At 40.9% G+C, this 144,179-nt stretch overlaps 1 protein-coding gene across 1 annotated transcript; it reads right to left on the bottom strand.

Annotated features, from left to right (window-relative positions):
- Positions 1 to 36,021: 36,021 nt before the first annotated feature.
- Positions 36,022 to 115,617, bottom strand: smad6b (SMAD family member 6b). Its single transcript, XM_061917144.1, has 4 exons — positions 114,303 to 115,617; positions 85,884 to 85,940; positions 85,389 to 85,466; positions 36,022 to 36,930 (listed from the first exon to the last, which is right to left on the bottom strand). The coding sequence occupies exons 1-4, from the start codon at positions 114,994 to 114,996 to the stop codon at positions 36,389 to 36,391; spliced, it is 1,371 nt and encodes a 456-aa protein (XP_061773128.1). The 5' UTR covers positions 114,997 to 115,617; the 3' UTR covers positions 36,022 to 36,388.
- Positions 115,618 to 144,179: the final 28,562 nt, after the last annotated feature.

Here is a 144,179-nt window from a genome sequence, read left to right as displayed (position 1 = left end):
TATAGTCAATATATATATATATATATATATATATTGACTATATATATAATAAACAACACTAAGGAATCGAAGTGTGACAAAACTCAAGAGTGTGTGGTGTAAGACTATGTGTAGAATTTAACTGAAGTGTGTGTTACCAAGTGTTGTGTTGGGCAAGAGGAGGAACAAGGCAGGAAGACAGTCCATTGGGCAGGCAGATGATCCAGGGCAGGAGCGAAGAGACAAGATCCGTTTCCAAGCGGGAGGTCGAGATCCAAGGGGGCAGTCCAAGAAGTAGGGGAAGGACGACGAGGAATGACGAGACACACAGAAACGCCATACACGGGAACGGAGGTAGAATGCTAACTGAAGACTAAACTCCGGCGCCGGCATGCCAGGTTGTCCAGGCTTATGAAGGCAGCTCCTTCATTACCGGCAGGTGTGATGATTGCTGGTGAATGATTGCACCTGGCGGTTTCTGCAGGGCGGAGACGCTGGATGTACGTGCCCATGAGCGTGTCCCGAGGTGCGCACCGACGGATGATCGGCATTGGCAGGAGTCTGAGCCGTAACAGTCCCCATACCAACATTTTGGTACCGTTACCAGTACCAAAAGTATTCCGGTACTTGTCGGTACTTTTCTAAATAAAAGCGATCACAAAAAATGTCATTATTGGCTTCATTTTAACAAAAAAAAATCTTAGGCTACATTAAACCTGTTTCTTATTTCAAGTTTGTCCTTAAATGAAATAGTGAACATACTGCACAACTTGTCTTTTTTTTAGTAAGTAAGCAAACAAACACTCCTAATAAGTCTGCTGAAGTATGCAGTAACATATTTTGTCATTTTCCATTCTATTATTTTGTCAACATTATTAAAGACACGTGTTAAAGAATGTATGGCTAATCTACTTGTTCATTTACTGTTAATATCTGCTTACTTCCTGTTTCAACATGTTCTATCTACACTTTGGTTAAAATATAATTGTAATTGTGGAGGGAGGTAGTGATCAGCGTGCCTGCTGAGGACAGAGCACCATCGGACAGGGGCGTAGCAGTGCTGGCGGCGAGACACAGCTGACAGATGATTGGATTTCCCAGGTGGTACGAGTTGTCTAATCACCTGTTGTCTTGAACAGTAGTGGTCGGGAACAGCAGCGGGAGGAAGGTTGGAGAGTTGGAGAGGAAGACGATGGACTGAAAAGTCAAAACAGCAAAATATATTGATAATTAATAAACCTTGTTCAACTCTGAACGGCAGACTCCGGTGAAAGTGTGTAATCACTTATTCTTCTGTTGTTTGATACTTTACATTAGTTTTGGATGATACCACAAATGTGGGTATCGATCCCATACCAAGTAGTTACAGTATCATACATTGGTCATAGCCAAAGTCCTCATGTGTTCAGGGACGTATTTCCTGAGTTTATGAACATAATATAAATTAAAAAAAGAAAAAAAAGCGACAAGCGGTAGAGAATGGATGGAAAACAATTTTGTGATTAGAAAAAATATCGATGTAATCATGGTAGTATAGACTAGATACGATACTGTACGTGGTATCATTACAGTGAAGTTTAGGTAAAGATCCACCAATGGTCTTTGTTTATATTGTACCGTCCCGAAGATTTGGTGCTGCAGGGAATTCTGGGAATTTGTCCTGCAGTGTTTATGTTGTGTTGCGGTGCAAATAGATAGATAGATAGATAGATAGATAGATAGATAGATAGATAGATAGATGGATAGATAGATAGATAGATAGATAGATAGATAGATAGATAGATAGATAGATAGATAGATAGACGGATAGATAGATAGATAGATAGATAGATAGATAGATAGATAGATAGATAGATAGATAGATAGATAGATAGATAGATAGATAGATAGATAGATAGATAGATAGATAGATAGATAGATAGATAGACAGTACTTTAGTGATTCCTTCAGGAGAGTTCCTTCAGGAAAATTAGGAAAATATTCTTGTCACAGGGTGTTGGTGACGAACACCAAGATGCAGAGATGGCAGGCTTTGTCCAGGAAAACATGATTTAATGTTCAAAATAAATGTAAAACACAAACAAGGAACTAGGAATAGTCAAACTGACAACAGGAACCAGCAAACAGAAAAACTGGAAACAGCTAATGGCTAACAAGATCTAGCTAACAGGAAGACATGAAACAAAAGAGCTAGGAGACAACAAACTGTAAATAGAGATTAGGAACTGCTTACCGCTATGATGACAGCGACAAGGACAAGTGGTAACGACAATACCACAGCACCTGACTGGAGGACAAAACAGGTTTAAATAGTGAAGTGAAGTGAATTATATTTATATAGCGCTTTTTCTCTAGTGACTCAAAGTGCTTTACATAGTGAAACCCAATATCTAATTTTTACATTTAAACCAGTGTGGGTGGCACTGGGAGCAGGTGGGTAAAGTGTCTTGCCCAAGGACACAACGGCAGTGACTAGGATGGCGGAAGCGGGGATCAAACCCGCAACCCTCAAGTTGCTGGCACGGCCGCTCTACCAACCGAGCTGGCTGATTGACACCAGGTGTGGCTAGGTGTCAATCAGCCGCAGCTGAGGGGAAACAGCGCTCAGGGAGAAAAGCAGGAAATAACCGTAATAAAAGCGCTGACAGGAAATAAAGACAAACACAGAGGAAAAACTAAAACATAATGAAACTGCCAGGGACAACCCTGACAATTCTTCCTAAATGTGTTTGTCTTTGTTGTTTAGTGTGGTTTCACTATATGGCACAGGTTTATGACAGTGTTGGTGTTGTTCTCACTGCCAACCTTAGTGTGACATGTATGGCTGTTGACTAAGTATGCACTTCATTCGCTCAGGTGCAGTGTGTTCAAAGTCATTATGATAATGTCATTAATTCATTATCGGGCACAATGAAATCTTGGTTAGGCTTTGTTAATTGTAAATTATATGATTTATGCACAGGGGTTAGTGCATCTGCCTCACAATACGAAGGTCCTGAGTAGTCCTGAGTTCAATCCCGGGCTCGGGATCTTTTAGTGTGGGGTTTGCATGTTCTCACCGTGACTGCGTAGGTTCTGTCCGGGTACTCCGGCTTCCTCCCACCTCCAAAGACATGCACCTGGGGATAGGTTGATTGTCAACACTAAATGGTCCCTAGTGTGTGAATGTGAGTGTGAATGTTGTCTGTCTATCTGTGTTGGCCCTGTGATGAGGTGGCGACTTGTCCAGCGTGTACTCCACCTTCCGCCCGATTTTAGCTGAGATAGGCTATAGCACCCAAGCGGTAGAAAATAGATGGATGGATACTATATTAAATATTGGAGGTCGTCATCAATCCCAGGTGGGTGCTGGGGCAGCCATGTGAGCATTGCAGCATTTGTGTGTTATTGCTTCACCATTTGGGGTCTGCAGGGATTTTATTATAGCTTGCAAAGTGGCTCGATTGAAGGCTACTATAAATTACAGGCCTTTTTGACACAAAGAGACACAATCGCACCTCGTCAGTGAAACTCCTTTGTGCCCACACTAAGAGAGCACTCTTCCTCTGCGAGGTAATGCAATTAAACGCGCTGCTGCAGCCTTGTAATTAAAAGCAAATCTATTTTTGAGGACTTGTCACTTGGAGACACAAACGTTGTATCCCCTTGGGATCTTAATTTAGTTTTTTTTTTTTTTTTTCCTCGAGCAATTACCTAAATGCGGTTAGCACATCTCCACAGCCTAAGAGCCAGCATTGTGCTGCGTGATGTGAATCACACCAGGTGACACGCTGTTGATAAATGCTGTCAGAATTTAGCCAAAGGGAGCGTGTGTGTGTGTGTGTGTGTGTGTGTGTGTGTGTGCCTTCATTGTGGCATTCTTTTAACCTCGTTGGAAACTCACTAAAATAAATCCTTTCGGTACGTCAGAGAGGCCCCTGTGGCACCCTGTAATTACCCCGAGGGCGGGAAAGGGAGCAAGAAGGAGGGAGCGAGGGAGGATAGGATGCGTAGAGGGAGCATCACCACCAGCTTGTTTTTTTTTTCTGCCTTCGGAAGAAAAGGGCAACAACATGTTGACTCAATGCTGAGTTGAAGGCTCACTTGGTGGCCTTAAATATAGAGTGTAGAACCTCCGAGGTTGCTGGTTGAGTTCCATGTTGTTCGAATCTCTCAACATTTTATATGAACTGAATTAATCTTTTACAGGGTCAAGCTGTCCCCAACCTAAAGCCTTTATGAACCGTATAAAACAGGGGTCCCCAAACCTTTTGACTCGGGGGCTGCATTGGGTTGAAAAAATGTGTCCGGGGTCCAGGCTGTATATATATATATATATATATATATGTATATATATATATATATATATATATATATATATATATATATATGTATATATATATATATATATGTATATATATATATATATATATATATATATGCCTCCCTAGGGAGGTGTTTAGGGCACGTCCAACTGGTAGGAGGCCACGGGGAAGACCCAGGACACGTTGGGAAGACTATGTCTCCCGGCTGGCCTGGGAACGCCTCGGGATCCCCCGGGAAGAGCTAGACGAAGTGGCTGGGGAGAGGGAAGTCTGGGTTTCCCTGCTTAGGCTGTTGCCCCCGCGACCCGACCTCGGATAAGCGGAAGATGATGGATGGATGGATATATATATTAGGGGTGTATCGGTACACATGTTGTGATCCGATGGCCGGATCATCACCATATTGTTGTTTTTGTTCCATTTTTATTTTCAGTCTCCGTCTGATTCTATTATTTCCTGTTTAGTCGGTCACCATCAATCAATCAATCAATCAATGTTTATTTATATAGCCCCAAATCACAAATGTCTCAAAGGACTGCACAAATCATTACGACTACAACATCCTCGGAAGAACCCACAAAAGGGCAAGGAAAACTCACACCCAGTGGGCAGGGAGAATTCACATTCAGTGGGACGCCAGTGACAATGCTGACTATGAGAAACCTTGGAGAGGACCTCAGATGTGGGCAACCCCCCCCCTCTAGGGGACCGAAAGCAATGGATGTCGAGCGGGTCTAACATGATACTGTGAAAGTTCAATCCATAGTGGCTCCAAGACAGCAGTGAGAGTCCCGTCCACAGGAAACCATCTCAAGCGGATCAGCAGCGTAGAGATGTCCCCAACCGATACAGGCGAGCGGTCCATTCTGGGTCCCGACGAGCGGTCCATCCTGGGTCTCGACTCTGGACAGTCAGTACTTCATCCATGGTCATCGGACCGGACCCCCTCCACAAGGGAGGGGGGGACATAGGAGAAAGAAAAGAAGCGGCAGATCAACTGGTCTAAAAAGGAGGTCTATTTAAAGGCTAGAGTATACAGATGAGTTTTAAGATGAGACTTAAAGGCTTCTACTGAGGTAGCATCTCGAACTGTTACCGGGAGGGCATTCCAGAGTACTGGAGCCCGAACGGAAAACGCTTTATAGCCCGCAGACTTTTTTTGAGCTCTAGGAATCACTAATAAGCCGGAGTCTTTTGAACGCAGATTTCTTGCCGGGACATACGGTACAATACAATCGGCAAGATAGGCTGGAGCTAGACCGTGTAGTATTTTATACGTAAGTAGTAAAACCTTAAAGTCACATCTTAAGTGCACAGGAAGCCAGTGCAGGTGAACCAGTACAGGCGTAATATGATCAAACTTTCTTGTTCTTGTCAAAAGTCTAGCAGCCGCATTTTGTACCAACTGTAATCTTTTAATGCTAGACATGGGGAGACCCGAAAATAATACGTTACAGTAATCGAGACGAGACGTAACAAACGCATGGATAATGATCTCGGCGTCTTTAGTGGACAAAATGGAGCGAATTTTAGCGATATTACGGAGATGAAAGAAGGCCGTTTTAGTAACGCTTTTAATGTGTGACTCAAAGGAGAGAGTTGGGTCGAAGATAATACCCAGATTTTTTACAGAGTCACCTTGTTTTATTATTTGGTTGTCAAATGTTAAAGTTGTATTATTAAATAGAGGTCCGTGTCTAGCAGGACCGATAATCAGCATTTCCGTTTTTTTGGCATTAAGTTGCAAAAAGTTAGCGGACATCCATTGTTTAATTTCATTAAGACACGCTTCCAACTGACTACAGTCCGGCGTGTTGGTCAGCTTTAGGGGCATGTAAAGTTGGGTGTCATCAGCATAACAGTGAAAGCTAATACCGTATTTGCGTATGACGTCACCTAGCGGCAGCATGTAGATGCTGAAGAGTACAGGGCCAAGGACCGAACCCTGGGGAACTCCACACGTTACCTTAACATAGTCCGAGGTCACACTGTTATAGGAGACGCACTGCATCCTATCAGTAAGATAAGAGTTAAACCATGACAGGGCTGAGTCTGACATACCAATTCGTATTTTGATACGCTCTAATAAAATATTATGATCGACGGTATCGAAAGCAGCGCTAAGATCGAGGAGCAGCAACATAGATGACGCATCAGAGTCCATCGTTAGCAATAGATCATTAGTCAATTTTGCGAGGGCTGTCTCAGTCGAGTGATTTGCCCTGAAACCGGATTGAAAGGTTTCACATAGATTGTTAAACGCTAAGTGCTCATTTAGCTGCTCTGCAACAATTTTTTCGAGGATTTTCGAAATAAAGGGAAGATGAGACACCGGTGGGTAGTTTACCATGAGGTCAGGATCGAGGTTAGGTCTTTTAAGGAGAGGATGAATAACCGCTTTTTTGAATGCAACGGGAACAGTGCCCGAGGAAAGTGATAAGTTTATAATATTTAGCACTGATGGACCTAATAATACAAAAAGCTCCTTGATAAGTTTCCCAGGAAGTGGGTCAAGTAAACATGTTGTTTGTTTTATTCCATTTACACGTTGTAACAATCCTTCTAATGTTATTTCATCAAAACGAGAGAAACTATTTTGGATATTTGCAGTATCCGCCGTATATACAATCGTATCTGTGTTACTATAACCCCGTTGTAGCTGGGACGCATTGTCTTTAATCTCCTTTCTAATAAGTTCAATTTTCTTATTAAAGAACTTCATAAAGTCATCTGCCGAATGGGTGGAGCTACTGGAAGGAGTCCCTTGTTGGGTTAGCGATGCTACTGTACTAAACAGAAATTTTGGATCGTTTTTATTAATGCGAATGAGATTTGAGTAATAATTAGTTTTAGCTAAGGTAAGCATGCGTTTATAAGTTATTAAACTATCACTCCATGCTTGATGGTGCACCTCAAGTTTAGTCGTGCGCCATTTGCGTTCCAGCTTTCTACATAATAATTTCTGAGCTCTAGTTTCTTCAGTAAACCATGGCGTACGCCTTTTTGGAGCCTTTTTTAACTTCAGCGGTGCTATACTATCAATGGTTTCGCGCAGGGCGTTGTTAAAGTTGTTAGTGAGGTTATCAATAGAGCCCACATACTTTGGGAACGGTGCCATTACCGAGGGCAGTAGGTCCGCAAGAGTCGTCGTTGTGGCAGCATTAATGTTGCGGCTGCTATAGCAGTTATTATTATTATTAGCTTGCCGAACATGAGTCTGAACTTCGAATTTTATAAGGTAATGATCGGACATTACTTTAGTATACGGTAGTATCATAACTTTGGAGACGGTGATACCTCTGACAAGCACTAGGTCTATCGTATTACCGCTGCGATGCGTCGGTTCATTTATTATTTGTGTAAGACCACAGCTATCAATTATAGTCTGGAGCACCACGCACGGTGGGTCCAATGGGGTATTCATATGGATATTAAAGTCCCCCATCATAATTATATTATCGGCGTGCGTCACTAGATCAGCAACAAACTCTGAGAATTCACTAATAAAGTCCGAATAGGGCCCTGGGGGGCGGTAGATAACGGCCAGGCACAGAGGCAGAGGTGTGGCAGACTTCATAGAAAGCACCTCAAACGATTTATATTTATTATTTAAGTTAGGACTAAAGTTAAAGTTTTCGTTGTATATTAATGCGGCACCCCCTCCCCTTTTGAGGTGACGGGCAATATGCGCATTCGTATAGTTAGGAGGGGATGCCTCATTTATCGCAAAAAAGTCATCTGGTTTAAGCCAGGTTTCGCTAAGACCGATGACGTTAAGGTTGTTGTCTCTAATGACCTCATTGACTAATAACGTTTTGGGAGACAAAGATCTGATGTTTAGAAAGCCCATATTATAGGTAGTGGGCTGTTTTAAGGAGTTGTTGATAAAATGATCCGTAGTAGCAATATTAATAATGTTGCGTTTATTATGCGCAGTGTACTTAAAATAATTACGACCATATCTAGGAATTGATATGACGGGAATTTTCAGATTGTCTACTTGGCGCTGCGATAAACTGAACGCATCATAATTTGCCACCTCAGTAGAACGCATGTCTAACTCTGACGTAGTCATAGACACAGTAGAAAAAACATTTTGTGAGTTGTGTATTATTCTACGAAAATTGCTATGTGTACAGGGATCATCCAGCCTGGCGCTGGCTAGTTCTAACTTAACTGACTCCATACCCAGGCTAGCAGGCTCTGTAATTGCCTGTGACCGGGCTTGCTCTAGTGCAGTTAGTCAAATGTGGCTCAATGCGAAGTCTATGTTCCGAGACAAGAGGATAGCGCCTTCCTGGTTAGGGTGAAGGCCGTCTCTCCTCAGCAAGCCAGGTATGCCCCAGAAAGAGGGCCAATTATCAATAAACGTAAATCCCTGTTGTCTGCAGAAGCTATCCAGCCACCTGTTAAGAGAGACTAATCTGCTATATCTCTCATCATTGCCTCTCCCAGGCAGGGGGCCAGAGACAATTACTCGATGCCTGGACATCTTTCTGGCGAGATTACAAGCCCTGGCTATGTTTCTCTTTGTAATCTCTGATTGTCTCATCCTAACGTCATTGGAGCCAACGTGTATTACTATATTCGCATAACTAGTGGTGCGGTTAGCCTGCCGTACGTGTTTACTAGACCTGTTGCGAGTTAGCTCCCTAAGATTAGCTTCAATGTCAGGTGCTCTGCCCCCGGGAATACACTTAATTGTGGCTGGTTTGCTAAGCTTTATGTTTCGGGTGATGGAGTCCCCTATGACTAAAGTGTGGTGCCCGGTAGACTGGGGTGTAGGACTAGCTAAAGGGCTAAATCTATTATGCGTCTCAACCGGTACACCGTAGCTTGTAGGCCGATTAGGGCTGCTACAAGCTGGGCTAGTTAGCTCGCTACAGCTAACGCTAGCAGATGTGTCCGCAACATCTAAAGTTACGAAATTACACTGCTCTAACTGGCGGACACGGCTCTCTAGCAAAGCCAACCTATCCATGAGTAAAGTGCACGAAGCGCAGGAAGCCATACTCACAGAAACTTTCCGTCGCCGAGTGGGGTGCCAGCTGTCTTCGGGAAGTGGTGGTCACGGTGGCGGGGTAGCTTATCAGTTTCACCTGCTACTCACGGCCCTGCACACCTGTCCTCACTAATCACCTGCTTTATATAAGCCTGCATCTTTTGTTGTCCAGTCTGGAAACCAAGTTTGTGTTCATGCAGCGGTACGTCTGCTATTACTATTTGCTCTTATGCAGCAGGTTACGACTGCACTTCGATGTACGTATTTTCGCGCTAGCTTTTCACGCTAAGCCTTCGTGTTATTCCAGCTCTCACGCTGATGAATTATTTTTCCTTTTTGTGTGCCTTTGTGCCAGTTTAGTTTCTATTTGTATTCCTAGCTTTCATGCTAGCACCCTTGGTTTGTTTTGTCTGTTAGCTCCAGTATTTTTGTTCATAGCTCCTTTTGTTACATTAATAAACCATATCTTACCTCTTGCTGTGTTCTCGGTTGACGCATCCACGAAGGGACAAACTTGGCATCACTATGCCACACAGACGTAACAACACAAACATTTCGGTTCGGTACATACCTCGGTTTAAAGGTCATGGTTTGGTTAATTTTCGGTGCAGTTAGAAAACAACAGTTTTGAGTGCGCGGATGCTGGGGTCGTCGGGCTGGTCAGCGGCCATTCCCGAAAAATCTAAACCGAGCTGCACGGAGCACAGGAGTACGCGTGAGAGACAGTCAGCCACAGGGTTGGCCTTGCCGGCCACATGCTGAATGTCCGTAGTGAACTCGGAGATGGACGACATGTGACACTGCTGACGGGCTGACCAAGGCTCTGTGACCTTTGACATGGCAAATGTCAGGGGTTTGTGGTCAACAAAAGCCGTGAAGGATCGACCCTCCAACAGAAAACAAAAATGGAGTGTTGCAAGATACAGTGCTAACAATTATCGGTCAAATAGACTGTACTTCCGCTCGTTATCTGGCAGTTTACGACTGAGGAACGCAAGGGGCTGCCACACATTCGCCAACCCCTGCTCAACCACAGCACCCACGGCGACATCAGACGCATCCGTTGTCAAAGCCACGGGCGCCGCGGAAACAGGGTGGGCGAGAAGAGCAGCGCCTGCGAGTGCGGATTTAGCCCTCTGAAAAGCTTGGACCCGCTGAGGAGTCCATTCGAGGGAATCGTCAGCCTTTTTGTTACGTAAAGAGGCTGCAGGAGGTGGGAAACGTGCGGAAGGAACCGATTATAAAAAATAATCATGCCCAAAAACTCCTGTAGAGCTTTGACAGTGGAGGGATGAGGAAAATCTGCCACTGTCTGCACTTTCGAAGGCAAAGGAATCGCACCCTGCGAAGAAATACAGTGACCTAAAAAATCCATCTCCGACAGCCCAAACTGACATTTAGAAGGATTGACAATCAGGCCGTGCTTGTCAAGACGTTTGAACACCTGTGTTAGATGTGACTGGTGCTCCTCAGCTGAAGGACTCGCCACCAAAATGTGGTCAAGATAAACAAACACAAAATCGAGCCCGTGCAACACTGAGTCCATTAATCTCTGAAAGGTTTCTTCTGCCCCCTTCAGGCCAAAAGGCATACGCAGGAACTCAAAAAGCCCAAACGGGGTTATTACTGCGGTTTTGGGGACGTCCTCGGCACGCACCGGGACCTGATGATAACCGCGAACTAGGTCTACCTTCGAAAAGATGGCGGCGCCAGCCAGGCGCGCCGAAAAGTCCTGGATGTGTTGAATAGGGTAGCGGTCTTGCGTTGTGATGTTGTTAAGGCGGCGAAAATCCACACAAGGGCACCAGGAACTGTCTGACTTAGGCATCACGTGCAAGGGTGAAAGCCCACGGGCTAACGACGCCTAAACGCTCCATAGCAGCAAACTCCTCTTTAGCAATGGTCGATTTAGCTGCGTCAAGACGGCGCGTGCGCGCTAAAACCGGCGGGCCCACCGTGGGAATGAAATGTTCAACACCGTGTTTAGTGTTCGCGGTGGAAAAAGTGGGAGTGATTAATGACGGAAAATCCGCCAGCAAACGCTAAAAAACGTCACCAGAGAAAAAATAATTAGCGTGTAACGGTCCAAGTCCCCCTGCCTTACATGTAAGAGTTGAAAAAGACACAGAATCAACCAATCGGCGGTTAGCAACATCAACAAGCAGTCTATTACCACACAGAAAATCCGCGGCAATAATGGGGACCACGATGGCGGCGATGACGAAATCCCACTGGAAATGGCGTCCATTGAAGCACACAGTCACCAATCTGGAGCCGAAAATATCGATTGACGAGCCGTTGGCGGCATTCAGCAGTGTCCCGCAGCCTCCCCTCGCCTTGTCCGCGTCCGTGGCAGGTAGCAGGCTGACTTGCGAACCGGAGTCCACCAGGAAACGTCTCCTTCACGTCGAGTCAGCGATGAAAAGCAGCTCGCTTGCTTCGCCGGCGCCCACAGTCGCCACTGAACGCCGGCGTTGGAGTTTTCCCGGGGCCGTGAAGGAGCAAGGAAGAACACACCGTCGAGCTTTTGCGCCACAACGTTGATGGAAGAAACACTGGCTGGCTTCGCGCCTTTTCCGGGTAGCGACTCCTGCCACTACCGCTGGTTCGCGTTCTCCATCGTCTGCAGCTCTGCACGGCAAACCGTCTGGGAGCCAGAAGCACCCGGTCAGCTTCTTCAGCCAAGCCCCGGTAATCGCGGGAGGCCAGGGAAGTGGAGTTAGCTAGCACCGCACGGGCCGCAGGTAGAAGCTTCCGCAAGAAAAGATGTGGGAAAATGAACCCGCTCTCCTCGGAGCCCAGCAGCGACAGCATACTGTCCATTAAATCCACGCCGGTGCTATTGCCCAAACCCCACAGGGAAAGAAGTCTATCTGCCCTCTCAGTGTCAGTTAGAGTAAATCTCCGAAGCAGAATATACTTGAGGGCGGCGTACTTGCCGTTCTGTGGAGGGTTTCGCAATAGCTGAATAGCGCGGCAAGTGGTCGCCTGGTCGAGGGCTGTCACCACCGAATGATACCGGGAGTCGCCGCCGTCGATTCTTCGCAGGTTGAAAAGTGACTTGATGTGTCAGAACTCCGGAAGCTTGCAGGTTGCTGGAGTTGGGGCGACATGGCCGATGAAGACACCTCTTCTGCCCGAAACATTGTCGGGGTCACCAATGTGGCAAATGAAAGAAACGCAGCGTCGTTTCTTTCAGGTCTTTATTCACAGACTGCCAACATGAGAATGATACAACACAACACTACACAACACAACACAACACAATATGCTCTTTTAAAGGCTTACTGAAACCCACTACAGTCTGATAGTTTATATATCAATGATGAAATATTAACATTACAACACATGCCAATACGGCCTTTTTAGTTTACTAAATTACAATTTTAAATTTCCCGCGGAGTTTCCCGTTGAAAACATCGCGGAATGATGACGCGTGTTTGTGACGTTATTGGTTGGAGGGGACATTTTATCACAGCACCACTCACGGCTAAAAGTCGTCTCTTTTCATCGCGCAATTACACAGTATTTTGGACATCTGTGTTGCTGAATCTTTTGCCATTTGTTCAATTAATAATGGAGAAGTCGAAGTAGAAAGATGGAGGTGGGAAGCTTTTAGCCTTTAGCCACACAAACAAATGGTGTTTCCTTGTTTAAAATTCCCGAAGGTGAAGCTTTACTATGGATCAGAGCGGTCAAGCGAACATGGATCCCGACCACATGTGAACCGGCAGTTTTCGGTGAAAAAACTTTGGTAAAAAGTCGGAGATCAGCAGAGCTTCTGTTCTGCTGCAGCTTCGTGACTTCCCTCAGAGACTGGCGTGAACACACCCGTGGACACACCATTCTGACTATCGGGTACTATTTAACTCACTAAAACACTAGCAACACAATAGAAAGATAAGGGATTTCCCAGAATCATCCTAGTAAATGTGTCTAAAAACATCTGAATCGCTCCCAATGGAATCACTTTTTTTTTTAACTTTATTTTTAATTTTTGTTTTTTAAGTCCTTCACTCTAAATTTCCTTATCCACAAATCCTTCATCCTTGCTCAAATTAATGGGGAAATTGTTGCTTTCTCGGTCCAAAAAGCTCTTGCTGCTGAAGGCTCACATTATAAACAATGTGAGGAAGTGAGGAGCCCTCACACCGGTGACGTCAGGCGCACATCGTCTGCTACTTACGGTAAAGGCAAGGCTTTTTTATTAGCGACCAAAAGTTGCGAACTTTATAGTCGATGTTCTCTACTAAATCCTTTCAGCAAAAATATGGCAATATAGCGAAATGATCAAGTATGACACATAGAATGGACCTGCTATTCCCGTTTAAATAAGAAAATCTCATTTCAGTAGGCCTTTAAAGTGTGTACAAGAAGATACAAACCACACCCATTCTGCTGAGTGTGAGCATGGTCCTAGTGCCCGCCACACCGTACGATTTTTTGTTGAAATAAAGCCAAAAATGCAATTTTTTGTGGTCCCCTTCATTTAGAAAAGTATCGGAGTGTACCGAAAAAGTATGGAAATACATTTTGGTACCTGTACCAAAATATTGGTATCGGGACAACACTAATACAAACTAAAAACGTATATCCATATCACCCAGTCTAATGTTCCATTTTAATAAGTGCAGAAAGAAGCCGAGTGTGCTAATACGTGTGCAGTATTGTACACATCAGTACTAATAGGTGTGTGCAGTATTGTACACATCAGTACTAATACGTGTGTGCAGTATTGTACACATCAGTACTAATACGTGTGTGCAGTATTGTACACATCAGTACTTATACGTGTGTGCAGTATTGTACACATCAGTACTAATAGGTGTGTGCAGTATTGTACACATCAGTACTAGTACGTGTGTGCAGTATTGTACACATCAGTACTAATAGGTGTGTGCAGTATTGTACACATCAGTACTAATAGGTGTGTGCAATATTGTACACATCAGTACTAATAGGTGTGTGCAGTATTGTACACATCAGTACTAATAGGTGTGTGCAATATTGTACACATCAGTACTAATAGGTGTGTGCAGTATTGTACACATCAGTACTAATAGGTGTGTGCAGTATTGTACACATCAGTACTAGTACGTGTGTGCAATATTGTACACATAAGTACTAATAGGTGTGTGCAGTATTGTACACATCAGTACTAATAGGTGTGTGCAGTATTGTACACATCAGTACTAATACGTGTGTGCAGTATTGTACACATCAGTACTAATAGGTGTGTGCAGTATTGTACACATCAGTACTAGTACGTGTGTGCAATATTGTACACATCAGTACTAATACGTGTGTGCAGTATTGTACACATCAGTACTAATAGGTGTGTGCAGTATTGTACACATCAGTATTAGTACGTGTGTGCAATATTGTACACATCAGTACTAATAGGTGTGTGCACATCAGTCCAGCCAGACAATGGCCTCCATTAGCCGCTGCAAAATTCTGCCCATTTAAGTAAAAAAAAAAAATGTTTAAAAAGGCGAGCAACTCTCCCTGGCGTGCCATCCCATAATCCCCCGTGATAGCGTGGATCCCCAGTGTGCTGGCAAGTGTCAGCACGCCCTGTAAAGTGGTGAGCGCGGCAGCTGCGAGGAGCTGTAATTAACACCCTGGGCAGAGGTGAGAAGACTGCTGTGGGACGGCGTCCATGAGAAGGAAGTAGTTGTGCTGTAATCTCTTCTCCTCACCTGAGGTGCTATTACCTCACCCTTTTTATTCCACCAGGGCCAGATGTGCACAACCAGATCATCACGTGAAGTAACGAGCAGTGTGAGAATCCACCAAACTGAGAACTGTTTTCTGCAGACCTTGGTTCAGCACAATTTGGACTTGGACCCTAGAGTATCTCACTACAGGCTTTTAAAGGGGAACATTATCACCAGACCTATGTAAGCGTCAATATATACCTCCATGTTGCAGAAAAAAGACCATACATTTTTTTAGCCGATTTCCGAACTCTAAATGGGTGAATTTTGCTCTCGGAGCGATGACGTCAGAACGTGACGTCACCTAGGTAGTCAATCCGCCATTTTCTCAAACACATTATAAACATCGAGTCAAATCAGCTCTGTTATTTTCCGTTTTTTCGACTGTTTTCCGTACCTTGGAGACATCATGCCTCGTCGGTGTGTTGTCGGAGGGTGTAACAACACGATCAGGGACGGATTCAAGTTGATTTACGTAGAGTGTGCATAGATTAGCACGGCATGCTAATTAATGCTAACATGCTCTTTAGGCTAGCTGTATGTACATGTGTAGCTATATTTTCATCCAGCCTTTCCCTCCACCGACATTTAATGCCAAACAAACACTTACCAATCGACATATTTAAGTTGCTCCAGTGTAACAAGATGCGAAAGTCCTAATCGTTTGGTCTGCACATTTTACCGGCGATGCTAAGGCAGACATGGCACAGAGATGTATGGATAACCTGCAGATGCATTTCCAACGATAAAGTCAACGAAATCACAAAGGTGAGTTTTGTTGATGTTATTGACTTATGTGCTAATCGGACATATTTGGTCGCGGCATGACTGCCAGCTAATCGATGCTAACATGCTATTTAGGCTAGCTGTATGTACATTTGTAGCTATTTTTGCATTCAGCGTTTCCCTCCACCGACATTTAATGCCAAACAAACACTTACCAATCGACAGATTTAAGTTGCTCCAGTGTCACAAGATGCGAAAGTCCCGATCATTTGGTCTGCACATTTTACCGGCAATGCTAAGGCGGACATGGCCAAATAGCGTCAATACCTATTCGCTCAATAGCTTGTTTCTTCTTCAATTTCATTTTCGCTATTTGCCGCCATACTCCAACCATCCGTTTCAATACATGCGTAATCTGTTGAATCGCTTAAGCCGCTGAAATCCGAGTCTGAATCCGAGCTAATGTCGCTATATCTTGCTGTGATATCCGCCATGTTTGTTTGTATTGGCATCACTGGATGACGTCACAGGAAAATGGGCGGTGGCTTCACAGATAGCGAAAATCAGGCACTTTAAAGCCTATTTTCGGGATATACCATGATGGGTAAAATTTTGAAAAAAACTTCGAAAAATAAAATAAGCCACTGGGAACTGATTTTTATTGGTTTTATCCATCCATCCATCCATCCATCCATCCATCCATCATCTTCCGCTTATCCGAGGTCGGGTCGCGCGGGCAACAGCCTAAGCAGGGAAACCCAGACTTCCCTCTCCCTAGCCACTTCGTCTAGCTCTTCCCGGGGATCCCGAGGCGTTCCCAGGCCAGCCGGGAGACATAGTCTTCCCAACGTGTCCTGGGTCTTCCCCGTGGCCTCCTACCGGTTGGACGTGCCCTAAACACCTCCCTAGGGAGGCGTTCGGGTGGCATCCTGACCAGATGCCCGAACCACCTCATCTGGCTCCTCTTGATGTGGAGGAGCAGCGGCTTTACTTTGAGTCCCTCCCGGATGGCAGAGCTTCTCACCCTATCTCTAAGGGAGAGCCCCGCCACACGGCGGAGGAAACTCATTTCGGCCGCTTGTACCCGTGATCTTATCCTTTCGGTCATGACCCAAAGCTCATGACCATAGGTGAGGATGGGAACGTAGATCGACCGGTAAATTGAGAGCTTTGCCTTCCGGCTCAGCTCCTTCTTCACCACAACGAATCGGTACAACGTCCGCATTACTGAAGACGCCGCACCGATCCGCCTGTCGATCTCACGATCCACTCTTCCCTCACTCGTGAACAAGACTCCTAGGTACTTGAACTCCTCCACTTGGGGCAGGGTCTCCTCCCCAACCCGGAGATGGCACTCCACCCTTTTCCGGGCGAGAACCATGGACTCGGACTTGGAGGTGCTGATTCTCATTCCGGTCGCTTCACACTCGGCTGCGAACCGATCCAGCGAGAGCTGAAGATCCCGGTCAGATGAAGCCATCAGGACCACATCATCTGCAAAAAGCAGAGACCTAATCCTGCGGTTACCAAACCGGAACCCCTCAACGCCTTGACTGCGCCTAGAAATTCTGTCCATAAAAGTTATGAACAGAATCGGTGACAAAGGACAGCCTTGGCGGAGTCCAACCCTCACTGGAAATGTGTTCGACTTACTGCCGGCAATGCGAACCAAGCTCTGGCACTGATCGTACAGGGAACGGACCGCCACAATAAGACAGTCCGATACCCCATACTCTCTGAGCACTCCCCACAGGACTTCCCGAGGGACACGGTCGAATGCCTTCTCCAAGTCCACAAAGCACATGTAGACTGGTTGGGCAAACTCCCATGCACCCTCAAGAACCCTGCCGAGAGTATAGAGCTGGTCCACAGTTCCACGACCAGGACGAAAACCACACTGTTCCTCCTGAATCCGAGGTTTGACTATCCGACGTAGCCTCCTCTCCAGTACACCTGAATAAACCTTACCGGGAAGGCTGAGGAGTGTGATCCCACGATAGTTGGAACACACCCTCCGGTCCCCCTTCTTAAAGAGAGGAACCACCACCCCGGTCCGCCAATCCAGAGGCACCGCCCCCGATGTCCACGCGATGCTGCAAAGTCTTGTCAACCAAGACAGCCCCACAGCATCCAGAGCCCCAAGGAACTCCGGGCGGATCTCGTCCACCCCTGGGGCCTTGCCACCAAGGAGCTTTTTAACTACCTCAGCGACCTCAGCCCCAGAAATAGGAGAGTCCACCACAGATTCCCCAGGCACCGCTTCCTCATAGGAAGACGTCTTGGTGGGATTGAGGAGGTCTTCGAAGTATTCCTTCCACCTATCCACAACATCCGCAGTCGAGGTCAGCAGAACACCATCCGCACCATACACGGTGTTGATAGTGCACTGCTTCCCCTTCCTGAGGCGGCGGACGGTGGTCCAGAATCGCTTCGAAGCCGTCCGTAAGTCGTTTTCCATGGCTTCCCCGAACTCCTCCCATGTCCGAGTTCCTGCCTCCGCGACCGCTGAAGCTGCACACCGCTTGGCCTGTCGGTACCTGTCCACTGCCTCCGGAGTCCTATGAGCCAAAAGGACCCGATAGGACTCCTTCTTCAGCTTGATGGCATCCCTCACCGCTGGTGTCCACCAAGGGGTTTTAGGATTTCCGCCCCGACAGGCACCAACTACCTTGCGGCCACAGCTCCGATCTGCCGCCTCGACAATAGAGGTGCGGAACATGGTCCACTCGGACTCAATGTCCAGCACCTCCCTCGTGACATGTTCAAAGTTCTTCCGGAGGTGGGAATTGAAACTTTGTCTGACAGGAGACTCTGCCAGACGTTCCCAGCAGACCCTCACAATGCGTTTGGGCCTCCCAGGTCTGTCCGGCATCCTCCCCCACCATCGCAGCCAACTCACCACCAGGTGGTGATCGGTAGAAAGCTCCGCCCCTCTCTTCACCCGAGTGTCCAAAACATGAGGCCGCAAATCCGATGACACAACTACAAAGTCGATCATGGAACTGCGGCCTAGGGTGTCCTCGTGCCAAGTGCACATATGGACACCCTTATGTTTGAACATGGTGTTTGTTATCGACAAACTGTGACGAGCACAAAAGTCCAATAACAAAACAACACTCGGGTTCAGATCCGGGCGGCCATTCTTTCCAATCACGCCTCTCCAGGTTTCACTGTCGTTGCCAACGTGAGCGTTGAAGTCTCCCAGTAGGACAAGGGAATCACCCGGGGGAGCACTTTCCAGTACTCCCTCGAGTGTTCCCAAAAAGGGTGGGTACTCTGAACTGCTGTTTGGTGCATAAGCACAAACAACAGTCAGGACCCGTCCCCCCACCCGAAGGCGGGGGGAGGCTACCCTTTCGTCCACCGGGTTGAACTCCAACGTACAGGCTTTGAGCCGGGGGGAAACAAGAATTGCCACCCCAGCCCGTCGCCTCTCACTGCCGGCAACGCCAGAGTGGAAGAGGGTCCAATCCCTCTCGAGAGAAGTGGTTCCAGAGCCCTTGCTGTGCGTCGAAGTGAGTCCGACTATATCCAGCCGGAATTTCTCGACTTCGCGCACTAGCTCAGGCTCTTTCCCCCCCAGTGACGTGACGTTCCATGTCCCAAGAGCTAGCTTCTGTAGCCGAGGATCGGACCGCCAAGTGTCCTGCCTTCGGCTGTCGCCCAGCTCACAATGCACCCGACCTCTATGGCCCCTGCTATGGGTGGTGAGCCCATTGGAGGGGTGACCCACGTTGCCTCTTCGGGCTGTGCCCGGCCGGGCCCCATGGGAACAGGCCCGGCCACCAGGCGCTCGCCATCGTGCCCCACCTCCGGGCCTGGCTCCAGAGGGGGGCCCCGGTGACCCGCGTCCGGGCGAGGGAAATCTGGGTCCATGGTTTTTCATCTTCATAAAGGTCTTCGAGCTGCTCTTTGTCTGATCCCTCACCTAGAACCTGTTTGCTTTGGGAGACCCTACCAGGGGGCTTTATGCCGCCGGACAACATAGCTCCTAGGATCATTGGGACACGCAAACTCCTCTACCACGATAAGGTTGCAGCTTATTGGTTTTAACCCTTCTGAAATTGTGATAATGTTCCCCTTTAAAAAAGTTTTGAAAAAGTTTGTCCATCTGTTTGTTAGTTAGCAGCCTGCTTAGTGGGTCATGAAGGGTGACCTAAACTGTGAAAATAAATTAACGTACCTACACCTTTGTCCAGATCCTCACTAAAACATCATGTGATTCACTGCCCAAGACACAAAACTCTTCACACTTTTTTGTGGCTTTTGCATAATTCTGCTAACGAGCATGTAACACAGATGTGTTGCCATTGAGGAAGAAAGACAGAAAAGTCATGTGGCACAACTACAAAACCCTAAACCAGTGCAGTTGGCACGTTGTGTAAATGGTAAATAAAAACAGAATACAATTTATTTTTGACCTATACTCAATTGAATAGACTGCAAAGACAAGATACTTAACGTTCAAACTGGAAAACTTTGTTGTTTTTTGCAAATATTAGTTCATTTGGAATTTTGATGCCTGCAAGAGGTTTCAAAAAAGCTGGCACAAGTGGCAAAAAAGACTGAGAAAGTTGAGGAATGCTAATCAAACACTTATTTGGAACATCCCATATGTGAACAGTCTAATTGGGAACAGGTGGGTGCCATGCTTGAGTATAAAAGCAGCTTCCATGAAATGCTAAGGCTTTCACAAACAAGGATGGGGGCGAGGGTCACCACGTTGTGAACAAATGCATGAGCAAATTGTCTAACACTTTAAGAACAACATTTCTCAACGAGCAACTGCAAGGAATTTAAGGATGTCACCATCTTTTGTCTGTAATATCATCAAAAGGTTCAGAGAATCTGGAGAAAGTCTTTAGTATGACTTGGCCAGGGGTTTGAACTCACAACCTCCCAGTCTCAGGGCGGACACTCTAACCACAAGGCCACTGAGCTAATAATTCTAATATGCAAATAACCCTTTAAAATGCAATAAAATTGTATTTCTCATTAGTATTTTTTACCATTGTAATTGGAACATTAATAAATGTAATTATCATACGTGAAAAAAATGGAGTAAATAATCCAACGGACTCTCAATCTTAGTTAGCAAAAATTAATATAGAACATCTTGAAGTGTGTTTTTTTTCCCAGTTGGAAAAACTGGGTTTGGTGGGCTATTTGGTTTTATTTTTTGTGCGTGTGAAATATTTTAGCGCCAAGCTGTCATAGCGTGGACTTTGGGGTGTTTCTTTTCCCGAGATGCAAGTAAAGTTGGATCGGACATGGCTTGGAGATAATAACATGATTTATGGAGTGATAGTTTAATAACTTATAAACGCATGCTTACCTTAGCTAAAACTAATTATTACTCAAATCTCATCCGCATTAATAAAAACGATCCAAAATTTTTGTTTAGTACAGTAGCATCGCTAACCCAACAAGGGACTCCTTTCAGTAGCTCCACCCATTCGGCAGATGACTTTATGAAGTTCTTTAATAAGAAAATTGAACTTATTAGAAAGGAGATTAAAGACAATGCGTCCCAGCTACAACGGGGTTATAGTAACCCAGATACGATTGTATATACGACGGATACTGCAAATATCCAAAATAGTTTCTCTCGTTTTGATGAAATAACATTAGAAGGATTGTTACAACGTGTAAATGGGATAAAACAAACAACATGTTTACTTGACCCACTTCCTGGGAAACTTATCAAGGAGCTTTTTGTATTATTAGGTCCATCAGTGCTAAATATTATAAACTTATCACTTTCCTCGGGCACTGTTCCCGTTGCATTCAAAAAAGCGGTTATTCATCCTCTCCTTAAAAGACCTAACCTCGATCCTGACCTCATGGTAAACTACCGACCGGTGTCTCACCTTCCCTTTATTTCGAAAATCCTCGAAAAAATTGTTGCAGAGCAGCTAAATGAGCACTTAGCGTTTAACAATCTATGTGAAACCTTTCAATCCGGTTTCAGGGCAAATCACTCGACTGAGACAGCCCTCGCAAAATTGACTAATGATCTATTGCTAACGATGGACTCTGATGCGTCATCTATGTTGCTGCTCCTCGATCTTAGCGCTGCTTTCGATACCGTCGATCATAATATTTTATTAGAGCGTATCAAAATACGAATTGGTATGTCAGACTCAGCCCTGTCATGGTTTAACTCTTATCTTACTGATAGGATGCAGTGCGTCTCCTATAACAGTGTGACCTCGGACTATGTTAAGGTAACGTGTGGAGTTCCCCAGGGTTCGGTCCTTGGCCCTGTACTCTTCAGCATCTACATGCTGCCACTGGGTGACGTCATACGCAAATACGGTATTAGCTTTCACTGTTATGCTGATGACACCCAACTTTACATGCCCCTAAAGCTGACCAACACGCCGGACTGTAGTCAGTTGGAAGCGTGTCTTAATGAAATTAAACAATGGATGTCCGCTAACTTTTTGCAACTTAATACCAAAAAAACGGAAATGCTGATTATCGGTCCTGCTAGACACCGACCTCTATTTAATAATACAACTTTAACATTTGACAACCAAATAATAAAACAAGGTGACTCTGTAAAAAATCTGGGTATTATCTTCGACCAAACTCTCTCCTTTGAGTCACACATTAAAAGCGTTTCTAAAACGGCCTTCTTTCATCTCCGTAATATCGCTAAAATTCGCTCCATTTTGTCCACTAAAGACGCCGAGATCATTATCCATGCGTTTGTTACGTCTCGTCTCGATTACTGTGACGTATTATTTTCGGGTCCCCCCATGTCTAGCATTAAAAGATTACAGTTGGTACAAAATGCGGCTGCTAGACTTTTGACAAGAACAAGAAAGTTTGATCACATTACGCCTGTACTGGCTCACCTGCACTGGCTTCCTGTGCACTTAAGATGTGACTTTAAGGTTTTACTACTTACGTATAAAATAGTACACGGTCTAGCTCCAGCCTATCTTGCCGATTGTATTGTACCGTATGTCCCGGCAAGAAATCTGCGTTCAAAAGACTCCGGCTTATTAGTGATTCCTAGAGCTCAAAAAAAGTCTGCGGGCTATAGAGCGTTTTCCGTTCGGGCTCCAGTACTCTGGAATGCCCTCCCGGTAACAGTTCGAGATGCTACCTCAGTAGAAGCATTTAAGTCTCATCTTAAAACTCATCTGTATACTCTAGCCTTTAAATAGACCTCCTTTTTAGACTAGTTGATCTGCCGCTTCTTTTCTTTCTCCTATGTCCCCCCCTCCCTTGTGGAGGGGGTCCGGTCCGATGACCATGGATGAAGTACTGACTGTCCAGAGTCGAGACCCAGGATGGACCGCTCGTCGGGACCCAGGATGGACCGCTCGCCTGTATCGGTTGGGGACATCTCTACGCTGCTGATCCGCTTGAGATGGTTTCCTGTGGACGGGACTCTCGCTGCTGTCTTGGAGCCACTATGGATTGAACTTTCACAGTATCATGTTGGACCCGCTCGACATCCATTGCTTTCGGTCCCCTAGAGGGGGGGGTTGCCCACATCTGAGGTCCTCTCCAAGGTTTCTCATAGTCAGCATTGTCACTGGCGTCCCACTGGATGTGAATTCTCCCTGCCCACTGGGTGTGAGTTTTCCTTGCCCTTTTGTGGGTTCTTCCGAGGATGTTGTAGTCGTAATGATTTGTGCAGTCCTTTGAGACATTTGTTATTTGGGGCTATATAAATAAACATTGATTGATTGATTGATATTTTAACTCTAACAAAAGGTACACAACTAAAGGCGCGCACAAAGGCGGAGAACAAACTTGACTAATGAAACAAAAACTAGCACTTGGGCAAAAAAACAATGAACATGAAACAAATAAACACTTACTGTGACAAGAATACACAAAACTAATGTGGCAAAAAACGAGCCGTAGGAAAACTATGGCAGCATGACAATGGCATGAGTAGTAAAGATATCAGATAGCATGGGTGTCCAGGAGGTAATGTCGCCAGGCCGACTGCCTGGCAACTGCAAGCTTAAATAATTCCGACCTGATTAGTAACAGGTGTGCGAGTGCAAAACGTGAGACATGTAAAACTAATGACCAGTCATGGAAACAAAACAAGCAAGAGTGCACAACCAGGAACTAAAAAGAGTCCAAAAACCAAACAGCACAGGGCCAAACAAAAACACGATCAACAGAAATGACACAAGCGCATGGCGAGTAGTTAGTCTCTATCCATGTATCGTGCGTGTATGAGCAAGCAGTCCCGCTGTTACTCACAGAGACACAGGTTTTGCATGACCGACAAGAGGGATCACTCTGTTTAGGGGCTGAGAGCGTGAACCTTCTCGCACCGTTTCAACGTGAGAGACGAAGAAAAGAAAAAGTAACACGCACAAGCACGGCAACGTATCAAGTTTGTTTTCATTCATGGTTTGGTTAATTGATTAATTGACTGCCGGCTGAGGCTTAGGTGTATCCACAACAATTTTGAGTGATCCTGTAAGTACACAGAGCAGCAAAACACCCTAAAACCTCAGCTTTACTGTAACAATACGTGGTGTTTGCAATGCTAACTTGTAGCCACCTAGCATCATATATTAAGGGTAAAGCTAGGTAAACATATACAGATAATTAATCAACTGTACACACAATTATGTTGCGCCAAAATAAACTAAATTCCTGATCAATATTTTTTTAACTGTCAGTAAGATTTAAGTGCAAATGAAAATAGAGCCTCACCTGTTTAGTCATAATTTTGGCCCTTGAGAAATGTTTCTATTTATTTAGCTTCATTTTTTTCTGTTTGTTTGAGATTGTCATTACTGCTCCAAGTGGTGGAAAAGTGTAATACAACGAAGTACCCCCATACCCTTCAGAGACCACAGCTGAGAACAAGATACACTGTATTGCCAAAAGTATTTGGCCACCTATCCAAATGATGAGAATCAGGTGTCCTAACCACTTGGCCTGGTGTATAAAATCAAGGACTGAGGCATGGAGACTGTTTCTACAAACATTTGTGAAAGAATGGGCCGCTCTCAGTGATTTCCAGCGTGGAACTGCCATAGGATACTACCTGTGCAACAAATCCAGTCGTGAAATTTCCTTGCTCCTAAATATTCCAAAGTCAACTGTCGGCTTTATTAAGTGAAGAGTTTGAAAACAACAGCAACTCAGCCACCAAGTTGTAGGCCACGTAAACTGACAGAGAGGGTCAGCGGATGTTGAAGGGCATAGTGCAAAGACTTTCTGCACAGTCAGTTGCTACAGAACGCCAAACTTTACATGTATTAGTACTGTACCAGAGAGCTTCATGGAATGGGTTTCCATGGCCGACCAGCTGCATCCAAGCCATACATAACCAAGTCCAATGCAAAGCGTCGGATACAGTGGTGTAAAGCACGTCGCCACTGGACTCTAGAGCAGTGAAGAGGCATTCTCTGGAGTGATGAATCACTCTCTACCATCTGGCAATCCGACGGACGAGTCTGGGTTTGGAGCTTGCCAGGAGAACGCTACATTTCAGACTGCGTTGTGCCGAGTGTGAAGTTTGGTGGAGGAGGAATTATGGTGTGGTGTTGTTTTTCTGGAGTTGGCATTGGCCCGTGAGTTCCAGTGAAAGGAACTTTAAATACTCCAGGATACCAAAACATTCTGGAAAATTCCATGCTCCCAACATTGTGGGAACAGTTTGGAGTGTGCCCCTTCCTCTTCCAACATGACTGAAGTGAAGTGAATTATATTTATATAGTGCTTTTCTCTTGTGACTCAAAGCGCTTTACATAGTGAAACCCAATATCTAAGTTACATTTTTCCAACCAGTTTGGGTGGCACTGGGAGCAGGCGGGTAAAGGGTCTTGCCCAAGGACACAACGGCGGTGTCTAGGTTGGCAGAAGCGGGGATCGAACCTGAAACCCTCAAGTTGCTGAGATTGCCACTCTACCAACCGAGCTATACCACCCCAACTGTGCACCAGTGTACAAAGTAAGATCCAAATCACAGAGTCTGGTGTGGATGAACTTGACTGGCCTGCACAGAGTCCTGACCTGAACCCGATAGAACACCTTTGGTATGAATTAGAACGGAGACTGAGAGCCAGGCCTTCTCGACCAACATCGGCGTGTGACCTCACCAACGAACGTTTGGAAGAATGGTCGAAAATTCCTATAAAGACACTCCGAAACTTTGTGGACAGCCTTCCCAGAAGAGTTGAAGCTGTCATAGCTGCAAAAAGGTGGACCGACATCATATTGAACCCTATGGGTTAGAAATGGGATGGCACCTCAAGTTCATATGTCAACCGATTCTGGTAAATATGTTGTCCTGGTGCTTTTAGATCTGTCTGCTGCATTCGACACCGTCGACCACGCCACCTTAATCTCTCGTCTTGAGAACTGTGTGGGTATTAAAGGCGCTGCCTTCAACTGGTTCCGGTCGTACCTAACCGACAGGAGTTTTTGTGTAAAAATTGACAATTTTATGTCTTCCACAGCTCCTTTACCACATGGGGTCCCCCTGGGCTCAATCCTTGCCCCAATCTTATTCGCGCTTTACCTTCTCCCCTTTGGTTCTATTTTTAGGTATTGCATTTCATTTTTAGGCCGATGATTGCCAGATCTATTTTCCCATGGCAGAAAATAACACGCTTCAACGTCTCATTGACTGCCTGCACGACATCAAAGCCTGGCTTTCAGCTAACTTCCTGAGCCTAAATGAAGACAAAATAGAAGTTATGTTGTTCTGTCCAAGTCGCTCTCCCTCCCCCAACTTTGACCTCGGCACTCTGACCCCGTATCTCAGCGACTGTGTCACAAACCTGGGGGTAAAGTTTGACTTAGATTTTAAATTCGAAAAACAAATCAGCATAGTTGTTCAAAAAAGCTTTTATCAATTACGCCAAATAGCGAAAGTGACACCCCTTCTATCAGGACACGATCTCGACAAATTAATTCACGCCTTCATCTTGAATCGTTTAGACTTCTGCAATGCCCTGTATGTAGGCATTAGCGAGGCCTCGATCGCCCGCCTGCAGCTCCTGCAGAACTCTGCTGCTCGTCTGCTAACACAGACCCGCAGACGTGAGCACATCACCCCTATATTAGCATCCCTTCACTGGCTCCCTGTGCATTACAGAATCAATTTTAAACTCTTTCTATTTGTTTTTAAATGTCTAAACAACCTCGCGCCAACATATCTTTCCGACCTCCTTCAGCCTTACTGCCCCATCCCGATCCCTAAGATCAGCCGATCAGCTGCTACTGACGGTCCCTGACACAAGGCTGAAGCTTAGAGGTGACAGAGCTTTCGCCGCTGCTGCTCCCAAGCTCTGGAACGACCTACCTCTGAGTGTTAGACAAGCCTCCTCTCTTCCTGTTTTTAAATCTCTCTTAAAAACATACTTTTATTTCATGGCTTTTAACACTGAGTGATATCCATCCTGCAATGGCGCCCCATAATACACCTGCTGTTTTAATTGTTTTATTTATTTTATTTATTTATTCTTTATCGTGTTATGTTTGTGTTGTGTTGTGTTGTGTTTGCTCGGTTCTCGTATTATCTTTTAACCTGTCCATTGTACAGCACTTTGGCTACCTCTTTGGTAAATTTTAAATGTGCTCTATAAATAAAGTTAATTTGATTTGATATGTGATTCAGGTGAACAAATACCTTTGGCAATATAGTGTATTTTTGACGGCCCTATAGGTGGTGCTCGCGGCCCAACAATGGGCCCTATGGTAACAAGCACCCATTGAATAATACAGTTACTTGATAAGCTACCGTGTATAGCCGAGCTTAGTCTTCTTTTTCTTCTAATATTTTTTTCACTCATCGCTGCCTGTCCCTGGTCAGTCCAGGTACTGCATGGTTTTGCCATTTCATTCCATCAAGAAGTTGAAGTAAATATCACTCTGGGCTCTCCCAAAAATTGAATCAGAGTAAAATGTATACTATTTTCTAGTAGATTTTTCCCCAACATTATGATGTCCCTGGGTCTTGAAGTCCAGTACATTGCAATTTGAGGGTTCCAGGTTCGATCCCCGCTTTCGCCATCCTAGTCACTGCCTTTGTGTCCTAAAAATGTAACTTAGAAATTGGGTTTCACTACGTAAAAGCGCTTTGAGTCCCTAGAGAAAAGCGCTATATAAATAAAATTTACTTCACTTCACATTGGTAAAACTCACCCCCTGACGACCTTAAGAGCAGGGCTGGCTATCTCGTTGATAGTCCGGGTTTTTAGCTCGGTAGCTACCACTCTTGTTTCTCGAGCCGGTGACCCAGAAAGCAGAGATTTCTTCCGCCTATGACTTATTGTGAACAAGCCTCTCCTTCATAGAAACAGATTAATGGAGCGACCAAAAAAAAAACCCAGAAGCGGTGCTTAGTCAGAGGCGTCGGGATAGGCTGCAGTCTGAGGAATGCACCGAGGCTCTGGCAGCACACAGACCCTAATAACAGGCTGGGGAAACTTTAAAAAGCAGCACAGAGACGCTCACACATTGCAACGTGGTTCGTCTTCTCAATATTGTTAATATGAGAGAGAAATGGTAACTAATGGCTTGTTTTTGGGGTGACTTTTCTAGGGTATGATTCCCAAAGTTAATTAGATTTTTTTTATTTCTCCATTCAGAGCTGCGCCACAAACTCATGAACTGTCACTCGGCTCCCTCCGTCTAATTAAAGCGCCTCTGTGGTGGCTTGTGTAAGTTGCCCACTAGGGGCCTTATAACCGCCCACCCCCATGTAGCGTACATAATTGTCTGCTAGTAACTCTCCAGTGGTGCCGTGGGCCCTTTTTTCCCCCCAAAGCGGAGACACAAAGGAGCACAGATAATGGCCCCCAGTTGTAGGGAAGGGAGCAAGGGCGTAGCGGAGCCACTCCTCTGCACAGGCAGACAGCAGGGCCTGCGAGGAAAAGGGCTGGGCCTCTTAATGGAAGGCGAGGAGAGAGACGCACGTTCAATTGGTAAATTGTGTTGCCGGGTTTGAAGAAAAACAGAGTTTGTTCGTCCCAAGTGGACGCTCATTCATTAAACCCGCTCAGTTGTGCGCTCGTTAAGGCGGAATGACAAGAGGTGAATGCCGACACACACACACACACACACACACACACACACACACACACACACACACACACACACACACACACACACACACACACACACACACACTAGCAGCAATCTGACAACCTAACACCAGCAATTATGAAGGAAGCCGGGAAAAACCACATCCACTCTGGCAGCAGTTTGGAAGATTCCAGCAGGCTTGTAAAAAAAAAAAAAAAAAAAAAAAAAAAAGTGCACATTCCAGCATCACGGAGCCCTTCGAGTTTCCGCCGTGGCGCCCTCCCACCCTCGTGCACGTCCACTGTGAGACCTCCACACCATGCACAGACCCACACTCCTCAATTGACATATAAACAACCTTTAGGGATTTTTTTTTTTTTTTTTTAAACTTTCCACTGCCACCATGTCATGATTTTGTCATCACTCATCTCTGTGGCTTCTTAGGACCTCAAGGACATGTGGGACAGTCAAGCTAAACAAAAAAAAAATGGCTTTGTTGACCCTTTCGTCAAAACATAGCAAATGTGAGCCAAAGATGAGAAACAGCTCACAGTAGGTTCCACTTATAAACCACAACAGTAAACATCAATTAGGGTGTGACAGTATATCGTGTCTAAACAAATAAATCATAAATAAATGATGGTAATCAGTCATCCAGAATTCGTCATTTTCGTCAATCGAATTTATCCCAGCAGCACTTAAACGCAACACAACTTCCTTAACCGATCAGATGTCTCCTTCCCTGCCTGGTTCACATTGACAATGATTCTTAACGGCCGTTATCAACGCTCAGATAAACAATTACAAATAACATAAACACAACAAATGTTTACAATATATTTACAAATCATGCAAAAATGTGCACGAGAATGTCTGCACATTGGGAACAACAGAGCAGGCAAAAAGACACTGATGTCAAACCTAAGGCCCAGGGGCCATATCTGGCCCCTCGCATCATTTGCCTGGAAATGACCTATATACACTATATCTCCAAAAGTATTTGGCCACCTGCCTTGACTCACATATGAACCCAAAGTGCCATCCCATTCCTAACCCATAGGGTTCAATATGATTTGGGTCCACCTTTTGCAGCTATTACAGCTTCAACTCTTCTGGGAAGGCTGTCCACAAGGTTGCGGAGTGTCTTTATAGGAATGTTCGACCATTCTTCCAAAAGCGCCACACACAGATCGAGAAGGCCTGGCTCTCAGTCGCCGTTCTAATTCATCCCAAAGGTGTTCTACCGGATTCAGTTCAAGACTCTGAGCAGGCCAGTCAAGTTCATCCACACTAGACTCTGTCATCCATGTCTTTATGGACCTTGCTTTGTCCACTGGTGCACAGTCATGTTGGAAGAGGAAGGGGCCCGATCCAAACTGTTCCCACAATGTTGGGAGCATGGAATTGTCCAACATGTTTAGGTATCCTGGAAAATTCAAAGTTCCTTTCACTGGAACTCAGGGGCCAAGCCCAAGTCCTGAAAAACAACATAATTCCCCCTCCACCAAATTTCACTATCGTCACAATGCAGTCCGAAATACACCGTTCTCCTGGCAACCTTCAAACCCGGATGCGTCCATCAGATTGCCAGATGGAAAAATTTGATTCATCACTCCAGCGGACACGTCTCCACTGCTCTAGTGTCCAGTGGAGACATGCTTTACACCACCGCATCCCACGCTTTGCATTGAACTTGGTGATGTATGCCTTAGATACAGCTGGTCGGCCATGGAAACACATTCCATGAAGCTCTCTGCGTACTGTACGTGGGCTAATTGGAAGGTCACGTGAAGTTTGGAGCTCTGTAGCAACTGACTGTGCAGAAAGTCAGCAACCTCTTTGCACTATGCGCTTCAGCGTCCGCTGACCTCTCTCTGTCAGTTTACATGGCCTACCACTTTGTGGCTGAGTTGCTGTTCTTCCCAAACTCTTCCATTTTATAATAACAAAGCCAACAGTTGACTTTGGAATATTTAGGAGCGAGGAAATTTCACGACTGCACAGGTGGCATCATATGACATTTCCACTCTGGAAATCACTGAGCTTCTGAGAGCGGCCCATTCTTTCACAAATGTTTGTAGAAACAGTCTCCATGCCTAACTGCTTGATTTTATACACCTGTGGTCGGACCAAGTGATTAGGACACCTGATTCTCATCATTTGGATGGGTGGCCAAAAAGCTATGGCAATATAGTGTACATTCCTTCTTTCCATTTTGACAGAACAGCATATAAAGGTGCTGGTCATATTATTAGAATATCATGAAAAAGTTGATTTATTTCATTAATTCCATTTAGAAAGTCAAACTTGTAGAAAGTGTACATTCATTCCAAACAGACTGATACATCTCAAGTTTTTTTTGCCAAAAAGGAGATGATTATAGCTGACAACCAATGAAAACCCTAAATTCAACATCTCAGAAAATTAGAATAAGGTGAAAAGGTCAGATATTGAAGATACCTGGTGCCACACTCTAATTAGCTAACTAACTCAAAACACCTGTAAAAGCCTTTAAATGGTCTCTCGTTTTGATTCTGTATGACACACAATCATGGGGAAGACTGCTGACTTGACAACTGTCCAAAAGATGACCATTGATACTTTAAAGAAGGAAGGCAAAACACAAAAGGTCATTGCCAAAGAGGTTGGATGTTCCCAGAGCTCTGTGTCCAAGCACATTAATAGAGAGGCAAAGGGAAGACAAAGATGTGGTAGAAAAAAAGTGTACAAGCAAGAGGGATAACCGCGCCCCGGAGAGGATTGTCAAACAAAACCGATTCAAAAATGTGGGGTAGATCCACAAAGAGTGGACTGCAGCTGGAGTCAGTGCTTCAAGAACCACCACGCACCGACGTATGCAAGATATGGGCTTCAGCTGTCGCATTCCTTGTGTAAAGCCACTCTTGAATAAGAGACAACGTCAAAAGCGTCTCGCCTGGGCTCAAGACAAAAAGGACTGGACTGCTGCTGAGTGGTCCAAAGTTATGTTTTCAGATGAAAGTAAATTTTGTATCTCCTTTGGAAATCAAGGTCCCAGAGTCTGGAGGAAGACAGGAGAGGCACGGAATCCACTTTGCCTGAAGTTCAGTGTCAAATTTCCACAATCGGTAATGGTCTGGGGTGCCATGTCCCCTGCTGGTGTTGGTCCACTGTGTTTCCTGAGGTCTAGGGTCAATGCAGCAGTCTACCAGGAAGTTTTAGAACACTTTATGCTGCCTGCCGCGGACCAATTTTATGGAGGTGAAGATTTCATTTTCCAACATGACTTGGCACCTGCACACAGTGCCAAATCTACCAGTACCTGGTTTAAGGACCATGGTATCCCTGTTCTTGATTGGCCTGCAAACTCACCTGACCTTAACCCCATAGAAAACCTATGGGGTATTGTGAAGCGGAAGATGCGAGATGCCAGACCCAACAATGCTGAAGAGCTGAAGTCCACTATTAAAGCAACCAGGGCTCTCGTAACACCTGAGGAGTGCAACAGACTGGTCGACTCCATGCCACGCCGTATTGCTGCAGCAATTCAGGCAAAAGGAGCTGAAACTAAGTATTGATTGCCGTAGATGCTGAAACTTTCCATGTTCATACTTTTCAGTTGGCCCACATTTGTAAATAATATTTTTTGGTTCTAGTCGTAACTAATATTCTAATTTTCTGAGATACTGAATTTGGGATTTTCAGTAATTGTCAGTACTAATCATCAAAATTTAAAGAAATAAACATTTCAAATATATCACTATGTGTGTAATTAATTGATATAATATGTAAGTTTCACGTTCTGAATATAATTACTGAAATAAATCAACTTTTTCATGATATTCTAATAATATGAACAGCATATAAGTACTGCATGAGATTGCACACCATTTAAACTGTTATATTATCCAATATTGCAACAAATATATACTTAACGAACAATGTTATGGTAAAAAAAAAATATAAATACTTAAGCTTGACCTATGGTTTCAAAGAAGGGTATCCATCAACATATCCATCCATTTTCTACCGCTTATCCCTTTCGGGGTCAGTGGCGCTTATCTCATCACAGGGCCAACACAGATAGACAACATTCACACTCACATTCACACACTAGGGACCATTTAGTGTTGCCAATCAACCTATCCCCAGGTGCATGTCTTTGGAAGTGGGAGGAAGCCGGAGTACCCGGAGGGAACCCACGCAGTCACAGGGAGAACATGTAAACAGAAAGAACTCGAGCCCAGGACTGAACCCAGGACCTTCGTATTGTACTTACCACCGTGCTGCCCTCCATCAAATTATACACTGTAAAAATGCCCATAAATGTTACGGTAACATTTACAGTGTTTTTGTTTTGATTAAAAAAAAACAACAACTGCCAGCTCAGTTACCAGAATTGTGAATTGGTAAAATGTATTAACAATTATGAAATATATAAAAATCAAGACATTAATAAATATTGAAATCATTTCATTATTGAATATATATACCTTTTAAAAAGTATGACACATGTATTTCATTACAATCACAGTTAATTAATGACACATTTAAATAATTATTTTCGTATTTATTTCATTTTGTCCCATTTGATTCTCCAATAGAAGAGGTTTGTTGTGCATATTGCAAATAATGGCACACATTGCAGTGGCTGCCAAAGTAAGCACATACAGTGAAGAAAATAAGTATTTGAACACCCTGCTATTTTGCAAGTTCTCCCACTTAGAAATCATGGAGGGGTCTGAAATGTTTACGGTAGGTGCATGTCCACTGTATGAGGGATAACCTAAAAAGAAAAATCCAGAAATCACAATCTATGATTTTTTTAAACAATTTATTCGTGTGATAAAGCTGAAAATAAGTATTTGAATACCAACATTAATATTTGGTAGAGTAGCCTTTGTTTGCAATTACAGAGGTCAAACGTTTCCTATAGTTCTTCACAAGGTTTGCACAGACTGCAGGAGGGATTTTCGCCCACTCTTCCACCCAGATCTTCTCTAGATCAGTCAGGTTTCTGGGCTGTCGCTGAGTAACACAGACTTTCAGCTCCCTCCAAAGATTTTCAATTGGATTTAAGTCTGGAGACTGGCTAGGCCACTCCAGAACCTTGATATGATTCATACGAAGCCACATCTTGGTTTTCCTGGTTGTGTGTTTCGCGTCATTGTCATGTTGGAAGATCAAACCATGACTCATCTTCAATGATCAGACTGAGGGAAGGAGGTTTTTGGCCAAAATCTCACAATACATGGCTGCAGTCATCCTCTCTTTAATACAGTACAGTCGTCCTGTCCCATGAACACAAAAACACCCCCAAAGCATGATGCTACCACCCCCATGCTTCACAGTAGGGATGGTGTTCTTGGGATGGTACGCATCATTCTTCTTCCTCCAAACAAGCATAGTGGCATTCTGACCAAAAAGGTAAATTTTGGTCTCATAGGGTCCACAAAACTTTATCCCATGACTCCTCTGGATCATCCAAATGGTCATTGGCAAACTTAAGCCGGGCTTTAACATGTGCTGGTTTAAGCAGGGGAACCTTTCGTGCCATGCATGATTTCAAACCATGACATCTTAGTGTATTACCAACAGTGACCATGGAAACAGTGGTCCCAGCTCTTTTCAGGTCATTGACCAAGTCCTGCCGTGTAGTCCTGGGCTGATTCCTCACCTTTCTTAGCATCATTGAGACCCCACGAGGTGATATCGTACATGGGGCTCCACTCCGATTGAGATTGACCGTCATGTTTAGCTTCTTCCATTTTCTAATGATTGCTCCAACAGTGAACCTTTTTTCACTAAGCTTCTTGGCAATTTCTCCAGAGCCCTTTCCATCCTTGTGGAGTTGTACAATTGTGTCTCTGGTGTCTTTGGACAGCTCTTTGCTCTTAGCCATGCTGAATGTTTGGGTCTTACTGATTGTATGGGGTGGACAGGTGTCTTTATGCAGCTAACGACCTCACACAGGTGCATCTGATTCAGGATAAAACAGTAGAGTGGAGGAGGACTTTTAAAGGCGGACTAACAGGTCTTTGAGGGTCGGAATTATAGCTGATAGACATGTGTTCAAATACTTATTTTCAGCTGTATCACACGAATAAATTGTTAAAAAAATCATAGATTGTGATTTCTGGATCTCTCATACAGTGGACATGCACCTACCGTGAAAATTTCAGACCCCTCCATGATTTCTAAGTGGGAGAACTTGCAAAATAGCAGGGTGTTCAAATACTTATTGTCTGCACTGTATATATATATATATATATATATATATATATATATATATGAATATATATAAATACATATATATATATGCATATATATATATATATATATATATATATATTTATTGCTGCTTTTACATATTTATTAGATACCTTTTGTTTTTACTGAATATGCACAAGCACTTTTTTAATAGTATATGATCGTGCCTTTTATACTGTATTTTGTTAGTTTTATGTATGTGATTGTAGGTCTACTTGGACGTTGGAGTCTGCAATAAAGCTTGATTGATGGATTGAATAAAAATCCCAGCAGATAATCATGTGAAGGTTTATAATATGATTTTAATCTCTTTCTTACTGTAATTCTCGGGACTTGGTTCTGGCTGAATAAAGCCTATTTTGCATATTTCTGTTAAATTTTTATTTCTCCATTATTGTTTTTTCCCCAGAATTTTATTTAATATAAATATATATTTCCCCTCATCATTTCAGTGGGGAAATCACAAAAAACAGACTAACTGGCTGTACTATAAAGACAATATAACATACATCCGTAAACGTGGATGCATATGCAAAAGAGCAATATATTTATATGTGCAGTAATCTATTTATTATTGCTCTTTTATCCTGCACTACAACCAGTTAATGCAACGACATTTCATTCTGATCTGTACTGTAAAGTTTAAATTTGAATGACAATAAAAGGAACTCTAAGTGTAACATTGTTTTGTCACTTTCTTTTTTACCTAAAAATAACACATTGCACTTTCCGTTGCAATTTTTGGGACGAGAATCTGCAAATACAGGAATCCTAATAGAGGTCCCTGTAATCCTGGGGGAACTGTTACACTTCTGTCAATATTTGTCGAAATTCTGTTCTTTTTGGGGTCAGGGTTACAAAAAAAAAACAATTTAAAACACAAAGTCAGAAAATTTCAAGCAGATGGAGCGTTAATGGGGAAAAAATGCCTTGGAACGCAATTGTTTGAAAATGCTGCATTTTAGCCTGCAAAATTTAACTATGAAAAGCATGAATGACTCAGCCCAAAACAAAATGGCTTAATATGCGAATACTTTATTATCAATGTGTGAATGGTGTTAGCTTTTCGTCTGGATATTAATCGTATATAAAAACTATAAACAAAATCCAGGCTCCTCCTAATTTTGCTGCATCATTTCTCAAGTTGGTACTGAAATTTCCTTTCTCTTTATATGTATTTATATATATAATATATATATAAGCCAAAGTGCATTTTCCATTTTTTTCCTCTTGTCCATATACACATTGCACCATACATAAATAATGACATTGTAAAAAGGACTCCGTATTTACAAGTATAATATATATATTTCATATAATATATAAAACTTTATATTAAATCTCGGTGGATGATATTTGGGATGGTCTGTGGGGGGTCCGTGTTATCTGTGGTTGTTGAGGAGGATCTCCAGCCAGCACGGGCAGGAAGTGATGAACTGTCTGGAGTAGCAGGGCCCCCAGCCCTTGGCGAAGCTGATGCGCACGCTGTTGGGGTCGAAGGGTCCGTCCGGGTGCTCGGCGTCGGCCGCGTGCCTCAGCAGACACAGGCGCTCGTAGTCGAACACCTTGATTGAGAACCCTGGCATCACCTTGCGCACCACCAAGCTCCTGCCGTTGGGCACGTCCAGGGTGGGCGAGTTGACGAAGATGGGGTGCTCGCTGCGGTTGTACGCCCACACGCCGTCCGCCTCCTTGCTGAGGAGGAGGCCGTAGCCGATCTTGCCGCGCGTGCGCTGCACCGTGCTGCTGCGGTGCTCCAGGCTGAGCTGGCCCAGGCAGAAGCCCGTGCCCTGAGGTAGGTCGTAGAAGATGCTGACGGAGTGCTCGTACACGGTGTAGAGGCGGCCCACGCGCGTGCGGTGCTCCCAGTACGCCACGTTGCACCAGTGGCTCTGCTTGGGGGCGTCAGGTGACATGCTGGCATCTGCAAGACACACACACGGGGAAAACAGTCAACAAACGCAAACACGGCGAGTAAAAAAGGAAGGATTAGCTATCTCTTTTTTTTTTTTATTGTTAGGAGCAGATGGCGACGCTATAAATACTGAAGGAGGCGCTGTATTGAAACCTAAGCCTTGCACAAATACCACTGCATGCACATCCATTTGACGCACACACTGACTATACATATCCTGAGGGTGTATCCAGGTCAGTCAGAGGGAGCGTCTGCACTGCACACCACCGCCTCTAGAGGTCACTGTGATAATTTAACCTTTTTGAAACCAAGGGCTACTTCTTGGGTACGGATTAATGCGAAGGGCTACCAGTTTGATACACACTTAAATACATTGCCAGAAATAGCCAATTTGCTCAATTTACCTTTAATAAATACATCTATATATATAAAAAAATGGGCATTTCTGACTGTCATTCCGTCGTACATTTTTTTCCCTTTTACGAAAGGTTTTTTATAGAGAATAAATTATGAAAAAATCACTTAATTGAACGGTTTAAGAGCAGAAAACACGAAAAAAATTTAAATTAAATTTTGAAACAGTTTATCTTCAATTTCGACTTTTTAAAATTCAAAATTCAACAAAAAAAAATGAAGAGAAAAACTAGGTAATTCGAATCTTTTTGAAAAAATTAAAAAAAGATTTTATGGAACATCATTACTAATTTTTCCTGATTAAGATTAATTTTAGAATTCTGATGACATGTTTTAAATAGGTTAAAATCCAATCTGCATTTTGTTAGAATATATAACAAATTGGACCAAGCTATATTTCTAACAAAGACAAATCATTATTTCTTCTAGATTTTCCAGAACAAAATTTTTAAAAGAAATTCAAAAGACTTTGAAATAAGATTTAAATTTGATTCTACAGATTTTCTAGATTTGCCAGAATAATTTTTTGGAATTTTAATCATAATAAGTTTGAAGAAATATTTCACAAATATTCTTCGTCGGAAAAACAGAAGCTAAAATGAAGAATTAAATTAAAAATTTTTTATTATTCTTTACAATAAAAAAAAAAATATTTGAACATTGACTTAAATTGTTTGGAAATAAGAGGGAGGAATTTAAAAGGTAAAAAGGCATATGTGTTTAAAATCCTAAAATCATTTTTAAGGTTGTATTTTTTCTGTAAAATTGTCTTTCTGAAAGTTATAAGAAGCAAAGTAAAAAAAAAAAAATAATAATTTATGTAAACAAGTGAAGACCAAGTCTTTAAAATATTTTCTTGGATTTTCTAATTCTGTTTGAGTTTTGTCTCTCTTAAAATTAAAAATGTCCCGCATAGCGAGACCAGCTTGCTAGTAAATAAATTAAATTTAAAAACTAGAGGCAGCTCACTGGTAAGTGCTGCTATTTGAGCTATTTTTAGAACAGGCCAGCGGGCTACTCATCTGGTCCTCACGGGCTACCTGGTGCCCGCCGGTACCGCGTTGGTGACCCCTGATTTAAACACTGAGCAGGACGCACTCGCTGGCCGCCATTCAGCAACCGTTCTTAAGAACACATTTTGTTCTTAGGCCCACTTACGAAGTTTTTAAACAGATTTTTGTATTCACCAATGTTTTCTTAGCTGGGATTTGTTCGTAGGTAAGAACAAAATCTACAAGTGATCCAGAGCAGTGGTCCCCAACCACAGGGCTCGATTGGTACCCGGCCGCAGAATAATTGTTTATTTTTATTTTTTTTACACCACTTGACAAGCCAACAGTTGTCCCTAAATTAATTTCTGCAAGGTAGGACTCCATCCATCCATCCATTTTCTACCGCTTATTCCCCTTTGGGGTCGGGGGTGGGGGGGGTGGGGTGGGGGGTCGCTGGTGCCTATCTCAGCTACAATCGGGCGGAAGGGGTGTACACCCTGGACAAGTCGCCACCTCATCGCAGAAGGTAGGACACATCAAACTACAATTTTTTATAGCTAGAGCATTAAAAAAGGTTTACGATCTCTCAAATCAGGGATGTCAATCATGCGGGCCGGAGGAGGCCCACGAACAGGTTCAATCCGGCCCACAAGATGAGTTTGCCAAGTGTAACATTGAGCCGCACTTTTTAAATCAATGAAACTGCTGTTCTAAATGTGTCCACTGGATGTCACAATAGCAATTCATAGTATATTGTAGTTCATAGTAAGACAAGCAGGTATACAAAGCAAGAGGTAGAAGGTAAAGCCGGGCTGTGACTCCGCCCCCTTCACCCAATGTGAAACAAACAGGAGTAAAATATAGACAAATGCTGTATGAGACACTGCACATTGTTATATTTCTGTGGAAAGTAGTGTGCAAATGTAAAGAAAGAGAACAGTGATTTAGTGCAATACTGTCAGTCTTCTACGTTTTTATTGTTGGTTTGTTGAAATTTTGCACACATTGCGGAGCTTTTATTTTCCAATCAATACACAGTGATTCCTCGAAGGCAGAGAGTAACTCAACCCTCTTGATTAGTTTCAACACCAGTTTGTATGGTTTTGAGTTAGCTCAGGATTAATATGTGGAAATGACAAATGAGGTACTTGATACGTAGAACAGTTTTAATGTATGCTTTATTTTGTTTTTCTTCAGTCCTAGATGGGCTGTGACTTAAGGTTGAATGGCTAAATTTGTAACTCCATGTTTTCAGAGCAGCCAGCCCGAAACGCCTATGTCAGGAACAGATGTGGAAGCAGATTTTTACAACAAATTTCTGCATCAAAGTGATACAATTTCATATTGTAGGTGTTTATTAAACTTTGCCTTAATTTTTTTGTCGTTTGTTACATTTTTGTTGTGTTTTGCTTGATTGTAAAAAATACACAACTATCGACTATTGTTGATATTCAGTGTTTTATCGTTCATAGTTAATGTTGTAAATCCCACTTTTTATATTTTAATGTACATTTTGGGTGTCCCATTCATTGAAAAACTGTACATTTCCATTCCGTTTTTTTTTTTAAGTGGTCTGTCATAACTTTTTTAGAATTCTATCTGACATTGTGACTTTTGGTATTAGTGTTACTGAAAAAAAGGGAGCCACACACACATACTGTACAGCAGATTTTTACAGCTAAATGTGTACATATAATTTATACACACACACACACATTGGGCCCCCAGACACATTTTTTTCTCTCAAAAAACGTGCCCAGCAGGATACACTCTTGTTTCCACTGAAAATAACAACAATAACAATAACAACAACAACAACAGTCCAAAACTGGTTCTTGTCACAAACAAATGACTTTGACCTCTCTCAATGCTCTCTGCACCAGTAAATCCACTTGATAATTCACTTTTCATAGCTGCTGCTTGTGAACTCTTTTTTTCAGAAAACTCCAAAATGAGTGAGTGCTCCCTGGGTGCAGGATGTCCATCCTGCACGGACTGGATACACACGCTTGTACAATCGCATACACGCCTCGTAAAGGAAGTGCTTGGTGTAGAACACAAGTGTCAAACTCAAGGCCCGGGGGCCATATCAGACCCGCCAAATCATTTTATATGGCCCATGAAATGGTAATAATATACTTTAATAAAGAATATTTTCTCACTAAATATTTGCTCTTTTCATTTTGACATCCAAAAAATACATGAACTGCATGCTTATTTTTATAAATATGTATTTTAAAATGTAATATTATCTAATATTGCAACAACTTTTTATAAAAAGTACTTAAATGTCAGCTTGACCTAGGATTTCAAATCAAGTTATCAAATTGTGCATTGTAAAAATGACGATAGGCTTTACGGTAAAATTATTATTTTTTGGCAAGAAAACAACTTTAGTATTGTTTTTGTTTAAAGTAATACACTATAACAGTGGTTCTCAAATGGGGGTACGCCTACCCCTGGGGGTACTTGAAGGTATGCCAAGGGGTACGTGAGATTTTTTTGTAAATATTCTAAAAATAGCAACAATTCAAAAATCATTTATAAATATATTTATTGAATAATACTTCAAGAAAATATGAATGTAAGTTCATAAACTGTGAAAAGAAATGCAACAATGCAATATTCAGTGTTGACAGCTAGATTTTTTGTGGACATGTTCCATAAATATTGATGTTAAAGATTTATTTTTATGTGAAGAAATGTTTAGAATTAAGTTGATCAATCCAGATGGATCTCTATTACAATCCCCAAAGAGGGCACTTTAAGTTGATGATTACTTCTATGTGTAGAAATCTTTAATTATAATTGAAACACTTGTTTGTTTTACAACAAGTTTTTAGTTCTTTTTATATCTTTTTTTCCAAACAGTTCAAGAAAGACCACTACAAATTAGCAATATTTTGCACTGTTATACAATTTAATAAATCAGAAACTGATGACATAGTCTTGTATTTTACTTCTTTATCTCTTTTTTTTCAACCAAAAATGCTTTGCTCTGATTAGGGGGTACTTGGATTTAAAAAAATGTTGACAGGGGGTACATCACTGAAAAAAGTTTGAGAACCACTGCACTATTAAATCAACAACTCTAGATTTTACTGTAAAAAAAAAATTATACTGTTGTTTCCAATCCATTTACAGTAATATGCCGTTAAAAAAAAACAAAAAAAACACTGCAACTTTTACGATAAAATTCTGGCAATTGAGCAACTTTTTTTATCACTAAAATCTATTTGGGTTTTTTATTAAGGGAACGTAAAAAAAACAAATAATCAAATGGACCAAAAATACAAAAAAACAAATCTGTCTTGAGCCGAAAAAAATTAAAAGCCTTATTAGGTGTCTATATAAGCTGTATTACCTATTATCAAAATGACTATGTGTCGCAGGCTGAAGCAAATCTTCATGGGACAGAAATGTTGAAATTGAATAAATATTCTACACATTTTTTACAATATTAGAAACCATTAGTAAATCAGAGGCTACTCAGAAGGTGAGATAACTACTGGAAATTACTGTCTTATAATAGCAAAAGGTATACATGTGTGTAAAAGTTAAAGGAAATGGCAGGAAGTCTTATTTTAATAGATTTATTACAATCTTTGGCAAGCTGGGTAACCTTTGCTGTGGTCTGGAACAACATGGCACACATACAACTGACATCTGTAATGCAGCCAATATTACATACAGATAATCTGTCATGCAAAACTAAATTATATACAAAGAGGATGCAAGTAAAGGATATTAAATGAGCTGAAATATACCTACAAACGAGGCATAATGATGAAATATGTACATACAGCTAGCCTAAATAGCATGTTAGCATTGCTTGGCTTGTAGTCATGCACTGACCAAATATGCCTGATTAGCACTCCAACAAGTCAATAAAATTAACAAAGCTCGCCTTCCTGCATTCACGCACAGTATCAAACTTTTGGTGGACAAAGCGAGACAGAGAAGGAGTGGACGATTTTACACACTATGGTGAGTTCACGAACCGCCGAAATTAGTAGGACAAAACAACGTTCACCAAATAGTCTCATCAGTGAAGCATACACACAAACATATTAGACAGTGGACTTTTTAACAATTGGGAAGATTGGGGTCATGTTTGTCCTCAAAAAAAAAACATCCATCCATCCATTTTTTTCCGGGGTTGCTGGAGCCTATGTCAGCTGCATTCGGGCGGAAGGCGGCTTACACCCTGGACAAGGTGTACAAAAATAAACCAATTTCGAACAAAATAATTAGTTTTCCGCCATCTTTTTCCATTTTCAATAAAAATGCTCCAGGGAGCCACTTTGGTGGCACTAAAGAGCCGCATGCAATAATGGAAATAATGCAATACAATGAGCTGAACTTACTTTTTTTTACCATCATATTTACAAGTGGCCCTCTAAGGGCAGACGTAACTTTTGATTGATTGATTGAAGCTTTTATTAGTAGATTGCACAGTACAGTACATATTACGTACAATTGACCACTAAATGGTAACACCCCAATTAGTTTCTCAACTTGTTTAAGTCGGGGTCCACGTAAATCAATTCATGGTAAACTGCGATGTGGCCCTCAATGAAAACAAGTTAAGACACTCTTGATGTAGAAGAAGAGGCCATTTTCATCTTATTTTCTGCGTTCTTCCTCCCCGCACTCAACTTTCTCACATTTCACAGAAGTGGGGGTTCCCCCTCCCCCACCCCAAGCCCGGGGCCGGCATTCAGCTCCCTGACAACTTAGCACAAGCCCGTGACCCGCTGACCCCCGGGCCTTCATGCTATCAGCTCCCATTAACTCGCACACAGAGTGATGCCATTATTTTGCTTCACAGAGTCTATTGGCACAGAGGATTTAAAGCCCGAGGCCTGTGGCCCTGTTCCTTTCAGCCCGCCTGCACTCGGGGCGTGATGACGGCCCGCCGCATTACCAAACACCTCTAAAGTGGAGCCACGGGAAAATGCCGCCGTCTGTGCCCCGACCTGCACTCATAAAGTTTGTGGAACGATTAGCCAAAAAGGCGAACGTGCGTGGATAAAACGCCCGCTGGTTCAATGCTTTCAGTGCAGGGCAGGGGGAGGGTGGCTGCAGACAGGGTCTCTGTGTGTTTGTGCACACACTGGTTGCTGAAATGACCCAACCCTCCCCCCCTCTCTCTCTCTCTCTCTCTCTCTCTCTCTCTCTCTCTCTCTCCAGGGGCCCCGACATGCATGTGCCATTAGTGAATTCCACACTGCAGCTTCTCCAGCGTTTACTGCAGGCGGCCCGCACAAAGCAGTCAGGCCTAAGTTGTTTATGGCCTTCTATTGTCTCCAATCCAATGGAGGCCACACATCAAGGTAAACTTTAATCGTGTGCACACAAGGCACTAAAAGGCCAAATGGCTGTAGCGCCTCCTCTCTCCACGGGGAGTGAGTCGCCACCATCTACTTTTGACACGTAGGCTTCGGCGTGAGCGAGGTGCGGACCAGGAAGGGGAACGAGCGGGGCAAAGGTTAGAAATGCACCTAATGTGAAGCCAGCGAGAGGCAAGACAATGCAGGCAAGGCGAGCCAGGCCTTTTCCTGTTGCTGCGTTTACAGTACACACGCTAGTTGCACACGCGTCTGCTCAAGGGGTGACAAGAACCAAGGGTTCGTGTTTTTGTCCTCAACTTGTGTTTTGGCTACGGTAGGGTTGGCGTTATGGTGAGTGAGAGAAGAACTCATTAGCAGCACCACTATCAGCAAAGCAGCTAAACTCCTGCAAGATCACCATAGCAACAACAGCACACATCCTTTGAGACATATCACATAGTGCGTCTTTAATTCTTCTTGCAGTGGAAACCTCCAGAGCTGAAGGCCCTATTTGAGGATTTGACCCAAATACTCAGGGAAGAGAATTTTGTTTATGAACTTGTTTGGGGTTTTTTGCGACAGGCTGTATTCCAAAAGGACAAGTCTCAAAGAGGTTTAGAGCAGTGGTTCTCAACCGTTTTTCAGTGAACATTTTTTAATTCAAGTACCCTCTAAACAGAGCAAAGCTTTTTTGGTTGAAAAAAGAGATAAAGAAGTAAAATACAGCACTATGTCATCAGTTTCTGATTGATTCAATTGTATAACAGTGCAAAATATTGCTCATTTGTAGTGGTCTTTCTTGCACTATTTGGACAAAAAGATATAAAAATAACTAAAAACTTGTTGAAAAATAAACAAGCGATTCAATCATAAATAAAAGTTTTTACACAGAGAAATAATCATCAACTTAAAGTGCCCTCTTTGGGGATTGTAATAGAGATCCATCTGGATTCATGAACTTAATTCTAAACATTTCTTCACAAAGAAAGAAATCTTTAACATCAATATTTATGGAACATGTCCACAAAAAAATCTAACTGTCAACATGGAATATTGCATTGTTGGATTTCTTTTCGCAGTTTATGAACTCACATTCATATTTTGTTGAAGTATGAATATATTCATAAAGGTTTTTTTTTGCTATTGTTGCTATTTTTAAAATATTTAAAAAAATATCTCACATACACCTTGGCATACCTTCAAGTACCCCCAGGGGTACGTGTACCCCCATTTGAGAACCACTGGTTTAGAGAATATACAATAGAATAGACTTACCATATTTTTCGGACTATAAGGCTCACTTAAAAATCCTTTCATTTTCCCCAAAATCGACAGAGCGCCTTATAACCCGGTGTGCCTAATGTACGGAATAATTCTGGTTGTGCTTACCGACCTCAAATCTATATTATTTGGTACACGTTGTAATGATAAGTGTGACTAGTAGATGGTAGTCACACATAAATGATACATGTAGACTGCAATATGATGCCAGTAAACAACACCAAAACTTTAAATGTTCCATTGAGAATAACACTAATACAAAACCTCATAATAAAGTCTGATAGAAAGCTAAAAACTTAATGACAGACAACCTTAAAAAAACAGAAAGGAATATATATATATATATATATATATATTTTTTTTTTTTTACTGAATGAGACACCTAGAATGTACATGAAAATAAAGAATGTAGGATTTACAATATTAACTATGAATGATAAAACACTGAATATTGACAACATATGAACGTCACACCCACTCTCGATCGGCATATTTTACAATCAAGCGAAACGCAGTAAAAATGCAACAAACAGAGCGAAATATGAACACCAAGGGTAAACAATAAACCCACCTACAATCTGATACATCAATAAGCTTTTGAACTTTCTAAAATAAATAGTTTTGCACATACAGTACATGCATTGTGAAAACTGTAAAAAAATTAATCTGCACGATTTACGGTAATATACTGGCAGCTGTGGTTGGCAGGAATTCATCCTTAAAAATACAGTCACGATGCATAGAACAATACAATATGTTGATGTTGAATCTGCTAACTTAATAGTTGATAATTATTTTTGCTTACGGTAAATTATTATAAATAAGTCAAAATCTGTTTTTTAAAAAACTCCCTACTGAATTTACGGTAAGATACTGGCAGCTGTGGTTGCCATGAACTCACAGTTAAACAAATAAGGGCCAATTTTAGTGTTGCCAATCAGCCTATACCCAGGTGCATGTGTTTGGAGGTGGGATGAGGCCAGAGTACCTGGAGAGAACCCACACAGTCACAGGGAGCATATGCACACTCCGTGCAGAAAAACCTCTAACCTGGGAATCAAACCCAGGACATCCTCACTGTGAAGCGCAAGCGTTAACCACTGTGACACCGTGCTGCCATGTCACCAATACTATATCTACAAAATTCCTGTGTTTCTGAGACATGCGAGCGGTAATTAAGGCTTTTAACCAGAAAGTATTTGTAAAACCTTCCACTGGACAACTCACAACACGGCCTTCTCCAAAATGTTCCTTCAAGTCAGCTAATAAAAATTAGCCTTAAACTTGCCGTAACGGTAAATGGCTGCTTGTAACTAGTTGCAGCACACCCAGCGTGGTTAATTTCCATGCAGTTTGCAATGAAGCACATAGACACAACACTTCAATGTCTGAAATGAATTGCCACGAAAATACAAGAATACATGTTAGCCAAAAGTTAACTAGGCTAATGCTATAACACAAGTGAAGTGAAGTGAATTATATTTATATAGCGCTTTTTTCTCAAGTGACTCAAAGCGCTTTACAAAGTGAAACCCAATATTAAAGTTACAATTAAACCAGTGTGGGTGGCACTGGGAGCAGGTGGGTAAAGTGTCTTGCCCAAGGACACAACGGCATTGACTTGAAGCGGGGATCGAACCTGCAACCCTCAAGTTGTTGGCACGGCCGCTCTACCAACCGAGCTATACCGCCCTACAAACCCACAAACACAAACCCCTAAAACAATACAGAAATGCTGTAAATGCACATTCTGCACAATATTTTATTAAGAATATGCATGCTTGTGACATTACAGTATTTGCAAATACCTTGTACAAACCCCGTTTCCATATGAGTTGGGGAATTGTGTTTGATGTAAATATAAATGGAATACAATGATTTGCAAAATATTTTCAACCCATATTCAGTTGAATATGCTACAAAGACAACATATTTGATGTCCAAACTGTTAAAAAAATGTTTTTTCTTTTTGCAAATAATCATTAACTTTTGGATTTGATGCCAGCAACACGTGACAAAGAAGTTGGGAAAGGTGGCAATAAATACTGATAAAAGTGAGGAATGCTCATCAAACACTTATTTGGAACATCCCACAGGTGTGCAGGCTAATTGGGAACAGTTGGATGCCATGTTTGGGTATAAAAGCAGTTTACATGAAATGCTAAGTAATTCACAAACAAGGATGGAGCGAGGGTCACCACTTTGTAAGCAAATTGTCGAACAGTTTTAGAACAACATTTCTCAACGAGCTATAACAAGGAATTTAGGGATTTTACCATCAACGGTCTGTAAAATCATCAAAGAGTTCAGAGAATCTGGGGAAATCACTTCACGTAAGCGATGATATTACGGACCGTTGTTCCTTCAGGCGGTACTGCATAAAAAAACGACATCAGTGTGTAGAGGATATCACCACATGGGCTCAGGAACACTTCATAAAACCACTGTCAGTAACTACAGTTGGTTTCTACATCTGTAAGTGCAAGTTAAAACTCTACTATGCAAAACCAAACCCATTTATCAACAATATCCTGAAACGCTGCCGGTTTGGCTAGGCCCGAGCACACCTAAGATGGACTGATGAAATGTGGAAAAGTGTTCTGTGGTATGACGAGTCCACATTTCAAATTATATTTGGAAACAGAGGACGTGGTGTCCTCCAGAACAAAGAGGAAAAAAAACATTCGGGTTGTTAGAGGCGCAAAGTTCAAAAGCCAGCAGCTGTGATGGTAAGGGGGTGCATTAGTGCCCAAGGCATGGGTAACTTACACATCTGTGAAGGCACCATTAATGCTGAAAGGTACATACAGGTTTTGGAGCAACATACTGTATGTTGTCATCCAAGCAACGTTATCATGGATGCCCCTGCTTATTTCAGCAAGACAAGTGTTACAACAGCGTGGCTTCGTAAAAAAAAGAGTGCGGGTACTTCCCTGGCCCGCCTGCAGTCCAGAGCTGTCTCCCATCGAAAATGTGTGGCTCATTATGAAGCGTAAAATACGACAGCGGAGACCCTGGACTGTTGAACGACTGAAGCTCTACATAAAACAAGAATGGGAAAGATTTCCACTTTCCAAGCTTCAACAATTAGTTTCCTTAGTTCCCAAACGTTTATTGAGTGCTGTTAAAAGAAATGGCATGTGTGGCAGCCATGAAATTGTAAGTTAAATATTATTTGCAAAAAAAATAAATAAAAGTTTATGAGTTTAAGTCTCTCCTAAAAACTCATTTGTATACTCTGGCCTTTAAATAGACTCCCTTTTTAGACCAGTTGATCTGCCGTTTCTTTTCTTTTTCTCCTATGTCCCACTCTCCCTTGAGGAAGGGGTCCGGTCCGATGGCCATGGATGAAGTACTGGCTGTCCAGAGTCGGGACCCAGGATGGACCGCTCGTCCAGAGTCGGGACCCAGGATGGACCGCTCGTCTAGAGTCGGGACCCAGGATGAACCGCTCGTCTAGAGTCGGGACCCAGGATGGACCGCTCGTCCAGAGTCGGGACCCAGGATGGACCGCTCGCCCAGAGTCGGGACCCAGGATGGACCGCTCGCCTGTGTATCGGCTGGGGACATCTCTGCGCTGCTGATCCGCCTCTGCTTGGGATGGTTTCCTGCTGGCTCTGCTGTGGACGGGACTCTCGCTGCTGTGTTGGATCCGCTTTGGACTGGACTCTTGCGGCTGTGTTGGATCCACTTTGGATTGAACTTTCACAGTATCATGTTAGACCCGCTCAAAAATCCATTGCTTCCGGTCCCCTCACGGTTCTCATAGTCATCATTGTCACCGACGTCCCACTGGGTGTGAGTTTTCCTTGCCCCTATGTGGGCCTACCGTGGATGTCATAGTGGTTTGTGTTGTGTTGTGGTTTGTGCAGCCCTTTGAGACAGTAGTGATTTAGGGCTATATTAGTAAACATTGATTGATTTGCATGTTCTCCCCGTGAATGCGTGGGTTCCCTCCGGGTACTCCGGCTTCCTCCCACTTCCAAAGACATGCACCTGGGGATAGGTTAATTGGCAACACTAAATTGGCCCTAGTGTGTGAATGTGAGTGTGAATGTTGTCTGTCTATCTGTGTTGGCCCTGCGATGAGGTGGCGACTTGTCCAGGGTGTACCCTGCCTTCCGCCCGATTGTAGCTGAGATAGGCGCCAGCGCCCCCCGCGACCCCGAAAGGGAATAAGCGGTAGAAAATGGATGGATGGATGATTGATTGATTGATGAGTTTGAACATCAAATAGTTTGTCGTTGTAGTGCATTCATTTGAATATGGGTTGAAAAGGATTTGCAAATCATTGTATTCAGTTTATATTTACCTCTAACACAATTTCCCAACTCTTATGGAAACGGGGTTTGTAAAGTGTTCATACGTTTTTACACTTAAGTCCTCTGTTTTGTACGTATCATAACCAAAGACGGAATCCACTACATTTACTCCTGTGATAAACTATTTTTTATTTTACGGTGTTTTAGTGTAGCTATTTAACAATTGTTCGCCATTGTTTTTAGGGTTACTTTGTGACAATGTGCTAAAAACATATCCAATATTCATTGACAAATCAGCGAAAAATCTCAACAACTGACATTTCATAATGAGAACAAAATTTGTTTTTGGTCCACAAATATATTAAACACAAATCTTATTAAGTTATTGAATAATCCAGGAATGAAAGACAGAAAGAGCAATGAAAATGTAATTTCCTCAGCAATAAAAGCAAATAAATGTGAGTAGGCCATGATAGGAAGGCCACAGACAGGCCGTTAAAATAAGACACGAGTCGGTGAATTAAGGAGGGCGTATGTCTTTCCTCCTCTCTGACCACAGTGGAGGCACCCGACTCTTTGAATCCATGTTGGCCCCCTTTGAGAGGGTCTGCTCAGGGTGGAGCCATGACAGGATGGGAGCAATTACCTCCGCGCTGCATCCATTTAACCCTGTCACCTTTTAACAGCTCCGTTTACCCATTAGAATAGTAGCACATGTTATTATTGTTATTTTATTCTCCTCTTAGTGTCAGTCTCAGAGTGCACGCAAGCAGCCACAACATGGCCCCGTATACTTCCTCTCCCAGCCACGCAAAGGAGTTAATGAGCTGCGGCGTGTTGTATAACACAACCCAAGTAGGCTTGTTGCTATTGTACACTTAATGGCCCAGTACGGTATATCCGTAAACAAGCTTTAATAACAATGACCAGCAAGGTTTTCTTTAACTATGCTTTAATGCTAAAGTAAACACAGTATTTTCAAGTAATAATTTCAATCAGCGGTACTGTACGCTATTGAAGATGACATAACACTAATGCATGACAGTACTGATGTGTAAGTGTTGGAAATGTTAAAGACCCCACGTTGTTTAATACTTACAATCTGGAAGATGGTATATTAATATAAATTTTTTAACATTGCCAATTGTATGCACATATTTGCTCACGCGTCCCAATCAATATTTTTAGCCTCCAAGGACATTTTTTTTTTTGTTCACAGATCTGATGTGATTTTGAGTCCAGATCTGATAATTTGGTGATAGAGGGGTTTGTGCGTCTGCCTCACAATACGAAGGTCCTGAGTAGTCAGGGTTCAAACCCGGGCTCGGGATCTTTCTGTGTGGAGTTTGCGTGTCTTCCCCGTGAATGCGTGGGTTCCCTCCAGTACTCCGGCTTCCTCCCACTTCCAAAGACATGCACCTGGGGATAGGTTGATTGGCAACACTAAATGGTCCCTAGTGTGTGAATGTGAGTGTGAATGTTGTCTGTCTATCTGTGTTGGCCCTGCGATGAGATGGCGACTTGTCCAGGGTGTACGCCGCCTTCCGCCCAATTGTAGCTGAGATAGGCACCAACGCCTCCCGTGACCCCAAAGGGAATAAACGGTAGAAAATGGATGGATATATATATATATATATATATATATATGGGGGTGTGCCCCTAGCCACGCCCCCATTTCTGTATTTATATTGAAAATTTGGGGTAAAGCTTACACACACACATACCGTATTTTCCGGACCATAGGGCGCACCGGATTATGAGGCGCACTGCCGATAAATGGTCTATTTTTCATCTTTTTTCATATACAAAGACGCACCGGATTACAGGGCGCATCGAGGGATTCATATTATTATTATTATTATTTTTCTAAATGGAAAACACTTCCCTGTGTTCTACATAACATGAAATGGTGGTTCTTTGGTCAAAATGTTGCATAGATTATGTTTTACAGATCATCTTTAAGCCGCTTTCTGACAGTCGCTTCAGGATGCACCGTTTTGTGGGTGGTCTTATTGACGTGGCTCACCTTCAGCGGCGATGACATTCAGACTTTACTTAAATCAATAATGTAGCAGCATCTCCTCAACCCGAAACAACAACGCTAGAAATGTATCCCATGAAAAACCGTCCAACCACAACGCTCTAGTAACTAAAGTTCCTTGGGTGAATAATATAAACTCACTACACCAGTATGTTTTAGCGCTTTCATGGCGAGTTTACTGACAGATATAAGTAAAAACTTTACACTACTTTATATTAGAAATGGTAACAGTGGAGGATGAATGTGTCATAACAAGAAGATGGAGAATTAGAAGAAGCCTATTGACTACGTTGTCGTCACGAACTTGAATGGCGGACGCGCGCAATTTTTCAGGATTTATGAAGATCCCAAATACAGAAGGTAAGAAAAGTTGGTTTGCATAATATTGTGAAACAAAACGCCAGATAATATGGCTTACCTTATACACACACCATAATAATATTTGTAAGTTTAATCAGGATTCAGGATCAGGATGCTTTATTATTGTCCATTCTTAACATGTACAAGACATATAAAAACTGAAATTACTTTTTCTGCGCCGACAATCCACCAAGCGGAGCGGCTTCATAGCTCATCAAAGTCTTACTAAAACATATTGATAGATTTGTGAGCGCCGTGTTTAATGTTCCTATTTTCAAGTTGGCGACTTGTCCAGGGTGTACCCCGCCTTCTGCCCGAAATGCAGCTGAGATAGGCACCAGCACCCCCCGCGACCCCGAAAGGGACAGGGCGGTTGAAAATGGATGGATGGATGGATTTTCAATGGAACATATAAAATGTTGGTGTTGTTTACTTGAGTGATATTGTCATCATACCTCTTACCAAATATCTCTTATGTTTGACAGGTCACACTTATCATTACACCATGTACCGAATAAAACTGCTTTGAGGTCGGTGAGCAAAACCAGAGTTATTCCGTACAGCAGGCGCACCGGTTTATTAGGTGCACTGTCGAGTTTTGAGGAAAACAACGGATTTTAAGTCCACCTTATAGTCCGGAAAACACGGTATGTCATATTGGCCACAACCCAACCCACACCCCTATTGCCATATTTATGTTGGCAATCTTGGGGAAACCTTGTTTCAATCATTGAAGTAAAAATTCTAAAATTAGGCATTTAGTGCACTGTAAAGCCAGGAAAAGCACACTTTAAATCATGTGCTTAACTGTGGTTACAGACTAGCAAATGAATAGAAAATGTGAGGCTTGTACATTTTAATGGCAGCCCAGACATGACTTTTAGGACTAGAGTGTATGCAAGAAAAGCAATAGGGGGTTGGAGCTGGTCTAGTCCATGTTGGAACACAACTCCACACAGAGAAAGAGATGAATGGGGGGCCCGAGAGTCGGGGAAAGGCAGACAAACAACAGTTTCCCCTCCATCCTTCACAGCAGGCCACCTCCATTACACCTCATCTCTGCTAATTCAGTGTGGAGCACACACATGAACTCATTCCTCCACAATTAAAAAAAAAACAAAACACTGTTTCCAGTGCAGCCCAGTGAAGGGCAGGAGGGGCAGCTAGGAGGAGAAGGAAAGGCGGGGGGGGGGGGCTCAGCAGTCTCTCATCCTGTGCCAAGGATTAGATTCCCCCCCGGCTATTAGTCTTTCCCAATGAACTAATAGGCTGAAAGGGGAACTGAAGAGTGCAGGGGGACTTTCTGTGTCCTGTGTGTTGGTCTAACGTTTGGATTTTTTTAAAACTCAGACCGACCCGTGCATTCCTAGCACCTTTCCCATACATACATTGACATACCTGAAGCAACAACTTAAGCTTGCAAATGTAGAGTATTGCGCCTTTAGTCCGGAGCACAATGGCCCCCAGTGGCAGACTGCAACCCTGAGCAGGCAGCATTTAGGCTGGCGTCTGTGCTATCTCTGCCATCAAAGTCAGCTTTATCAGTCAGACACGCCAACTGAAGCTGCTTTTATATGTATATGGATTTTTCTTCCCGAGGTCTGCCGTTCGAGGCAGAGAGGAGGGGCGGAGGGAGAAAAAGAAAGCACGATACGTGGTCCTACAAAACACTGAAAACAGAATCCAAGCCAACAAAGGCTGACTAAGACACTGTCTACATTAAGCCGGATAACTAATTAAACAAATAATTATTTAGCCTAAGCCCTGTTTCAGCTACACTAAACCATCGTTTAAGGTTCCCCTCCTTAGACAATTTTTTACATGGGTACGTGCGCCGTGTATTTCTTGAATCTTTTGCTCTTAGCTTTGTATGGACTCATCGATTGTTTACAAACTGAGTGTGAAGAGGAAGTGATGCCAGAAAGGCTGTGACTCACAAAGGAAGTGACGTCAGAAAGAACGCGCCACAGCCAGCTTCATAATAAAGCGGTTTCGTAAGTCAGAGCCAACCAATGGAAATATGGAGGCGAGTCATCCAGACATGCCCGTGTTTATCCTATTTATCCTATCATCTGTACTGACGCTTGTGGAAATCACACATGAATACCTTAAGAAAAGCGATTGCAGCTATTTCGGATACAACACTTTTCAGACGGCAAGAGAACTTTCAAATGTCCAGGTCAGCTGTTATTCTACTTGCAGAAAAACTTTGTCGAAGGAGAGACAACGAGAATACAGGCTCCCATGGATGTGATTAAAAAGGTAGCATGTGCTTTGTATTACCTGGCCATCGAGGGAAGACTACGGAAAACGGCGAATGCATTTGGACTGTCTAAGCCGACTGTAACAGTTATTGTCGGCCATGTATGTCGCAGACTCAACGTCTTGGTGCAGAGTATATAAAGTCACCAAAAACGAATGGACAATGAAGGCAAAAGAGTGAGGAGATATCTAGATCCCTAGAATGACTGATTGATTGATGTAAAATGTTTTTTTCACACGTCCATAAAAGATTTGATTAATTTATGATGGCTCAGGTGTGATTCACTACAATAGGGCCCCACAGCACACTGGATTCCAGTTCATTGATATACCACAACACTGGATATTGTTCAGATAAGTTCAATTTTATTTAAGAACTTGCACACAAAGCAACACTGGAGGGGACTCTGACATGCGCATTTTCCGCACATGCGTACTAGGTCACGTTGCGCCGGTGGGGGTTGGGGGGAGGGGGTGTCTTAAACGACCAGTGTGTGTGTGTGGACAAGGATAAGGTTGGGTGGGATTTACCATGGATAACCTTATTGTCGAAGGGGCCTGTGTGTTTACATTGTCCTCCACTTCCTCTACACGTTCCCTATGTTTCTGTTTCTGGAATGAGGAAAAGTTTGGCAGCTTTAACACAATCCATCAATAAAATCAATCAATAACAGAAGGGACACAGGATGCTAAGGAGCAAAAATGGCGAGAATGTGCTCCCCATTTCCTTGAATTTTCCTCCAGCAGAGTCTTTCAAGGTATTTTTTAAAAGCTCCGTCACAACTGCGGGGAAGTGATGGTTAATGTCACGTCCACAAGCGGCCTTCAAGGCCTGTAGATGTCCGAGAGGGCCGGCAGCCTAGCACCGAAAGCAAAACACTCAGTGAACATCCTGCTGGGTGGCTGTGTCCTTTGACCCCTCTCTTACAACCTACGAGTGTGAGTGTGTGTTTGTGAGTGTGCAAGGCACATTTCAGCCAAGTAGGCTGCAGCCTTTGAGTAAAGAGGACCCTGCACATTCCTCAGCTCCCCCCCGCTCCCACTCGCCCAATCCTCTCTACCACCGCCCCCTCCAAACTTCCTACTCTGGTTAGGACGAAAGGGCGGGGTGGTAGGAGGGGAGGTGAATTGGGTGCACTAAGGAGGTATTTTACTTTTCCTTTAAAGGTTTGTTCGCCTACAAATAAATCTCACAAAATACTGGTTTATGTTTTTATGTGAGTGTGTGCTTACAAACAACTAAAACTGTACCACTGCATAAAGTACAACTGTACACGCGATTCTAAGGTCGGTTTTGAAATGTGGAAAACGTTTGCTACGTCGAAGACATTATTCTGAATGGGAGAAAGAGGGTCTGCCTGTGTTTCCATATCTGCAAGGAGGCACGTTTGGTTCAACAGAAGAATAAGAGCAGCAAGAAAACAGACAGTGGGGATAGTGGAGTATAACACTGAAGCATCTCGAGCAGGGGCTTCCAAGCTACGGCCCGCAAGCCAAACGCAGACTGCATCGTCTTTTTTTTAATGATTGTGGAGGGGGGCATGGCCTGAGGGACTGCAGCCGAACGGGGTGTGCCAGGAACGGCCTCGAAGGCAGCGACAGGTGCGTAGATGGCCCATGTGTGCCTTATTATCTAATCATCTGTCGCTCTGTTTAAGCAGCAGCCGGGGGGAGAGACATGGTTTGAGCCTTGACGTCGTCCAAATACACAACCACAGGATAAAATGATTAAAAAAAAGACACGAGTGTTGCTGACCTTGCGCCAGCAACACTTTTTCTTTAAAAACACTTTTTAGTGTGCACCTCTTACCTATTACGTTTTTATGAGAGTGTGTGTTTTTCCTGTATTTCGTCTTCAATTTGGCCGGCGAGATGTCATGAGTCCAATAAAGCATCGCACTGCTAATTTGCTACCATCTTGTGGACAATGTGAGTAAATCAGATCAATGAACCTTGAATGTACTTTGGAACCCATAGCACAGCATTTATTTATATGACACGTTCCTAACAACCTTCCCAACCTTATCTTACTGACAGGATGCAGGGCATCTCTCATAACAATGTGACCTTGGACTATGTTAAGGTAACGTGTGGAGTTCCCCAGGGTTCGGTTCTTGGCTTTGCACTCTTCAGCATTTACATGCTACCGCTAGGTGACATCATACGCAAATACGGTGTTAGCTTTCACTGTTATGCTGATGACACCCAACTCTACATGCCCTAAAGCTGACAAACACGCCGTATTGTAGTCAGCTGGAGGCGTGTCTTAATGAAATTAAAAAATGGATGTCCACTAACTTTTTGCAAATCAACGCAAAGAAAACGGAAATGCTAATTATCGGTCCTGCTAGACACCGACCTCTATTTAATAATACAACTTTAACATTTGACAACCAAACAATTTAACAAGAAAACTCAGTAAAGAATCTGGGTGTTATCTTTGACACAACTTTCTCGTTTGAGTCACACATTAAGAACGTTACTAAAACGGCCTTCTTTCATCTCCGTAGTATCGCTAAAATTGCTCCATTTTGTCCAGTAGCGACGCTGAGATCATTATCCATGCGTTTGTTACGTCTCATCTCGATTACTGTAATGTATTATTTTCGGGTCTCCCCATGTCTAGCATTAAAAGACGACAGTTGGTACAAAATGCGGCTGCTAGACTTTTGACAAGAACAAGAAAGTTTGATAATATTACGCCTGTACTGGCTCACCTGCACTGGCTTCCTGTGCACTTAAAATGTGACTTTAAGGTGTTACTACTTATGTATAAAATACTACACGGTCTAGCTCCAGCCTATGTTGCGGATTTTATTGTACCATATGTCCCGGCATGAAATCTACGTTCAAAGGACTCCGGCTTATTAGTGATTCCCAGAGCCCAAAAAAAGTCTGCGGGCTATCGAGCGTTTTCCATTTGGGCTCCAGTACTCTGGAATGCCCTCCCGGTAACAGTTTGAGATGCTACCTCAGTAGAACCATTTAAGTCTCATCTTAAAAATAATTTGTATACACTAGCCTTAAAGTAAACCTCCTTTTTAGAACAGTTGATCTGCCGTTTATTTTCTTTTCTTTTTCTCCTCTGCCCCGCTCTCCCTTGTGGAGGGGGCGTGGGGGAGGGCACAGGTGCGGTGGCCATGGATGAAGTACTGGCTGTCCAGAGTCGGGACCCAGGATGGACCGCTCGTCCAGAGTCGGGACCCAGGATGGACCGCTCGCCTGTGTATCGGTTGGGGACATCTTTGTGCTGCCGATCCGCCTCTGCTTGGGATTGTTTCCTGCTGGCTCCACTATGGACGGGACTCTCGTTACTACATTGGATTCACTTTGGACTGGACTCTAACCGTTATGTTGGATCCACTATGGATTGAACTTTCACAGTATCATGTTAGACCTGCTTGACATCCATTGCTTTTGGTCCCCTAGAGGGGGGGGGGGTTGCCCACATATGCGGTCCTCTCCAAGATTTCTCATAGTCATCATTGTCACTGTCACCGACGTCCCACTGGGTGTGAGTTTTTCCTTGCCCTTTTGTGGGCTCTGTACCGAGAATGTTGTTGTGTTTTGTGCAGCCCTTTGAGACACTTGTGATTTAGGGCTATATAAATAAACATTGATTGATTGAACCTTCCCTAATCATGGTGCAAAAGATATGAACCTAAAATAAAGGTTTATTGTTAGGATTTTGATCCTGATCAGAATCTTTTCTTATACATGATCTTACATTTACGCTAGTGTGTGTGTGTGTGTGTGTGTGTGTGTGTGTGTGTGTGCGTGTGTGTGTGCGCGCGTGTGTGTGTGTGCGTGTGTGTGTCTGTGTGTGTGTGTCTGTGTGTGTGTGTTAGACTGTGTATGTTAGCGGTGCCACAGAGAAAAAGATAGTGGAGACAGACAAGAGTGTTCACCCCCTTTTCTGTACAGCAAAGCATGGCCATATCCTATGTCTTCTCAAGTTACTGCTCAAGATTTCAAATGCACAATATCAAGGGACTCTATTATAATGATAGATTAGTAGGATTAATTCACGACGAAAGCAAGGTATGTGGTTTGCTGTAGTGGTGATGGACTGAGTTGTAGCTCAAAACATGGATATCCTATTGATCAAGCCCAGTGGATCAGCGTCAGTGAGGAGAATGTGTTCTGTCAGGATAATGTGGCACCGGAGTATATGTTTCAATCACGACACTTACCCACACTACCAGACAACAGCTCCCCAAACACAGACTGAGACAACAACCCCCACCTCATCTCCCCATTCATCTCCACAGCCCATCCACAACAACAAGACATCAATTACCAAACGTAGCAGTGAACATTTCCAATCACTAGCGTGGCCCTTCCCTGTCAACATCTGCAAGAAATCTTGCAGCTAAAGGCAATGGCAGGATTTCATTAGGTAAATTATGTGCTGGCAGTCACATAGAGGGGAAGAGGGGGAAGTTAGAGCCAGAACGCTAATCTAAACCGTACCCTGAAATGCGGCAGCCTGACTGCACGTACTGGAGCCACATAGCCAAGACATGGAGAAAGGCACACAAAAGAAAAGATACGTAAAACAAACATTTCTAACGTGAATAGAATTTTACCCCTGGGGGCAGGGACAAAGTCAAGGGGAATCTACACGTGAGCTTGTTCACAACTATGACTTATAAAAACTGTATTTGCTCAGTGGAGTTGGACTTAAAGTAAGTCTATGTGCATACGTACGAACAAAAAGTATTGACATTAACCTCTTAATCATTTCACTACTCAAATCAGGGTTTGTAAAAGATATTGTCTAAGGCATTTTGGGTAATTCCAAGTTTCTAACATTTTGGGAAGTGTCTTTTCACTTTCAGCATGCACAAACAAGGTCCATTTTGGTGTGGACAGAATCCTGACCTGAAGCTAGTCACACACCTTTGGTAGAAACTAGAACTGAGGTGTTTTTCCAGCCAGTCAGTGACCTCTGACCTCACAAATGTTCTTGTAGAAATAAACACACACGCTCAAAGTTTTATGGACAGTCCTCCCTGGCATATTTTTCTCTATTTTCAGTTGCAGTTGTAGGTGTCTCAATACTTTTGCCCATATATTGAACCATATGGACTACTGGGGATGGGTACTGAGTTCCATACTGAGTTCCATGAAGTCTGTTGGTACTACCAGATGCCGATTCACTTAAAATCAAACGGTGCCATGTTTCAATACTTTTGTTGCACCTGATGTCACATCCGGTTGCAGACTTGACACCAGCTCAAGCACTTGGGAGAGGAATCAGACGAACTGCCTCAAGGTAATGTTACAATTCTCCATATCAACAAAGCAAGAAGAAAGTACAGTAAAGGCTCCACTTTTTAAAATTTGCTAGCTCGATGCTACTTTTCATTGACTTGCCATAGACATGCTACCGATTAGCATTAGTGATTTAAGATGGCCATTTTAACATTTCCAAGTTTAAAAATCACAACTACAACTAAGGCTCTGTCTACATTAAGCCGAGTAACTCCTTAAACGAATAATTATTCAGCTTAAGCACCGTGTCAGCCACACTAAACCCTCGTTTAAGGTTCCACTCCTTGGATAATGTTTTACACGGGTAAGTGCGCTGTGTATTTCTTGAATCTCCGGTTCTTAGCTTTGTATGGACTCATTGATCGTTAACAAACTCAGTTCGGAGAGGAAGTGATGCCAGAATGACCGCGCCCCACACAGGAAGTGATGTCAGAAAGAACGCGCCACAGCCAGCTTCATAATAAAGTGGGATGGTAAATCGGAGCTAACCACTAAAAATATGAAGGCGAGTCATCTAGGCATGCCCGTGTTTCTCCTTTCGTCTGTACTGACGCTTGTGGAAATCACACATGAATACCTTAAGAGAAAGCGATTGCAGCTATTTCAGATACAACACTTCTCAGATGGCAAGAGAACTTTCAAATTTCCAAGTCAGCTGTGATTCTACTAACCAAAAAACTTTGTCCTTTTGTCGAAGGAGAGACAACAAACATTCGGGCTCTTGTGGATGTGATAAAAAAGGTAGTCTGTGCTTTGTATTACCTGGCCGACGAGGGAAGACTACGGAAAACATTGAATGCATTTGGACTGGCAAAGCAGACTGTATCAGTTATTGTTCGCCATGTATGTCACGGCATCAACGTCTAAGTCCAGAATATATAAAGTCACCAAAAACAAATGGACAATGAAGGTGAAGGAAAAAGAGTGAGAAGTGTCCTGACCAGATATCTAGATCCCTAGATTGATTGATGTAAAATGTTCTTTATCACATTGTTTACGTGTCCAATAAAGATTTGATTAATTCATGATGGCTCAGGTGTGATTCACTACAATAGAACCACACAGCACACTGGATTCCAGTTAATTGAAATACCACAACACTGGATATTGTTCAGATAACTTGCACAAAAAACATCACTGGAGATGACCATGACGGCTGCATTTTCCATGCATGCGTATTAGGTCACGTTGCGCTGGCGGACGGAGGGGTGAAGGGGTCTTAAACGGTGGCATTGTTGTGTGTGGACATGGATAAGGTTAGGTGGGATTTACCCTGGTGTAAACGGGTCCTCAGTTCGTCTGAAAATCTTTCAAAAAAGCCCCTGATTGCGGCAATTTGAATTTATCAGTGGCTCAGTTGGTCGAGCAGCTAGCAAAAACATTTAGGGTTGCTGGTTCAATTCCAGCACTTGCCATCCTAGTCTCTGCTGTTATGTCCTTGGACAAGAAACTTCACCCACCTTGCTCCCAGTGACACCTACCTAGGTATAAATGTCGCTTACCACCACCAAAGTTGAATGTATGGGTCTCCCAATGTAAAAGTGCTTTAAAAACAATTGTGAAAAACCGCTGTATGAATATAATTCATTCAATATTGCAATACGTTGCCATATTGCAATACTGTGTTGTATCATGAAACATAGTTTACCATGACCCAGCTTTGCACGTTATTTGGTTAGAAATAAGATCATTACAAACCTCCCTATTCAAGGTCCCATGTTGAGACATCTCAGCAATGAAGAGATTTATGCCCAGCAGATCAAGTTCATGATAATGAAGGAGGGAAAATCATGTTCCTCCAGTTACATGTGAACAGCAAGAGAAAATGAAGCACTTTATTGTTCTACCGTTCACAATGAGCTTCTGTCCTTCCCCTCTCGCTGCTGTAAACGGCTTGTTTGGAGATGTCGACTGAAACGGCCCTCTACAGTTAATCCACACACAGCATTCTGGTGGCTCCAAGAATGCATCTGCTATTCTCAGTTTTAAAAATACTGACAGCTAGAGATTTGTTGATGCTCCTCCAGGGAGGAAAAAATAATATTGCGTCTATTTTTGCCAACAATCAGACCTCATGCCTAAAATCATAGGCCAGAGTCTGCATTTATAATTGCGGGTGAAATGGTCAGAAAATAAAAACAGCCTCTACAACCGGCACCTCCTCCACTCGCTTTTGGCAGACGATGCAAGGCCAGCGAGCCCATTTACTGTGTGGCTCCTCAAAAGGGTGCATTGTTCCCCCCTCTCAGCCTTGAGAGGAGGCACACTAAAACACTAAACTAACAGTTGGACATGCCATACATTTTTAATGGCATTACACGCTCCTTATTTGTTGCTGTAACCCCGTGCCCTGAGCTGAATGAATGGAGCTTTTGGTGCCTTGCTGGGGTGTGAAGCCACGGAAGATGGCATCAACATCCCTGCACAAGATTATGTCACTTGCAAGGCTAAAAAATGGGGCACGTAATGGCCATACATTTCCACCTTATTCTACATTACCTTAAATGACAAGCGCGAGGCAGGGAGATTAGACTCAGAGTCATGCGTGAGGGTTTGTTGAATCTTTATCTGTTAGTCCTTTAGAAGTTATTCAAACACCCGGCAGCGCTGGCACCACACTGGCGGGCCAAAAGACAGATAAATGCTAAGCCCTGCATGCTTGTTTCTGGTGGCATTTAGGAAGTTTAGGCCCCTTGGAGGACTGCATGCAAAGGCTCATTAAAGTCCAGAACCAGAAACCCAAACTTTGTTTCTATTGAGCAGTACAGACTACAAAATTGTTCAGTTCAGTTCAGTTTTAGTTCATTTCAAACATGCATACACTACAATATAATGCATCACATATTTCCAGTTGTTTCATTACAGCACGTCTGAAAAGGAGTAGGAAGAAGCAGAGTTTATTTAATCCTACCCTTTTCATTCCATATCAATTATATCCCTTTTCCTTGTTCTCTGTAACAAAACAGTGAATAAATAAATAAATAATGTACCATTGTAAATAAACACATACTAAATACATAAATAATCTTTATCTCAAAATAAAATTTAAAAACATTTCCAAAAAAAAGGGTTCAAGATGTTCATCATAATTATTGTTCTGTGTACTTTGTGAACACTTGCAGTTTGAACAGTATCTTAATCTGAATCATATTGGTGCTTTGTTTGATTTATTTGGTTAATCCATTCCTTTATTTAATTCCACATAGAAATATGCTAAATGTTTTAAGTATTGTACGTGTATACAAAAGTTTTAAATTATATTTTCCTCTAAGGTTATATTTCTCCTTTTTAGTTGAGAAGAATTGTTGCACATTCTTGGGTAGCAGGCTATAGTTTGCTTTGTACATCATGTTAGCTGTTTGCAAATGCACTAAATCGTTGAATTTCAGTATTTTTTATTCAACAAATGAAGTGTTTTTATGTTCTCTGTATTCAACATTTTGTAATATTCTAATCCATCTTTTTTGTAACAGTTAGTGAAAAAAAAAAAAAAGTAAAACGTACCAATGATTGTCTCACACATACTTGATGTGGCAAAATTATTCTCTGCATTTGACCCATCACCGTTGATCGCCCCCTGGGAGGTGAGGGGAGCAGTGGTGCTGCCTCCGGGAATCATGTATGGTGATTTGACCCCCAATTCCAACCCTTAATGCTGAGTGCCAAGCAGGGAGGTAATGGGTCCCATTTTAATAGTCTTTGGTATGACTCGGCCAGGATTTGAACTCACAACCTATTAATCTCAGGGCAGACACTCTAACCACTAGGCCACTGAGTAGGTAATGAAGCCCACATTTGTATTTGTTTCCTCATATTTCTGCACAATATTGTTGGTTTAATAATTTTATGATTGTTTCTTACTGTTACAAAAAATATATCAAAATATGTATGTTTATGTAAGAAGTTTATATACTAGTTTATGGAAGATCAGTTTTCCAACAAAAATAAAATCCGATTATGGCCAGATCCTTGTGAAAACTGAGTCTGTACCGCTGCTAAATGTGTATTTATTTACGGTTTGGAATAAAGGTCAAGACAACAAAACCAGTGGTGGCCTGTGAATGCTGTATCGTCCTGAAGACTGTTAAAATTTGAACAAATTGGGTATCATACCAGTTTCATTTGTCATGTTGCTGGAGTTAAACACTGCAGACTGTCAACAAAGAATCATTACTTCAGTGTGGCAACAGGAAAGGGAAGAACAAAAAACATGTTTTCCCCCCAAACAAAGCTTATTTTACAAGAAACAGCTACATGATGAAATGCGGTTCTTAACTTAGTGCAGGGGTCTCTTTTTCCACCGAGGGCTGCACATAGGAAAAAAATTAAGGATTGAGGCCACATTATATAATAGTTTTCCCCTTGTGTTTAGTTAATTGAACATATTGTTTGCTATGCAGTATTAAAGAACAAAAACACCCTACTTTGGTCCTGATCTACTAAAGCAGCCATGGGCAAATTAAGGCCCGGAGCCACATGCAGCCCGTTAAGCTTTTTAACCTGGCCCGCCGGACATTGCCGAATCATTTTTTGAGATCTTTAAGATAGAAAGTGTAGCTGCCATTATGATGTACAGTGATGTTTTCTCATGACAGTAAGTATTTCAATGGTTGGAATCTGTGCTTATGGTGTGGCCGGGAAGCGTTTCCACAGACGCGGAAGGAGCTTTTCACAACAAAGTTCTAAAGCTTAGTGATATGTCAGATATACCAGATTGTAGGTGGGTTTATTTTGTATCATTCACGTTCATATTTCACTGTTTGTTGCATTTTTGTTGCATTTCTCTTGATTGTAAAATATGTCGATCTAAAGGGGGTGTGACATTCATATTTTGTCAATATTCAGTGTTTTATCGTTCATAGAAAACACTAAAATGCCATTATGTTTTTTTAAGACGGTCTGTCATAACGTTATTAGCATTCATCCAACATTATTTTGAAGTTTTGCCTTAGTGTCCCTAAAAATAGATACACCGGCCCCCAGACACATTTTTTTCCCTAAATGTGGCCCCCGAGTTAAAACAATTGCCCAGGCCTGTACTTAAGCCTGTACTAACGACTATTTTCATATTCAACTAATCATCAACTATCTTAACGATTGGTCGACCTATCGGATTGTAAAGCGTACAGTACACATCTAATTCGTGGTTCTAATTCAAACATCAACTATTAAATTCACTTTTGATTATATTCTAGCAATGTGCTTACTCACAACAAAAATGACCAAGTCATTCAAAAGTATTTATCTATATTGTAACTATGTTGCTCTTTAAGCTGTTTTAAAAATAAGAAAATAAACTTGTGTCCGTTAAAAACGAGGGCAGGCAAAGTGCTATTAAAAATAGTGTATATATTTTTTTATTAAAAAAAAAAAAAGAAAAGACAGTTGAAATAGCAGCAATCGAAACAAACAACAAAACTATTTAACTTCCTCAAAAAGAAACAAATATTTGTTTGGAAAGTTGTACACATATGTATCATTGGTTATTGATGAATTTCGAGCATTTCAAAAAAATATGTTAGACTCAAAGTACAGAATTGTTTTTGTGTCGAATTTAATTCTCAACATTTTAGCAATTTAATAGATTGTATGTTTAATCTTTTGTGATATTGGCATATTAAAGCCTAATGTTTTATGTGTGGGTGTGTGTGATTGACGTTTGTCAAAATTAAAGTACCACTGATAGTCACACACACACTAGGTGTGGTGAAATTAACCTCTGCATTTGACCTATCCTCTTGTTCCACCCCCTGGGAGGTGAGGGGAGCAGTGAGCAGCGGCAGTGGCCGCGCTCGGGAATCATTTTGGTGATTTAACCCCCAATTCCAAGCCTTGGTGCTGAGTGCCAAACAGGGAAGTTATTGTGCCTTTCTTCATTGCACTTCAAATTGATGTGGTTTACTCCTAAAATTCCTGACAATATTAAAATCAGACAAAGTTTAGCTGGCGGACTTTGGCTGAAATGATAGTTAAAGTTATTTTTTACACGATTTTGTCTCACAATTGTTAGCGAGCTATCAAGGCACTAAGCTTCTTACATAGTTCAGACCACATTCTCTAGATGTCCGACATATCACAGATGTAGTGTCATAAAAACAAGATTTGCTTTAAAAATGTACTTGTTTATTTATTTAATAATAATACAGAATAATCACACAGTTTAAATGTTTTCATCCGTGATGTTGTTGAGAGTGGCCGCGCTGACTCGAGTAGTAATGACGTCACGATAAACGAATGTATCATTTTAATATCGATATTTGTCGACAATGTCAACAAATTGTTGCACCCCTACTGTGTAATAAACGCCTAAACCTAATTTCAACATAACAGTCTGCACCGCTTTTGCACTTTTTATCAATTGTACACACAGTTTACAGGGGTGTCCAACTCATTTTCATTGGGGGCCACATGGCAGTTATGGCTGTCCTCAGAGGGCCACTTGTAACAGTGAATCATATGTATATTTAAAACTGCTTCATTACACAACTATTTATTGTTATATAATTTTACCTTCACTGTAAGATAAACATGCAGATTTTAAAGTAAAGTTTAGCTGCCAAAATTTTACCATGAAATGTACCATGTTTTTAACAATATATACTGTGAATGTATACCCTAACACTGTTTTACGGTAAAACCTACCATCATTTTTACAGTGTATTACTCTAAATGGAAAAACAATATAACACCTTTTTTTTGTTTCGTGTTTTTACGAAAAAATTCTGGCAACAGAGCTACTAGTTTTTTACCGAAAAATTATTTTCACATTGTACAATTTGATGGAAAAGTTGTTTCAAAATCCTGAGTAAAGCAGATACTGTATTTAAGTACTTATTTTGATATTTGGATTGTGTGATAATATATTATGTGTTGCAATATTAGATTACGTTTAAAATACATGAAATTGCATACAGTACATGTATTTTTTTCTGTCAAAATAGAAAGTTGATTACATTTACAAACAAATAGACGCATGATAATTCCAGGCCTATGCGGTACACATAAAATGAGGAAGCGGTCCTTGATTTTCAGAAGATATTATGCAACACTTGTCAATAATAGTACACAACATTTTATAGCTTGCACAAACTGTTTAGCACTTGTTTTTTGGATCTTAGCAGATGTTATATAAGGGACAAAGAATATAGCTTGTATCCGGAATAACTGCAATCTCGCGGTATGTGTTGTATCCAAAATAGCTGCAATTGCGCGTTACCATACCGCTTGTTATGAAGCTGGCTGTGGCGTATTCTTTCTGACGTCACTTCTTGTGTGGGCCGCGGTCTTTCTGGCGTCACTTCCTCTCCGAACTCAGTTTGTAAACGATTGATGAGTCCATACAAAGCAAAGTGTCCAATAAGGGGAACATTAAACGCTGGTATAATGTGGCTGACACAAGGCTTAGGCTAAATAAATTATTCGTTTAAGGAGTTATCCGGCTTAATGTAGACAGGGCCTTAGTGCGTCACGCTGCTGTGGTCTCCCAGTATTTACATGGAGCCGTCACTATCTTCACACACACTTGTTCTTGAGACAAGTCAAATTTGAGATCAGGGTTCACCATTCTAAACGGTCCTTTGATGGGCTGAATTGAACTCACTTTTAAATGTAGTTCAATATTTACTTTGCTCCCGTCTACAAGTCTGAAACCTGAGACAAAAAGTCCTAATCTGATAGCCATATGACTGCTTTGCATTTTTTGGGTGCCTGAGTGAAGACAATCTAGACTGCAATCAAACCCCAAACAAACAACAACAAACACACACACACACACACACACACACACACACACACACACACACACACACACACACACACACGCACACACGCACACACACACACACAAGAACAAGGCATGTTATTGGACCGCCGATGTGGACCCCACTGAGGACATTCAGCGTCATAGCCCCCGAGAGGAAAAGTTGAAAGTGGATTTCTGATCGCAGCCTAACAATGCTGAGAAAGGGAAAATGTAAAATGTGCTTATCGCTCTTATCAATAGCTCATTTCTATGTTTGTGTGTGCGTGTGTTACGTAAGGGGAAACGGAAGCCAGCCTCCCAGGACAGGAACAGATACTTGAGACAGGGATTGTGGGTAAGCGCTTTACACCACTACAGAGAGAATGGAGCACAGACCCCCTCAGGATGTGCGGCTACAACCCTCCACCGAGCTGAACTTGACAAACAGGGTGACGAGATCCCTCAACAAGACCCCCTAAACATGTCACTCCTCTCTCTCCCAACATTCCTCAGGCTCCCCTCCACAGTCAGAGGGGGCAGTTCACCTCCCTGCACGGCTACAAAAAACCAAGCCGCTTTTTTAAAACAGGATGTTTGTCTGAGGCCTCCTTCCCCTCAAATAAACAATTTGCAAAACCTGATTTCAGGAGGCAGGGCTGGAAGCACTCCAGTCACATTATTTCCACATCCCGTATCCTGGAGCATCAGAGCTCCTTAGGGAGTGTGGGCGGCGAGGCACTGGGAAGACGCTGGGAAATACTCAGGTCTGTGGTGGAAACCTGAGGACGCATGCCAGGCTGCGAGGGAGCTGAACCCAAACTACAAGAGGCTGAACCTACTGTTGCTCCGTGACAAGACTTAGTTTAGCCATACTAAGTAACTCTTTGATTGGATTTTAGTCATGTGATGAAATCACAAACATTTTTCACCTGCAAAACACTGCTGTGTGTCATGCATCGGCAACAGCCTAGAGGGCGCTAACTTCTGACTCTGCTGCAAGCATTACTGTTATTTCCGGTCAATGAAGCGCACCTTAGTATCTGCTACACCAATCTAATTTTCAGACGCATTCAATTTTGTACACATATAGTCAACACAAGTCAAGGTGTATGAACTGAAACATGAACTATTTACACAGGCACTTGTGTTAATTCACAAATTTAACAAAAAACAGTGCCTGTAACTCGGCATGGAGAAGTTTACCGGAGAGGTCATTGTGAGCGCGATCTTCATCCTTCTCCTCCTCCGACTGCGAGCGGCAGTCGACCCTTTCATGACCCATTAGTGGTGGGGAATTTCTGTTTCGGATCAATCGTCTTCAGCTTGGGTGCTGCGTTGTGTCCATTTTGTTGTTATTTCTTCCCCATGGCGAAGGTGAGTCCATAACAGGCTAGATGGCTGTCTGATTGATTATGTTTGTGCGTTTGATTTCAAGTGAACAATTTCATTGGTCCATCTCGACCCATTCGGCAATTTTATTGTTTTGATGTGACGCAGCAAAATTTATTGGCGGTATGTGAAGTTTTTGAACCTTTAAAAATCCAGAAATTTTCCGCAGCATTAAGTTAAAAACATGCACAGTTCGGAAATTACAGTACATCTAGCCCACTTCATGCTTTAAGCATGGAAATTGCACCCAACGTAACACACTCACACACATCAGCTATGTCGGTTTTCAGCTAATAAGAGATATGGTAATATTTAGCAACTAATGTTAGTTATAGCGTATTGAAACAACAATATGACTGCAAATTGTGAATCTCTCCTTTAGTACTGCTTTTGTGTGTAGGCATGTTCCAAGGCAGTGTACGCGTGTGTACGTGTGTGTGTTTGTGTGTCTGAATGTGTGATAACGATGTATTAATATCATTCAATATTATTATTATTATAAACGCTAACGCAGACAAACTATTTAAAAATGTAAAAACATTATCACAAAATATCTATATTTTTCACAATTATAAATTGGTATAACTACAGATTCTCATGAGGGCCGAATAAGATGATTGCCTTCACTCATAGCTATTTTCAAACAAAGTAAGTAGTGTTGGTGTTTTTTAAATGGTTATTTATCTGATTTTATTGGCAGAATAGTGGAGCTCCCATTGGCTTTGCTGTTACTGACTTTTATTTACGTTTATTTAATATTTAAAACGCATTAAAAGAAAACATCTGTCATCATGTCTTTCATGATTGTAAACGACAGGAAAAATTCCCCCCAAAAAAGTGCAGTTACCCTTTAAAGTTCCGGACACTCCATGCAGCTCAGATTTTACACATTTTTACCAGTTACACTCATTCAACGATAAATCGAAACATCAGAATATGAATGGGAGTTTTTTTCTAATTGAATGAATGGTTTTAAACGAAGAATTGTTGCAGCCCTTATACCGTATTTTTCGGACTAAAAGTTGCTCCGGAGTATACGTCGCACCGGCCGAAAATGCACAATAAAGAAGGAAAAAAACATACCGGTATATAAGTCGCATTTTTGTTGGAAATTTATTTGATAAAACCCAACAACAAGAATAGACATTTGAAAGGCAATTTAAAATAAATAAAGAATGGTGAACAACAGGCTGAATAAGTGTACGTTAAATGAGGCATACTGTAAATAACCAACTGAGAAGGTGCCTGGTATGTTAACGCAACACATCATGGCAAGAGTCATTCAAATAACTATAACATATAGAACATGCTATGTGTTTACCAAACAATCTGTCACTCCCGATCGATAAATCCGATGAAATCTTCTTCCTCTGTGTCACCTCTGGTATGCGCCCCGCTAGCGTCCATTCTTTCTGCTGCTCGATTGCTGTTCTTTGCAGCATATTTCACTACGTCCAGCTTGTAATCTGCAGTATATGATTTCCTTTTCGGTGCCATTTTAGTTCAGTCCTTCTCAGTTTTTATAAGTTACCGCCAATGTTGATGTGATCCATTTTAATAGCTCCGGCAGTAGCGTATAGCATATAGCAGTTAGCATATCATGACCCACAATGCATTTCTGCCATGACCCACCCCCGCCGAATTCTTATTGGTTGGCGTTAAGAGTGACGATTGCTGACGTGTGTGTGACGATTGCGGACATTTTCTTCGTCGCTCACGCAAATAAGATAAGTAATATTATTTGATATTTTACGGTAATGTGTTAATAATTTCACACATAAGTCGCTCCGGAGTATACGTCGCACCCACGGCCAACCTATGAAAAAAACGTTGATTTAAAGTTAGAAAAATACGGTATGTAGAAATGTGCAACATCTGTGCTTTCTTCTACTGGAATCGATGCCTAATAGTATATGTTCAAATGTTCTTCAACTTTTAGTTCAGTCGCATTAGTTAGATTGCACTTTTTATATCAAGCACAGACTTGACCGACAGTCACACATGAAAACACAACTTAGAAAAAGTTGTTTTGCAGCCTGTTCACATTTTGAGAAATGTGACAGCGTGATATTTAGGGTAATCACAAGCCTTTAAAGGGGCTTCACGGTGGCAGAGGAGTTAGTGCATCTGCCTCACAATACGAAGGTCCTGAGTAGTCCTGGGTTCAATCCCAGGCTCGGGATCTTTCTGTGTGGAGTTTGCATGTCCTCTCCGTGAATGCGTGGGTTCCCTCCGGGTACTCCAGCTTCCTCCCACTTCCAAAGACATGCACCTGGGGATAGGTTGATTGCCAACACTAAATTGGCCCTAGTGTGTGAATGTGATTGTGAATGTTGTCTGTCTATCTGTGTTGGCCCTGCGATGAGGTGGCGACTTGTCCAGCGTGTACGCTGCCTTCCGCCCGATTGTAGCTGAGATAGGCTCCAGCGCCCCCCGCTACCCCAAAGGGAATAAGCGGTAGAAAATGGATGGACAAGCCTTTAAAGTCGGAGAAAATGAAGCCTGCATCAAGACAGCCATCACATGCATTCATGAGTTCTTGCACAAATGTTCAAAGAGGCAAGGGCTCCAAACATACAGGCGCTCTTCTTGGCATTTATCACGCAAATGTTCAAAGAGGCAAGGGGTCCAAACATACAGGGGCTCTTCTTTGCATTTATCATGCAAATGTGTCACTTTGATGTGAAAGTATGCAATCGTGAGTCATGCTTTTAAAATGAAGTATAAACAAAAGCACCTGAACACTCCAATGGCTCGTATCTATCAAACGTGCAGCCCTCAGTCAATAAACGAGCGAGCTAGACAAAGTGCTTTTGCTTCTGAGACAGGCTGGCACGCTGCGAAGAATGCGGAATGATTACTGTGCGGGAACTTTTGACTACTGATGCCCTCGAGTAAGCGTGCACTGCAAGAAAGAGGGCACGCTATGTACACAACATCTTTCCGCTCTTTCTGTCCAGCTTTCCTAAACTTTCAGGAAGATGACACAAGAAGAGTGACTTAAAGGTCACCTTGTACATCCTCTGGTCATGAGACACACTGTATATGTCAGGGAGCCCCATGTATGTGTGTATGTGTGCACGGTGTTGTGCTAGCAAATTCCATGGCTTGATTGGGCACACAACCTGTGATGACGGAAGAATGTAGGCAGACTGGAGCCATGATATTCCAGCAGTCTAAAGCAGGAGCCATTCAGAGGATTGTGTCAGTGATCATGAAAAAAAATAAAATAATCCATTACATTAAAACAATGTTGGCATGTCTGCACATTTGGAGCCAATCATCATTATAACATGAGTATACGGGTGAGACTTCTGCCAAGGCCACACACGGTAATGTCCTCCCTCTAAGCTCCAAGGCATGTGCGATACTGTACGGGGGAGAAACAGAACAGGAAACAGCTGATAATGGGGAAAACTGGCACGCCATTTGTTTACTAGTTATGCTATTAAAAAGAACTATTTTTTTTTTTAAACAAAAGTTGCACTCCAGACCTGTGTTAGGCAGTAATGAGCATTATGAAGTTGTTGATAAATATCAGACACCTCAAGGAGAAGGTCTTCTATGTACCTGATTTTTCACAGTGAGAAAAAGTAATATTCATGTTTATATCTGTCTTTTACCTGACCGCTTCTATGTTAGCTACATCTCCTTGTTTATATTGTATATTTTCTGCTGGATCTACTCTCTATTTTATGCTGTCGTTTTTTTTTTTTGGTGCAGCTGTTACATACACTGTAATATTGTGCATGGTAATTGGGATTTGTTATAAAAACTGTACATACTTTTCTATTTACAAACTCTGTTCCATCCATCCATCCATTTTTCTACCGCTTATTCCCTTTTTGGGGAAACCCTGTTCAAGAACTAGTAAAGTTGGTAAATCCAGGTCCCGCTGTCTCAATATTAGAAACATAGTTCTGAACAATATCAGCATATCACATTTTGTTAAAATGTTGCCAATAGGCAAGAGGTTATGAAAATTCCAGACATAAAGAAGAACAACTCCTTATTTTTCGGCCAGAGGGGAAGTTCTTTTAAGCAGATTCTTCCATGCATGTTAAGAGAGGCTCAATCACTTTGTTTGGTGTCCAATGGCGTGCTCAGAGTTAGCAGCATCCCTGTAACAAATTCCCTAACTGAGCAACTATAATCATGACACATAGGAGCTGTGTTTGCACAGAGAACCTATCTGATGAAGCTACTAAAACATATTTACAAGCACGGTAGTACCAGCATGTCAGAGCAGGTGCTGTCGTGAGTAATGAAAAGACACCTTCTGTTTTAAAGGACCGGAAGGAATGTTTTCTGTCAAACGCATTTCAAGTCCTCTCATCTGCGAAGCGACATGACGGTGAGCTTTGTGGAGGAATTGTCTTTCACCAAGAGAAATCCAGCTGGGGAAATCGCGTTTTCCCTGAATGAGAGCGCCATAATAAAGTCCATGCGTAGGGAGCGAGCAGCCCTCAGACAGTCATACAGGAAGCAATGAGGCCTGCTTCAAAGACCTTCATTCTGTTGTGCACACGACAAGGCCCAGGCACTGAGGAAACAGGTGTGCGGGCACACTGGGAGGGCAGCGCAGGCAAAGGCACATTCCCTTACACACACACACACACATACACAAGCACACACACACACACACTAAGGCATACTATGTGTGCACAAGCTTGCGAGCTCAGTCGGCCTGTGACGTAAACAGATATCCCAGACAGCCTGGCAGAGGGTGTCTTTCTCCCACAATGTGACACAGCCATGTTTAGATAAAACACTGAGAATGGTCCAGATGGCTATGAGCGCATATTGGCTAAATATAAACTGAGATATTAATAATGTGCACATGGTGTTTGATGGACATTGCAAATGTGACGTCAACTTGTTTTGCACTGCGAGGGCATCAAGTTTATGCTTAATATCCATATTAAGAGTGATAAAAAAAAAAATTATTCACAGCCAAATTGTTATTTTTATATCTTCCTATTCTAAATCGATTCGTATTTTTGGATGTTATTATGATCATTGATACTGTTTGAGTCTGTGTTTAGTTTCAGTTTGTGTTTATTTGGAACACGTATGCACACAACATGATACATCATAAGTTCCAGTTTCTTTATTCAATATGTTCGGAAATGTATAGGAAGAAGAAGAGCTTATTTAATCCTACCCCTTTTCCTTTACATGGCAATTGCAAAAACTTTTGGTCCCTTCCTGTTGTCAATTTATTCACAGTATACTCCATAACTAATAGTATCATGAATAAATAAATAAGTAAATAATAATGAGTAAAGTAAGTTATATGTCATACGGTGAGTTCCATCCATCCATTTTCTACCGCTTATTCCCTTTTGGAGTCGCGGGGGGCGCTGGCGCCTATCTCAGCTACAATCGGGCGTAAGGCAGGGTACACCCTGGACAAGTTGCCACCTCATCGCAGGGCCATATGGTGAGTTAAGTAAGATTATCTAGAAAACAAATAGATGGATGAAATAAATTCAGAATGTCCACCGTGGTTCTTTTTCCTTGTACTTTGTAAACAATTTAAGTTTGAAGAGTTTCTTGAAGTGGATAATTTTAGTACTGTATTTTTAGGAGTATAAGTCGCACCTGACAAAAATGCACAATAAAGAAGGGAAAAAACATACCAATATATAAGTCGCACTGGAGTATAAGTCGCATTTTGGGGGGAAATGTATTTGATAAAACCCAACACCAAGAATAGACATTTGAAAGGCAATTTAAAATAAATAAAGAATAGTGAACAACAGGCTGAATAAGTGTACGATATATGAGGCATAAATAACCAACTGAGAAGGTGCCTGGTATGTTAACGTAACATATTATGGTAAGAGTCATTCAAATAACTATAACATATAAAACATGCAATACGTTTACCAAACAATCTGTCACTCCTAATTGCTAAATCCCATTAAATCTTATACATCTAGTCTCTTACATGAATGAGATAAATAATATTATTTGATATTTTACGGTAATGTGTTAATAATTTCACACATAAGTCGCTCCTGAGTATAAGTCGCACCACCGGCCAAACTATGAAAAAAACTGCGACTTACAGTCCGAAAAATACGGTACATTGTTTCATTTCTTTACTTAATCCATTCCATAATTTAATTCCACATCCTGATATACAGAAGGTCTTAAGTGTTGTACATGCGTAAAAATGTTTTAAATGACATTTTTCTCTAAGATTATATTTCTCCTCTTTTTTTGAGAATAATTGTTGTACAAACCCCGTTTCCATATGAGTTGGGAAATTGTGTTAGATATAAATATAAACGGAATACAATGATTTGCAAATCCTTTTCAACCCATATTCAATTGAATGCACTACAAAACCATCAGGACTGTTCTAGGTGCAAAGTTGAAAAGCCAGCATCTGTGATGGTATGGGGGTGCATTAGTGCCAAAGGCATGGGTAACTTACACATCTGTGAAGCCACCATTAATGCTAAAAAGGTCCATACAGGTTTTGGAACAACATATGCTGCCATCCAAGCAACGTTATCATGGACGCCCCTGCTTATTTAAGCAAGACAATGCCCACCCACCTGTTACAACAGCGTGGCTTCATAGTAAAAGAGTGCGGGTACTAGACTGGCTTGCCTGTAGTCCAGGCCTGTCTCCCATCGAAAATGTCTGGCGCATTATGAAGCCTAAAATACCACTACGGAGACCCTGGACTGTTAAACAACTTAAGCTGTACATAAAAGAATTCCACTTTCAAAGCTTCAACAATTAGTTTCCTCAGTTCCCAAACGTTTATTGAGTGTTGTTAAAAGAAAAGGTGATGAAACACAGTGGTGAACATGCCCTTTCCCAACTACTTTGGCACGTGTTGAAGCGCCATGAAATTCTAAGTTAATTATTATTTGCAAAAAAAAATAAAGTTTTTGAGTTTGAACATCAAATAGTCTGTCTTTGTAGCATATTCAATTGAATAAAGGTTGACAAGGATTTGCAAATCATTGTATTCCATTTGTATTCACATCTAACTCAATTTCCCAACTATGGAAAAGGGGTTTGTAGTTTTAACTTGCACTTACAGATGAAGCAACAAACTGTAGTTACCGACAGGGGTTTTCTGAAGTGTTCCTAAGCCCATGTGGTGATATCCTTTACACACTGATGTTGCTTTTTGATGCAGTACCACCTGAGGGAACGAAGGCCTGTTATATCATTGGTTACGTGCAGAGATTTTTCCAGATTCTCTGAACCTTTTGATGGTATTGCGGACCGTAGATGGTGAAATTCCTAAATTCCTTGCAATAGCCCGTAGAGAAATGTTGTTCTTAAACTGTTTGACAATTTGCTCACGCATTTGTTCACAAAGTGGTGACCGTTTCCCAATCCTTGTTTCTGAATGACTGAGCATTTAACGGAAGCTGCTTTTATAGCCAATCATGGCACCCACCTGTTCCTAATTAGCCTGTACACTAGTGGGATGTTCCAAATAAGTGTTTGATTAGCATTCCTCAACTTTATCAGTATTTATTGCCACCTTTTCCAACTTCTTTGTCACGTGTTGCTGGCATCAAATTATAAAGTTAATGATTATTTGCAAAAAAAAATGTTTATCAGTTTGAACATCAAATAAATGTATGTTGTCTTTGTAGCATATTCAACTGAATATGGGTTGAAAATGATTTGCAAATCATTGTATTCCGTTTATATTTACATCCAACACAATTTCCCAACTCATATGGAAATGGGTTTGTACATTCTTGGGTGGCAGATTATAGTTTGCTTTGTACATAATTTTATCATTTTTTTTATGTCGTGGAATTTTAGTGTTTTGATTCAATGAATAAAGTGTTTGAATGTTCTTTCTAGCCAACAAAATATGTATTATTCTAACTAACCTTTTTTGTAACACCGTTCAAGAAGGAAGTGTACTTTTGTTGTTATTTCCCCATATTTCTGTATAATAACTCAGATATGGTAACACTAGTGAGCAGTAGAGAATATGAAGTGATTTTTGGTCTAGAACATGTTTTGCTTTATTCATTACTGACGTGTTTCTTGCCACTTTATGTTGTATATATTTTATATGAGATTTCCATTTCATTTTATCCTCAAACATTATACCTAGAAATTTGGTTTCATTTACTCTTTCAATTTCTATTCTGTCTAATTGTATTTGACTATTCTTTCCACTGTTGATTTTAATATATTTGTAGTATTGTATACATGACATAAGTATTGTACGTTTATGTTTTATCAATTGCTTTTTAAATTACTATCCTACATATTGTAAAGCTAAGATTGGGTTTAATTTTATTAGATTGTTAAACATTCTATAATTTCTGTGAATAACATTTTTAAAAATACGTTTTTAGGCCAACACAGCGTGTATAGGTCGTAAGTCAGCAGCCAAGAGAAGCTTTAGTAAACGGTATACTGCTTTGAAAAGGTTTTGTTATAATTTATACACCCATCCATCCATATTCTACCGCTTGTCCCGTTCAAGGTCGCGGGGGGTCTCTGGAGCCCATCTCAGCTGCACTCGGGCGGAAGGCGGGTTACACCCTGGAAAAGTCACAACCTTATCGCAGGGCCAACACAGATAGACAGATAACATTCACACTCACATTCACACACTAGGGACAATTTAGTGATGCCTATCAACCTATCCCCAGGTGCACGTTCAAATAATATATTATGAGAATTTGGTTGAATCGATTCTAAATGGAATTGTCACCCCAGAAATTGTAATCGAATGGGGAAGTGCCGAAAAATTTCCACTTCTAATCGACATGTTACCAAAGTAAGCATTTCTGACATCTTTCTCTGCTATTGTGTGACACAGAAGTATGCGCATTGATTATTTCTGTACCCCCAGGCTGCACACTGGTCTTGATTATTCCACACATCACACCCTGCCTCCCACTCATGTTTACTTGTTCTTCTGGAGTCTGGCTCCCATACAAGTCGACCTACACACACCATGCATGGTCTCCATTGGAGCTGCAGGACGCATCACATGCAGTGTGACTTTCAGGTCAGCAACATGATAGATGCACCATGACTTGAACATACACTTGGCAAGAAAAGCCTATAACTTAGTTGTTAGTTATTATGGCGTCTGCAGAACAAGTATAAAAACACAAAGGCATTTTTCCTCTGAGTGTAGTGATCCAAACTTCCTTGAGGCTTCTGATGACATTTTACAGCCTGATCTTCCAAAGGGATATGGGGTCAGGGTATGTCAATTTTGTTGTTTCTTGGCCTAACCCAGTTGACTTTGGGTGAGAGGACAAACAACTGTTTACATTCAGACCTTTGGATACTTTAGAGGCCTGTGTAAGCTCTAAAATGCATGTTTTGAAATGTGGAAGAAGGTTGTCCCAATATACCAGCATTTCAAAGGTTGATAGATAGGCACCAGCGCCCCCCGCGTCCCCAAAGGGGAATAAGCGGTAGAAAATGGATGGATGGGATACCGATACCTTCTTCAAGATTCTCAATACTTAAGATGAATAAAAAAAACCTTAACTCACCTATTTTCAAATTTACTTACTTTATTAAAAAATTCAAATTGTCAAGTATTCAATGTTGTACAGAATGTAAATTGCAGTATCAGCGTCCCAGTATATCAAAACAAACAATACTATGCTCATAAATAGGCTCATAAACAATAGTTGACTATTTTAATTATTCAAAAGAAAAGCAGTTGTGTGGAGCCTTTAAGTATATAAAACAAAACATCATTGTTCATAATATTCTGTCAATATGGTCATAGTGTGACACCATCATGGATTGTTTTTAATGAACTAGTCTAAAAAAAAAGGCTAAACAATATATTTAATGACAAAACTTTGTGCTTTTCTTTATTAGTGTAAACATTTCTGCCTTTTGTCAGTATGATTTGCCTTTTTGCTCTATTTTCCCATTTTGGGGGGTTTACTCTATTTCTACAATGTTACACAGGCCCACAAAAAGCTGCATTCACCAAATGGCCCCCCGGCTGCTCACTTTGCCTAAATAATCAAGTTGTGTTTAAAGTGTTGCCAAACAACGTAGGAGTGTCTCTAAGCTGGGGTTTTTTAATCACTTACAGAGGTGATGAAGGTTGGGTTGCACACTTCTTATGCTGTGGGAAAGGGCTTGAGGTGGTGGATCTCACTTGTGCAGAGAAATCATTCCTGACCGCTGGTATTTGATTAGCAAAAAAATGCATAACCCAAGATACACCTCTCTATCACTTTTAACATGTACCTCTACTTGCAGTCACAATAATTTTACAGTAAAAGCAGTGGGTTTTTACAGCATATAAAAAATGCAATAAATGGAATGGAATGGGAAAACAATTCCACTGTTTTTTAGTGGTAAAATTCCAACAGAGCTGCAAGTTGTTGTTTTTTTTTTTTAATAAAATCTTGTTTGAATGTTTTATTTTGTTTGTTTTAATGTGTTAGTGTCTTACTGTATATGGAAAAAAAAGTACCAAAGTTGATTTTAGAGTAAAAAACTTAACTGTAAAATCTACTGTCAATTTTACAGTCTACAATTTGACTGATAATTTGTTTTGAAATCATAAGTCAAGCAGATATTTAAGTACAGTATGTATCTTTTTTTCAACACAAAAAATATTTTTGGAATACATAATATAATATGTTGATTTTGATAATATCGCATTTTAAAAGATATGAAATTGCATGCAGCACATGATTTTTCATGTCAAACAGGAAAGAACAAATACATTTAGTAAGAAAAGATTAAGCATTTTATTAACGCATATTATTTCCAGGCTTTCGTGGGCCACATAAAATAATGTGGCGGGCCAGATTTGGCCCCCAGGCCTTGAGTTTGACAGAGGGTGCTATTTTATTTTTAAAAAGTTCTAAAACACTTCAGAGACATTGTGAGGAAACTCACTGACTCCAAACAGTATGTGTCACAAACAAAATCAAAGCTGAGACGCCATCGGAGCCAAAGTGGCGTCGACAATTAGCGCACCGCACGGAAAAAACACCACCTTCTGGTCCACTGTTCCGCTCTCTCGCCCAAGAGCGCACTGAACGACATTGGGAGGAAACCAAAGCGCGAAACTCCCTCCTCACCGCAGTCTCACTGGAATTGTGGTGCACGCTCTGACAAGCCCCTCATTTGTTGACTCAGGGAGTGTCGCCGGGCCACACGGAGGTGGTGACAGCTGACTACCAGGGTAAGAGGTTTGGGGGTTGGGCTGGGGTGGGGCGGGTGGGGGGGTTGCTTGTTGATTGAATACTTCACTGCCAGGTAACCAGCTACTTAAAGGGGAACATTATCACAATTTCAAAAGGGTTTAATTTCAAAATGTTACCGGTCCTGGAATAGCCCTAAAAAAAGCTTTAAAATGCTTGATTTTCGGTATTTGCGATGCGACTATCCATTTCCCTGTGACGTCATACAATGCTGCCGATGTAAACAAACAATGGCAGATACCGCAGCAAGATATAGCGACGTCAGCTCGGATTCAGACTCGGATTTCAGTGGCTTAAGCGATTCAACAGATTATGCATGTATTGAAACGGATGGTTGGAGTATGAAAGTATCGAAGAAGAAACTGAAGCTATTGAGCGAATAGCTATTGACGCCATTCATAGCCATAGCATAGCCGAATAGCTGCGTTAGCATCGCCGGTAAAATGTGCGGACCAAACGATTAGGACTTTCGCATCTCTTGACACTGGAGCAACTTAAATCCGTCGATTGGTAAGTGTTTTTTTCGCATTAAATGTGGGTGGAAAGAAACGTAATATAGTTGCAAATGCATCTGCAGGTTATCCATACATCTCTGTGCCATGTCTGCTTTAGCACCGCCGGTAAATAGCATGTTAGCATCGATTAGCGTAGCATGTTAGCATCGATTAGCTGGCAGTCAACATCAACAAAACTCACCTTTGTGATTTTGTTGAATTTATAGTTGCAAATCCATCTGCAGGTTATCCATACATCTCTGTGCCATGTCTGTCATAGCCTGTAAAATGTGGAGACACTCCGGTACATTCAATGGGGGTCTGGCGGCAGACACTTTCGCATCTTCGGGCCATTAGTGCAACTTGAATCCCTCCCTGTTAGTGTTGTTACATCCTCCGACAACACATCGACGAGGCATGATGTCTCCAGCTGAGACCCGGTGTTTGTAATGTGTTGAAAAACAAAAATGGATTACCTCGGAGACGTCACGTTCTGACGTCATCACCACATGAGCGATAAACAGAAAGGCGTTTAATTCGCCAAAATTCACCCATTTAGAGTTCGGAAATCGGTTAAAAAAAATATATGGTCTTTTTTCTGCACCATCAAGGTATATATTGACGCTTACATAGGTCTGGTGATAATGTTCCCCTTTAACTGTCCAAGGCCTCTGGGTCTTGAACAGGAAATCGCAACCCCCCCTAAAAAAAGTGCTCGGACACCCTGTCCACATGATGCTGTCCATAGAGGCTGGTAAAAAAAAAGGGGGAGGGTGATCTCATGTCGACCCCAGAAAGGAGTGTTTCACTTCAAATCACATCACAGAGTCTGTTTCTACTCACTTCCTTTGGTGGTTTCCTTTAAATCCTTGCTTCCACGACACACGCACACTCACACAAACACATTCTTGTATTTTTTACCTTCTTGAGACCTTGGAAATATACCTACCTCATTAGACCCACCCTTTTTAGATATATAAATATTTGTATTTACAACATGAAGTTAAAGTACCAATGATTGTCACACACACACTTGGTGTGGTGAAATTTGTCCTCTGCATTTGACCTATCACCTTTGATCACCCCCTGGGAGGTGAGGGGAGCAGTGGGCAGCAGCGGTGGCCGCGCCCGGGTGATTTAACCCCCAATTCTAACCCTTGTAACGAGTCCCATTTTTATAGTCTTTCGTATGACTCGGCCGGGGTTTGAACTCACGGCCTACCGAACTCAGGACGGACACTCTAATTAGTCATATATATATACTATGCCAATATGTTGTGAAAAATGAGTTAGAATTTCACAAGAAAAAGGTCACAATTTCACAAGAAAAACTTAAAATGTTGGCAGTATTATAATAAAAATCGTGATTTTACTTGACGCAAGTCAAACTTTTTTAAGAAAAACTAATTTTTTGTGGAACATTATGATGAAAGTTGGAATTTTACTCAATAACAGTCGCAATTTCATAACAAAAGCTTAGAATGTTGGCAATATTATAATAATAATTGGAATTTCACTCAAAAAATTTCACTGTTTTACAAGAACAACAAAAACATTGGCAATAGTGTGATAAAAGTCGGAATTTGAAATGACAAATGTACAAATATTTACATAAAAAGTACTAATTTTACATAAAAAAGTAATAATTTTACATAAAGAAGTAGGGCTGGGCGATATTGCCTTTTTTTGATATCGCGATATTTTTAGGCCATATCGCGATAGACGATATATATTAGGATATTTTGCCTTGGCCTTGAATGAATACTTGATGCATATAATCACAGCAGTATGATGATTCTATGTGTCTACATTAAAACATTCTTCTTCATACTGCATTCATATATGCTACTTTTAAACTTTCATGCAGAGAGGGAAATCACAACTAAGTCAATTGACCAAAAGAGTATTTAATAAAGTTATTAAGCAATGGCACAGACATTCAAGTCATTTCCCCCCCAAAAATTGCAAGATTGTCAGAGACATTTTAAATGTCAAATAAAAATGAGATGCATAATAGGAAATCAAAGAGTATTCGTCCTTCATTATGTGGTATGTTACTAAGGTTATGAAATTCTCTTCATTCTCTAGCGAGTGACTTTCCAAATTTTTATAGCAACGCTTTTTCCCCCCCACACTTGACAAATTACGGTTGTTTGTTCGACATATTCCCACCTGAAGCCGAACCCCCGCCAGACGATGGAAACCCTGCTGTTTTTTATTGGGAACTAAGTCTTCCTTCATTTGTTACCATATCCGCAACATCTTTCTCTCGTATTAGCTCTTGTACGGCTACGTTAGCATCACAGCTATCGCACAGACACAAACCCATTATATATCGTATATATCGATATATCGCCCAGCCATATAAAGAAGTAATAATTTTACGAGAAAATATTGCAATATTACATAGACAGAACGAATATGAAAAACTATACACAATTTTATACGAAAAAAGTCGACACAATGTGAGAAAGATACAGCTTTTAGTTATTTTTTATTTTTTGGTAATTGTTTTTTAATCTTCATTACTTACTTCAAGTTAATGCAGCTCGTATTTATATACAGTAAATTTTTTGTTGTTTTTGTTTGAATAAATTTTGGCCAAAGGGGGCGGGCGCATTTCAAATTCTTACACACACTTGTTATTACATATGTTGACCAGAGGGGGAGCACGTTTAAATCCACCCTAATGTTGAAGGATTTCACCACCAGGGGTGCTAATGAGACATTATCTTATAGATGCAATGGTTTTCCGCATTGGGATCATGATTTCGGTCCTAACTTGGTTACCGGGCCTTATATGGAAGGTACTTTTCTTTGTTGATGTCTCAAGAAGGGTATACATATAAGAACACACACGCACACACACAAAGACGCACACACACTAATGCACAAGTATGTGTGCTTGTTTCTCAATGAGCACAAATCTTATTAGGGTTCTATACCTCTCAAATATTTCTGAAAGGAAAACCAAGGGTGGTGAGGCCAGCACGCCCTGTGGAACCGCTAATCACAAAGAAACCTTTATCTGAGAACCTTGCTTAATAGCTTTTCACGAGAAGGCATAAAAAACCAGGGCCAAATGACACCAAGTAGGTTTATGAGTCCAATTTAGACACAGCAAAATACAGTAGCCAGCTGTCAAGGTGCATACTTTAACAACTAGAATCTTTTTTTTCCACAGAATGTGATTTGATTAACATATACAGATGGAAGGAACTAACGTCTTATATGGACATGGTTAATAATTGTGTGAATGCTAAAAAGCACAACACACAACCTTTAAAATGGTTTGCTGAATCATGACAAGTGTGCAACCATTTTTTTTTTTTTTTAAATCCCGCATTTCCAGGAATTCCACATTTTATCGGACATGTTTTCTGTTCTGAATGCATTTTCAAACACACATTTCCCACATTCCTCAACCAATTCAAAGTATTCCACTAAAATACAAATTCCACTTATTGAGGAGACTCTGGCCATATTTTTGTTGTGTCCCAATAATCCCTTTCAACTTTTCCGTGAAGCACGTATTATTTATTGAAAAAAAAAAAATCATGCTAATGGTTGAAGTAATAAAATATCAGCTCGTTAGCTTTTGAGCTTTATTTTTATGGTACATGCCTCAGAGTATTGTTTTACTATAATGGGTTCTCACTTCTCTGTGGGCACTTTGAGAATAATCCATTATTATTATTATTATTATTATTATTATTATTATTATTATTAATTATTATTATTATTAGAGACATGCTAACTTTTAGGATGCTAATTTTAGCATGCTATCTTCTTACCTAATTTTGCAGGTATGCACCTCAAGAGTCAAATATTGTGTTACTTCACGCATCATAAGTGTTAGCATGCAATCGTTTTAGCTTATTTTGTAGGCACACATCACAGAGTCAAATATGTTGTTACTTTATGCATTTAACTTTTGGCATGCTATTTTGTTTAGTTCATTTTGCAGGTACACACCCTAGAGACAAATATTTTGTTACTTGAATGATGTTAGCATGCTAGCTATTTTTTTTAGCTAATTTTTCAAGCATATGCAAAATATTTCAAATAAATAAATTTAATTCCATGCATATTAACTTTTAGCATGCTAATGTGAGCACTAATGCCCGCTTTTATTTTGCTCATTTTGCAGGTATACACCCAAAAGTAATATATTTATGTAACTTGACACCATCTGGTTAGCGTATTACTGCTAACTGTTAAAAGTTCGGCTTTTGAACGTTCACATGCATTTTTTTTTTTTTTTACAAAAATTGCATTTTCTAGTCGCATAACCAAATCATTTAGCATTATTAAGTCAAACTTAAACTAATCTTATTCTTAAGTGGTAACATCACCTACCACACACAAATCAGCTGGGCAAATATTTTGACTCGGGAACCACATTGAGAGAAAAAAATTGTCTTGGGGGTCAGTGTGTATGTGTGTATAAATTACATATACACATTTAGCTGTGAAAAAAAAATCCTGTAAAGTATGTGTGTTGGGGTCCCTTTTGTTCCCAGGAACACTAACACCAAAAGTCACAATGTCCGATAGAATTCTAAAGAAGTTATGACAGACCACCTCAAAAAAAGTTTTTTTAACTAAATGGGACACCCGAAATGTACATTAAATAAAAGAAATTTGGATTTACAATATTAACTATAAACAATAAAATACTGAATATTAACAACATATGAACATCGCTCCTCTTTTACTTCTCGGACCAGCTCCTCCATAGTTGCATGTCTTTTACAGTCAAGCAAAACACAACAACAATGTAACAAACAGCAGCTTATGAATGCAAATGGTAATAAAAAAACACCGACAGTATGATATGTTATCACTCTTATGCATAAGTTCCTGACACATGCGTTTTGGGCCGGCTGCTCTGAAAACAAACCAACTCTGCTTTTTTCCTGGTCTGAGCTGCTGTGACGTAGATTACCGTAATAACTTGTGTAACACTTAAAAGCGCAGATTTCAATCATTGAAATACTTTCTATAGTTCAAGACTTACGGTCATTTAAAAACAACACTGCACATCATAATGGCGGCTACAGTTTTGATGTTAAAGGTCTAAAATATTGATGTAGAATGTCCGGAGGTCCACATTGAAAATCTTAAAGGGGCGTATTTTGCCCAGGCCTGAGCTATGATGTAATCACAACCCATATAAAAGATGTATGTGCAAAAAAACATTCAAGCCGTACGTTGCACCTCATTGAGGTAATTAAAATATTCCAAAAGCGGCAACAATCCAAATATTGTTAAGTGGTCAAACAACATCAAAACAAACAATTTCCCTGCTAAACCAAATTTCTCCTTGTACTAATGACATCACATGAAATAACGTAAAGCCTTTCTGCAAAGAGCTCCTTATATGGAGAGTATGACAGTCGGAGAAGCACACCCACCTGAGAATTCCCCTGGTGTGATGTTTGGTGAGCTGGCGGCCTCCGTTTCAGTGTAAGACAATGTGGAGTCTGACAGGTCTGAAGGGAACCAAAAGAGAAATTAGCCTCCTCATTAGGCGCATCAGCCCGTCTGCAATGTTGCTGCAGAGGTTCTCCAAGCAGCATTCATCATTGCTAGTGTCAATATCAAATTCCCCCATCCACTAAAGACTATTAGTTTCATCCCATAATAGATAACAGCACAGGGCTCACTAACAGGCTTTAACTGATGACTCCCCCCTCCGACAAGTGCTTCCAGAACCCTTATGTGGCCCCGGGCTAGTCCACGGAACATGCACACTGAGCACCATATAAGAGGTTCAGCAGTTTCACCACATTACAACTTTTGAGTTGATCAAGGCTGCCAGGAAAAGTCTGCATGGAAATGAATGACTACTTAGTCACAATGGACACGTCAGTAAGAGTACAGTAAATAATATTGTTACTGTCACTTACCCAGTGGCTTGTGTTCTTCATTTGGGGAGAGCCTTGAATATGGAGGCGGGGGTGACTCTGTAATATTAAATACATTATATCAAAATAGGGCACAATTATACAAGTTGCACGGTTTAAATTCAATGGGTGTTTTGTTTTGATATACTGGCCAAAAAACTGTATATTACCTCTCCTCCTGTTTTTAAATCGCTCTTAAAAACACACTTTAATTCCATGGCCTTTAACACTCTGGAATCTCCATCCTGCTATGGCGTCCCATAATGCAGTGGTTCTCAACCTTTTTTCAGTGATGTACCCCCTGTGAACATTATTTTAATTCAAGTACCCCCTAATCAGAGCAAAGCTTTTTTGGTTGAAAAAAAAAGAGATAAAGAAGTAAAATACAGCACTATGTCATCAGTTTCTGATTTATTAAAATTGTGTTACAGTACAAAATATTGCTAATTTGTATTGGTCTTTCTTGAACTATTTGGAAAAAAAGATATAAAAATCACTAAAATCTTGTTGAAAAATTAACAAGTGATTCAATTACAAAAAATATTTTTACACATAGAAGTAATCATCAACTTAAAGTGCCCTCTTTGGGGATTGCAATAGAGATCCATCTGGATTAATGAACTTAATTCTAAAAAAAAATTCGCAAATAAAGAAATCTTTAACAACAATATTTGTGGAACATCTACAAAAAAATCTAGCTGTCAACACTGAATATTGTATTGTTGCATTTCTTTTCACAGTTTATGAACTTACATTCATATTTTGTTGAAGTATTATTCAATAAATATAACTATAAAGGGGGCTTCACGGCGGAAGAGGGGTTAGTGCGTCTGCCTCACGATACGAAGGTCCTGCAGTCCTGGGTTCAAATCCAGGCTCGGGATCTTTCTGTGTGGAGTTTGCATGTCCTCCCCGTGAATGCGTGGGTTCCCTCCGGGTACTCCGGCTTCCTCCCACTTCCAAAGACATGCACCTGGGGATAGGTTGATTGGCAACACTAAATTTGGCCCTAGTGTGTGAATGTGAGTGTGAATGTTGTCTGTCTATCTGTGTTGGCCCTGCGATGAGGTGGCGACTTGTCCAGGGTGTACCCTGCCTTCCGCCCGATTGTAGCTGATATAGGCGCCAGCGCCCCCCGCGACCCCGAACGGGAATAAGCGGTAGAAAATGGATGGATGGATGGATAATTATAAAGGATTTTTGAATTGTTGCTATTTTTAGAATATTTAAAAAAAAAATCTCACGTACCCCTTGGCATACCTTCAAGTACCCCCAGGGGTACGCATACCCCCATTTGAGAACCACTGCCATAATGCACCTGCTGTGAACCTCTTTTTATGTTTTATTTATTTATTTATTATTGTGCTCTGTTTGTGTAGCACTTTGGCTACTCCTGTGGTATATTTTAAATGTGATTTATAAATAAAGTTAATTTGATTTGATTTGATATTATACATGTGTGAGTGTAGGGTTATGCGATAAATGATATAAATGCGGCCGACGATAGAGCTTTTAATAGCATTGTTATATTGTGATTATGCATGTTGATGACATATTTCAAACACGTTACGTCCTGCAAATATGACAGCGGAAAGCAAAACACTGCACCCCAGAGACAGAATGTAGCGTCTTTGCTTGCGTGTCTACACAGTGCTAGTCGCTAATAATACTGTCTATAAAATTGTGTGTACTATTGATGGGAATGTTGCGTGTGATCTACTACGACTGCGAGTACAATTGAAAACCGGTGCAGACCACCCCATGTGTCTGTACTACCGGCATGATGTGGCCATGGAAACACTCGTTTCCCTCCCCATTCGTGTTATTATGCTCCCCGGCCTGTACTGGTTTGTTATTTTGAACAGGCAGCACACATCTATAATCTGTCACACATTTTCTGTAATACAGAACTGCAATCTAAACAAAAGATGCTATTTTTTAAGTACACCTAGGGCACACTCTGCAGTGAGGCAGCAGATCGTCACAACACCCGAGCGTATTCATTTGTCTGGAATGATCCAAAAGCAAAGAAAATGCACATTGCAAGAAGTTTTTTTCCAATATGAAGAAAACGGGAAAACGTCTGCAGAAACAAAAATACGCATCAATTAAAATTAGTTTTAATCAGCTCCTCTAATCCTCCAGTAGCTATGAAATTATAAAAAATTATATTGCTGAAATGTTTATTATTTTATTATTTATGTTAGCCCAAATACGAATGTGAGCTTGTTAGCTAATATTTCAGGGTTCCTCAAGAAGAAACCTTACAATTAGAGATGTCCGATATTGGCTTTTTTGCCGATATCCCGATATTGTCCAATTCTTAATTACCGATTCCGATATCAACTGATACCGATATATACAGTCATGGAATTTACACATTATTATGCCTAATTATTGTTGTGATGCCTCGCTGGATGCATTAAACAATGTAACAACGTTTTCCAAAATAAATCAACTAAAGTTATGGAAAAAAATGCCAACATGGCTCTGCCATATTTATTATTGAAGTCACAAAGTGCATTATCTTTTTAAACTTGCCTCAAAACAGCAGCTTGGAATTTGGGACATGCTCTCCTGAGAGAGCATGCAGAGGTAGAGGTGGGCGGGGTTGGCGGGGATTAGGTGCGGGGGTGGGGAAGGAGGTAACAGGGGGTGTATATTGTAGCGTCCCGGAAGAGTTAGTGCTGCAAGGGGTTCTGGGTATTTGTTCTGCTATTTTTATGTTGTGTTACGGTGCGGATGTTCTCGCGAAATGTGTTTGTCATTCTTGTTTGGTGTGGGTTCACAGTGTGGCGCATATTTGTAACAGTGTTAAAGTTGTTTATACGGCCACCCTCAGTGTGACCTGTGTAGCTGTTGACCAAGTATGAATTGCATTCACTTGTGTGTGAAAAGCCGTAGATTTTATGTGACTGGGCCGGCATGCAAAGGCAGAGCCTTTGAGGTTTATTGGCACTCTGTACTTCTCCGTACGTCGTTTACATAGCGGCGTTTTGAAAAGTTATACATTTTGCTTTTTGAAACCGATACCGATAATTTTGAAACCGATACCAATAATTTCCGATATTACATTTTAAAGCATTTTTCGGCCAATAATATCGGCAGTCCGATATAATCGGACATCTCTAATTACAATGTATCAAAATCCATAAGCTGCTATAAAATTTTGACACACACACATAGGACTGAGGATCTCTTTCCAGATGACCCTGGATTGTGATCCCTTCTTTTCTCGCACGTAACTTTCAAAAGTGCTAAATAAAAACACAAAATAAAGCCCGCGAAACAGTTTAAGTCTTGATTAATCACATTGCGTGTCCTGAATAATTATATTTGCATCATCTACTCCCAGTATTGTGTGTGTTTTGATAAGCAGCAAATAGTGGGCATAATCATGAAGACAGATACGCTAAATTGATCGCCCTCTTTATTTTGCTCACTAAAGACACGCAATCCTTTGCGCTTAAGCATAACATACCAAGTTTGCACGTGTTTTAGTAAACGCAAACCTTTAGTAGATTAGGCGCTGTACAGTATTTCCTATAAATATTGATATCACCGAAGGACAAGGAATAGCTAAAGATGCTACACTACATACAGCAAGAGGGTACAAGAGGCCATGCTACCTGCTAAGCTAGATCTCTTGAATGTAAACAAGGATGTTGAATCCATCAAAATATTGACAAATGTTGTCATTTATTCTTGTTTACAAACTCAGGAAACAAGTCATAGAACAAAGGAAGACCCATCGGTCATATTCAAAGTCCTCATGTGTCCAGGGACCTATTTTCTGAGTTAATAAACGTAATATAAACTTTGAAAAAAAACTGAAGAAGATTTTGTGATGCTAAAAATATATCTATGTAATCATAGTAGTATCAACTACATACGCTACTGTACTTGGTATCATTACAATGGATGTAGATCCATCAATGGTAATTGTTTACATTGTGACGGGGGTGAGCTAAGGTGTGTAGTGAAGCATGTTTAGCTATTCCTCGTCTTGCAGGGATGATACTTGTAAGAAACTTACTTTATTTGTCGCTAAGTGAGCGAGGATTAGTGATTTAGAAGTAGTTAAAACACTGTGGATGGATGTTAGCCGCTATGTCTCAAAAGCACTTCTTCCTGAGGGCATTTCAGTGTTATAATTTCACCTTTGTCGTTAGTTTTTAGATCAAAATGCGTCCGTTCTCCCTTTTCTGTCTATACACTGTGTCTGCTTGTAAGTACTCCGTTATTGTGCGCTGCCAAACATGTTCCTCTGCCAGCATTGACACGACGTGACGACGACTGGGGTCTGGGGGTTAGGGAACCGGCACTATTTAGAGGCGGTATAGTACCGAATATGATTCATTAGTATTGCTGTACTATACTAATACCAGTATACCGTACAACCCACTACTAATAATATTTTTTTTCCCTTAAAAAAACATGTAGGTTGATCTCTAATAAGTACGCACATCAGCACAATCTAATGTGATTCAATACAAGAGCCTTTTAAAGATAATATTTTGTGTGGACAGTATCAGAAGGTTACAATCTGTTTATGGTAGCGGTTGTAGGTAATCAAAATATTACAGACATCTCAGTATGGAACAGTACAGTTCCATGCTCTAACTTACAATCATCTCTGACTGCGTGAATAAATCATCATTATCACCTTGTTATATTTCTTAGCCAGCCTTTGTATTGGTCATTATACAGTACACATTAAGGCTTGGCGATATGGCCTTTTTTTAATAGCCGGATATTTTTAGGCCATGTCACAATACACGATATATATCTCAATATTTTGCCTAAGCCTTGAATTAACACCTGATGCATATAATCACAGCAGTATGATGATTATATGTGTCTACATTAAAACATTCTTGTCCATACTGCATTAATATATGCTGTTTTTTTAACTTTCATGCAGAGAGAGAAATCACAACTAAGTCAATCACGATACACGATATACAGTACATCTTGATATTTTGCCTAAGCCTTGAATGAACACTTGATGCATATAATCACAGCAGTATGATGATTCTATGTGTCTACATTAAAACATTCTTGTACATGCTGCATTAATATATGCTCATTGTAAACTTTCATGCAGAGAGGGAAATCACAACTAGGTCAATCGACCAAAACTGTATTTATTAAACAGTTATTAAGCAGTGGCACAAACGTTCATGTCATTTCAAAACAAGAAATGCAAGATTGTCAGAGACATTTTAAAACAAGCTATAAGTGCACTTTTGTGAATGATGTCACCAAGATTACATATCAAAATAACACTAAATTAAAGTGTACTTTTTGTACCGAACGCCACTACAGTAGTTAAAAAAAAAATAAAGAGCACTTTTGTGCATGATGTCACACAAGATATTTCAATAACTGTCAAATAAACATGAGCTGCATAATATGTTCCAGCGGACGTTATCGCCTAGTTGACTTTTTTTTCATACAGTATTGATCTGGAAATAGTTGCTTCGGCATTTTGTTGGTGTGGCATCGGCCGGAGATGTTGACATGCGGAGCTTCAAGCACTCCTCATTGTCTAGCGCAGTGGTCCCCAACCTTTTTGTAGTTGCGGACCGGTCAACGCTTGATAAATTGTCCTGTGGCCCGACAGGGGGCGATTCTTTTGTATTTATTTATTTTTTGTCACAAAAAAGGGAGGTTTTTTGGGTTGGTGCACTAATTGTAACTGTGTTTTTATGTTGATTTAATAAAAAAAAAAAAAAAAATTAATTAATTTTAAAAAATTCTGCGGCCCGATACCAATCGAGCCCGGTGGTTGGGGACCACTGCTCTAGCGGGGGACTTTTCAAAAGATGCTACAATAGCAGTGCTGCTACTTTTTGTAGCAACGCTTTTGCCGCATAAATATTCAACATATTCCCGCTTGAAGCCAAACCACCAACGGACGAGAGACCCCTGGCTGTTTTTCCTGGGAATTAATTCTACCTCCATTTGTTACCAGATTCGCAACTTCTCTCTCTAGTATTACCACCCGCACCTCACCGTTAGCATCACAGCTAACGTTACCATGTCGCTACCTCTCTGCTCCGCGGGAGCGTGTGACGTTGCACGCGTGACGTGTGCAAGAAGATGCACTTGTTTTATCTCTCTGTGAGAAGGAGAGACAAGAAAGAGTTGGAAACGCATGCAGTGTAATGCCCGCAGCTAAAAGCAGCAGCGTGAGAATGTATACTCGAATATCACGATATAGTAATTTTCTATATCGCACAGCGACAAACCCGCAATATATCTAGTATATCAATATATCGCCCAGCTCTAGTACACATGATTCAACTCCAAAGAAGCAACTGAATCTAACAGAAAGCTACATAATAGTAGTAGTTTTCTAAGAACGATAGGAACCAAGCATGCCCTCTTGGTAGGACGCATGCAGTCTCATGAATCTAAAGTAAACGTGTCCCTTCTAGGCATTTGCATGGTTCAAAGACATTGTTGGTATCTCATGCAAAAAGTAGGAAAAGAAGTAAAGTTCCTTGCACAAGAAGGAAAATAAAGTTTGCGCGCACACTGTGACCTTGCCTGCAGGGGGAAAAGAGGGGGCAAGGAGAAAAGCTAATAGCTGCGGGTCCTTTAAGAGTGGCGGCAGTAATTGCCAGGATCTGAACTCAGTCACTTAGATACACAGCGAGTCAGTCTGGCGCCAGTAGTATGCAAACTGTATATTATCACCACTCCTCCACCTAAATAGCATAAGGGGACCTCCTTAGGACAAAAGGGCTTTTAAAGGCGTAACTTGAAACTGAGCTCACTTGAAAAGTACAATGGCTGACCAAATAAAAGGGAGAAACAAGTTTTGTGTCAGTCCAATGAATTTTTTTTTTTTTTTTCATAAAGAAATACAATCATGTGTGCTTACGGACTGTATCCCTGCAGAAAATATTGATCTATATTGATATATAATGTATATATTGTGTTTTTTATGTTGATTTAATAATTAGGAAAAAATATATATTTATATATACGTATATATATATATATATATATATATATATATATATATATATATATATATATATATATATATATATATATATATATATATATATATTTTATTTATTTTTTATATTTTTATATATATATATTTTTTTTTTATTATTTCTTGTGCGGCCCGGTACCAATCGGTCCGCAGACCGGTACCGGGCCACGGCCCGGTGGTTGGGGACCACTGTATTAGAGTGCTAAAACTGCCAAGAGTTAATCAGCAGTCAATATAGCATTATGCAGCTTTTTAAACATCACAAAATGCTTTTTTTTTTTTTTTGAGCAAGTTAGATTGTGTTATTTTGTTGTTTGTTTTCATTGCTGCCATTTTAACTGTTTTTAAATACATAAACAAGGTTAATTGGATTTGTAGGCCTTTGTCTTTCCTTTCTTTCGAATGAACAACATTCTAATAGTCTTGTTATTTTTTGTAACATCTGAATGAGTAGCACAGTTACAGTAAAAATACATATTTATGAATGAATTAGTCATCTTTGTTGTTAGTAAGCATATGCTTAAAATAATTTAAACTGCAAATAGAAATTGATGGAAAAATTAGAGCCATTAAATTTGTGTACGCTTTATTATCCAGCTAATCATTAAGATAATTGTTGATTATAGTATTTTCCAGACTATAAGGCGCACTCTCTTAAAACTCGACAGTGCGCCTTATAACCCGCTGCGCCTAATGTACGGAATAATTCTGGTTATGCTTACCAACCACGAAGCAATTTTATTTGGTATATGGTGAAATGATAAATGTGACCAGTTGATGGCAGTCACACATAACAGATTCGTGTAGACGGCAATATGATGGCGATATCACTCAAGTAAACACCAACATTTTATATGTTCCATTGAAAATATTAAACATTAACATACGGCGTTAAAAAAATTTATCAAAATGCTTTAGTAGAACTTTGGTAAGCTATGAAGCCGCAACGCTTGATGGATTGTCAGCTCATTAAACATAGGAGTATTATTATGGTGTGTGTATAAGGTAAGACATTATCTAGTGTTTTGTTTCGCAATATTATGCAAACGCAACACCTTGTGGTACCTACTGATCTGTATCTGAGATCTGCATGAATCCTGAAAAATTGCGCGCTTCCGCCTTTGTAGTCGGTAGCGACGACGTCATGGAAAGGCTTCTTCTTTTTCTCTATCTTCTTGTTATGGGACATTCATCCTACGCTGTTGCCATTTGTAATATAAAGTAGTGTAAAGTTCTTACTTACATCTGTCAGTAAACTCGCCATGAAAGCGCTAAAACATACCGGTGTAGTGAGTTTGCATTATTCACCCATGGAACTTTAGTTATTTGAGAGTTCTGATTAGACGTTTTTTCACGAGACACATTGACGGCCTTGTTGTTGTTTACGGATGAGGAGATGCAACCCACCACCGGACGAGATTTTAGTAAAGTCTGAATGTCATTAAAACAGTTAGCTCCAGCTTTTGACACTTCTTCCACTCCCGTCCTTGCACACTACACCACTCCAACAAAGATGACGGGGAGAACACGCTGTCGAAGGTGAACCGCGTAAATAAAACCACCCAGAAAGCGGCTTGAAGATGATCTGTAAAACGTAATCCATGCAACATTTTGACCAAAGAACCCCCATTACATGTTATGTTATGTAAGTGTTTTCATTTAAAAAATCAATAATTATAACATGTTGATTGGCAACACAAAATTGGCCCTAGTGTGTGAATGTGAGTGTGAATGTTGTCTGTCTATCTGTGTTCGCCCTGCAATGATGTAGCAACTTGTCCAGGGTGTACAACACCTTCCACCCGATCGTAGCTGAGATAGGCACCAGCGCCCTCCGCAACCCCAAAAACGGACAAGCGGTAGAAAATGGATGGATGGAATAATAATAACATGACTCCTTTAATGCACCCTAAAGTTCAGTGTGCCTTATATATGAAAAAAGATCGAAAAAAGACCATTCTTCGGCAGTGCGCTTTACAATCCGGTGCGCCCTAAGGTCCGGGAAATACGGTAATCGACTACCAAAATAATCGTTAGTTGTAGCCATACTTAGCAACTGATGACCCAAACAAAAGTCATTCACAATTAATTTTCAAGTGATTATACAACTTTGAGGATACTGTCCGCGAAAGTATTTTGAGCCAACAATACATTTTTTAAAGTCACGTGAAAAAAACAACTTTACTTTAAAATTCTTTTACTATTTACTGAGTGGCGCGATCTCTAAACTCAAACTTATCTTCCATTTCTAAACAATGTCCAAGCCAGTGATTAAGATTTTGAATCAAAGTCCGGCCCCTTGAATAGCAAGAAAGAAATACCATCTCTATCGCGCCACGCATGACCGCGTGTGAGCTATGTCTACTACGAGCTTAGGTCCCAATATGGGGAATGCACCCCCCTCTCCTTTCTTTTTACAATCCAGCTCCCATTTCTAGCGGGGAGCAACGTCACGACAGCACGGGGAAACGCATTCCCACCTATTTAAAACACTTGCTGCATACACACGCAACATGCGGGTTGCATTTAATTTGATATTGTTGCATGTACGAGTCTGTAGAGCAAGACGCTGCCAACTGGCTAGTAAACGTAGATGTTATGGAAAATCCACCTTCTGTGCCAGAGAGGAGACAGAAATACTGACTCTCTGCACATCATAGTGTGTTGTCATGGCGTCAAAAGGCCTCTGGCCAAATGGGAGGCCTAAAAGTCAGGGAGAGCTGAATCAGAAATTGACCTCCAACAGAACTCTTACAGTTTAGCCAAATTAGTCTTAAAGAAGATGTGCTAAAACCATCAGTTTTGAACCGCCAAATCGACGGACAATTTGAAGAGACCCTCAAATTCGGAAGTCATGTGCTTCACATTAGTTGAAAACATGAAGGTTGAAGAAGCAGACACACTCCCTTATTGTGAGGCCCAGGTGTCACAGTCCAGCATGAGTGATGTTTTAGTAGATATACTGACAAATCCTGTCTTTCAAGGCAGTTCAAATATCAACAAATAATCCACTATAGTAGAGTAAAACTTAAACAAAACCAACTTTGCCAACCTGATGGTACCTGTGTATGTGTATTTAGGATATGTATAAGTCCTAAATATGTGAAATCAAATCGTGGAAGAATTGCAAAGATATTTATAAAACAATCTTGCCTCTTTTCTACTTCCTCCAAACGGTCTGTTTGGAATTTGTCAGTCCTGTGATGTCTGGGGATATTTATATATATGGTTATGGCTTACCCAAAGGTCTCTGCATGAGTCCACCACCTTATTTCTATGTCAGTGTTTCTCCCCGAATATTTCATAGTTAAGGTGGAAGGGTCCGTCGCCCGGGACCGGCGGACGGAAGCGGATGGGGCTGGGTGTTTGTAAGGAACAGTGTAATTTGGCCTGTCGCCACCATCACGTCTCCATCTCATCGCTGCCTGGGGGGGGGGCAATAGACTACAAACTGTGATGAAGTAGGCCGGCTTCGTCGCTTGAAGAAGCCTACAATTTTTGGTACATTCATGTAGGCTTTGTGATGCAGTTACATTATTATATCAACTATCAGAGACAGAAACTCTTCATTTAACATAAATTTAATTTTTGCTGCTTCAACACAGAAAAAGGTTAAGTGAAATAACTTAGTTAGTATAGAATCCTACCCTTCTTTTTTGTAAAGTAAATCTGAACAGCCGATATGGGCTTCTACATCAACTATATGATTTGCCTGAGAAGCTGGACAGGACAAAAAATAATAACAAATAAATAAATAAATATTTAATTTTTTTCAGGCTTTAGTTTAGGCGTTGGCTCTTTGTTGTTAAGAAGGCAGCTTTAATAACAAAGTACTGCAGGAAACCCTGTATGTTCAAGTATTTGTAGTACAAACGACAAACTGCCCATGGTACGAAACAAAGACTGAAAATGCTGTGTTGCTGTTTGTTTTAACTAGCACAAGTCACTACACAAACGTTCAGCCTCATCTGAAGTAGGGATGTAACGGTGTAGTGATAAATCGCGATAAAATTCCAGATGCTTAGTAATACCGTTTGAATTCTTAATTATGGAAAAAACGTCATTTATTAATGCATTTCAGGCAACGCTGCTTACTTCCTGTTAAACTGAAGCGCTGCGGCGCCTGCGCATTCGCACTAGAGTCGTTTGGCTCCAGTAAACATGGCGGCGGCTACACAGACTTTGCTGTGAAAATGTTCTCTCCGAGTAAATGGAGCTGATCACTTAGTTTCAATACATTTCAATCGCTTGATTGGGATGCTCACTCGTCCTTGAATTTAACTGCTAACTTTGTGTGTTCCAATAACATCAATACTAAAATGTTTTGTCATCTCATCGAATTGAACGCAGGCCGAGTTGTTGGTGAGGCACAAAGAGTGTGTACTAGATCTGAGACGTATCACTCCAGTTTATTCTTGTTGGCCAAACTTTTAGACTACTGAAGTACATGGTTGTTGGAGAAAAACTTTATAGACTTTATCTTCTTTAGCCAAACTGCTTTGAGTTTTATATTGAAATCAAAAAGTAAACACCATGTTTTTTACATTACTTGTGTTTTTTTCCTTTCACAAAGTAATTACTTTAATATCTATTCATGTGACATAGCATTTTGGTAATGTTATATGGTGTATAATTAATAGCTATACGACAGATTTCTGCACAAACTTTCAATTGATCTGTCCAGATATAGCATGTACATTTATACATATTAGAACATGTAAATGTGTATACATAACTTAAAAATACCTCTCACTATGAAAATGTGAAAATAGAGATTAAGGCATCATTTAACAAAAAAGCTGAAATGCTGATACTATTAATAAACAAAACATTTGTCTTTAAATATATAGATAACGTTTATCTATAGCGTTTTTATTACATATTACATATTACATGATGGCGTCACGTTCACACCCCAACACTGTTTTACCAAACATAATGAATAATCCTGATTAATAATCGTGATTTCAGTATCGATAAAAATCATCTTAATTATTATTTTGCACATAATCGTGCAGTCCTATGTTTAAGACTAGACCACATATATGAACACTACTTTTATCTATATGGACAAAAAAGTGCAGTTACTGTACGTTTTATGTCTATTAGTATTTATTTATAGTATTAATAAGAGTAGTTTCAAACTGAACAGTCAGTGGCCTTCACTGTAGTGAGCCAGTAGTAGTTCCATCTATTTTGCGCACAAGTGTGATGTGACAAACCTAGCGATTATGCACAAAATTAACAAAAATATAGTAACAGCTAACTAATTACTGTATAAGACTAAGCAACATGTTATGTTACTTCGTACAACTAAAGTTATGAGTACTCTCAACACTAATTATCCAGCCATAAAACACTTAGGCAACCTTAAACACGGTGCACGTTTTGTTTAAAGCAGAACAAAGTAACTGTTCAACCTTCATAAAATATTTCCAGAACTTTTGGGATGATACATGGACTTACTGTCATGGCCTGAGGCGGTCTGTATCGCTATTTCTAGCACTTAGCCACATTGAGGAGAGTGGCAGGAACCCTGCCACACAAAAAACTACAAATGTGCTGACTTGCTTTACAGCATACGTCACTCCCCCTTTTTCCCATTCGTTAACAAGACGGTAGATAATGCGAACTCTTGCGTACCGCCAGAAAAAATAAAAAAAAAATAAGAAAAAGGACGCCTACGTGCAATTTCTGCTATCATGGCCGATATTCCAAAACAACCAAAGAAACAAAACATCTTAATTGAGGAGACAAAGAAAAACGGAGCTGACGGGATCAACATTGCACTCCCTGACATGAGCTCAACAACAAGAAATTTTAGACCAATGCTGCCTTTGCTGTGTTCCTGCTGGACTAGTCAGTGACTTTCGATGCTCAAATCAAAATGATAATGCTTATGTCAGCTATCGGAAATTTGGATGGCCGCAACAAATAGCCACCAGCGGAATAGTTTCACTACTACTTTCTTCTATAAAAATCACCCGCCGGTCTTTCTTTGCTTGGGACCTGCATCCGCCCTGATACATTCTTGCTCCTAGCGTCATGTTTGTAATCCAATCCAAGATCATTTCTTGATAGTGTCTGCTATGTAAGATCAGCATAGCCATTAGCGACCTAATATTTGCGCCAATATTAAAGCGGACATCATGTCAGTATGACGCTATATGCGTTAGTCCTCATGTGTGGTCTTCTCCTGGCAAAACCCAACCGCTTTGGTACACTGGCGCCTCAAAATCAACCAAAACTGAAAGTTCTTAAGTCAGGCTTTAAGATACCGATATATATATGTTGTATATCGCCATTCAACCTAAAAAATACCAGGATATTAGTTTTTGTCCATATCACCCAGCCCTAAGATCAAGCATTACAGAATTAAAGTTAAAGTTAAAGTACCAATGATTGTCTCACACACACTCTTGGTGTGGCAAAATTAGTCTCTGCATTTGACCCATCACCCTTAATTACCCCCTGGGAGGTGAGGGGAGCAGTGGGCAGCAGCGGTGCCGCGCCCGGAAATCATTTTTGGTGATTCAACCCCCAATTCCAACCCTTGATCCTGAGTGCCAAGCAGGAAAGGAATGAGTCCCATTTTTATAGTCTTTGGTATGATTACAGATTCCGAAGAGGTTTAACCTTAGGCGGCCTATAGTTACAAACTGTACGTCAGCCGGGCTTCGTTCCTCTCTTAAGTCCACCCGCATCTTTGCCTCTTTGACACAGCGATTTTGCTATATCATCTGGGACGTTGCGTTGTGCCAAAAGTCACTAACAACAAACGATGTCCATAGTGCACAATAAAAGCAAGAAAGCTAAAAAAATGCAAAATAATTATGCCGTGTAGGTGCAAATGCACACTCAGCGTGAGGGGGTGTGGTAAGGTGAGGTTTATTTGCATCTAATAACTCCGGCTCTCAAAAGGGAGCATCAAATTAGCTTAAAGATGAACATTTTTTCACCAAAGTACTACCATTACATGTTATGTAAACCACAAGGAAGTGTTGACATTTAGAAAAAATAGTATAGCAATTTTTTAAATACTGAAAGTTAGCCCAGTCTCATAACAATAAAGAAGAGTAGAAGGATGTTTTGGGATAAGAACTCTCAGCTAATTGGTATGCTTCAAGTTGCAAGCAAAAAATAGAGTTACAAGCGTTCCCGTCTTTAGTTGGTGTAGGGCTGGGCAGTATATCGAATATACTCGATACATCACAGGTTTATATCTGTGCGATATAAAAAGTGACTATATTGTAATATTCGAGTATGAGTTCTCATGCAGTTTCTTTTATCTGCATACAAAACAGTTCAGGCTCTTCTCACTCTTTCTTGTCTCTCCTTCTCACAGAGACATAAAATAAGCGCACCTTGTTACATACGTCACATACTGTCGCGCGTGCAACGTCATACGCTCTCGTGTAGCAGACAGGTAGCGGAATGGGTAACGTTAGCTGTGGTGCTAACGGTGCGGTGCAAGTGGTAATACGAGAGAGAGAAGGTACAAATCTGGTAACAAATGAAGAAATAATTCATTCCCAAAAAAACCAGCACGGAGTCCATCGTCTGGCGGTGGTTTGGCTTCAAGTGGGAATATGTTTAACAGACAACCGTAATGTGTCAAGTATGCGGCAAAAGCGTTGCTACAAAAAGTACCATCACTGTTGATTTGTAGCATCATTTGAAAAGTCACCCAATAGAGAATGAAGAGTGCTTGAAACTCCGTATGTCAAAATCTGCGGCCGGTCCTACACCCACAAAATGCCCAAGCAACCATTTCCACATCAACACCATATGAATAAAATTTACAACAACAGGAGGAGATAACTTCCACAGGAACCTATCACATAGCGAGGAACATACACTATTTGATTTCCTTTTATGCAGCTAATTATTATTTGACAGTTATTGAAATATCTTTTATAGGTTGATTGGCAACACTAAATGGGCCCGAGTGTGTGAATGTGAGTGTGAATGTTGTCTGTCTATCTGTGTTGGCCCGAATGCAGCTGATATAGGCTCTTGCACCCTCTGCGACTCAAAAGGGACAAGCGGTAGAATATTGATGGATGGCGTGACGAAGTTGGGAGAGTGGCCGTGTCAGCAATCTGAGGGTTACTAGTTAAATCCCCACCTTCGACCATCCTAGTCACATCTGTTGTGTCCTTGAGCAAGACACTTCACCCTTGCTCCTGATGGGTCCTGGTTAGCGCCTTGCATGGCAGCTCCCGCCATGAGTGTGTGAATGTGTGTGTGAATGGGTGAATGTGGAAATACTGTCAAAGCGCTTTGGGCTTCTTAAAACGGGGTAGAAAAGTGCTATACAAGTACGACCATTTACCATTTTACCATTTATCTTGTGTGACATCATGCACAAAAGTGCAATTTATTTGTTTTAAACTATTGTAGTTGCGTTCTGTACAAAAAGTGCACTTTAATCTAGTGTTGTGTTGATATGTCATCTTAGTGAGATCATGCACAAAAGTGAATTAATAGCTTCTTAAAAAATGTTTCTGACAATTTTGCACTTTCTGTTTTGGAAATCACATGAATGTTTGTGCCACTTCTTAATAACTGTTTAATAAATACACTTTTGGTCAATTGACTTAGTTGTGATTTCCCTCTCTGCATGAAAGTTTAAAATGAGCATATATTAATGCAGTATGAACAAAAATGTTTGAATGTAGACATAGAATCATCATACTGCTGTGATTATATGCATCAAGTGTTAATTCAAGGCTAAGGCAAAATATCGAGATATATATCGTGTATCGTGACATGGCCTAAAAATATCGAGATATTAATAGAAGGCCATATCGCCCAGCCCTAAGTTGGTGTAGCAAATGTCACAGTGAACCCCGTAGAGGCGCCCTAAAACGTTGTTCTTACTCGCTAAAATAAGCTTATAGGTAGAGATGGACAAAACTTAATTTTTCCAAGCATGGTAAGAAAGAAGATCAGCAGTGCTGGGAAAAAGAAGTGGAAATTCACTGAATCAAGAAGGAACTCATCAGAAACATGATTGATTTAAGCATATCACTGCTTGTCTGCACCATACTGAAGCAGTCTAAAGCCAACCAAAAACATAAAAATATTATATAAACGGCAGACATTTATCCATGAAAATATGGAAACGCTGCTAATTGTGTGTTTGAAAAACAAGTAGTTGGAAGGAAATACGGTAGAAGTCCACCCTCTGAGGTCAATGGTGTACATTATTACATTATTACTTCATAAAACTACTGTAGTCGTTTGTAGTACATTTGGATGTAACAATAAACGCTATTAATGATAACCGCGGCAAAACTTTTGGCGGTTAGTACTGTCGCTTCAAATCAAAATGATTGTAAAAATAGGATTGATTGCTACATTTTGATCAGTTCACGGACCGCTGATACAGTTCATTCCCAAGCGAATGGACATAAGCTAACTAACCTAAATCCAAGAAACATTAACATACAAGTCGTCAGGAAGTAAACTGTAAAACCTTTACAAATTAAAACGGAAGAAGATAAATATATTTAAACACTCACAAAACAATCTCTAGAAGCCAGAATAGAACAATCACCAACAAAATGGAGTTCAATTAATTCCAATGGAAGATCCATCCATCCATCCATTTTCTACCGCTTATTCCCTTTTGGGGTTGCGGGGGGCGCTTGCGACTATCTTAGCTACAATCGGGCGGAAGGCGGGGTACACCCTGGCGGAAGATGTTGATTTGTGATGCAAGTTTTTTGAGTTAACAACGTTGCCCATTAAAATTTATTGAAATAAGTTGAATAGGTGTTTGGCCCGAAACAGCACAGTTTTAACACCTAACCTGCCTTTTAAAAAGAAACACGTTTAGATAACAAAATATTGTATAATAACAATACAATAGAATGTACTACTAACAACTACAATAGTTTTAGGGAGTGATGTAATAACATTTGCTTTAGAGAGTGGACTTCCACGGTATCTCCTTCCTGCTGCCTTTTTGTCAAACACACCATCATCAGCGTTTCCATATTTTCAAACGTATATGTTTTAACTTTCTTGGCTGGAATTAGTCTCATACTGCTCCAGTGTGGTACAGACAAAATAAGTTGGCTACAAGCTTGGTTATGTTTTTGATTTTTTTCTTTTATAATTCAATAAATGTCGTGCACTTTTAATTTTTAACACTGACCTTCACACTCACTTTTTTTTCCCCCATGGTTAGAGAAACAAAGTTATGTCCATCTCTAGTGGATAAGGCTTGTGCATAAGACCAGATGTTTTGGGCTGATCTTACTGGCTTCACTGTCAAATTTGCTATGTCAACTAATAGCGGGGATGCTTGTACCTCCATTTTTGTCTTGCAACTTAAATCACAATAATTAGCCAAGAGACAGCTTTTAAGTAAAAAAAAAAACTCTAAAAAAAAAGGGTAACTGTACTTTTTTTATGTTGCATGTCATTCACAATCCCTTTGTTTTTTTTGCATTCTGGTTTGTGGATAATAATGAAGTTAATAGGAATAATCTATTGTGCCGATGGGCTTCAAGGTGGCAGAGGGGTTAGTGCGTCTTCCTCACAATACAAAGGTCCTGAATAGTCTGGTGTTCAATCCTGGGCTCGGGATCTTTCTGTGTGGAGTTTGCATGTCCTCCCCGTGAATGCGTGGGTTCCCTCCGGGTACTCCGGCTTCCTCCCACTTCCAAAGACATGCACCTGGGGATAGGTTGATTGGCAACACTAAATTGGCCCTAGTGTGAATGTGAGTGTGAATGTTGTCTGTCTATCTGTGTTGGCCCTGCGATGATGGCGACTTGTCCAGGGTGTACACCGCCTTCCGCCCGATTGTAGCTGAGAAAGGCACCAGCGCCCCCCGCGACCCTCAAAGGGAATAAGCGGTAGAAAATTGATGGATGGATGGAGATTGTGCCCATAGAGCACCCTAAATAAAAAAAATAAAAAAAGACGCCAACAAAACTCCACTTACAGCTTGTGGCTTGCATATTACCAAGTATTACCAATATTGTTATTATAAACGCTAACACAGACCATCTACTTCTGCAGCTATTGAAATACTGAGCTGTTGCATCGCTTCTGAGTTAGTGAAAGGTAATTCTAGATTATAAATCAATCCTCCCTCTTGGATAGTAGGAGGTTGTAGCCATAAACAGAGAAGTTGGTCATTTTTGACATCCAACTTAGACCTGGAGATGGTGAGGAAAAATATGAAAAGAAGCTTGTTTGAACACACCTTTTTTTTTTAAACCTGCATGAGGATCATAATTATGATACAAATCTTTCATCAGGTGGCATCCCAGTGAGAGCAGACATTATACAGTAAGGGACTGTTTTATTATGTCTGTAATTTGTATTTATAGCACTTAGTTGGTATTTGCTGGATCTGCTTGTCACTCAGCTTCTAAAGTTTGTAACTCATCCTCTGTATACTCAGGCTCAAAATATTAGGTCCTGGTAGTTTTTGATGGCTGGCATGAAGCCTGCCCCGAGTAGTTGTTACTGTTGAAGGAAATGGTGAACGTTGTGATGCATCTGTGAAATTAATACGCCGCCAAATGCTTAAATATATATATATATATATATATATATATATATATATATATATATATATATATATATATATATATATATATATATATATATATATATATATATACATATACATATTTTACATGTTATTATGAATGTGTCTGTTACTACATTTCATATATACTTACAGCGGATATATAAAACATTGTTGCGTGTTTTTTAGAGCGCTTTATAGGCGGTATAGAGCAGATCCCATTATCTCCTTTGTAAGCTGACTTTTGCTAGCGTTTATTTACAAGTTAAAATACATGTATATACACGTAAGGTGGGAAATTTGGGGGATCTCACGATTCGATTACGATTTAAACGCTACGATTCAATTAAAAATTGATTGTTGATGCATTATAAATTTATGTATATTAATATAGTTGTAAATTTATTTTTGTTTCACTGAATAAGCATTATCCCTTCCAACTTTTAAAACTTTTGTAATGAGAGACAGGTAAATTAATTCCTACATTTGTTAAATTAATGAAAATTTGTGCAAAACTATACCCTAAGTGCCCTAAAATAAAGGAGCTGGTCGGATCTCTCGGTGAAGTGGCGAGCTGCAATCTGCCAAAATTTAGAACTGTCCGCATTACTTTAATTACAATAAATAAATGGATCAGTGATTATTGAGTTTGAGTTTGAGTTTATTTCGAACATGGAAGCATACAAAATGATACATCACAACTTCCAGTTTCTCTTTTAAACATGTTCGAAAAGAAGTAGGAAGAAGCTTATTTAATCCTACCCCTTTTCTTTTACATAACAGTTGCGAAAACTTTTGTTCACTTCCTGTTTTCAATGTATTCACAATATACTCCTTGAGAATCACAAAAAAAATTATAATAATAATTGGTGAAGTTATATTCCATACGATGAGATAAGTAAGATTATTTGAGAATGACAGAATGAATGGATGAATGAATTCAGAATGTTCATCATGGTTCTTCTTCTTTGTACTTTGTAAACACTTTAAGTTTGAAGATTTTCTTGAAGTGAATCATATTACCGTATTTCCTTGAATTGCCGCAGGGCATATAGTATGCACCTGCCTTTAATTACTGCCGGGTCAAACTCGCTTCCAAAATAATTAGCGCATGCTTAGTATTACCGCCTGGTCAAACTTGTGACGTCACGAAGGACACTTCCCCTGTCATCGGTTTCAAAATGGAGGAGGCTGATTTCAATACCGGTAATTTGAAATCGCATAAAGGGAAGAAGATTGAGAGCTATTCAGTAGGATTTAAGGTCCAAACTTACATCACACTCAACTTTTTACTGCACACCTTTGTTAAGTGCCGGAGTGAGAAGAGATTTTAAAATAATTAGCGCATGCTTATTTTTACCACATGCCTTTGGTAAGCGCAGGAGTGAGAAGAAGTTTTAAATTAATTAGCGCCCCGGCGGCAATTCAAGGAAATACGGTAGTACATTGTTTAATTGCTTTGCTTAATCCATTCCATAATTTAATTCCACACGCAGATATGCTGAAGGTTTTAAGTGTTGTACGTGCATACAAATGTTTTAAATTACATTCTTCTCTAAGATTATATTTCTCCTTTTTTGTTGAGAAGAATTGTTGTATATCCTTGGGTAACCGGTTATTGTTTGCTTTGTGTATAATTTTAGCTGTTTGCAAATTCACTATGTCGTGGAATTTCAGTATCTTTGATTCAATAAATAAAGGGTTTGTATGTTCTCTATATCCAACATTACGTATAATTCTAACTGATATTTTTTGTAACACCATTAGTGAATGGAGCATACTTTTGTAATTATTTCTCCATATTTCTACACAGTAACTCAGATATGGTAACACTAGTGAGCAGTAGAGAATATTAATTGATTTTGGTGCTAGCGGGGTGTATAATATAGCCAAGAGTCATGGATGCATGACATTGTGGGTATTTCTTATGTTGCGTTTATAATGTGTTACAGAGCTGATGTTCTCCTGAAATGTGTTTGGTGTGGGTTCACAGAGTGTGGCACAAATTAGTAAGAGTATTAAAGTTGTTTTATATCACAACCATCAGTGTGATCTGTATGGCTGTGGAACAAGACCCCTGGTTTACACATAGTAGAAGCATAAATAAACTTCTCCGCCATTTTGAAAATGACGAAAGGGGAAGCATCACTCGTGACGTCACGAATTTGACCCAGCGGTAAAAGTAAGTATGCGCTAATAAATTTGGGGAGCGAGTTTGACCCAAAATGTGTTTGGTGTGGGTTCACAGAGTGTGGCACATATTAGTAAGAGTATTAAAGTTGTTTTATATCACAACCATCAGTGTGATCTGTATGACTGTGGAACAAGACCCCTGGTTTACACATAGTAGAAGCATAAATAAACTTCTCCGCCATTTTGAAAATGACGAAAGGGGAAGCATCACTCGTGACGTCACGAATTTGACCCGGCGGTAAAAGTAAGTATGCGCTAATAAATTTGGGGAGCGAGTTTGACCCGGCAGTAATTCAAGGCAGGCGCATATTACATGCCCGGTGGCTATTCAAGGAAATAGTTCTATATTTATTACATGAGATTTCCAGTTCAATTTATTATCAATCATTATACCTAGAAATTTGATTTCATTTACTCTTTCAATTTCTATTCCATCTATTTGTATTTGACTTTCTTTTCCACTGTTACCAAATAGCGTTATTTTAGTTTTACTGAGATTCAACGATAGTCTGTTTTTGTCAAACCATTTTTTTGAATGTGTTTATTTCTTCTGTTATTATTTGTATTATCTTCTGTGTGTTCTTTCCTGAACAAAACGCTGTTGTATCATCCGCAAATAATACTAACTTTAAATCTCTTGTAACTTTACAAATGTCATTTATATAGAGATTGAATATTCTAAGTCCTAGTATTGATCCCTGAGGTACACCACAGGATATATTTAGCGTTGTAGAAGTGTGTTCACCTAGCTTCACGTATTGTTTCCTGTTCGTTAGATAACTTCTTATCCAGTTTAAGACTAACCCTCTGATGCAGTATCTTTCTAGTTTTTTGATTAAAATATTGTGATTAATTCTGTCAAATGCTATTTTCTATTATCTACTGCACTGGTGATTTCCTCTGTAATTTCAATTAAAGTCATTGAAGTTGAAACATTAGCTCTGTAACCATATTGGTTCTCTTTGAGTATTCTATTTTTTTTATTTATGAAACTCTCTAATCTGTTATTTAACAGTTTTTCAATGATTTTAGAAAATTGTGGAAGTAAAGAAACATACATTTACTGATATTGACATTTATTAATCAAATTTATAATTGTCTTTGTCTAAAATTCGATTATTTCCCCTCACTACTCGTTAAAATGATAGAAAAAATTCCAAAAAAGTGAAGTTCCCCTTTAAGTTGGGGCCATACTTGCCAACCTTGAGACCTCCGATTTCGCGGGGGTTTGAAGGGGCGTGGTCGGGGGTGGGGCGGAGGCGTGGTTGAGGTGGGGGCCGTGGTTAAGAGGGGAGGAGTATAATTCACCAACTCGAGTATTTCATATAAATTTCATATATATATATATATGTATAAATAAATATATATATGTATGAAATAGTTGACTTTCAGTGAATTCTAGCTATATATATTTATTTTATTATACATATAAATAAAAGAAATAGTTGAATTTCCGACGGCACCTATCAAATACACAGTAATAGAAACACAGTGGTTCTACTAACTGTAGTGTGTTTGCTGGTTACTAAAAAAAAAAAAAACAACACTTGCCTTTCACTATTTGAGTAACCTTTGTTCTGCCATTTGCGTATTGGCAAGCAATCTCCGAATCCGGGAACATATCCTTCATAGATTTGTTGTAGACATCCGAAAATGAGAACGGGATGTTGCTTTCAGTTATCAGCATAGCCATCTTTGTGTCAGCATAAGTTACACCATCGGGTCTCCATTTTGCGAGGTGGTCCATAATACTGGGTTGTGAACGATGCTGCGCTGCGGACGCTTTGTGCTTCGCTGACCGTTCATGGCTGAGTATATCCGTTCGGCAGCCGTGTTCAATGGAGATGTCTGTTCTACAAAATTTACAGGCAACATACCCTTTCCCCTTCGAACTCTCCTGGATAAACTGAAATTCTTGTTTCCAATCGTTCTGGAACTTGCAAGCGTATTTCTTCATTTTGCTCGTCGACGGTGTAATATATTGGGTTGGAGTTAATAACCAGGCGACGTGATGAAATTACGTCTCTTTACTGTGGGCTTCAGAACAGACTCCCTAATGCATGTTCCTTGACTGCACTTAAATGTAGAATATATCCATCCATCCATCCATCATCTTCCGCTTATCCGAGGTCGGGTCACGGGGGCAACAGCCTAAGCAGGGAAACCCAGACTTCCCTCTCCCCAGCCACTTCGTCTAGCTCTTCCCGGGGGATCCCGAGGCGTTCCCAGGCCAGCTGGGAGACATAGTCTTCCCAACGTGTCCTGGGTCTTCCCCGTGGCCTCCTACCGGTTGGACGTGCCCTAAACACCTCCCTAGGGAGGCGTTCGGGTGGCATCCTGACCAGATGCCCGAACCACCTCATCTGGCTCCTCTCGATGTGAAGGAGCAGCGGCTTTACTTTGAGTTCCTGCCGGATGGCAGAGCTTCTCACCCTATCTCTAAGGGAGAGCCCCGCCACACGGCGGAGGAAACTCATTTCGGCCGCTTGTACCCGTGATCTTATCCTTTCGGTCATGACCCAAAGCTCATGACCATAGGCGAGGATGGGAACGTAGATCGACCGGTAAATTGAGAGCTTTGCCTTCCGGCTCAGCTCCTTCTTCACCACAACGGACCGGTACAACGTCCGCATTACTGAAGACGCCGCACCGATCCGCCTGTCGATCTCACGATCCACTCTTCCTTCACTCGTGAACAAGACTCCTAGGTACTTGAACTCCTCCACTTGGGGCAGGGTCTCCTCCCCAACCCGGAGATGGCACTCCACCCTTTTCCGGGCGAGAACCATGGATTCGGACTTGGAGGTGCTGATTCTCATTCCGGTCGCTTCACACTCGGCTGCGAACCGATCCAGCGAATATATATATATATATATATATATATATATATATATATATATATATATATAGAATATATGTAGAATATATTTACATTGTATTCTATTTTATGTACAGTAGAGGGCAGTATTGTCCTGTTTAAGAGGGTCACAACATTGCTGAGTCGGGTTCTCATGGAGCTGGAGGGGGTGTGGCCTCCAGCTCCGCCTGAATTTCGGGAGATTTTTGGGAAAACATTTTTTCCCGGGAGGTTTTCAGGAGAGGCACTGTATGGTTGGGGCACTCTAAAGTTGAAGTATCCCTGCATCACTGTATAAAGCAGGGGTCGGGAACCTTTTTGGCTGAGAGAGCCATGAAAGCCAAATATTATAAAATCTGTTTCCGTGAGAGATTTCCGCCATATAATATTTTTTAACACTGAATACGACCCCAAAGGGGAATTAGTGGTAGAAAATGGATGGATGGATGGATTAATACAACTTAATGCGTGCATTTTTACGTAAGACCAAACATTTTAAGACTATAATAAGTATCTTCTTCTTTTTAATAACATTGTTATTCTGAAACTAACCAATAATGAATAAAATAGTTCTTACCATTAATGCGACTTCTTGAACAGGTGCGGTAGAAAACGGGTGTATGGCTTAAAATGCATGAGAATGTTTCGTATTTTGAAAGTTATTTTTAACACTGTGATTACCAGCGGAATTATTCATTACTTATCGTTGTGTTTTTCAACTACTGTGCCGTGGCCCACTAGTGTGCCGTGGGATACACTCTGGTGTGCCGTAGAAGACTATGTAATTTCGCCTAATTGGGTTAAAAATGTTTTTTTTGCAAACCATTCCTTATAATCCGCAAATGTGCCATTGTTGAGTGTCTGTGCTGTCTAGAGCTCGGCAGAGTAACCGTGTAATACTCTTCCATATCAGTAGGTGAGGCTTTGTAGATGTCGGAAACATGGTTTGTCATGATCAGAATATGCGGGAGGGAGCGTGTGGGTAAAAAGGTATCCATCACTTCAAGCAAAAATAAACAAAAGGCGAGTGCCGCGAAGTGCCGCTAAGAAAAGGCATTGAAGCAAAACAAAACTAAAACTGAACTGGCTGCAAAGTAAACAAAAAAGAATGCTGGACGACAGCAAAGACTTACAGAGTAAGGAGCAGACGGCGTCCACAAAGCACATCCGTACATGGCATGACAACCAACAACGTCCCCACAAAGAAAGAGTGCGTCCGCACAACTTAAATAGTCTTGATTGCGAAAACAAAGCAGGTGCGGGGAATAGCATTTCCCTGCTACAGGAAAATACCAACAAAAGAGAAAAAGCCAACCAAAATAGAAGCGCAGGACACACAAAAAAACTCAAAATAAGTTACGGCGAGATGAGACAGGTGGTGACAGTACACCTACATTGAGACAAAAGCTATAGTAATGCATAATTGGTTATGGTTTGAATTCATATCCAACAATTGCGAGAATGACTTTGTATTGTCGGTATCGCCTACTGAGTTTCATTTTTTTGTTTTCTGTTGGTGGTGTGCTTCAAAAAAATTTCTATGAAAGAAATGTGCCTTGGCTCAGAAAAGGTTGAAAAACACTGACATATAATGTTAAGCAATGCCAGCTAAGATTTACCTGAGTGCCAGATGCAGTCATCAAAAGAGCAACATCGGGCTCAAGAGCCATAAGTTCCCTACCCGCTGGTATATAGAATGGGGTTAATTTACTAAACAAATATCAACCATAACAGGGGCTTTCAAAATGTGAGAGGTGCACCAGATTGGGAAAAATAGAGTATGTTTTCCAAACCTGATAAGCTTACTTCAGTTAACCACAAGTAAGAGTTTTGTGAAACAGGAAACAAAACTATATGCTCTACGAGAATACATGTTTGGCATTGAAGTGAAAGTCCCACACTTTGAAACTTTACAGCAGGGGTGTCAAACGTAAGGTCCGCGGGCCGAACAGTTTTCATCCGGCCCACGGGAAGAGTTTGCTAAGTATAAAAATTAGCCGAAATTTTTGAATGAAAGAAACCACTGTTCTAAATGTGCCCACTAGATGTCGAAATAGCAATTATTTGTACCTTTGTAGATTATGCTACATATGTAAAAAAAATAAATAAACCACATGATGTTGAGGAAAATGAGCAAACTACATGAATGACATACTGCAATTTGACGTGAAGTATATTTATATAGCGCTTTTCTCTAGTGACTCAAAGCGCCTTACATTGTGAAACCCGATATCTAAGTTACAATTTTAAACCAGTGTGAGTGGAATTGGGAACATGTGGGTAAAGTGTCTTGCCCAGGGACACAACGTCAGTGACTAGGATGGCAGAAGCGGGCATCAAACCTGGAACCCGCAAGCCGCTAGCACGGCCACTCTACCAACCGAGCTATACTGCTATAAATTTGATTTTGATATATTTTTTATCTTGATGGATTGAAAATGAACACTAATGAGTTGACTGTTTAACATTATCACATCATTTATTCAGAAAGTATAAATAACAACAAATAAAGATAGACTAATAAAGATTAAATGTCGCAATAGCAAGTATTTGTTCCTTTGTAGATTATGCTACATATTAAAAAAAATAAATAAACCACATGATGTCAAGGAAAATGAGCAAACTACGTAAATAAAATAATGTAATTTGGAGTGAAGTATATTCATATAGCGCTTTTCTCTAGTGACTCAAAGCGTTTTATATTGTGAAACCCAATATCTAAGTTACATTTAAACCAGTGCGGGTGGCACTGGGAGCAGGTGGATGAAGGGTCTTGCCCAAGAACACAACGGCAGTGACAAGGATGGAAGAAGCGGACATCAAACCTGGAACCCTCAAGTCGCTGGCATGCCCACTATACCAACCGACCTATACCTTCCCGAGTAAAAGTCGTAGTTTTACTCAACGCAAGTCAAACTTTTTCAAGAAAAACTGAACATTTATGCAATATTATGATAAAAGTTGGAATTTTACACAATAACAGTAGCAATTTTACAAGAAAAGCTTAACATTTTGGCAATTCTCTGAAAAGAGTCGTAATTTTAGTCGAGAAAAGTCACAATTTTATAAGAAAACTTAAAAATGTTGGCAACATTATATTACTATATCACTATAAATTTGATTTTGATATTTTTTTATCTTGTTAGATTGAAAATTAACACTAATGAGTTGACTGATGAACATTATCACATCATTTATTCAGAAAGTATAAATAACAACAAATAAAGATAGACTAATAAAGATTTGATGTCGCAATAGAAATTATTTGTATCTTTGTAGATTATGCTAAATATGTAAAAATAAAATAAACCCCATGATGTCGAGGAAAATGAGCAAACTACATGAATAACATACTGCAATTGGACGTGAAGTATATTTATATAGCGCTTTTCTCTAGCGACTCAAAGCGCTTTACATTGGGAAACCCAATATCTAAGTTACATTTAAACAAGTGTGGGTGGCACAGGGAGCAGGTGGGCAAAGTGTCTTGCCCAAGACCACAACGGCAGTGACTAGGATGACAGAAGCGGGGATCGAACCTGGAACCCTAAAGTCGCTAGCAGGGCCACTCTACTGCATATGTTTGCATATGCATATATAATGCAAATGTTCCTTTTGACTGCACTTAAATATAGAATATATGTAGAATATATGTCAAATATATTTAGATTATTCATATATTATTTATATAATACAATATAAAATGTATTATTTATTATTATTATTGTGTATTGTGAGCGAACCGTGGTGCCGAATTTCCCCCAGGGATTAATAACGTACTTTCTATTCTATTCTATTCTACCAACAAAGCGATACCGCTCCGAGTTAAAGTCAAGTAAAACATTTTCAAGAAAAACTGAACATTTATGCAATATTATGATAAAAGTTCAAATTTAACTCAATAACAGTAGCAATTATACAAGAAAAGCTTAACATTTTGGCAATTCTCTGAAAAGTCGTCATTTTACTCGAGAAAAGTCACAATTTTATAAGAAAACTTAAAAATGTTGGCAATATTATATTACTATATATACATTTGATTTTGATATTATTTTTTTATCTTGCTAGATTGAAAATTAACACTAATGAGTTGACTGATGAACATTATCACATCATTTATTCAGAAAGTATAAACAACGACAAATAAAGATAGAACACTATTAACCGCAACATGTATCCATCCATCTATTTTCTACCGCTTATTCCCTTTTGGGGTCATGGGGGGCGCTGGCGCCTATCTCAGCTACAATCGGGCGGAAAGCGGGGTACACCCTGGACAAGTCGCTATCTCATTGCAGGGCCAACACAGATAGACAGACAACATTCACACTCACATTCACACACTAGGGCCAATTTAGTGTTGCCAATCAACCTATCCCCAGGTGCATGTCTTTGGAAGTGGGAGGAAGCCGGAGTACCCGGATGGAACCCACGCAATCACGGGGAGGACATGCAAACTCCACACAGAAAGATCCCGAGCCTGGATTTGAACCCAGGACTGCAGGACCTTTGTATTGTGAGGCAGACGCACGAACCCCTCTTCCACCGTGAAGCCCAACCGCAACATGTAAATGTGTAAAATAAAACCCAACACCATTATGATTTGTACTTTTTGAGAATGTGCTTGTTCTATTTTTAAACAAGGAAAAATATTCCGAAGTTGTTTTTATTTTTAAGTTATCGTGCCGTGATTTTACAAGTCGGGCCCACTTGGGAGTAGATTTTTCTCCATGTGGGTCGTCTAAAATGAGTTGTACACCCCTGCTTTCCAGCATGCACATCCAGGTGAGCCAGCAGAGTTCTTACCTGGCCCACAGAGGCGGCTGTAGTGATAGGGGTTGCAGCACACGGTCGGACTGTCCGTTCCTCCGAAGCTCTTACACTCACAGAGCGCCTTGAGCTGGGCTGGGTGCTGGAGGTCTGACCAGCGGTACAGTCTACACACCAGCAGCTGCGGGGACGAGACGTGGCCGCCCGGCCTCAGCTCAGTCCGGGACACCATGACACAGTCGCTGGGAAGCCCTCCTCTGGACTCCACCGCCTCAAGTAAAGTATCCAGCGCCTTCTCCTTCAGCTTTTTTAAAAGCGAGTGCGCGGCCAGCTTGAGTTCTTCCTCCAGCACCGCGCGGGGAGGCGTCGCTTCCTGGGACTCGGGGGAACCGAGCTGGCCCCTCAGGGGGAAGTGGCACGACCCGGGCTCCCTCATCCCGTCCTCGGCGTGGTCCCGCTCTTTAAATAGGCAGCAGGTCACCGTCCTGGCGTCACTGTCCTGCCCGGTACCTCCATCTTGGTCCACCCCGCCTGGGCCGCCCGCGAAAGCCCCGCACGGGGTCATCGATCCGAACTCCGTTTTGGGAATCTTCTGCGGGTTGTTCGCAAACGCCTCGTCCCGGCTGCACCCCTCGCTACTTTCCCCATTTCCATCGTCCCTTTCTTTATCTGGAACCAAACGGCTTCTCCAGAGTCGCCGCACAAGACCTGAGCGTCTCGTCCTGAACATAGACGACCCGACTATCTATTTGGGGGAAGGGGGGGATGGCGGGGTAGGGGGTAAAGGGGTAAGAGAGTCACTCTTTACACGGCCGTCCCGAACTTACTCGAACTCAACATGAAGACGTCAGTGAGGCGCCGTGCAGAGCTCGCACAGCCGACCGACGGACGCAACATCGGATGCAAACACGCACCGGTTGCGTCTAGACGCCGACAAAAGCGCACGGCGGCGACGACGCGGCGACACGCGACATTCCGAGCAGACCGCGACAAGCCAGGGGGGGGAAAGCCGCTTTATAAGTCAACTAGACGTGGGAGTCCATCTCGGATCCGAATAAAAGTAGCTCCAAAACTCGCGATAGTTCGGCACTTTTTTGTACAACCCGCCCCCCCCAAAAAAGCGGCTCTTTTTGTTATATCCCCACAAAAAAAAAAGATCCAGGAGCAATCCTAGAGACGGAGCGCATTCCTGTTTCCCTCCTCAGAGTCGGACTGGACTGCAAGCCAGCGTGCTTTCTTTCCTTTTTCACTCCCCCTTCCCCTCTCTCTCTCCCGCACGCACGCACACACGCACACGCTCGGGGCCCCCGAGGAGAGCGCTGGAGCCATTGGCTGACTACCATCATGTGCTAGTCTAGACACTTTGGCGGCTGGGAGCTGCACTGATTGGTGCACAAACAAGGTTTCAAGTTTCTCAACTCTTAAAGGCGAAACATCCACCTTCGACTCACTCCCAACTTTATTTACATTTCGGCGTGTTATCGCGCTGGGCTGCAAAATAACAAGAAACACCCATGTTTTTTGTTTTTTTTGTGCTGTTTTTCTTATGAGGACAACAATCAAATAGTTTCAGAATGAAAGGCCTACTGAAACCCACTACTACCCACCACGCAGTCTGATAGTTTATATATCAATGATGAAATATTAACATTGCAACACATGCCAATACGGCCTTTTTAGTTTACTAAATTACAATTTTAAATTTTCCGTGAGTTTCATCTTGAAAATGTCATGTAATGAGGACGTGTACGCAAGACGACACAGGTTTTTAGGAAGTATGAGCGCTGCACCCACACACAGCTAAACGTCGTCTGCTTTAACAGCATAATTATACAGTTTTTTGGACATCTGTGTTGCTGAATCTTTTGCAATTTGTTAAATTAATATTGGAGAAGTCACAGTAGAAAGATGGAGATGGGAAGCTTGAGCCTTTAGCCACACAAACACACGGTGATTCATTGTTTAAAATTCCTGGAGTTGAAACTTTCCTATGGATCAGAGCGCAGTCAAGCGAACATGGATCCCGACCACATGTCAACAAGCAGGTTTCGGTGAGAAAATTGTGGTTAAAAAGTCAGTTCTTACCGGAGAAAAGCTGAGCTTGTGCCGTCCATAGCTGCCGTCAACTCCCCTGAGACACTGCGCGTCAAGACACCCGTGGACACATCCCTCCGACTATCAGGTAATATTAAACTCACTAAAACACTAGCAACATAATAGAAAGATAAGGTATTTCCCAGAATTAACCTAGTAAATGTGTCTAAAAACATCGGAATCCTTCCCAATGCAATCGCGTTTTTTTTTTTACTTTTTTTTTTTCTAGTCCGTTGCTATCAATATCCTCAAACACAAATCTTTCATCCTCGCTCAAATTAATGGGGAAATTGTCGTTTTCTCGGTCCGAATAGCACTTTTTGTTGGAGGCTCCCATTAAAATCAATGTGAATATGTGAGGAGCCATCAAACATGTGACGTCATCGTCTGCGACTTCCGGTAGAGGCAGGGCATTTCTCTTAGCACCGAAAGTTGCAAACTTTATCGTGGATGTTCTCTACTAAATCCTTTCAGCAAAAATATGGCAATATCGCGAAATGATCAAGTATGACACATAGAATGGACCTGCTATCCCCGTCTAAATAAGAAAATCTCATTTCAGTAGGCCTTTAATTGGGAAAACAATTACTAAAATAAAATTTGAGGACGTTTGCCCAACAAGGCAATGTAAATTCATATTGATGTCATTTGTATTGCACAATTTGAGTATGAGTATGAGTTTATTTCGAACATGCAACATGTTCGAAAAGGAGTAGGAAGAAGCAGACCTTATTTAATCCTACCCCTTTTCTTTTACATAACAGTTGCCAAAGCTTTTGTTCACTTCCTGTTCTCAATGTTTTCACAATTTACTCCATAAGTAATTAAATAAAAATAAATAAATACATATTTGTTGAAGTTTTATTCCATACGATGAGATGAGTACGATTATTTTGAGGAATTAAAGAATGAATGGGTGAATAAATTCAGAATGTTTATCATGAGTCTTCTTTTTTGTACTTTGTAAACACTTTATGTTTGAAGAGTTTCTTGGAGTGGATCATATTAGTACATACAGATGTACTGAAGGTCTTAAGTGTTGTACGTGCAGAAAAATGTTTTAAGTTACATTTTTCTCTAAGATTATATTATATATTTGTAAAATAATGTTAAAATAAAAATGGCATTTGAACATTTTCCATTTAACTCCCCGAACACAGCTCTTCATGTGCCATCATAATGACCGATATTAAAATATAGTAGCGTAGTAGGCCTAAGTATTAATTAAAAACAAGCCCAAGGTATTTTAAACAAGTACATTCATTTTATGGGGCCGCTGTAACATTATACACATTTTGAACAGTACCAGTATAAGAAACTAAAACACTGTACTTTAATTATGTGATTTTATAGCGTACCACTAGATGGAACTTGTGTACCATTAGTGCAGACAACCAAAAGTTGCGTACAGAAATGATAGAATATCAGTATATTTTCCAAAAAATACAGTACAGGCCAAGAAACACCCACGTTTGTTTTTGTTTTTTTATAAAGAGGAAAACAATCAGTTAGTTTGAGCCATAATGGGGGAAAAAATACTAAAATAGAATTTGAGGACATTTGCTCTACAAGAGGCTTCATGGTGGCAGAGGGGTTAGTGCGTCTGCCTCACAAAACGAAGGTCCTGAGTAGTCAGGGTTCAATCCCAGGCGTTGGATCTTTCTGTGTGGAGTTTACAAGTCCTCCCCATGAATGCGTCGGTTCCCTCCGGGTACTCCGGCTTCCTCCCACTTCCAAAGACATGCACCTGGGGATAAGTTGATTGGCAACACTAAATTGGCCCTAGTGTGTGAATGTGAGTGTGAATGTTGTCTGTCTATCTGTGTTGGCCCTGCGATGAGGTGGCGACTTGTCCAGGGTGTACCCCGCCTTCTGCCCGATTGTAGCTGAGATAGGCACCAGCGCCCCCCCGCGACCCCAAAGGGAATAAGCGGTAGGAAATGGATGGATGGATGCTCAACAAGGCATTGTAAATTCATATTCATTTTATTAGTATTGCACAATTTGTAAAGTATTGTTAAAATAAAAATGGCATTTGCATATTTTCCATTTAACTCCCCCTGTACAAAGTGTATGTTTAATAAACTGACTCTCTACACCAGTTTTTCGCAAACTTTTTTTACAATGTACCACCTCCGCTCGGAGGTGCCAATCCAATGCCGAGCACCCATGTGGGATTGATGGCAACTTTCAATCTTTAAAATAATATTTGAAAAATTAATCTTGTTGTTGTTAATTTTGTGGGGAGTTTCGTCTGTTTTACAAAATAATAAAGCCACAAATTTATGGGATATTAACTTCACTAAACATCTTCTTTTTTTTTTTTTTTAATACACACAAACCAAACACCCACTTGGCGCCTATGCCTCAGCTAGCACACTATAATGACCAATATTAAATACAGTAGCATAGTAGGCCTAAGTATGCATTAAAAACAAGACCAAAGTTTTATTTAACAAGTACATTATTTTTTTCTGGCCACTGTAACATTATACACAGTTCGAACAGTACCACTGTGTTTGAATATAAGAAACTAAAACACTGTACTTTAAGCAAGTGATTATTTGGCGTACCACTAGATGGAGCTTGTGTAGCATTAGTGCAGGGAACCAAGAGTTGCATACAGAAACAATAAAATATTAGTATATTTTCCAAAAAATATAGTACAGGCCAAAAGTTTGGACACCTCATACACTGTGTTTTCTTTATTTTCATGATTATTTACTTTGTAGATTGTCACTGAAGGCATCACAACTATGAATTAACACGTGGAGTTATGTACTTAACAAAAAAAAGGTGAAATAACTGAAAATAAGTTTTATATTTTAGTTACTTAAAAATAGCCACCCTTTGCGCTGATTATTGTTTTGCACACTCTTGGCATTCTCTTGATGAGCTTAAAGAGGTAGTCCCCTGAAAGGGTTTTCACTTCACAGGTGTCATAGTTTTGATGCCTTCAGTGACAATCTACAATGTAAATAGAAATGAAAATTTAGAAAACTCATTTAAATGAGAAGGTGTGTTCAAACTTTTGGCCTGTACTGTATTTCTATAAAAACACTAAAACCAATCCAACATAAGTCAAGATATACCAAGCAGGTAAATATAGTTTGCAACATGCAAGAATGTACACACTTTGCAAACAGTTTTTCAAAATTGATGTACAATTCTAATTAAATATTTCGGAAAAAGTTAAATATCAAATAACTCTTAACTATCTTGAAGAGTTGTTCATTTACTGTATACCAGTGTTTCTTAACCCTTGGGCCAGCGACCATTGATGGGCCGCAAACGGCCCTTTGAAAGAGCCACCCAAAAATATTTGCTCATATGCAATATACTTTTCCACCCCTTGTGGCAGTAATGACAATATCAAACAAACAGAGGAAGTCTGGAGCTAAAGTCATAAAACACATGATCAAATAAGTTTAATTTAGCACAGCATACATTAATTGTATGTATGTTTAGTTTGTCAGTTTTTTTATGAGTCCACTCTTATGCAGTATATCGTATTATATTAGTACTTATTTGACCTAAGCCTAAGGTTTATGTCTTAAATAAACAATAATGCTTGTGATTTACACATGGTTTCATATCATTTGACAAAGATGGAAACTGTAAATAGCTAATATATAATTGGATTAAATAGGATTAAAATTAATAGTAAGATTACTAGTTCAGTAGTAATATTTGAGTAGGCCCCGGGGCCCTCTGTAGTGTAACATTTTTTAGACGTACAATGTAAAAAATGACCATAAAATCTACAATAAAATAGCAACAGTAAACCTCTGTAAAATCAAAAATAATTCATCAGAGTATTAAATCCGGTGGATTCATGCAAACCAAGAAATAGTAGAGATAGTAGGGTTAGGCGCCATCCGCTCTAACACCTGAGCTATACTGAGGTTAGATTAGGTTTTACACAAATGTTCTTATACTTATAACACAACAGTAAGATTTGTATGTTTTGTTTACAAATCCTGTTTCCATATGAGTTGGGAAATTGAGTTAGATGTAAATATAAACGGAATACAATGATTTGCAAATCCTTTTTAACCCATAGACAATTGAGTGCACTACAAAGACAACATATTTGATGTTCAAGCTCATAAACTTTATTGTTTTTTGCAAATAGTAATTAACTTAGAATTTCATGGCTGCAACACGTGCCAAAGTAGTTGGGAAAGGGCATGTTCACCACTGTGTTACATCACCTTTTCTCAATAAACGTTTGGGAACTGAGGAAACAAATTGTTGAAGCTTTTCAGGTGGAATTCTTTCCCATTCTTGTTTTATGTAGAGCTTCAGTCGTTCAACAGTGCGGGGTCTCTGCTGTCGAATTGTAGACTTCATAATGCGCCACACATTTTCGATGGGAGACAGGTCTGGACTGCAGGCGGGCCAGGAAAGTACCCGCACTCTTTTGCTACGAAGCCACGCTATTGTAACACGTGGCTTGGCATTGTCTTGCTGAAATAAGCAGGGGCGTCCATGATAACGTTGTTTGGAAGCCAACATATGTTGCTCTAAAACCTGTATGGACCTTTCAGCATTAATGGTGCCTTCACAGATGTGTAAGTTACCCATGCCTTGGGCACTAATGCACCCCCTTACCATCACATGTGTTGGCTTTTGAACTTTGCGCCTATAACAATCCAAATAGTTATTTTCCTCTTTGTTCTGGAGGACACCACGTCCTCTGTTTCCAAATATAATTTGTAATGTGGACTTGTCAGACCACAGAACACTTTTACACTTTGTATCAGTCCATCTTAGATGAGCTCGGGCCCAGCAAAGCTGGCGGCGTTTCACGGTGTCGATGGTAAATGGGTTTGGCTTTGCATAGTAGAGTTTTAACTTGCACTTACAGATGTAGCGAACAACTGTAGTTACTGACAGTGGTTATATGAAGTGTTCCTGAGCCCATGTGGTGATATCCTTTACACACTGATTTCTGTTTTTGATGCAGTACCGCCTGAGGGATCAAAGGTCCATAATATAATCGCTTACGTGCAGTGATTATCTAAATGAGTTGTACTTGTATAGTGCTGTTCTACCTTCAAGGTACTCAAAGTGCTTTGACACTACTTCCACATTCACCCATTCACACACATTCACACACTGATGGAGGGAGCTGCAATGTGAGGCACTAACCAGCACCCATCAGGAACAAGGGTGAAGTGTCTTGCTTAAGGACACAACGGACGTGATGAGGTTGGTACTAGGTGGGGATTGAACCAGGGACCCTCAGGTTGCGCACGGCCACTCGCCCAACTGCGCCACGCCGTCCCGATTTGTCCAGATTCTCTGAACCTTTTGATGACTTTACGGACCGTAGATGGTAAAATCCCTAAATTCCTTGCAATAGCTTGTTGAGAAATGTTGTTCTAAAACTGTTCGAAAATTTGCTCACAAAGCGGTGACCCTCGCCCCATCCTTGTTTGTGAATTACTTAGCATTTCAGGGATGCTGCTTTTATACCCAATCATGGCACCCACCTGTTCCCAATTAGTCTGCACACCTGTGGGATGTACCAAATAAGTCTTTGATGAGCATTCCTCAACTTTATCAGTATTTATTGCCACCTTTCCCAACTTCTTTGTCACATGTTGCTGGCATCAAATTCCAAAGTTAATGATTATTTGCACACAAAAAAAATGTTTATCAGTTTGAACATCAAATATGTTGTCTTTGTAGCATATTCAACTGAATATGGGTTGAAAATGATTTGCAAATCATTGTATTCTGTTTATATGTACATCTAACACAATTTCCAAACTCATATGGAAACGGGGTTTGTAGATAATTCAGCATATGTTGTTTTATGTAATAAATATATCTATGCCTTGCACTGTTCATCTTCAGTGTGTCTCCATTCATCCTCCACAATGTTCTGATGGAACCCCTGAGTATTGATATTTTTCTTTTTAAATATGTTGTACTTTGTATACCACTGCCGGATGGTCTACATCAGGGGCGTCCCAAGTGCAGCCCAGGGACCATTTGCAGCCTGCAGCAATTTTTTTAACAGCCCATTTCACATTCTAAAAACTATTTTTGTGGGGAAAAAATAGTAGGTTTTAGCAGCATAGAATGCTGGTGATGTACAAGCCTGTAGTTACATAAAGACCCTGCAAGAGTGAAGAGGTCAAGTTATCACCCACGACCTGAACTGAAATTCGATTGCCAGCAGGGGTATTTCCGTCTTGGTCCTGCATTTTAACACATTTAGTTGTGTTTGTGAGTGGGAGGACAAAGACAGGTCAGGATAGATTACAAAATATATTTTTTATTTTTTTTTGCTTATTTTTCCAACATGTGTTATGTTGGAAATATTATGTTAAAGACTAGACATTTATTGGGGGATTTTAAATAACATAATGGGTAAATTTACCATAACTTAAAAAAATAAAAGAGCCCTCCAAACCCATAGGGGACAGCATATCAACATTGTGGGGATACTTCAAGAGAGGGAAATGTTAACTTCTTTCACGTGAAGATGATTCTTAGCCATATGTGGGAACATTTTTGAGAAATTAACAATCACTTGTAAATATCAGGACATCACTGCGGTACAGGGGTTAGTGCATGTGCCTCACAATACAAAGGTCCTGAGTAGTCCTGATTTCAATCCCGGGCTCAGGATATTTCGGTTTGGAGTTTGCATGTTCTTCCCGTGACTGCGTGGGTTCCCTCCGGGTACTCCGGCTTCCTCCCACTTCCAAAGACATGCACCTGGGGATAGGTTGATTGGCAACACTAAATGGTCCCTAGTGTGTGAATGTGAGTGTGAATGTTGTCTGTCTATCTGTGTTGGCTCTGCGATGAGGTGGCAACTTGTCCAGGGTGTACCCCGTCTTTCACCCGAATGCAGATGAGATAGGCTACAGCACCCCCCGCGACCCCAAAAAGGACAAGGGGTAAAAAATGGATGGATGGATGGATTTTTAATATCATAAATATTATGTATAATGGGTTGGGGTGTGAATGTTCTTGTCATGATCTGTGGTCTGGATTATTTTTTTTATTTTCAATCTAAGACTCCTTCGGTTCCTGTTTTTTGTGCACCCTTGGTGAATGACTGCTCGCTGACTGCTCTTGTTGCAAAAAAGCTAAGTATCGTTCTATCTGTGTGATTTTAACTGTTTTGCAGCTTTATTTACAACTTATCGAACATATTTAATAGTTCAATTTAACTTGCAAATCACCCGATCTCTGTCTCACCACTTCGCCCTCAGCTAGCTAGCTGCTAAGCTAACGAGGCTAGCGGAGAAAGGCAGCGCCGGTCTGAAGGAAGCTTCTCCCCCGCCACCGTGACCACCACTTCCCGAAGACAGCTGGCACCCCACTCGGCGACGGAAAGTTTCTGTGAGTATGGCTTCCTGCGCTTCGTGCACTTTACTCATGGATAGGTTGGCTTTGCTAGAGAGCCGTGTCCGCCAGTTAGAGCAGTGTAATTTCGTAACTTTAGATGTTGCGGACACATCTGCTAGCGTTAGCTGTAGCGAGCTAACTAGCCCAGCTTGTAGCAGCCCTAATCGGCCTACAAGCTACGGTGTACCGGTTGAGACGCATAATAGATTTAGCCCTTTAGCTAGTCCTACACCCCAGTCTACCGGGCACCACACTTTAGTCATAGGGGACTCCATCACCCGAAACATAAAGCTTAGCAAACCAGCCACAATTAAGTGTATTCCCGGGGGCAGAGCACCTGACATTGAAGCTAATCTTAGGGAGCTAACTCGCAACAGGTCTAGTAAACACGTACGGCAGGCTAACCGCACCACTAGTTATGCGAATATAGTAATACACGTTGGCTCCAATGACGTTAGGATGAGACAATCAGAGATTACAAAGAGAAACATAGCCAGGGCTTGTAATCTCGCCAGAAAGATGTCCAGGCATCGAGTAATTGTCTCTGGCCCCCTGCCTGGGAGAGGCAATGATGAGAGATATAGCAGATTAGTCTCTCTTAACAGGTGGCTGGATAGCTTCTGCAGACAACAGGGATTTACCTTTATTGATAATTGGCCCTCTTTCTGGGGCAAACCTGGCTTGCTGAGGAGAGACGGCCTTCACCCTAACCAGGAAGGCGCTATCCTCTTGTCTCGGAACATAGACTTCGCATTGAGCCACATTTGACTAACTGCACTAGAGCAAGCCCGGTCACAGGCAATTACAGAGCCTGCTAGCCTGGGTATGGAGTCAGTTAAGTTAGAACTAGCCAGCGCCAGGCTGGATGATCCCTGTACACATAGCAATTTTCGTAGAATAATACACAACTCACAAAATGTTTTTTCTACTGTGTCTATGACTACGTCAGAGTTAGACATGCGTTCTACTGAGGTGGCAAATTATGATGCGTTCAGTTTATCGCAGCGCCAAGTAGACAATCTGAAAATTCCCGTCACATCAATTCCTAGATATGGTCGTAATTATTTTAAGTACACTGCGCATAATAAACGCAACATTATTAATATTGCTACTACGGATAATTTTATCAACAACTCCTTAAAACAGCCCACTACCTATAATATGGGCTTTCTAAACATCAGATCTTTGTCTCCCAAAACGTTATTAGTCAATGAGGTCATTAGAGACAACAACCTTAACGTCATCGGTCTTAGCGAAACCTGGCTTAAACCAGACGACTTTTTGGCGATAAATGAGGCATCCCCTCCTAACTATACGAATGCGCATATTGCCCGTCACCTCAAAAGGGGAGGGGGTGTCGCACTAATATACAACGAAAACTTTAACTTTAGTCCTAACTTAAATAATAAATATAAATCGTTTGAGGTGCTTTCTATGAAGTCTGCCACACCTCTGCCTCTGTGCCTGGCCGTTATCTACCGCCCCCCAGGGCCCTATTCGGACTTTATTAGTGAATTCTCAGAGTTTGTTGCTGATCTAGTGACGCACGCCGATAATATAATTATAATGGGGGATTTTAATATCCATATGAATACCCCATTGGACCCACCGTGCGTGGCGCTCCAGACTATAATTGATAGCTGTGGTCTTACACAAATAATAAATGAACCGACGCATCGCAGCGGTAATACGATAGACCTAGTGCTTGTCAGAGGTATCACCGTCTCCAAAGTTATGATACTCCCGTATACTAAAGTAATGTCCGATCATTACCTTATAAAATTCGAAGTTCAGACTCATGTTCGGCAAGCTAATAATAATAATAACTGCTATAGCAGCCGCAACATTAATGCTGCCACAACGACGACTCTTGCGGACCTACTGCCCTCGGTAATGGCACCGTTCCCAAAGTATGTGGGCTCTATTGATAACCTCACTAACAACTTTAACAACGCCCTGCGCGAAACCATTGATAGTATAGCACCGCTGAAGTTAAAAAAGGCTCCAAAAAGGCGTACGCCATGGTTTACTGAAGAAACTAGAGCTCAGAAATTATTATGTAGAAAGCTGGAACGCAAATGGCGCACGACTAAACTTGAGGTGCACCATCAAGCATGGAGTGATAGTTTAATAACTTATAAACGCATGCTTACCTTAGCTAAAACTAATTATTACTCAAATCTCATCCGCATTAATAAAAACGATCCAAAATTTTTGTTTAGTACAGTAGCATCGCTAACCCAACAAGGGACTCCTTCCAGTAGCTCCACCCATTCGGCAGATGACTTTATGAAGTTCTTTAATAAGAAAATTGAACTTATTAGAAAGGAGATTAAAGACAATGCGTCCCAGCTACAACGGGGTTATAGTAACACAGATACGATTGTATATACGGCGGATACTGCAAATATCCAAAATAGTTTCTCTCGTTTTGATGAAATAACATTAGAAGGATTGTTACAACGTGTAAATGGAATAAAACAAACAACATGTTTACTTGACCCACTTCCTGGGAAACTTATCAAGGAGCTATTTGTATTATTAGGTCCATCAGTGCTAAATATTATAAACTTATCACTTTCCTCGGGCACTGTTCCCGTTGCATTCAAAAAAGCGGTTATTCATCCTCTCCTTAAAAGACCTAACCTCGATCCTGACCTCATGGTAAACTACCGACCGGTGTCTCACCTTCCCTTTATTTCGAAAATCCTCGAAAAAATTGTTGCAGAGCAGCTAAATGAGCACTTAGCGTTTAACAATCTATGTGAAACCTTTCAATCCGGTTTCAGGGCAAATCACTCGACTGAGACAGCCCTCGCAAAACTGACTAATGATCTATTGCTAACGATGGACTCTGATGCGTCATCTATGTTGCTGCTCCTCGATCTTAGCGCTGCTTTCGATACCGTCGATCATAATATTTTATTAGAGCGTATCAAAATACGAATTGGTATGTCAGACTCAGCCCTGTCATGGTTTAACTCTTATCTTACTGATAGGATGCAGTGCGTCTCCTATAACAGTGTGACCTCGGACTATGTTAAGGTAACGTGTGGAGTTCCCCAGGGTTCGGTCCTTGGCCCTGTACTCTTCAGCATCTACATGCTGCCGCTAGGTGACGTCATACGCAAATACGGTATTAGCTTTCACTGTTATGCTGATGACACCCAACTTTACATGCCCCTAAAGCTGACCAACACGCCGGACTGTAGTCAGTTGGAAGCGTGTCTTAATGAAATTAAACAATGGATGTCCGCTAACTTTTTGCAACTTAATGCCAAAAAAACGGAAATGCTGATTATCGGTCCTGCTAGACACCGACCTCTATTTAATAATACAACTTTAACATTTGACAACCAAATAATAAAACAAGGTGACTCTGTAAAAAATCTGGGTATTATCTTCGACCCAACTCTCTCCTTAAAGTCACACATTAAAAGCGTTACTGGAACGGCCTTCTTTCATCTCCGTAATATCGCTAAAATTCGCTCCATTTTGTCCACTGAAGACGCCGAGATCGTTATCCATGCGTTTGTTACGTCTCGTCTCGATTACTGTAACGTATTATTTTCAGGTCTCCCCATGTCTAGCATTAAAAGATTACAGTTGGTACAAAATGCGGCTGCTAGACTTTTGACAAGAACAAGAAAGTTTGATCATATTACGCCTGTACTGGCTCACCTGCACTGGCTTCCTGTGCACTTAAGATGTGACTTTAAGGTTTTACTACTTACGTATAAAATACTACACGGTCTGGCTCCAGCCTATCTTGCCGATTGTATTGTACCGTATGTCCCGGCAAGAAATCTGCGTTCAAAAGACTCCGGCTTATTAGTGATTCCTAGAGCTCAAAAAAAGTCTGCGGGCTATAGAGCGTTTTCCGTTCGGGCTCCAGTGCTCTGGAATGCCCTCCCGGTAACAGTTCGAGATGCTACCTCAGTAGAAGCATTTAAGTCTCATCTTAAAATTCATCTGTATACTCTAGCCTTTAAATAGACCTCCTTTTTAGACCAGTTGATCTGCCGCTTCTTTTCTTTCTCCTATGTCCCCCCCTCCCTTGTGGAGGGGGTCCGGTCCGATGACCATGGATGAAGTACTGGCTGTCCAGAGTCGAGACCCAGGATGGACCGCTCGTCGGGACCCAGGATGGACCGCTCGCCTGTATCGGTTGGGGACATCTCTACGCTGCTGATCCGCTTGAGATGGTTTCCTGTGGACGGGACTCTCACTGCTGTCTTGGAGCCACTATGGATTGAACTTTCACAGTATCATGTTAGACCCGCTCGACATCCATTGCTTTCGGTCCCCTAGAGGGGGGGGGGTTGCCCACATCTGAGGTCCTCTCCAAGGTTTCTCATAGTCAGCATTGTCACTGGCGTCCCACTGAATGTGAATTCTCCCTGCCCCCTGGGTGTGAGTTTTCCTTGCCCTTTTGTGGGTTCTTCCGAGGATGTTGTAGTCGTAATGATTTGTGCAGTCCTTTGAGACATTTGTGATTTGGGGCTATATAAATAAACATTGATTGATTGATTGATTGGTTGTTTTGGTTACCATGGTTACTTATTATTTCCACCTGCTTCTGATTAGTGTTCACCCGCTCACCTGCTGCCTGAACACTAATCAGAGGCATTATTTAAACCTGCCTTGCCCTCCAGTGAGTGTTGGAGTATTGTTTGCTGTATGCTGTGGACTGCCTTTTTTTGGAACCTGAGAGCTATTCCCTGCTTACTGTTTCCTGGTTTGTGTTTTCCTTGCCTTTTTTTTTTTTAACATTAAAACCATGTTTTCATTTTCCAAGCCTGTCATCTCTGCATCTTGGGGTTTGTCACCACCACTTCGTGACAGTTCTGAGCTTGGCTACATTTGTCAAAGAACCATTCCTTTTTCAGTATCATTACAAAAAAAACATAATTATAATTCTACAAATATAAATAATACTTTAATTAAAACAATAACAATTGATAATTTTTCCATTAACCTGACTCCGATTTCAACACTCTTCTATTAGGCCAGGGGTGTCAAAGTCATTTTAGCTCAGGGGCCGCGTGGAGTAAAATCGGTGCACAGACTGGCTGGATTATTAAAATAATGGCATTATAACCAAAAAAATAAAGACAACTTCACATTGTTTTCTTTGTCTTACTTTGGCCAAAAATAAAACAAACACATTCTGAAAATATTACGATAAAAATGTAGAAAAAAATTTAGTTTAGATCCAAGAAGGAAAGAAGAAAGTGAATTAATGTTTATGACTGAATAAATTTACATAGGCATTAGATGTGTTTTCTTTAGAATTATGTTGTTTAATTAATCAAGTAAAGTTTGTGACAACCTTTTTCCAAAACACAATATAGAATGTGTGACATAACAGGATAATGCATACATTCATCATTTGTTTTCAAAACGGGTACAAAAATTTACTGTGGGACCCCATTTTTATGACTTGATGGGGTCCCTGGAACCCCATTTTGAAAATTCCTAGCGCCAACATCGATGGAGTATTGGTGCGTGCAAAACAGCAGCAGGCGGCTGTGGCCTTCAGGCCGGTTCTAATACTAATCAAATATCATCCCAGGGGCCACAGATAATTCATTCGGCCCGCGGGCCTTGACTTTGACACATAGGTATTAATGAGGAGTTGCCTGTAAAACTTTGTGGTTTCCTCTGTTGAGTGATGTTTGGCAGGCCAAATAAAAGGCTTTGGGGACAATATTTGGGCCACCTATTGAGGACTCCTTCGTTAGACTTGTGTCGCTAGGAGGAGTTGTGATATCTGTGTGGATATAGCTCAACTTCCTATATCTGAAGCCATGTTTTTCTTCACACCACTTGTTACTCACCCACTTGTTACTGTACAGGTTGCAGCCAAATCGTGCAGTGCATATAATTTATCCTCAGTTGTTTGAAGATCTCTGGGGGGAGCCAGCAGTTGAATCCGGACAAGGCTCTTTATTACTATTTGATGACTACAGTAAAGTAAAATTAAATATCTGACCTTGTAATAGTTTCAAAATCTTGGCTCTAGAAGCTGCATTGCAAAGACACCGGCCAAGTTGCAGTAACTAGATGCTCGGGGTGGAAGGGTTCAAGTGTGTCGTCGTTGGCTGGTGATACCGGCTTAGAAAAGTGCTTATGCATGGTCATATGATTCAGAATGTTGGGCTTTTAAGTGGCACAAAAAATGTCGGGAAATCAGAATATATTCTGCATTAAGCATCATTTTTCTGTTTTCTATCAACAATAGTTACTTATTGTTTTCACATTTTACCAATAAGAGAAAATGTGTTTTTTGCATTTGTTTAGAAGTTAAAGGCCTACTGAAACCCACTAATACCTACCACGCAGTCTGATAGTTTATATATCAATGATGAAATATTAACATTGCAACACATGCCTATACGGCCGTTTTAGTTTACTAAGTTACAATTTTAAATTTCCCGGGAGTTTCGTCTTGAAAACTTTGTGTAATGATGACGTGTACGCAAGATGTCCCAGGTTTTTAGGAAATATGAGCGCTGCACACACACACAGCTAAAAGTCGTCTGCTTTAACGGCACAATTACACAGTATTTTGGAGATCTGTGTTGGTGAATCTTTTGCAATTTTTTCAATTAATATTAGAGAAGTCACAGTAGAAAGATGGAGTTGGGAAGCTTTAGCCTTTAGCCACACAAACACACGGTGATTCCTTGTTTAAAATTCCTGGAGGTGAAACTTTCCTATGGATCAAAGCGCGGTCAAGCCAACATGGATCCCTACCAAATGTCAACCAGCAGGTTTCGGTGAGAAAATTGTGGTTAAAAAGTCAGTTCTTACCGGAGAAAAGCTGAGCTTGTGCCGTCCACAGCTGCCGTCGACTTCCCTGAGACACTGCGCGTCAAGACACCCGTGGAGACACCCTTCCGACTATCAGGTACTATTTAACTCACTAAAACACTAGCAACACAATAGAAAGATAAGGGATTTCCCAGAATTATCCTTGTAAATCTCTCTAAAAACATCGGAATCCGTCCCAATGCAATTGCGGGTTTTTTTTAACTTTTTTTTTTTATAATTGTTTTTTTTTGTAGTCCATCGCTATCAATATCCTCAAACACAAATCTTTCATCCTCGCTTGAATTAATGGGGAAATTGTCGTTTTCTCGGTCCGAATAGCACTTTTTGTTGGAGGCTCCCATTAAAATCAATGTGAATATTTGAGGAGCCATCAAACATGTGACGTCATCGTCTGCGACTTCCGGTAGAGGCAGGACTTTTCTCTTAGCACCGAAAGTTGCAAACTTTATCGTGGATGTTCTCTACTAAATCATTTCAGCAAAAATATGGCGATATCGTGAAATGATCAAGTATGACACATAGAATGGACCTGCTATCCCCGTTTAAATAAGAAAATCTCATTTCATTAGGCCTTTAAGAGTGACTAATTAAGTTAAGAAATGTTGTTTGTTAAACATAGTTTTATAACGGCATTAGTTTGACTCTTGAAAAGAGGATTTCTGCTTTATGGTCTTGTAGCGGCCCACTTGGAGTAATGACACAAGATGCAAAGAGCTTCAACTGCTGCAACTTTAATTCTTTCCACCTTTTCTCCTCACAATTTTGACACCGTGAAAACTATGAAAATGGACAGAAAATACAAATGCCATCGTACCATATTTCCACAAACAAAGCACAAATCATGTTTACATTTTTAAACTTATGAACAAATCTTTTTTAGTAAATAAAAATAATGACATTTTTCCCATTTGTTTTAAATGAAATGAACCACTCGTTCTAAAATAAATAAACTATTAGTCTCCTCCTACCTCCTTCCGCTTCCAAAGGCGCTAAATTTGCTCAGCTTGTTAGCCTAGCTTCCACACACAGCTCGTAGTGACTCTGCTTAAATGTAACATACAAACAACACAAACACGAGGCACAATAAAATAACCTCTCACAAATAGTCACTCACAATATGACAAATATATCTTTGTCAGCATGTTTTACCAGTCCTGGAGTAACGTGAGTTTGCTGTTGATGTCAGATGGAACGGCAGCAGGAAGTTAAGCATCAGTAATAAGGGAAGTAACAGAATAAGAGTGGGCTCTTCAAAATAGAGTCACCAAAAAAATTGTAAAGTGACAGAACAGAATTTTCTCATGAACAAAATTTGCTCCCATTTACAGTCATCGACTAGCATTCCAGAACAGATTGCAAAGTCTTCGAATATAACTTGCGCACATAGAATTGAAGTATCATACACATAGAGCAATTTCATGTTGAGATATCCGAAGCTCAGTGCAGTTAAACATCCATCCATCCATTCATTTTCTACCGCTTATTCCCTTTTGGGGTCACGGGGGGCGCTGGCGCCTATCTCAGCTACAATCGGGCGGAAGGCGGGGTACACCCTGGACAAGTCGCCACCTCATCGCAGGGCCAACACAGATAGACAGACAACATTCACACTCACATTCACACAATAGGGCCAATTTAATGTTGCCAATCAACCTATCCCCAGGTGCATATGTCACTTATTTGAGCACGGCTACTATTCTAAATCCTTATCACAGCGCAGGCTATCACTCCGCCTCAGGCACGTATGACTGGTATGAATGGAGATTGTTGTCATGTATCCATGACAACGGACTGTTGCAGTCCGTAGTAAAAGACAGCTGATGTTTTTACGATGTTAAGTGACATTTACATGGACTTGTGAGCAGAAATGTTTTCCAGGGCCCCAACATTACATTAAAAAATGTCACTCGTTCAAACATGGCCACTGTCAAGAACTCTCTTTTTACTACCAGTCACACACTTCCGGCCTTCACAAAATAGCTCTGTGGAGGCTGCCCTCCTAGGGGTTATCTTCAGACCACCAAGCACCGACATGAGTCCGTTTCAGGCAAGGGAGTAGGTTTGATTTTGATATTGGTGGGGACACAAAAGTGCTCCAAGGCAGCACTCTGAAAGTTAACTTTTTTTTTTTTTTTACATTAGCAATCATAATTTCACGTCTTGCAGATGTTATAGGGTAAAGCAACTAAAACGAAAGAAAAGGAGACAACTTCAAAAAGTTTTCATCTTTACTCTTTAGTGTAGGGCTGTAGTGCAACTGTGCATCATACTGTCAATTAACATAGCCTACTATCCATCAACAACATCAGAAATACATTCATGCAATACAACATTGTAAATAAACATAAATGAACTGTAATAATCTCCAGCCTCTCCTTCTCTACTTCCTCCTGCCTCTCTTCCTCTAACTTCTCTGGCCTCTCCTCCTCCATCTCCTCCAGCCTCTCTGCTGTCTGTCACCTTACAAAAAAATATGTTGATGCATAACAGATACATTAGGGACAATGACCATAGAGCTTGATGGTACAGTTACTGCCTGAGCAAAAAGGCTTTTACTAAATATGAATATTACTTAATATTAATTAATTATATTTTATGATTGTAAAATCACATGATCATCTAGTGAGGTTTTATTGTATTTCCACCACAAAGTTTTGTTCATTGGTATTTTCAAACCGTTGCTCACTTCTACACAAATACATAAAAATAAAAAAATATTTTCAAAAATAAAACGGAAAGGTGAAATCCGGCGATCTGATTGGCTGTTTACCGTGGTTTAAATATTGAGCACGGCTACTATTCTAAATCCTTATCACAGCGCAGGTTATCACTCCGCCTCAGGCACGTATGACTGGTATGAATGGAAGTTGTTGTCATGTATCCATGACAACGGACTGTTGCAGTCCGTAGTAAAAGACAGCTGATGTTTCTACGATGTTAAAAAACGGAGACTAAAGTAGTTGAATTCACATGTTTCAGGTTAACTTTCACCACCGGGGAGGGTTAACAATGGTAGAGGGGACTCAGCATTGACTTTCACCTGAAAAAAAGCGGAGGAAAAGACGAGATGCAGTGCTAATTTGGAGCTAACGTCTGGATAGGTGGGACTATTTCTTCCACAGTGAGGCTATTTTGTTGGATAATATGTATTTCTGGTTGAATAAAACTACATCAAATTGATTGAGTATTCCTATTTCATATTGCCTTTATTGGTAACCGTTTTATAAAAGCATTATATCACTCCAGTCCATGGTATATGCTCATTATAGCACTCTAAGGGGCGTGACTGGAGTCATATATTGTTTAATTATTCAATATTGTTGAGCCTCTGTACACCCTTGAAGTAACTTACAGTTTGACTCCTAAAGAGGTCTTTTATATCCAGTTTTCTTTTCATTGACATCCTTCAAAACCTACAGCACACACGCACGCAAACAGACAGAAACACAATGTAAATCACACCACTGATATTAAAATCCATCTAGCTACCATGTGCCAGGAACAACAAATGCCAAACATGTTGACAACTTGCACTGACAGTTGCACCGCCTTTCGTCCGGTCACTAGCAACTAGTGTTGTGTCGTTCGCGAACGATTTGTTAGAACGAACAAATCTTTTGAGTGAACGTACTGAACCGAATCACTTCATGAACTGATTCGTTCCTTTCTCAGTTCAGTTAAGCTCCGCCGCGACCATGCCGGTATGAGTGGAACTGGCGCGAATCACGTGAATCACGTTCGCGAACGTACTGACGCAGAGAACTGACTGTGTCGCGACATGAATCACGTGAATCACGTGATTAACGTTCGCGAACGTACTGACACGGAGAACTGACTGTGTCGCGACATGAATCACGTGAATCACGTGATTAACGTTCGCGAACGTACTGACACGGAGAACTGACTGTGTCGCGACATGAATCACGTGAATCACGTGATTAACGTTCGCGAACGTACTGACACAGGGAACTGACTGTGTCGTGGAGGATGACGTCACATTGAGGCTCTCGTTCAGTCACTTTGCGCGTCGTTCATTGGGTGCTGAGGGCTTGTGTCGTTTGCGAACTGACACACACCGAGATCTGCCGCTGGGGAAGCTGTTACTGACTGACTCATGATTCGCCGACCTGCACACATTTTTTTATTCTATTTTTCATATCGTGTTTTTTATATACCACTTTTAGAGTGATCATAATTGTTTGAAAAAAAAAAACACATTGAATGATATATAATAGGAAGAATGATTTTAATTACATTTTTAATACATGTATGTTTTGTTAGAAACATTACAAGTTAAAATAATAAAATGTAATGTGAAAAAATGAAACTTGTAACACATTTTAGAATTGTTTCTATCTTGTCAAATCCACTATGAATTGTTAAAATAAATATCATGTAATAATGTAGAAAATAATTGCATTTCAAACACATTTAAGAATATATTTCAATTTTGTCGTCGAATCAAATGTTAAAATGTAAAAATAATAATACCATTTGTAAATTTGTATGTAATTTTTACCACTTTAAACAACTTTTTTTTAAATATTTTGTTTTCTGATCCATTTTAAAATGTCATGAACACCTTATGGAATGGAGAGGAAACAAATAAAAGAAGAAGGAAAAAAAAGAAAATAATATTTGTAGCAAATTTTTAAATAAATTGTTATTATCTTGTCAGATTCACACACACCGAGATCTGCCGCTGGGGAAGCTGTTACTGACTGACTCATGATTCGCCGACCTGCACACAGAACTGCTGCTGCAGAAGTGATTCGGTGAACGAATCCTTTGAACGAATCAATTTAAAGAACTGATTCTAGTGATTCAGTACAGTCAAAATAACTGCCGATCCCATCACTACTAGCAACTAGCATGTAGGTTAGCTTTTACAAGCAGAAGGAGTGACAGCGGGGACAGCCAATCACACGTAAGTCAGCATGAAACCGGCAACCAATCAGGGAGCGATATTTAGGTTAGAGCCGGGACTTCTGACTAAACATTACGGACAGCGGTTGTATTGATAGTAACTACACAGTAGCGGCTGGATATTGGTAGGGACGTGTCCCTAGCGTCCCTACCCAATTCTACGCCCTTGGTTTCAGGGTTACAATAGTGGTTTATTTTGACGAACTGTCCCAGGCTGCTTTTCAGCAATTGTCCTTTAGTCTCTTTCTCACTCGCTCTCGCTCTCACGCCAGCTCCCCTCCAGCTCCAACACCCCTTTCCTACCGGCTGCTGCCTTTTAACAGAGCGACAGGTGATCAGATAACCAGGCCCAGGTTAGCCATCTACGCGACCTGTTGCTGATTTCGAGACCGGTCTTGGCACACCGCGCTTCGCTGCAGGCCCGCAAGCCACGCCCCCCTCCACAATCTCTATGCATCCCAGCTGGTCAAATTGTGCTATTAAAAATAATGATCTCAGAAAAATGCCTTACATTTGATTAAATGCTGATTAATGTTCATATCAATCAATGGGATCAGTGATACTCATTGCGCCTTTCATGTCTTGTGATCATGTTTTCTTTAGTTATGTTCTGTTTTATTTAAGACTCTGTTGCTTCCTGTTGTTTCACTCCCTTGTTTTGTCACCATGGCGACCCATTAGATTCACCTGTCTCACGTGTTGGACTCAAGCACCTGTTGCAATCATGTCATCATTATTTAAGCCTGGTTTTTCAGTTGGTCGTTCTGGCGTCATTGTTTCATGATCTTTTCACACTCTGGTTATGTATCACTCTGCTTCATGCCATGTCTACTGCTTCATGCCATGACATAGTCCATGCTGCCCTGCTCACGTCACCGGAAGTAAGCTTTTGTTTATTTATGCCGAAGTTAGTGTCTTCTGTCTTATGTTTACATAAAAGTGCTTTTTTGTTCCCTGCGTTAAGTTTTGTACCTCCGCTACGAGCGCCTTTTGTTTGTACCCTTTTTCTGAGTAGAAATTAAAAATGTTCCTACCTTCAGGCCATGACTGGTCTAGTCCGATTGCATGCCAGGAAAACAATCCTCGCCTGCGACCCCCCCACGTGACAGCGCCAAGCTTCAATATACAATTATATATATGTATATATATATATATATATATATATATATATATATATATATATATATATATATATATATATATATATATATATATATATATATATATATAATAATATTTAATATTCAATATTCAATTCATATGGCGGTTTATAACAACTTTGTTTTTGTTCTGTGGAGGAACCCAGTGACGAGGTTTGCCCCACTAAATAAACCCCAGCTCATGAGTTGTAAGATACTGCATACTTATGTGGACATGTTCACTGCTGTCACCTGGAATATCTCAGTAGTTCTCATGGTTGCAGCCGTTGTGGTGCCAGGATCAAACCCCGGAGTCAGGTTTCCCTGGCAGGCTCTGGGGGCTTTGGGGCACAGGGAGGTTACCGTAGGAGGACACAGAGGCCATCATGCCTGCACTGTGTTACAGGCACCTGTTACAAATGCATTCTCTTCTGTAACTAAACAAAATACCAGACAAAGGAAATAGAGAGGAACACTCCTTTTAAATTGGTCTCGTATACTTTTCAATGAAGTCATAGCGCGGAAAAAAAAACAGTCTTTTCAGATATTTTAAGCACGGACGTATACTAACTTGAAGGTGCGGCACGTTCTGTGCACTTCATCTCCTTTACCTCGACAGTGACTGAAGGCAATTGTCTTGTACATGAATTCCATTGCTGTGTGCAGTTAACATAGAGCGGACAAGTGTACCACTGCCTACAATAGGGTTGAGGCGATCAGTCTGCAATGCAGTAGCAGCTCTGTGCAGATGACAAAATCGTTGCGATGACCTTGTGTGGCGGAGTTACAGCGCAGTGAAAAACTACCACAGCGAGTGTGTTTGTGATGGTTCTAAAAATGAACATAATGGTTTTAAAGTGGATGACTACTAGAGCTCCATGGATTGACCATTGGTTCCTGCAATAGTGAGGATGTAGTTATCCACATAGTTGTCTCAGTAAAACTAAAATAATGCTATTTGGTAACAGTAGAAGGGAAGTGAAGGGAAAGACAAACACAAATACAAGTACCGTATTTTTCGGACTACAAGTCACAGTTTTTTCATAGTTTGGCCGGGGGTGCGACTTATACTCAGGATCGATTTATGTGTGAAATTATTAACACATTACCGTAAAATATCAAATAATATTATTTTGCTCATTTATGTAAGAGACTAGACGTAGAAAATTTCATGGGATTTAGCGATTAGAAGTGACAGATTGTTTGGTAAACGTATAGCATTTTCTATATGTTATAGTTATTTGAATGACTCTTACCATAATAAGTTACGCTAACATACCAGGCACCTTCTCAATTGGTTATTTATGCCTCATATAACCTGTTGTTCACTATTCTTTATTCGTTTTAAAATGCCTTTCAAATGTCTATTCTTGGTGTTGGGTTTTATCAAATAAAGTTCCCCAAAAAATGCAACTTATACTCCAGTGCGACTTATATATGTTTTTTTCCTTCTTTATTATGCATTTTTGGCAGGTGTGGCTTATACTCTGGAGCGACTTATACTCCGAAAAATGCGGTAGATTGGGTAAATATTGAAAGGGTAAAAGAAAAGACATTTTGGGGTGTATTAATAGACAATGAAATGAACCGGAAATGTCATGTAATAAATATACAACATAAAGTAGAAAGAAACATGTCATAATGAATAAAGCAAAACATGTTCTAGATCAAAAATCACTTTATATTCTTTACTGCTCGCTAGTGTTACCATATCTGTGTTACTGTGTAGAAATATGGAGAAACAACTACAAATGTGCACTTCATTCTCTAGCTGTGTTACAAAAAAGATCAATTGGAATAATACATAATGTTGGATATAAAGAACATACAAACCCTTTATTTATTAAATCACAATTATTGCAATTCAAAGAGTTGGTGCATTTGCAAATAGCTAAAATGATGTACAAAGCAAACTATAACCTGCTGCCCAAGAATGTACAACAATTCTTCTCAACAAAATAGGAGAAATATAACCTCTGAGGAAAATCTCATTTAAAATATTTGTATGCTCGTTCAACACTTAAAACCTTTAGCATATCAGTATGTGGAATTATATTATGGAATGGATTAACCAAATAAATTTAAAAAAGCACCAATATGTTTCAGTTTAAGAGACAGAACAATAATTATGAACATCATTTAAAACATTTTTTTTTTTTTATTGAAACAAATATTATTTATGTATTTAATATTTGTTTAGTTATTATGGTATATTATTTATTATTTATTTGTTCACTGTTCTGTTACAGAGAACAAGGAAATGGGATAAAACTGCTATGGTATGAAAAGGGATAGGATTAAATAAGCTCTGCTTTTTCCTACTCAAGAAAGAGCACATAGCATCCAGATGCCCGATATTTCATTAAAATGTTTTCCTAATGTATTTCCTCCATTGAATGAATCTGACAGTCATATCCTGTAGTACTGATTACTTTTTGAGTAATCGGTAGATAACGTCTTGGAACACCCCCTTTCCATCACCAGACTCAATATGTTGCCCCCTTTTGGAGTGACGTCACCTACAGAATTGGAGCCCATTTCCCTTCATAGACAGTATTGATGAATACTTTGACTTAGACTTGGACAAACTTTATTGATCCACAAGGGAAATTATTAAACACAATAGCGCAGTTTCAAAGGGTGGAAATGGTAAGGATGGAAAGGATCCATCCATTTTCTACCGCTTATTCCCTTTGGGTGTCAAGGGGGAAGCTGGTGCCTATCTCAGCTAAGCTCGGGCGGAAGGCACCGTACACCCTGGACAATGTAAGTATTAAGTAGACTAAAAATGTACCTTGGTAGCAATATAAAATATAACATATTTGTAATATTGACATACGGTATATGATATATATTGCTTTATTATATTATATTTTTATAATATATACAAAATACAACAAATATCAATTACCATGTACAATATTACAGTATATGTAACAGCTGGAGCAATAAAAAAAAAGAGAAGAAACATAAAATAGAGAGTAGATCCAACATAGATATACATCATAAACAAAGAGAAGTAGCTAACATAGAAGGTGTCAGGTAATAGACAGATATCATCTATTGCTGTATGAGTGATTATACAGCTGAATGGAGTGCGGAATGAAGGAGTTCTTGAATCGAACACTGTGGGAACAAAGCCGAAGGAGCCTGTTGGAGTATGAGCTCAATTAGATCCAAGAGGGAAAGAAGAAAGTGAATTAATGTTTATGACTAAATAAATTTACATACGCATAAAATGTGTTTTCTTTAGTATTATGTTTAATCAAGTTAATCAAGTAACGTTTATGACAACCTTTATGACAACCTTTTTTCCAAAACACAATACAGAATGTGAGACATAACAGGATCAATTGTCTGGTGGAGTGGGTGGGCAGGATTGTCCATGATGGTGAACATTTTGTCCAGTATCCTCCTGTCCCTCACTTACACAAACGCTTCCAACCTCGTGCCAATAGTTTGGCCGGCTTTCAGGATAAGTTTATCAATCAGGTTGAAGACCCTTTTGCTGGTGCTGCTCCCCCAACAAACCACTGCAAAGTACAGGGCAGTAGCCACAACAGACTGAAAAAAGATCTCCAACAGCTTGCTGCACACATCAAAGGACCTAAGCTTCCTCAGGAAGAAGAGTCTGCTCATATAATAATGAATTATATATATATATATATATATATATATATATATATATATATATATATATATATATATATATATATATATATATATATATATATATATATATATATATATATATATATATATATATATATATATATATATATATATACGTGTAAACCTATTACTATCTGAACACTTAAAGGGGAAAATTATCACCAGACCTATGTAAGCGTCAATATATACCTTGATGTTGCAGAAAAAAGACAATATGTTTTTTTAACCGATTTCCGAACTCTAAATGGGTGAATTTGGCAATTTAAACGCCTTTCAATTGATAGCCTGTCGGAGCGATGACCTTTCACCCCGGACGTGTCAACATGAAGCAATCCGCCATTTTCTCAATCTCATTACACGCACCAAGTCAAATCAGCTCTGTTATTATCCGTTTTTTCGACTGATTTCCCATACCTTGGAGACATCATGCCTCGTCGGTGTGTTGTCGGAGGGTGTAACAACACGAACAGAGACTGATTCAAGTGGCACCAGTGGCCAAAAGATGCGAAAGTCCCTTGTTTGTTCCGCACACTTTACCGACGACAGCTATGCTACGACAGCGATGGCAAGAATGTGTGGATATCCTGCGACACTCAAAGCAGATGCATTTCCAACGAAAAAGTCAAAGAAATCTGCATGATTGGAAAATAGACCACCACTGAATCCGCCGGAGTGCGTGAGCTATTCAGGGACGACAGACCTCGGGAGCACGGCAAGCGATGACGGAAGTCTGTTCCCGCAGACGAGCGAGGTAAACCCCCTGGATGTCTTGGCTAAGACGTGATTTATGCCACTTCTTATCTGTCTCATTTTGTCCACCAAACTTATAATGTTGTGCATTAATGCACAAAGGTGAGTTTTGTTGATGTTATTGACTTATGTGGAGTGTGCTAATCAGACATATTTAGTCACGGCATGACTGGAAGCTAATCGATGCTAACATGCTATTTAGGCTAGCTGTATGTACATATTGCATCATTATTGCATCTTTCCCTCGACCCACATTTAATGCCAAACAAACACATACCAATCGTTGGTTAGAAGGTGATCGCCAAATTCTTCCTCGCTTCCTTCCGTGTCGGTGTTTGTCGTGTCGTTTTCGTGGGTTTCGCTTGTATAAGGTTCAAAGCGATATGGCTCAATAGCTTCAGTTTCTTCTTCAATTTAGTTTCCGCTACCTGCCTCCACACTCCAACCATCCGTTTCAATACATGTGTAATCTGTTTAATCGCCTACGCCGCTGAAATCCGAGTCTGAATCCGAGCTACTATCGCTATACCTTTCTCTGCTATCCGCCATGTTTGTTTCTGGTGGTTTCACGCTGTGATGTCAGGATAATGGACGGGTGGATATAGCGATGGTGAAAATCAGGCACTTTGAAGCCGTTTTTCGGGATATTGCGTGATGGGTAAAATTTTGAGAAAAACTGAAAAATAAATAAATAAAACACTGGGAACTGATTTTTATTGGTTTTAACCCTTTAGAAATTGTGATAATGTTCCCCTTTAATTGCATGTTTGTGTTGCCCTTGTCAATGATTAAAACTGATATGGTTAACTGTCACACCGCGGTGAGGGATGTATTGATTTGGTTTTTTTTGTCTTATGGTTTTAATTTGAAAAGTAACTCTCCTCTCGTTTCAGGTCACTTGCCTTTCCTTTTGTGTCATCAGTCTGCCGTCATCCCTGTTCTCTGATTGTTTCCAGCTGTTCCCTATTACCTTCATGTGTTTATAAGCTCACTCCTTCCTTTGTTCTGTGCCAGATTGTCTCGTTTATTTGTGCTCTCTAGCGTCCATGTCTCTGTCCATGCCTTGCCTTGTCTTGTGCTTATGTCCTGAACCCCTTTATGAGTATTTTGAGTTTTCCTTTCTTCCTCCTCAGCAGAGTGATTTTGATTATTTAGTTATTCAGCCGCAGTGGTAAGTTTCAGTTAAAAGTTTTTCATTCATTCCTCAACTTTTTGAGTGACTATTTTTGTTAAATACTTTATTAGATTAGATAGTGTAGATATTTTCATAGATGTTGTTTTGTTCCTCCTGTTGGAGCGTTTTTTGTTAAATACTGTTTATAGTTCGTCTTTACTTTTGTGTTTTCCTCCGTTCGGAGTGATTTTCGGTTGTTCCTTCTTTTTCTGGAACCTTTTCGCTGAGTAGTAATTTTTGTTATTATAGATAATGGTTTTTCTTGACTTGGGAGGTAAAAGGAAATTGTCAAAATAAAAGCCTGTCTAAAGTCCCAACTCTGCATCTGAGTCCAATCCTTTTATCAAAGCGTGACATCACAATCCGGCCAGAATGGACCCAGCAGATTTATCCACGGTCATGCACGATCAGGAAGCCCGTCTGTCACGCCAAGAGGAGTTTCAGAAGGCGATGGCCGAACATATGAGTCGCCTTACCTCCCAGATACAGGAGATGGTCTTGCGACTTCCGCAACCCACCGCATCGGCTCCCGTACCTGCTCCTGCACCACCTACGTCATCCGCCGGACCCGGAAGTAAATTGGCACCTCCACCTCACTATTCAGGTGAATCAGGACAATGCAAAGCTTTCTTGATAGATTGTTCAATTCATTTTGAATTCACTCCTCACGCTTTCCCCACGGAGCGAGCGAAAATCGCTTTTATGATCTCCCATCTGACGGGGAGAGCCAAGGCCTGGGCTTCTGCCGAGTGGGGCCGGAACTCGGCTATTTGCAACTCCCTCACAGACTTCCAGACTGCCCTGAAAATGACTTTCGATCCGGTCACAGACGATCTGGAGAAAGCACAGGAGCTAAGCAGACTGAGGCAAGGACGCTACTCTGTGTGTGATTATGCCATCCGATTCCGCACGCTATCGGCGGAGAGCGGGTGGAACTCAGTGGCCCTTTATGACACTTTTTTAAAGGGACTGGCCACACCAATTCAGGATTTACTAATTCCATTAGATTTACCTGCCGGATTGGACGAGTTTATCGCCCTCGCCATCCGCACCGACAACAGGCTCACCCAACTCAGGCGACATTGGAGCGTCAAGCCCACAGCTACGGGAGGAGCGTCGCATTCCCAGACACAGCACGGACCGGCTTCCTACCCCGCGTTCCCCGTGGCGAGTCATCCCAGCCCCCTGGATGAAGGTGATGATCCCATGCAGTTGGGGAGAGCACGGCTGACGCAGGAGGAGCGCCAGAGACGACAGCTGGAAGGGCGGTGTTTTTACTGCGGGGAGCCGGGCCACCTCGTCGCCAGCTGTCCGGTTAAACGACCAATAAGAGTGAGTCAACTAACTGCTTCCACTCCCATTACGCGTACCCTCACAAAAATCAAGGTAAAACATCACACTGTCACAGACATTGGGGCACTCATTGACTCAGGGGCAGATGAGAGTTTAATGGACTGGGGTCTGGCTGCTAAATTAGGTATAAAGTCTGAGCCATTAGCTCGACCCATTAGAGCTAGAGGTCTTGATGGTAAGGAACTGTTCATTACTACCCACATCACAGAACCCATCAGTATATGCATAAAGGACCATGAAGAAAAGATTTCCTTGTATCTGTTCAAAACCTCTTCGCACACTGTGATTTTGGGACAACCGTGGCTTTTTCACCACAACCCCCAGATAGACTGGAGGTCAGGTGAAATCAAAACATGGGGAAAGGACTGTGTTAATAAGTGTCTCACCAGTGCTACCCAAAATAAGGTTGTAGCACAACTTAATTTGTTTTCTACAAACCCCGCCACATACCCGGACCTGAATTCGGTACCAACCTGTTACCACCAGCTACGAGAGGTCTTCAGCAAGACCAAGGCCATGTCTCTTCCCCCACACCGCCCATATGACTGCGCCATTAATCTGATCCCAGGATCCAACATTCCCAAAGGTCGCCTG

This window comes from Nerophis ophidion, linkage group LG12 (assembly GCF_033978795.1).
Source record: "Nerophis ophidion isolate RoL-2023_Sa linkage group LG12, RoL_Noph_v1.0, whole genome shotgun sequence".
Classification (NCBI taxonomy): Eukaryota; Metazoa; Chordata; class Actinopteri; order Syngnathiformes; family Syngnathidae; genus Nerophis; species Nerophis ophidion.
The sequence above is the reverse complement of the archived record's forward strand: the minus strand, read 5'-3'. Positions and strand labels throughout refer to the sequence as shown.

Excerpts from the sequence above, each read along its gene's own strand:
- smad6b (XM_061917144.1), bottom strand. The coding sequence starts at position 114,996 with ATGTTCAGGACGAGACGCTCAGGTCTTGTGCGGCGACTCTGGAGAAGC. Across the intron at positions 85,941-114,302 it reads CAGCCGCCTCTGTGGGCCAG|AGTCACCCCCGCCTCCATAT; the intron begins GTAAGAACTCTG and ends TTAATATTACAG. Across the intron at positions 36,931-85,388 it reads CACACCAGGGGAATTCTCAG|ATGCCAGCATGTCACCTGAC; the intron begins GTGGGTGTGCTT and ends TGTGTCTTGCAG.